The sequence below is a fragment of the Perna viridis genome, chromosome 14 (genome assembly GCF_037379345.1).
Source record: "Perna viridis isolate PV_CMFRI_1.1 ecotype Kerala chromosome 14, ASM3737934v1, whole genome shotgun sequence".
Taxonomy (NCBI): domain Eukaryota; kingdom Metazoa; phylum Mollusca; class Bivalvia; order Mytilida; family Mytilidae; genus Perna; species Perna viridis.
The window spans coordinates 14,577,482-14,715,129 of NC_142458.1; the positions used below are offsets into that span (position 1 = coordinate 14,577,482).

Below are 137,648 nucleotides of genomic sequence, written 5' to 3' on the forward strand. Positions count from 1 at the left end.
CGGGCTATAATAAGAAAACCTGACCGCAAAGCACAGTGGTGCACCGTGTTGGGAAAGATGCCACAATCCTCGAACATTAAAGAACCCTGCTGTGGTATTCGATAAAAGTTTGAACCTTTGCGCTCCGCCACAGGAGGCTAAATTGCCCGACCCTATCCACCTCTCCTTATTTCTAGTGGCAACCAAAATTTGTCAACCCTTTTATCCTTGTGCCCATCCCAATTTTAATTTCATTATCATCTTCATTTCATGTTCATTTTATCATCTATATAATGTCCATCGCCTGAATATAGCTGTTATATTGCTGTTCGGGCGTTAAACCCCAACAACAATCAATCAATCAAATTAAAGTACATGCAATGTTAAATCACTATAAAAAGCACATTGATAAACTAATCAAAGCAAGCTGAAAGCTTAAATGAGCACTGACTTCATGAATAAATAACTGAGTAAAATTACTGAGTAAAATAAAGGCAAGACCATGCTAAGCTATATGAGTAAAGATGATTAGCAAGAACTGCGAGAACCACATTTGCATAAGATGCCATTCCAGTTATTAATGAAACTCTTGCATTGTACAAGGTTTCTTTTCGAATTTTATCAGGCAGCTCATTCCATATATTGATTCTCCATATCTGAATCAGTGTAACTCAAATACATGTATTGTTGTTTTACCTGTGGTTTTTCTACTGTATTTGCCTTTCCAAAAGTATAAGAAGTATTTATGCATTTAATTATAAGTAATTGTAAGTATAAAAGAGACTGTTTGGATAGCATTTTAAAAACTTATGTAGCCATTGTTCATAATCTCCTTATTTTTAATGTTGGAAGACCAGATTTCCGAAGTAAAATTTCATAGGGCTGTTATAGACTTCGTAAATAAATCTCAAGACGCGTTCTTAATTTTTTCCCATTTTTCAGTTTTACAAAAATGTGCCTCCCCACAGAAATGCCAAATAATTGAAAAATGATTAAAGTTTGACATGATGAAATAATAGTAGATAATTTGCCTCCCCAAATTTGTTAAATGTTTTCGAAAATGTTTCAGTACGTTCAGCTGCCTTGCAGCTTTTTTTTACAATTTCAGATACATGTTTATCAAATTTAAGTTGATAGTCTATTGTCACACCCAGGAGTTTAACATTTAATTTCATTACTGTCTAAACTGAATTTTTTATTTCAATTTTTAATCTTGTACTTTTGTAGTTTTAATAATAAAAGACCATGTGGTAGGCAACCGAAAGCTTTCGAAAGGCCAATAAGCACAGCAGCAGCGTAGATGTTTTTATCGACTGCTTGTTTTCATTCCTCAATAACTTCGAAGAGTGCTGTATTACCCAGGCCTAATAGCAGACTATGACGCATGAACAATGCTTTAAACAAGTCCATAAGCTGCCGGTATATGGCCCTCCAGAAAAACTTCAAAACCACTGGTAGTACATTGTATACTGACGGGTCTGTTATTTCCCACCTCCAAGTGACTGTTCTTTTTAAGGAGAGGCACAGGTACATCGTTTTTGAGGAAACAGCTGACGAAGTCTCAAAATGACGTCATAATATTATAACTGCCGCTAATTATACTGTCGACTATATTGATTATATGGATGATTAATTCTAATCTGACGATACCTAGAACAGTGTAAATAACATGTTTACACACTAAAAAAATTTGCCAAGAAACTTTTTTTTGGCATTATTTCAATGGTTCTGTCAATATGTAATAATTTCATTCATTTTGTTTCCTAAACGGAGTGGGGAAACATAGGAACATATTTTTGGTCAGTGTCCCCTTATTCTCCTTCTTCTTATATATTCCTAAAAACAGTCCAACGGATTGGAACCAAAATTGTCACAAAACTAGATCACCATAATCATGCTGATTTGCACTCACTATCCGAATTTTCAATTATGACCGCCCTGTAAAGATGGTATTATGGGCAAATTAGCCCTTGACAATATGTACACTGATCTTGTTGGGAGGATTGGTTCCAATTTTTCGTGGTATCCGACAAAGAAGGGTTCTGTCTGCTAAACTTTATATAAGTGACCGCTAAAAACACTATTAAGTTATATAAGTCTGAATAGGGCATATTGTGTTCTAACTTGTGCTAACTCTGTCTTAACTTTTCTAAATATGTCTGAAAAATACTTGGATTATCTTGACCGAGTCTCACCTTGTCCAAACTAGTCTCAACTAGTCTCGACCATGTCTCGACTTGTCTTGACACAGTCTTGACCTGTCTCAAACAGTCTTACCAGTCTCGAATAGTCTCGACTTAGTCTCAACCAGTCTCAACTAAGTCTTAAACTGTCTCAACAATTTAATTCAAAGCTCTCAACAACCTTATTAGTCTCGACATGAGTTATTCATCCATTATACATTATAATGTTTTTAAATTGTCTTATTTTATTTAAAAGCGGGGATGTTTATTGTATTTGAAGTATATTTTTCTGAATAAAGATACTTTTTATTCTAATATCTAAATATTAGATATACCTTTACTTTAACATTTCACGACATATTGTCATTTTGTCAATTTTGTACCTTTAATTTATATTTTTTATGTAGTTCTTTTTTACCTTTTAAAAGTCGCTATTGTTCACTTATTCCTTATAATTTGAAATAAACGTTTTATTCGAGGCACTTCAAACGTATAATATTCTCAATTTTCCTACCCAGGATATATCTAAATAGTTGTGGGCCTTGAAATATTGCGTTTACTTGGGCCTGTAACTTATGAAATAATGAAAATAAAAATGTACTTCATTTTCAAAAGTTACTTAAAATTACACAAATATTCCCACTTTTAAACAAATTGCATGCATGTATTTAGATAACTTTAAAGTTTTATAATTGACTTAAAAACTGCCATATGAGGGGTAGTACCCCAAACATGAGGTGGGGGGGGGTCCCAAACTTGAGGTCTTGTAACCTCTGACAGTCGGTATAGGGCAGATTTCCCTGATTTCAACTCTTTTAAGTGAGAGCTTTTGAATGACAATTTTTTTCCTCCCCAAAACATATTAAAAAAATCTTGTAAAATGTTTATTGTTCTTGTTATGCAACATTTGCATTAAACCACTGTGGTAGATCAAAACTGATTGTTTTCCTGATTAAAAAAACTGAAACTTGTTTCATAATTAGATAATCATGTTGCACCATATGAAGTCCTATGTGTATACATGTCTGTTAATTGCAAGCCCACACCTGTGTCAACAGATCCTAGAACCGCGAAAAGATACAAGAAGCTGCCCACGCTATCTTTAATTGAGGGAAAATCGTCCCTTGAATTAACTAAAAATGAAGTCCGATACATAATATATTTACAAATCAGTCCAAACGGAAAATTAAGTTATAAGTATATATATCATCGTGGATTTTTCCCAAAGAATTCGATTATCTAAAATAAATAGCCGACAACAGGGTTGTGGCACAATCAACATAAACCGTCATTTTTTTTAAAGAATTAATATTTAATACAGAAATACTAGTATCAAGCTCCTAGTCTAACATTACATGTAAACATATTTTTAATTAATGATTTCAATTTTGGTTGCACCGTTGAGGTGAGTTTACCACTGACATACATGAAGTTCTATTTTTATATTTATTCCAATGAGGCATCTCTAAAAACATGTATACAGAGCCCATGTAACTTATCGAAAACAGATATTACTTTGATTATAAATGGTATTACTCAGTGTGTAATCTATCTGCTGCATATTTCAAACCCCAACGCGCAAATTAATTGTGCGTGTGAATTATACATGCACGATACATGTGATGTAAAGGAAATGAGCCTCCGTACTAAACATCACACAATGAAAATAATTAATCGTTGTTACAAGTGTAACTAAATGTGTATAAGGTTTAAATTTTATTCATATTTCTCGTCTTCAGTACACTTGGTCAGTACTAGATTTTATAACATTACTTTGATACCAAAAATGAACTATATATACATGTACAAGTATACCACTAGTATATTACATATTAAATAATTCCACTCAGTAACTGTGTAATGTCACTAAAGACGCAATATACTCGCGTGTCACTTATCAACTGTCAGCTAATTACCATGTGCCTGAATACATGTAATTTATGTTAAATTCTGAAAACTTAATTAATTAGGGAATAATACAGCCCCTGATTAAGGTTTTTATAATATTGGGACTAACCCAAGAAAGGTTCGCCCTAAATTTAGCGATAAAACATACGTGTATATTATAAAGATTACTATATAGAAAAACAGTAATACAAATGTACACATTGACAATTCATCATACAGGTACATGTACATACACGAAGTCCCTTTTAATTTGATACAGGTCAATAACTATACAAATATAAGAAAAGACATCTTTCACCTCTATACCCCCGCGTTACTGGCTCCTCTCTGATACCAATATGTTCCTTTAAAATACATACTATCTAAGTATTACACCGAAACTGCTGTCTAAAAAAAAGAATAGCTTATAAACCATAGAAACAACCAACTTACATCTCAGATGATTAAGATGATTGTGTTTGTTGTCAACAAATTCAAACATTCCATTTTATAATGCATAGCCAAACTAAAAAGAGTCAATAATTACATGTTTTTATAACATGTATATTGTTAAACATGAAACTGATACAAATATGCTGCATGCCACTTGTCTGCTTTTTACTAGATAAAAAGTGAGATAGTTCATAAACCTTTTATATGTATATTATGTCAAACATGTACATGTAACCACAGAGGCTTATTAGCGTCAACTGAACTGTTTATTATTATATTTTTGGGGTTATCATGCGAAATTATGTATCTACAACATTAACGGGGAACATCCGCTACAGATTTTGAATACATATCTCGCAATAATTATACAAGTTACATCTTAACAAAAACAATAGCCAGACACATTGTTTTCGGTGCAAGCGAGAGTGTGAACTTCTTTTATTTGGCTGTACGGCTAGTTTAAAGGAGGGTCTGTATGATTAAAATATTATACCGTGCATCTTCTCGTTCGTCGGAAACCCTTGATCGACTACGCTTCGTACCAGGGAAGTACGAAGCGTGCAAAGCTTAGTCAGTCGTTGGTTTTCGACGTTGCATTTTCTCCAAACGTAACTTATCACCGCTATGCAGAAAAAATAAACATATTCAGAGAATATATGTTGAATAACCATTACCCCCTGACAAGAGCGGATCGTTGTATCGGTTGTATACAGTTGCGTTCCAAAGTCGCGACAAACCCATCGGTTGCTTATCAAATTGGACCTTGATATGGAGCTAGATGAATCTGAATAGAAATAACCTAAAACACTAGCTCGTACAATTTTTTCCACTTTAAGGTAGGATTACAATTCATTATCGTTTTTAGTTATTTCAAATTATTGATTGATGTTGGTATTTTCATGAGGTTTAGCCCAGAATGATTATTTTCTTCTTATTCCAGGCCATGCCAAAAAAAAAAATTATTTCCAGAGTGTTCCAGTACCTACCAAAAGCAGTGACCGTGAAGAAAACACGATATGGTCTGAACGCATATATTCTAAACGTAGTGGCAGTAGGTGAGATGCACACATGTATCTTTAAAACAATAACAAAGAAAATGTTCTGATGAAAATAATAATCTTCTCCGGTCAGCAGGTCTAGCATCGACATGCATTGTATTGGCTTACTTTCTCGCTCAACGACTTTCAATTTAAGCTTATTTAATTTCTCGCTCAACTTCTAGTATAGTGGTAGGCTAATCATGTAAATATCAAACCATGTTTTATTCGTTATCTGGGTTAGTGTAATTGATTCAGCATGATTTCATTGAAGTATTGGAATGAAAAAGAAATTCTTAATAGTACAAATGTAGGTTAGTGTCTTACAGGGAGGATAATAAAGAATTAGATCAGTAAAATGTAATATTTCTGCAGTATGTAGATTTTGAGAAACAAAATATCTGCAATATAGCACTGTTTATCTATCAGGCGATAAATAGTTCATTTAATAAAACTGAAAATAAACCCAAAATACAGAACAACACCAGAATAGTAAGGCAATGCCATATACATGCAATTATAAATAAATTTTCAGTTATTTTTCTCAAGAATTTACGAGAAATAAACTTATGGATTGATGTCTTTTTTTTACTATATTGTTACATCTATAAAAAAAAAAAACTGACAGAAAAGAAAGTATGGAGAAGCAGACAAGTATGCACAAAACTGATGTTGTATGATGAGCTTTCTATGCACAACAAAGCATTTGGGAATTCACTGAGTTTTCTACGGTATAATAGAATAATACTGGAATATTATCGAAATATTCATTTGGCATCGAATAACACAAACTTTAGGTGGAAGATACGGCCACAGTGAGAAGTGATTCCGTGAAAAGGATATGGCAAGATGACAAAAGTTAGACCGCCTATTTACTAACGGAGCAAGCCTAGCCCCCCCCCCCCTGCTACCAGTAAAAGCTACAATCCTCCTGGTCCCATTATAACACACGACAAGAGATACGGTACGATAGCAAATATTTACCCGAACTCTCCGGTGTTTTCAAAGAAGTTCAAAGATTCGGAAATGGTAAAAATTCAGGAACCGGTCTCTCTGGTAACAAAGAAAACCACTATTTTACATATCAGCAAATACCGATCTTTGCGATAACACCGAAAATCAACCCAAAAAATATAAGCTTCCGTACAATTTTGGGATCCCGACATATCCGATTTATCATAAATTATTGCCATATCCCGCCAGATGAGCAGCTCGCCTGCTCACCTCCACATAATTCCCCCTTTTTAATTCCAACCCGGCTTCCTTTCACGACTTTTTATTTAAGCTTATTTTTATTGTCCATAAGTTGGAAAACGAGCGACCCCTGCTCCACATATATGAACTTTTCAAGAGTACCTTGAATATTATTAAGGTAAATATCATTACAAGAGTCTGCAGGGGTGGATCCAAGATTTTAGATTAGGGGAGGCGCACATTGAAATTTTGAAAAAAAAATTGAGGTTAGCTTTTTGAAATATTCTTCTAAATTTGGCGCAATGTAGATATCCTTTGTGGTAAAATCAGCGAGAAATTAAAGTTTCAACCTAAAACCGCCAAAAAATACCCCTGAAAACCTATACTTTGCAAATTTTAGGTGGGGGGGGGGAGGGCGCATACCTGCCACGCCTCGGCCTAAATCCGCCGCTGGTCTGTTACGCGAGTGCCATCTGTTCTATACAAATTATCATGTCTGGCACGTACATTATAGTGTCGTATGACACAACCCCCATTTCCATCATTAGAAGCAGGTTCACTCTTTTCGTAGCCGTTTCAATAGCGTTTTCCATTTGTAGCAACGGACCAATATCTCCGCATGAAAATATCAGACCAAATTAGTCGAGCAAATTAGCTTATTGTGTGGAGACGTGTCAAATCACATTATATTTTTGTATATAACTCGCAACTTTTCACATTACCAAGATTATTTGGTCCCACCTGTATTATTATGAAAGACGGGCAAGGAAGCCTTTCCAAGTTACCCTCCATGACTTTGTTTAATTATTCCCACCTCATCCCCCGAATACCCATCCATGAAGTATACATGTAACAACAGGATTTTTCTAAGTTACGCTGTTGTCCCCCGGGAACTATTCATCTCTGACCAATGAACGCAGAAAAAATATGTATCCCCCTTGAGCTGATTATGAAAAATGATCCTTCCTTTAGTCTTTAACAAAGACATACCATATTTTTGTAGATATTCTTTACATGAAATATACTGCCCCCATTACCATTTTTTTAAATTGTATTTCCTTTGATGAGAAGTCACAGAATGTGAGCGTAAATGAACAAAAAGCAAACGATACTATCGACAGGAAAGGGCTTATTAAAAGAAATAATATAAATAAAAAACAAAAAACAAAAAACAAAAAAAACGATGGTACCACACTTAACGTACATTTGTAGTAGACTTTTAACTTGTAATATTTTTTTCTCGAAAAAAAAAACATTAAAAGTGCAGTGAGTACTATCAGAATTGATTTCATGGACAATGCTATTCACCCCATACACTTTTATCGATAGACCTCCCTTTTGCCAGCACACGTATTTCGTATCGTACATACACTCACATGTAATACAGTATAAGAGGACTAGCGCAAACAAAACATTGAAAGACAAACATGATACATGCATGGCAATTCCTTTCCATCACATCATTTTCATTTTTATATATATATATATTTTTTTTTTGGGGGGGGGGGGTATACATTACATTTGTACATGAGCTTTGACAGATTTAAAATTATCCTACAATAGATATTAAACTTCCAATCCATTTAATATACGTACAAAAACAACACCGATTGTGCCTTCTTTCGGGCGAACACTTCATTTTTTTTTCGCAAAAGTGTGATTATTGGGATAGAGGAAGTAAAGTTTGACAAAAATGAATTTACAATGGTTAAAGAACTTCTCATTTCTATTGCTATCAAATTATTTGTGTTATGTTTTTATAATATTCATGTATAATTTACCTTATGGGAACTGTGTATAGAAGCCTTCATTGGGCACTCTCTTTATAATTATATAAAAAAAAAAATCAAGATAATAAGTTGAAAAGTCAAGATATAAAAGAGTGGCTGATATAAGCTTCTGCATCCGTGTATTCATTAGTGTTGATTTTTATTTTATTTTATCACTTTAAATCCCCACTAAACGAGATTAAATACCCCTTGTCTGTCCGTCGTTCCGACCGATTATCTTGGTATCCCAGTTGATGAGTTTGTTTCAAAATATGGTGTGGCATTACAAAGATGGGCTTACGCTGTAAATGTTTCTGGTTGATCTCCGATATCTTCTTCCTGTACGAATTAAGAACGCCTAATGCAAAACAACGCCTGCAGCCTTTTTTTTTTTTTTTTTTTTTTTTTTTTTTTTTGGGGGGGGGGGGGGGAAGGAAATAGGACCAGACGCATGGCATTCAGTTCCGTAGAAAAAGTGAAACACTTAATTAACAGTTAGAATTTGTCCAAATTCAGTAAGGAGCAGAGGGCTCAGTTTAGACAAGATTTTAGTTTAAGCAGTGGGTTCCAGGTTTTCCAGTTTAGTTCACACAGGTATACAAAACACCGGTTTTAATATACATGCAAGGTCCACGTGGGAAGAATAGTTTTAGAATTCGACAAATTATATCATGGAGTATGAAGTTCATATTCCGTTTAAACAGGATGCATGTCAAGATATATTCACTTTACTTTGGCGTAGTTTTTTTTCACATTTTCACATGCCCTTACCATACCGGAAAGTCCCTTTTCTCGAAATCCAACGTAGATTGGTATTGGAATTCGCATTGAAACTTGAGTAAGTAGGTAAGCACTCTTTTCTAATAAAAAATAGGGCAAAAAAGTCAGGAATTTAAAAGGGGAATACGACTGGTCCAAGAATTTAAAGATTCTTGCAAAAGTTATTTTTTTTCTCATAAACAATAGTATATCGTTTTGTGTTTTACTAATACAAAAATGTTTACAAGAGTATGCGCTTTTGTATAAAGAGGATCAACAGACGCCTTCTTGTTATCGTCCTACTGCAGTTAGTTCTTTACATACAATGTCCAAGACTTTTGAGAGACATGTTGGTTCGAAACTCTATGCATACATAAGTATTCTACTACAGGTAAATCGATCCGATATTTTAGAAAAGACAGTTCGTGTAGAACAGCACTAGTAATTGATGTATGATTCAAATGTATAGATGATATTTCAGCAAAGCTTTTAATCTCTTACATCATTCTATAATTGTTGGCTAAGCTGAAGTTCTACAGTACTGAGAGTAACCCTTGGTCCATGTGAGTTACAGCGGGGATTACATGTAAACCCACGAAACCTCATCAGTATTTGGAGATTTTCCAATTGTGCGAGTATAACACAGTTTTAATGGAAACGATGTGATACCTGTTTCCACTAAATCAAACTAGCTTTGCCAAGCTTTGACGTTGGAACTTTCAATTGGTGTCAACCCAGACGTCATGAATTTCTGTCAATAAGACTTTAACAATATAATAGAGAATTTGCAAACAAAAATTCTGTTCTTTTTTCTCATTCAGTGGTCATTTTGTTATGTAAAAGAAGGGGGGCTGGGAACAGTAGCCGGAGTTCACCTCTTTTTTTATTTTGACAACTTACAGTGTTGACTACTTACCATGGGGTAAATACTGAATGTTTTTTTTTCTGTCCATGGCTAAGTAAAAGAAAAATCCCACATTTAATTTTTAAAAAAAATAGTCTCAGGCATCCATGTTACCCCCAACTTCCTCAATATGAAGATGTTGGGTACCTTAGTATTCTACATCAGAGCTATACGGTTTCAATCATATTTATTACCATCATTAACGAAGATTTGAGTTTGGAAAGAAAGAGTAATTAAGGGAACAAAGATTCAACACAAACATACACGATTTAAAATGAGAAAGTTAATAAATCCCGTGGTTAGTTAAAACAAATATCAGCCTGACATTTCGACCAGACTGTAGTCATGACTCAAAGTGAGGACACTGGGTCAGATGTTCAAATGGATGAGGGAGACGTCCCAAACTGACAACATAACTGAGAGTGAAGCTGTTCAGTCTGGAAACTTTCAGTTACAAATAGTAATCAAAGCACTGAAAATCCAACAGAAACTGTAGCTCTCTGAATTATCAGTTTCTAAGCAAAATATTCTGTCGGTCATTGGGCGTTCTGTGGGGCGATTAGCCATTACACGTATTTTCAAGTTCCCAACTCCCAACAGGTAGATTACATGTATTTTCATCATGAAATAAAATTTGAACTATTTCAAGAGTGACGAATCCAAAACGGATTTCTAGAGGAGTATAAGAAGACAGGGAGTTCAAGTCTGATACTAGTATTTGCTAACTTTTGTACTGAATAAAACCCCCAAAACTATCCCTCTAGTTCCGCCACTGATCACGACATGAACAATACCGTGACTGCTGTTAATCACGGTGGCATGTCCATCAACACGTTTGCAACCTGACTTGATTTTATTTCACTTTTTTAATGTATTACATGATTTCTCTTTTTATAATTTGTATCACATGCTAGAATGCTTGACATGCTTGAAGATCCGACTTAATGTTTGCTACATCAATCATGTCTATAAAGTAGATACATGTATTTCAATTTTTAACAGGTAAAAACCATTTTCCTTTGCGGGGCTTCGACCCCCCTCCTGGGGCTCTGTCCTGGACCTGGTACCTCAGACCTCTCGCCTATATGGTGCCTACACTTTAATATATTCATAAAAATGTTTATTCTACTCGGATTTTGTATGCAGATGCTATCCCACAGAACACTTGTCCGGTACGTTTTTTTTACATATTCCTTTACGTCAGCATTGCTATAGGTTGTCTGGCAAGCTATTTTCTGACTTGGTATGGAGGAACGGAATTCCAACCGCTTACATTGTAGAAGTAATATTCCTGATAATTCCACTTCACTTTATATTATGGGGGCTACAGCAACTTTAAGTTGTATGAATAGTTGTCACTCCAACAGGTGGTTATCATCATTATTGAATTGATTGATTTGTTATGGCTTAACGTCCTATAGCAGATATTTCATTCATGGTGCAGGGAGAAAACGGTCATTGTCCAATCGAACAAAGCCTCCTTTGTATTAGTCCGACAGGCTGAGCTGGATTTTAAGCTTTATCTTGTTAGATCAGGGCCGTAGCCAGGCTTTCTGAAAGGGGGTGCGAACTGATCACTGATAAGCAATTTTACTTGGTCATCTGATATGATTTATCTTTAACTAGGGGCTAAGATGTAAATCAATCTTTTTTTTTCAAACGGGGGTACAATCGCACCCCTTGGCTACGGCCTTGCAGCTCACTTATGTAAGTCAGTAGGTAGGTATGCTACTCAGACACATTACTCTGAATCTGAGCCAACCAGTCGTCACTATATTTCCTTAAACACTGCGTGCTTGTTACATTGTATAACAGTGAATAGCAATTTTTAAGTCTATGGTTTAACTCTTTCTTGGAATTTTGTTTTGCAAAGGTTATGTTTTGCATATTATTGGTTTTGGTTTGAAATAACAGTAGGCAATACAATTTCAAAAGTTCCATGTTTTAGATTACTGACGAAATTTTATTACATTCATTCTGAAGAAGTTTCAGCTCAGTACAGTTCTTTTTAAACAGAATTACCACATCTTTACCGACTGAAATAACTTTTGGTTCATGAAATTCCTTCGAGTTATCATAAGGTATAGGGATCACTTTTTTCTGCGACAACAGTCTTAAGAGATAACAACCGGGTTATTAGGCCATTTTCATTACTAGGACATGTATAAGCATATTCTTGAAGCTTTTTTAATGACTGTGATTTCATTCAACATTTGTTTTCCGGCTCATAATTATTTTGATATACATTTCAGTCTCCACCACTTCCCTCCCTGTTGCTTTCTATCCTGTTCACCTCCCCTGCTCGTACTTATTTTCTCTCCTTTCCTTATTCAGGTACATGTAAGTTTTGACACTTTTATTCTACTAGTGACTACTTGTACTTTTTTACTGAAAGTATAGACGTGTCTCAACCATCGCTCTAAGCAAGTCACATTTTTAAGTAAGGAAGACTTTCTCTCCATCAGTTCCATGTACTAGGAACAACCATGCTATTACCTAATCATGAGCGTTTCATTTTTATTACATTTGTATATGGTATGCAATTACTATCTTGAATGTTGTTCTTTTTTGTTCTCCAGGAGCTTGAGTCGAGATATTTTTAAAAAACTACAAACCCTAGGAAATTAAGGCTGTTGTGTCCGGAAGATAAGTCAATAACGTTGTTGTTTGTGTATATTGAATGTTATACTTGTTTTCTGCTTTTTCAAAACTACCCCATCCTCTAAATGGATAGCCATTAGGGAATTCATAGTAATAACCCAACTTAATCTCGTATTTGAAGGTTTTTGGAGATTAGTACTTTTACGTACATTGTCAAGTATTTGTTAGAATCAGACAGAACTCGAAGAAACTAAGACATGGATGTCAAAAAAAAAAAATGACAATTTATTCATGTACCTTCATGTATCTTCTGCAGTCGAAATGCCCATTATCACTTGATATGTTTGTCTTTAGAATGACAGATGACAGTAACTGAGACTTTCAAGGAGTTACCTGCCTCAGAAATGTTCATTCAACTGAATTTATCGAACTAACATGGATAATCTCGTCTTTGTTCCTTAATCCCGTTGGTACAAATTCATGCAGTCAAATCACACTATCAAAGTAGAGGCTTATTTCATACCATTGATTTTTCATCCACTGGTTGATTCTTACAGAGAAAAAAAAATAGATGGTCTTGTGTGGGATAATTGGATATTAATTTTTTGACTAAATTGTAAACAGCTTTTTGGGAAGTAAACAGTGTTTCTTTGTGTAAGAATGTATTTCAATTTTTTGCCCTATCCATAGCAACAAAATGTTTTTGAATTATTTCATTGGTTTAAATTAGTCATTTTGTCCTTAACATTTTTTGAAATAAGATATTCCCAACAATCTCTCTTTAAATTTTAAATTAACTACCAAAGCAGCACATGTACAAGGTATCATAACACAATAGTTTGTATCCACATAATGCAACAATAGAATTTTAATTTTACATACATGTGTAAATATACAACTCAACATGTACAATCCAAGTGTGCATATGTATTTATTATTCCCTACCAGACATCAAAACATGTAGTATAAAGAGTAGGTTTCCTGTATAAAATTCTTCGTCACAATAAAACAGTCATGCATGAAACACACTTCTGCTAATTTGAAACAATATCAAATCAATTCAGCCTCATGCTCTCTTCTGTCTATACTTGCACAATATAAACCACAATTATCCAAGAAGTCTTTGTATGAAATATGATGTAGTCTGAAAAGAAAAGATTCTGTTATTAAACAGAAATAAAATAATAGATATTATTTCAAACATGTAAGTGGTGCATTTTAGTCTATGTAAATGTATACTTGTACATATATCTGTCATTGAATTATCATGATGAGAAAAAATTAACCAAACAACTGATTTGTATTTTCTTCATAAAGATAAAATGATTTGATTATTATGATTGTTTCAATACCTCTGGAAATGATTTTTTGCACTTTAATGTACACACTTAAAGTGTTGGATGAATAAATATAAGGCACATTTCATTTTGAAACATAAGTAGTTGAAGGAATGTCATGTATACTTATACCACAATAAGATGTTTGAAGGAATTTTTAAGTCATGTTTTAAAAATATTTCTGATTTTCAAAATTGCAACATAATTGATGACAGAACATAACTGGATATTGCCCCTAATGGAACTAATTTTGTTTTGTTTATAAACATGTACAGACACATTTAGCTTATAATTATGTGTAAACTAACTACAATGTAGGATTTCTAAATATAACTTCTCACAGTTACACACTGCAAATTAGTGAACTATATTTAGAATATTTAGATCAACACAACATACACATAATAAGAAACTGTGTACAAAATAAGAAAAATAACCTAGAACTAAACAAATTAGAAAGTTAGTTTGTTGAACCCCTGTTAAAATTAAATCCTAGTTGTTTTCGGTGTTGCTTTTTCAGTTCAAAGAACTTAAATCATTGAAATCTCTGTAGTGGGTATACAAATACATGTATAATGAAGACATATCAGATATCAGAAAGATAATTTTAAAGGAGGATTAGCAATAGATTACATGATATTCATCAGCTCATTATGTGCTTCTGCAATGTATATAAATTGTACCACAAAAAGCAAGCTTTAAAGGAACAAGTTGCTGCTCCAATTAAAATAATATCTTTTTTTTCAATAACAGCTTTCAAAAAGAACAATACAATTCATGAAGGAGTATTGGCAAATCAGAATAAATGTTTGATTCAGTCAAGTTTGTGTCAAAGCATGCCATATAGTTAAAACGAATGATGATTTTATCCTTTATCACATGTTTTTTTCTTCATGTTATTTGTGTCAAGGCATACAATGCATATGTGCAAGTAAATGAGGTCTACTCTGAAATTTTTGTTTTGCATTGCAAATACAACTGGTGGTTTTCTTATACATCCACACTTTATGTATCATTTCTTGTTACATATCAGATATTAACTTTTTTCTGTTGGCTGTACATTTCATATTGTCATTAAAAGATATAGTAAACAAGTCCAATGATTGATAATCTTAAGCATCAGGAGAGTTTGTCTCATACTACAAAACTGTTTATGTAAAACCACTGTTTTACTCTCAGTTAATAGTGATCATAGATGTATAAAGATGCATGCATGGCAGTTATTTTATAAGTATTCATATTCTTTAAACTGAAGTGAATAACATGTATACATGTAAACATGTATGTGGCTACTAATCGTGGTGCTATTTGTTGAAGCCATACTAATATCAGAATTCATACACTTTGAATAGATGGATCCCGAAAGAGGTTTCAGGGATATTCTTGATATTAGTAGTTATTTGTTACCACAATTGGCCAAAAAATCACAAAATTGAAAACATTTGTTCGCATTCTCTACAATCCCCTCCTCCCTGCATATATTGTTCATCGATTCTTATAAATTCATACGTGTACCAACCTGTTAACTGTTATTAGTGTAAATCTAAGCTCGGAAGAATTGCTTTCCTTCATGTTTGGATGTAAATCCATTTGTAAATCCTACAAAACAATGTTAGAATCTAGGTCACCGCTTCGTTTTCTGTTCCGCCATTTTTCTGTGACGTAGATGACACCGGATGTTCACATATATTTTAAAAATGGATGTTTAGATTGCAAAACAAATATATATCTCTTACAACATTAAAATTGAGACATATATCTAGTATATGATGCTTAAAATATATAGATTAAAGAATCATACGTTGATTCGTGCAATAAAATATAACATATAAAGCAAATATCTAGATGAAAACTTGATTTTAAGATAGGATCCAGCTTATACCCAATCTGACCGCAAACCGGATATGAGAGATATATGTTTTCTCGGGGGGAGGTGTCTTTAAATTGCGATAAATTTCTTATTTATGAATGTATTTTTGAAAATAAAATCATTCTGTAATCTATAAACACGGCGCTTTTCATTCATATACATTACATTAGTCAAACATGATTCATTATCCTCACAACAACATTCGAAGATAAGCTGGCCTCCATCGGAGGCCAGCTTACTGCAGTTTGCGGAAAACCGTAGATAAGCTGGCCTCGGAAGCCAGTATACGGTACAGTTGTTCTTGTATATATATATATATATATATATATATATATATATATATATATATATATATATATATCGTCTTAAAATGTGGGTATGAAAATACGTGCCAAGACGTCTTTTGATTGAAAGCATGTGCTGCTTGATATTTCCTGTGACTATGCAACACTGATACGATTTTGTCACCTTTCAGCATTCCTTGCCTTTACATAATCAAATTATAAATCTTTCTAACCTTAAATAACTTTAATTACCTTAAAAATGTTTTCCTTACCGGATACGATAATCCGTATTTGAAGGACTTCATAACCTGACATCTCAGAATTTTCTAAAGCATAAACTAATTCATAAAAAAACGTCTTTGAATACTTTCTAGAAAACAAAATTAACTTATTAAAACCTAACGATGTTATACTAATGAATTCTATAAGTTTTCTGTTCTACGCACACTCATTCTGTTTTTTATCAAATACAATATTCACCAATTTCTTAACTACTTCTTCGTCTCACTCACTTCCCTTTACGTCAGTCAAGCGTCAAAATATTTTAGCCAAATCTGTGTATAAATATCAATCGATAACCAATCAAATACCGAATATAATCTGGAAAAATCCACTAGTCTTTTAGAATTTCCTTCAACCTTTACCTTTAACTTTATATAGCATGTTACCCAAACAGATTCTCTAACTGCGATGAACAGCAATGGAGTTGGACGTCATGCAATGTGACGAAGGGGTTTATAACAACTTGTGCACAACATATATATCTCCGTGACAATTCATGACTTAAAATTTTCCTGCGATTCTAGAAAGTCCCTGTTCATGTGTAGCAAAACTACTTTCATTGCTCTTTAAAAGTTTAGATCCAATTGTGGCAGAGACTGTTTCTTGCTCTTGGTTGACATTATAAGTTCGTTGTTTCGTGTTTATTTGAGGGGTATTGGATATTTGTTGCATTCCTCCATTGACCTGGGCATCTCCTACAACTGTCGTTGTGTTCACTAACCCACATCTGCATCTCAACTCCTTTCTGAACACTTTCATCCTCTGGAGGTACACAACAGGATCAATAAGTGGATTTAACAAAGTACTAATAGACAGTATTTCTACTACACGTAACGATTGAGCAGTATGTGCATTTCTGGTATCGAAAATCCAGAACAAATAAATTTGTCGTGGGATGTAAGCTATAAATGCGGCTGAAATTATAATGTATGTTGTTATGATGTTCCGCTTAAGCGCTGCAATTTTGCAAGATGAAAATATGTTTTGATTTGATATAAGAAGATCGTTCACTCTCAGAATATGTTGCTTTAAACGAAACCTGATGATCAAACATCATGAAGCAATAGCGGTACCGAGGACAATAAATGGCACATAATACATTAAGTAATATTTTAAAATTACAGTTTCCGAAAGTCCCCATCTAATTGGGTAAAGAGAAATTGAATAGTTAATAGAAAACCCAAGAAGCGCGTAAATGTGAGCTATGACAAATCCAGCAATAGTTGATTTGTGTGACGTCATAACCGAAAGTATTTTTTTGGTATACACAAACGTTGCTTTGATCTGAACTTAGCTAATCTGAAGTGTTTGGAACAAGGAAAAAATAAGAGTCCCACCAATCGGGTTTATGAATGTAGTACATTGAGTAGAATAAATAAGACTTTCGTTGGCTCCAAATATGAACTAGCAAAGTACAACAGCTGGCAACAATCACTACCAATAGGTTTCCCTTCATTTTTTATTCTTATATTCCAACTTTGTAATTAAGATTTACTCCTTCAAAATGAACAGAAATAAGGAAATATATACAAATAGTTCATTATAAATATTAACGCCATTGATCGTTAATACATTAAGGATACTATACCTATATAAGAATCAAAGTTAACTTCAGGATCTGATTGGCTACAACAATACCACCTTCTTAAAACAGGTGACTTCGTCGACATATGTTTTAGTGTTCTGATAAAAAGGAAAGGGTTCCATAGAATAGAACAATGTTTACTCAAGTACATTATGTTTGCCTTTCACAAAATTGATTCACCATCACAAAGAACGTTAGTTATTTAAAGACTGTTGACTACATATAATTACACCATAAAGCACCAACAATTATATGTATCATATTGGCTACACAACTTATAAATATCATGTTTGTTCAAAACTGCCCCTCTGTGAAAAAAAAATATTGTTCACAAAGTAATAAAATCATTACAAAAATACAACAAGAATGAAATATAAAGAAATAATGCAAAATGTATCTGCGAATTTTTATTTTATGTTACCATATTTACAGTCAGTAGTCAACTTTGAAGACCTCCGTCCGTTTACATAAATAGACAATATTGCACGCAACTACACTATTACGAAAATTCACAAACACACTATGTTCAATTCTTAGGTGAATCTGTACTTTTGTAAACTTTACTTTTCTAAGAATCGAATATTTTAGTTCTCCGAATCGACCGCCTGCAAAAATTGTCGTACTTTAATCATTTTGGAATGGATGGAGTTCATTACAAGATAAAACTTTTTATTACTAAAAATCAAATTGAAGGAAATAAATTATAAATATCTTTCAAGTAAAATAAAATAACTATATCATTTTGTACTTCCTTACTTTATATATCAGTATTGTGAGATAGGGGTAATTAGTTCGATCTAAGTTGAAAATTTAAAATAATAAGAAAAAAAAAACATTTAAAATAATGATTATACGCAGGCAATAAACTTTTTTGGTATATATGCAGATCTTAAATTCGTCAAATGTTTTGAATCAATAATCTTTTTTTTTACAAAGAACACCTTTGTTACTCATTACTTAAGATTCCATTGACGTCAAAAGGGTATTCGACCATTCAATATTTTTTAGCATCAACAACATATTACTTGGTGGAACAATTATTTTTCAATCTGTAGATGATGTAAAAATAAGAAACGAACTGGTTATAATGTTTGTTATTTTGAACGGTTTATATATTTCTTATTCATAACCTTTAAATTACAGTACCTGAACCAGTCCGTGCAACAATTTTGCGATCGGTCATCGCTCACCGATCTGTTTCTGATCAGTCATTAAACCGGTGATTGCATCACGTGACGAGATAATCGTCAAATATTTTACAGATTTTGTTGTTTTATTTGTTAATTTTACACATATAAACTTAATGCAGTAGTTAAAAACATCGATTTATACATTTATTTTACATTTGTTTTATTTTTAACAGATCATTTGTAATTTTACGTAACAAAACTGCGATCAGATCGGTCACCGATCATCGGTTATCGATCCTTTATCGATCAATCAGTCAGCGATCATCGATCCGTCAAATTGTAGCCCTGATCGGATCAGGGACTGTAGTTAATCCTTTTCTGTCAAATAATAATAGGATAATTAATTGGAAGAATTGAACAACCATAATATGACCACAAGTGCCGAAGAACGCACAGAAACGGGCGGAACTTGTTCCTCACATGAGTTCAATCGCAATGCGTTCTTGCAACGTTTGATCATATTTTGGTTATTGACGACAGCCAATTGATTATCCTATTTATTATATAGATTTTCCCATTATTCATAGCTGTTTTCAATATAAATTTTAAATTTTGTGATTCGGTTATTCACTGCTGTCTGTACAATAACACATTTGAAGAAAAAAAAACTTAAGAATTTACTTTTTTTTAAAAAAAATACGCTGGCAATAATATTTTTTAAAGAATCATTCTTCATAGCTGTAATAAATGTGCAAAATAGAACCAGTACCAATATGTCTAATTTTCCTTGATTTATGAGACGTTAAACTTACAGGATTTGCAGAATGTAGTTAAAAGAAAAATATTAAAAGTAAAAACAACTGCTCTGCAAACGTAACGAAATGAAAAAATACTGTTACAGAGATTTTAGTAATTCGATGAGGAAAAAAAACGGATGTAGAATTTGTAAAATGTCTAGAAAAAATATTCAGTGTTCTAGGCTGAACATTAAATATTGGACTTTACATAGGAAACCAGAATTAGAACAAAGGCAAGATCAGATAAAATTATGAAAAAATTACAAATGATCTGAAATATCCACACAGAAACTAAACATGAATATAAGAATAGTATATTATTGTTTCTATCACTTCCTCGTACATGAGAAGGGATAGATTGGCCCATTTTTTTTCTGAAATACTTCGTACACTGTAGTAAAAAAGTCATCAATGAAGAAAAGTTATAAAGCAATGATTTTCACATCTATGCAATATATATTTTGTCGCTGGATTTAGAGTAGATTGTCATTAATTGAAAATTCGTCCTTGTCTACATAACATGCAAGCTTAGGGTACTGATACCATTTAAATCTTTTATGTCCCGCTTTGCAGGAGAAACAAAGTGTGCGTCCACCCAGGACTTAGTTATTTCGTCGTTAGAAGTGCTCACGCCGTGTGACAGGTTTAGTCCCTTTATAGCAGAGCCTATCCGAGTCATAAGTAGCAGTTGCAGTTATAGGTCTGGAGAGGTGATTAAATCTACCCTGATTAATGTTTCTCCTGGTAAGGTATGTATTGATGTAATTTCTTTAATTAGTACAATGGGCAAATATTACCGTGAAATTTGCTTCACATAAACACAAAAAGTTTTTCTTAGGTCATCTAGTACACAACTAAGATCATGATCTTCGTCCTTCAGAAAAGGCAGAATAATGAGACACATGCATGTGTGATTGTCTAGGAAGTGCTGTAGCTGTTTATGTTAGATCGTCGTGTGCACTGCCAAGTTCAAACCTTAATGTGCCCGGTTTGTTTCTAGGAAGTACAAAGTGGTCTCTGTCTCCGTCCGCTCATAACTTTTCGTTATATTTTTCTTTGCAACAAATTATCACAGTCATTTTGAAAGAAGATTTATAGGGCATTCTGTATCGTTGGATTCGATATTGTACTGAAGCGACATTAACTTCTTTTTTTTTTGACGATTTTGTAAATATTTTGGAGTAGAAAAGGGGGTATACGTTTGGAAGCTTAGTTTCTTCAGTTTTTTGTCCTAGTTTCTGTCTGACTTGATATACTATTTATACCTTTTAGGGATACAAATGCTTTTTAGGACCTATAACATATAGGTCGGTCTGAAAAATTATATACTTTACATATCTTCCCTGTATCAATTTGATCCGACGGAGCAGTGTAGCGAATAGAGTCGTCACATAAAAATTATATACTTTACATATCTTCCCTGTATCAATTTGATCCGACGGAGCAGTGTAGCGAATAGAGTCGTCACATTCTAAGATATATATATATATATGGCCGAGTGGTCTAGGGCGCTGGACTTAGTGCAGGCGGTGTTGCCACAGATGTCACAGCGGTACGAGTTCGAGTCCCGCGGAGGGAACGACCAAACATTTGACTACATTGAGACCCATTAATGCATTATATGGACCGATGTGAGCTCTACCGTTATTACGTGTACTTTCTAAATTTCCCTAAGGTTCCCCAATATACTAACGAAAATGAAGTCATGTTCGGGAAGTGACAAAAAAGGGACTGTCCTTACGGAGAATATTCATCATTTCCTTCAATCAAACAAATAAACAATATAGGTTAAGATTACGTTTCAGTAAAAATTAATTCATTTTTTTCTGATAGTTTTCAAGGCTTTTTCTAATTTGTGTTACTTATTTAAAGAAGTAAATGTTATGTTTATAAAAACTTCAGGAAACACGTGGATGCATATACGTGTATCTCCGCTGTAACACTGTTTGCTGTTATCAAGAACTTACCCTTTGGAAAAAAAACTCCGATTATATTATCAAAATTGAAGGATAGATTTTCTAAGATAAGAAAGGCAATCAGATTTTGTCTGGAATTTGCAGCTTTCGTCTGAATTTTGTTTACGTCACATATGTGTAAAATATTCCCACCATCAGTGGAGAACTGTTATATTTCCGGTATCTGTACAGATTGATCTGACAGGCCAAAACTGAAATGGATGTTGCTAGAGATGCCCTTAAGGGATAAAAAAAATGTAAAGTATTGCAAAGTGCTATAAACTTTTTGACCATTTAGGAGCGAGGGGAAACGGGGGTATGGGGTTGGAATTTTTGGAAAAAATGTTCAAGTTATTCATTTATTGAAAACATCTTCCCCGTTGATTAACAGGGCTGATTTACAAATAGAAATTTTAATTTTGCTTGCTGCTTAAATATAAAAAAATATATTGCACTTGCAAAGCAAAATTTTCATACGAGTCTCGCACAGACGGTACATATATGGTAAAGCTCACGATGCCAGTTGATTTAGGCAATGCCTACCCATATTAAACTTTAGCTGAATGTATGTAATTTATCTCAGGCACCAAGAGTATGCGATTGAGTATGTTGTATTAGTTTGTTTATACTAATTTCTTAGATTGAACACATATACACGGCTGGCTAAAATAATGACTGTAGTGACTATACCCAGTCAAAATAAAACTGAGAAAAATAAATTATGTCTACTTAAACGCCAATTTTGTTTTACTTAGTAATATTTGGACCAAATTAGCACTTAAAATGTTCATTAAAAGCACAATTTGTCTAACTCAACACGAAAATACGTTGTCTTAAAACATTAACGTAAATAGTATAGTATTGAGTAGGATTCAAAATGTCTAATACAACGTTTGTGCGTTGGGTGCACACATTTTATCTGCCTCAACGCAAAAAAGTGTTTACGTAGACATTTGTTGTCCAACTTAACCCAAAAAGCGTTAACGTCGATATTTTTTACTATATCAAATGTCTATACAAACGTTTTAATTGACAAAAATGACTGATGTAACATTTTTTACAGTGGTGATAGACAATATGTATTTCTCAAAGATAATGGGTTGATTGAGACATTTTGTGTTTGTATTGCCAAAATAAGAATGTGGATTGCCATGTTAGCCATTATTCTGTCTAGAATGGTTGACGAATAATATTTTGTTATCATGGTACTGATAACTGATTACTCCTTCAAACACGTGTACAGCATTACAAAATTAACATAAATAGTCAACCCGTTGTAAAACATTAATATACTTGAGTTTCCGTGATTTATTTTGATTCTAATAGAAAAATTAGGGTATTTTTTAACATTTTTGTGACCTATGACGGTGTACATATTTGTTCATATTTGGTTGTACACTTTAAGCTATGTCAGTTGAAATGTTCCCTAGTGAAACTTAGTGCTTTGTATTATTTATAATGAAGGAAAGAGCGAATGAATTAAGAAGAACAATGTTAGATATGGCAATTGTTGCTCTTGCATTATAAGATCACAGTTGTCACACATGAATGTGACGAGTGCTACCGTGTACGTGTGTAAAGTGATTTTCATGGAATATGATATAACTTTTCTAAAACATAACGTTTAATATTTTTATAAAATATGAATTTAATAGTCACACTACTGAAATCAATGAAAACATCTGATACACATCGGAATGTTACGTGTGTTTCTTTACATGATTTAAGGTGGGAAGTAATTAACACACACTCAAGCTACGCCTAATAGTCTCTTGCTGCTCATATAGCAATCGAAAATCAACCAAAGTTGTCGTCCCAAAACCCTTTAAGGACTTCATATTAGAATTTGCTGTATACTACACATACATAAGAGCACAACGAAAAGAAAACCCTAAAATATTTCTTCTTGTATACCACAACAATGTCAGTTCATATCTAATGCCAAGTAGACTGATTTTAAAAGACACAAACAAACTCAACTGGACACAATCGAGAATAATAAAATTCTTTAAAGCAAGGATTATCTTTTCCGTACATTGTATATGTATATTTGTAGCTAGATTTAAAGTTGATTTTTCACAAACTTGAAGATGTTTCCTTGCTTATACAACATGCAAACTTATGGTACCGATACCAGTGATACTCATTTTGGCCTCTAGATGTAAATAATGTAAGTTTGTGTAATGCACTGTCAAATTACACCCTTTCATATGAAGGAATACATCTACATTTAATATTTTCTGTAAGTCGTGATTTTTCAAACACGTATGACAATGTCATACCCAAAGGTATGTTCCCATATTTTCAAATACTATAATTTCCCATCTTACTTCAAAAGCAGCTTTGATATAATTTTTCGACGCTAGATGCGTATATGAAATGTTACTACTTGGAGTTGACCAATCACTTTTCCCCATACATATGAAAAAGTATATCTGAATTTTATATTTTATGTAACTTCAGATTTTTCAAATGTACAACAATGCCTAAAAAACTTGTCTCTTTGTATCATCGTATGGAAAAAAAATCTTAATTTATTTCTATCAAAAATCGTGTAGTGGCAATTTGCAAGGATGCACTAGTACTTCAACGATAGTACGTTTTAATCCTGATTCATCTGAATTCAATTTGACAGCAATTTTTAGCATGACTATATACAAATTTGAGTTAGTCAATAAGATTATTGTTCTTAAAAGCTTAATACATATATGGCAGTAAAGGTTACAATTGAATCAGTAGGGATTTCAGATTCGCCTTTTTAATTAAGAATCTGATTTCACCCGCCCTTTTCTTTAAAGATATCAATTAAAAAGCCAGGAAACAAAGTTAAATATCAGATAATTGGTCTATACGTGAGACCTGATATTATATTAAACCTTGGAAAAAAAGAACGAATGATAAGCTTTGTTTTGCCCTATCAACTGATATTTAGGTATTGTTCACACTGGTCGTTGAGGGACCCATTAATGCGCCTTTAAGCATTTTAACGTAAGCTGAATAGCTGTAATTTTATCTGAAATCCTACGAGTAGAGCGTTATTAAATGTAAATATAATATCTGAGCACAAATAGCGTAGCATGAATACATAATTACAATTATACTGATGAATTATTATACAAAACAAGGGTCAATGAAAGTACATTGTAGAATCAAAGAATTCTTTTTTATAAGGGAGTGTGTTAAAATTCGGAGTTACCAGTAAACAATTAAGTATGTCAAATCTGGGCCAATGTCTCAACCATAGTCAGGTTACTGACAAATCCGGATCTTCCACTACAGGTCCTAGAATATTCTCGACAAGACCAGTGACGGTCTATTTTCACCACGGGTAGATACCAGACAGGTTTTTTCTCTATTATAAGGAAGCTGGAAGAGGAAGAAGAAGATAATGATATTCCAAGACATTAATCAGGCGTTGTTCACCCACGAATGATAATTGACATACATTGTTTACCCTAGGCAGGTAACTGGCGAAACTATTTTAACCTTGACTGATAAATAAAGACCTTAATAGTCCTAGACATGCTACTTACAAATGTTGTTATTTCCATGTAGACAATTTACGAATCCCAGAAATGTGACACAGTTCTTGCTATCCCACACATTAGTTTGATAACCAGCTGTCGTCATTCTATCTCCTGTATGAAGCGTACATTGCTTTCGCTGCCTTTTGATTTTTTCAAACCCAAATCTATTAAAATGGACAAAATCGACAATAGTAAAATGCAATAATTTGACAACCGATCAAAAGAATAACAGTTACTATGGATTTTGAAATTTACAATATTATGTGGAATATCATTGTAACAACTCAAAGGTAATTTTTATTCTATATATTTGTGCATTGTGTACTTATGGCGCGAACGCTTTGTAACAAAACAAGCATTAATTGGTAAGGTATGTTACATGGTAATTGTTAATTACTGTGAAAGTACTTTAACTCGTGGATACCATTTTTGTTGATTAGAAAAGAAACACAATTTCGAGAATTCTTGAATTCGTGGTTTTTAGGTTTTCAGTATACATATCAATGAAAATCTCTTTTCGTTGGGAACCAAATTTCGTGGTTTGGCCTACCCACGAAAACCACGAAAATTGGTACCCCACGAACACTTTCGTAGTAATAGTTGAATTCATTGGATACTTGCATTAGTTTTTCTCGATTGGTTTGATATTATTTCATTGTTAAAAAGAGTATATTGTAATGCATGAAAAGCTAGACCAATCGATGAACATGCGTCGCACTGCGGCTGTGATTTACAGTTGCTGAGGAAAATGTGACGAATAAGTGCTACGGAAGAAAATAAGGAACTACGAAACATAATTTCCATAAAAATAAAAGGAGTCAAAATTTCTGATAATGTGTTCAACTACATATGATGTGACTGCTACACAGGAACTTCTGCTGAGTAGTTTCAAAGAAATCGCGATGACAAGCTGATATCTTATTGTATTATGGACGAACGGACGCACTCCTTCACCTGCAGCAGCTTTTGGCGACGCACGTTAAAAAGTCACTGTTTTTTTCTGAAAATGGTTAACAAAGTTACATTTTAAGTAAATTATTTTTTGAAAAATAATAAAATACTTTTTAGTATACAATCCATATATTCATTTTTTTTCAATTTTAAAAACGTTTTGAATACCTTAAAAACTATCATATGTAAGTCCATAATAAACTATGATATATGTATGTACTTTAATTTTTCTTTAGTTTATTGTGGGTTAATGTTTCTAACACCATCTGCTATCATTGTTTATTAAACATATGTAAAAAATATTTGTTGGTATTTCAGGATGACACAAATTAATTCATGGTCAAGTTAAATGTAGCTCGTTGTATCCAGACATCAGGACTAGTTTATGCAAATGAACAAGTTTATACATGATTTTTTTTTTTCTGAACAAAAAAAGATTTCTCTTTGAACTTTACTACGCGAGAGTTTCGTAATATGACGCGACAAATATTTTTAGCGTTCCTGATAATCTATATGAACCAACTAAATCAGAAAGCTCATGCAACGAATACAAACGCATTTTAGTTCCACGCTAGGGCAAATCTGTCTGTTGCAGTCTCACTTTCTTTATGTTATTCGCATAGAAATGTATATAGCTTTAGAAGATGATTTGGGCGAGTTTAATATAAGAAAATAAGAAAAACATATTCGAGTAGTCAGACATATGGAAATTATTAAACAAAAATATGGTCTGTACTACCATCTCCTATTTCCTCGTATTTCCTAAATTTTAGCACTGACCTCTCCCTGGGTTTGAACCCTAGATTTATCCTACGAGGAAGAATGACCCGGCAAGAGAAAACTATAGATGTATATAGCTTAGCTGGTCGAGGGGTTAAGGGCGCTGGACTTTGTGCAGGCGGTGTTATCATAGATGTCACAGCGGTACGATTTCGCGTCCCGTGGATGGAACGACCAAAAATTCGATTCGCAAATTTGACAGTTCTTATATCTGTGGGAATTTTTCAGACATTAGTTATATTCATATATATACGTCTCAGAATGTGAAGACTCTATTCGGTACACTGCTCCATCGGATCAAATTGATACATGGAAGATAATGTAAGCTGAGTGGTTCAGGGCCCTGGACTTTGTGCAGGCTGTGTTCCAAAAGGTGTCAAAGCGGTACGAGTTCGAGTCCCGCGAAGGGAACGACAAAAATTGACAAAATTGACAATTCTGACATCGTTGGGAATTTTTTCGACCCTTATATATGAATATATATATGAACACCTTTAACTCATACAACATCAACAATTCGACATCATCTTTCAGACAAAGAAAATAACTTCACAACAGACTACAGAAAATGCAATTTTCTTGTTGACAAACTACATTCATTTCCAGTACCTTCAAATCACGAATCAAACAGGTTTGAAAGCTGATAATGCATTTTACCCTCTATTTGCCATCGACATTTTATAGTCTATCCTCTGAAAAGACTCTTTTTTGAAAGGCAATTACTTGTTAAACACTTCCTGTGAGTTATCGTTGCAACTCCAGCCTCTGTCTGCATATTAAACCAAATGTATGCAGCCTATGCGCATTTTTAAACTGCAAACATTATACGTCATTTTATCAAAATTATACCTGCTTACATTATCAAATACGCAGTCGAATATTTTAACATTATTTTTCAGCAACATGGAAGGCCATAACATGCAATGTTACAAAGATACTTGTACTGCCAGTTTGTATTCTATATACAGTTTTGATTATGCATTTTCTTTGTAAGTTTGCAGTAATTTAAAATAAACGATATATTTTTTGCGATTTAATTCCAAGTCAATGATTGAATTTTTGGCATGCAAGAGACATTGCTTGTCATCTCAAAGAATTATTGCTACAAATTTGTGAACAGTCCAGATATAAACTTACATATGAATCTTACTTTAGGTATTGCAAATGAATACACGTGCATTTTCATTAACAATAAGTGTGAAAAGCTTTTCTATATGATTAACACTTTCAATGAAATATACATTTTTTAGGAGTGAATGTTATATTATTTCCGAGCTATAAAGAAATAACCTCAATCGTGTGGATAACTTGTGTGCACTACGGGCATGGTGATTATTTCAAATAAACCGAAAAAATATGCCTTATCGTTTAATTATAGTATCAACATATAGCCAGTAAATCAACAAAAAGTTTGCTGACGTCATAGTCAAATAACAAAATGATGGATACAATTTTTTATCAAATGATAAAGCGTGTTACATCTGAAATAAAATTATACATAAATAATTAGAAATCGTTTATTTCAGGTCACCTGAAACCATTATCGGAATCTTCAATGGCTGCTTGGTGTCCCTAGTGATATTGATGTTTGTTTTCGTGTACTATTGTTGCATTAAGTAGGTGATATTAACAGTTAAAGGGGAACTGTGCAATCTTACCAGTTAATTTAAAATGCCCCAATTACATTGAAACACATGTGTGCAAAAATGTATTGGTGTATCTAGTCGCATACCGAGAAAACGGCGATTTGAATTAAACCTAGGTTTAGTAGGTCATTTCGCCGTCTTAGTATGTTTACTTCGTCAAGGACCGGAAATTGATATCGACCAATGATATTTGCGTATTTGATGTGGTCGTGTGTGTCTTGTAACCAGTTAAACGTTTGTTTGTTTGTTTCTTTCTTTCTTTCTTTCTTTGGGTTTTTTTTTGACAAAAAGGAACAAACTGTGTCATAAAAATGATGGGACATCTACAGAGGACGCAATAACATCCGAAAAAAAGGGAAAATATTGAATTGAAACTTTGTTGATACTATAACGTGCCATTTACTAAATGCATACATGATATTCACTGAAGAAATGACGTGTTTTACTATCCTACGAACAGTCCCGTTCCAAGTAAAAACTATCGTAGGGAAAGAGAGGAGTCCTGGATACGCAGACTAGGTACTGCAATACCTTACGGATGCAATGACAACATCAAAAGTATAGGAAACCTTTCAAGCCAATATAACAATAACATAAATGTGATGAATTTATTTGACAAACATCCAAGACGGGAAAGGAGTCATGGCCATCGCCACTATACGTCACTATATGTCTCCATAGATGGTCTTCTTCCTTTCATACAAAAACCTCTTGGACTTCATCACATTAGAACCAAACTTTATTCTATACCTCTCACTCTACTACACTCCCTTTACAAAACAAGTCTTGACACTCCTGTTTCTGACCCCACCTCATCATTATACAGACTTGTTGCCATCATTTTGGATATTGGTTTCCACAGACTCTTTAAACCACTTTGTGTGAAAAGTCAAGATGAAGAAAAACGATCATTTCTTCCACTACCGTTTGTCAACAAAGGTATAGATGCAATTAATTTGGCTAACATACTCCATCACAAAAACGCTACCAACGAAATTCCCCCATATTTCAAAGACAAATACATACCAATTATTTCATATTCCTATACTTCACCCATCGCATCCAAAATTTTCAATTATAAAAGGTTATTGCAGAACCTCGAGATTGAGGACTTCAAGGTAAACCACCTGACTGTTCTTGCAAAACCTCTCCATTCAAATATGGTCCTTCTGGTCACGTCGTTACGGGAGATTTAACCATTATCGAAAACGAATCTCTGCGTAATATCCTTTCTAAAGGTACCAAGTACCGTGAACCACGCTCCATTAATTGGAATTATAACTTTAAAATTCTTATGGATGCCGTCGAGGACTATGCAAGAAAATGGATAAAACGAGAACAAGAAGACATTGATTTTCTGTCAGAGTGGTTAAAGGTCGAGAGGTCTTTAATTTTGAAACGAATGAAAGTTTTAAGTAGGTCAATGAGTGCCAAGGCTACATCAGTTTTCAAAGACCCCGATGTAGCAAAAACATTGTCTACTATACATGACAAATATGTTGTCGTACCAGCAGACAAAGCCCAAAACAACATTGTTTTTGTCTGCAAAACGTTTTATATCCAATGTTTATTATCAGAGGTAGACGTAGAAAATAATAGCAGTGATAAGACCTACACTGCTACCACTCTCTCCAAAGAAGAGATTGTAGAAAACCATAAATCTGTGCTATCCTCGTTTGGTCTTTCTACCAAGGACGATGATTGTGATTTACCGTCCATGTACTGGATTCCTAAACTTCACAAGAATCCATACAAACAACGTTTCATAGCTGGATCTGCAAAATGTACCACTAAACCACTTTCAAATTTTTAAACTTCTATACTCACAACTGTCAAAGAGGGTCTACAGTCCTACCACAACACTTGTTACTCCCGTAGTGGTATTAATTCAATGTGGATCCTGAAAAATTCGAAAGATCTTTTGGAGACATCAGTTCAAGACTATTATCTGAATATAATAGCATTAAAACCTATGATTTTGCAACACTGTATACTTCTATTCCCCATACTCAGTTAAAATCCCGACTTAAAAACATTATACATCGTTGTTTTTCCAAGAAAGATGGTACACCTAGATACAAATATATAGTTCTTGGTAGAGATCCCTCATACTTTGTAAGAAATAATTCCAAATCATCTTCCAATATGAAGATGTTTACAAAATGCTGGAATTTTTAATTGGCAACATATTTGTCCAGTGTCGTGGACGTGTTTTTCAACAAACGGTCGGCATTCCAATGGGAACAAATTGTGCTCCTTTACTTGCTGACCTATTCCTTCACTCTTATGATGCTGATTTTATAGCTGATCTGATCAGGAAGAAAAAAATATCGTTTGACTAGATCTTTCAATCTCAGTTTCCGCTTTATAGATGACGTATTATCTTTAAACAATCCTAATTTCGGGGATTTGATACATCGCATCTACCCAAAAGAACTTGAGATAAAGGATACTACAGACACTGTGAAGTCAGCCTCATATCTTGACCTACACTTAGAAATCGATGGTAAAGGAAAACTATTGACCAAACTTTACGACAAACGTGATGACTTTTCATTCAGAATTGTCAACTTCCCTTTCATCTGTGGCAACATCCCTTCGGCTCCTGCGTATGGAGTGTTCATATCACAACTCATACATTATGCCAGAGCTTGCCGAAACTACGCAGACTTTTTGTATCGCGCTAGAACTCTAACAAATAAGCTTCTGGAACAGAGTTATGTTGCTACAAGATTGAAGTCATCACTACAGGAGTTTTATGGCCGATATCATGAACTAGTGGATCGTTGTGGTGTATCCATCAGCACCATGAAAACTGTTTTATTCAACATGTCATAGTATTCCTTTCATCTTTCATCTACCCCGGACTTCACTTTTTATGAGCAACTCGGCGGGTGTTTCTAGAAAAGCAGAGGATACTTACCCTACCGGTGCACCTGGTCCATGCTCCCAGTTTTTAGTAGAGTCCGAGTTGCTCGTTTACTTTTGTTACTTTGTATGTATGATTTTAGTTACTTTATGTTCTTTGTTGTGTATGTCTGTTTTCCATGTTTGGTCTTTGTCCCTGGATTACACTCTTTTGATTACCGCTATAACCTTGGTTCCCTTGATTACTCTTTGCTCCTTTCAAAAACATCAACGTGCTGATAAATTTTCAATAAAGACAGGTATAGCCACAGGTGTCACTGGACAAGATTACGTAATCTTATAATCATATATCTTTACCTGTTCACCTGGGCCAGTACCTGGAAGTTCTCTTTAGCCATAAGATCATCTTAAATTCAACTTAAATGTAGTAACTAGAAACCCTCTTTGAAGAACTGACTTCTCTTAAATCATTGTCCAGACAGTAAACTCTTAGAAATTTACGTACTGAGTTAGTAGGTCATTCTTACTTAAATTCGGTAACTAGATAAAAACAGTGAACGCAAGTTACTCTTTATGTATATTTAGATAATTTGTTCAGTAACCAGAAGACGCCTTTATCCCAAGTTTAGTCAAATAATTAAGAGATATCTATAGCACCCTTAACTTTTAACTTACATTTTAAATTTAAAATGGCTTTTGTATTGGAACTTCTCAAAAATCGAAGAAGCTTAATGTCTAAGGCACTGTCCATTATATCAAGGAGGGTTGTTTCTTTTTCTGAAAAAAAAATGTTTCACAAAATTTGGAGAAAAAAAATTGTTTCTCATCCATTAAAAATAACGATTCTATGTTTTCCTATTGTTGCTGCTGAAATATAAGTGTACACAAAATCCCTATCCAACATCAAAACCGCCCCTCCCTACCAGGATAAAAATGGTGGGTACCTAAGTGGATATTTGAAATGGTAAATGTCTTACAACAATTAAGAACATAAAACTGACGAGCAAGGGACAATTTCTTCATTTCTGATATAAATTCATGCCATCCATGTTATACGACCGACAAAAAAATATACAAAATCAAATTGTAGTCGAATGATGATATAGCATGGTCGTCGTCGTTTCTCCGTAAACGCATGGTTGTTGTTTTGTTAAAAGCACTAATGGGTGGATTTCAAAAGTGCCCAATTAAGAAAATGATATTTTCACTGTGTGGTTGTATTTTCAACAATAACAAAAATGTATTAAAATGTTGATGTTGAAATAGGCAGAAAAATAGGGTAGGTAGGGCAACCTTTAACAGACAATTTTGTTTCTTTGGTCTTAAGTAAAAGTGTTCTTCAAAATTAAAAAAAAAAAAGTTCCAAACCAAAAAGGTTTATTGGTATTAATTATGGGCCCTACTGCTTAGGAAGCGGTTAAAGAAGAATTCATAAATTTCAAATTTATTTACTCAAGTAAAAGATGTATATAATAATATATCGCAACATTTCATACCAAAAAGGTTTTTTTGGATTTTAAAGCATTCCTGAATGAGGGACCAAAAGGGACAGAAAAAATTCTGAAGTCCGGATAATAAGTTTGTTGTCAGAATGACTGTACGTGAAGTCATAGGCTTTTTTGATGGAGTGATTGAGTTCATGGAAATGCGTTTATCCATTTTAACGAATTGCGGAAATAATGGGATGGAAACCTGATTTAAATACACTGTCACTGCAAAAGTAATGTTGACTTGTTTTAATGTTATGATATGGTTTTTAAATCTCCTCAAGGGGGGAGAAATCCGCAAAAAAAGTATTTTGGTTGGAAAAATGCTTCAAAATTTTGGAGTAATATATAACTTGTCGTCAGCAAAGTTGTGTGTTTTACTATCAGCTGTTAACGCTTTTGTCATATATTCCACGAAAATGAGTTAATTTCATTAGGACCAGACATGGAAAACAGACACACACAACAAAGAACACAAAGTAACTAAAATCATACATACAAAGTAACAAAAGAAAATGAGCAACTCGGACTCCATTAATAATTGGGAGCATGGACCAGATGCACCGGTAGTGTAAGCGTCTTCTGCTTTTATAGAAACATCCACCGAGTTGCTCATAAAAGTCAAGTACGGGGTAGACAAACGAGGAATGGATAACTATGAACCGTTGAATAAATCAGTTTTCATGGTGCAGATGGATATACCATAACGATCCAAAAAGTCATTTCCGGTGGCCAGTGTCGTTTGCGTTTTGTTCATTAGTATTTTGTAACTGATTTTTAATGTTTTAATGTTTAGCTTAGCTGCCCTATATTTTCAGACTTCTCATCAAGGGAAAATCAATTTTAAAAAAGTGGTTATTGGAAATATGTGCGTGGTATTCATTCCACTCCCTTGACGCCTCTTATCGGAGGCAGCATTGTAACGTCATACAATCGTTGCACGGCGAAAGGTCATAGAACAACTGCTCAGAAAACATTTTTGAAAAAAACGTCTGGCACCCTCTTAGACTCTTTAACTCTGCGTTAAAAATAAGACGTCTTTTGAATGTATTGATATGTATAATCGTGGACTGTTAGTTATATTTAATCCCAGGCAATTGCCATAACCGTTATAATTGAAGGGAAATTTGCTTCACCACACTCTATCACGGCTTAAAGTAATGTAAATTTATAAATTCTATGAACAATTAACTCAAAATGTGTTATGTAAAATAGGTATTTAGATATTTAAAAAAAATTATACTCAATGGGCATTCAAATTGTCTTTTTTATAAATAGCTTCATGCAACTAACTTTCTTCTTTTACACACACTCACACACATATATATTTGACAGTTCTAACATCGTTGAGAATTTTTCAGACCCTTCTATAATTTTACGTTATCTTCCCTGTATCAATTTGATCCGTTAAAGAACTCTGCTGTGGTATTCGATAGGAGTAGGAACCTTTGCGCTCCGCCACAGGAGGCTAAATTGCCCGACCTTACCCATCCCCCCTTTTTCCAGTGGCAATCAAAATTTGTCGACCATATTATCCTTGTGACCCATTTCTTTTTTTCATTTCATGTTCATTTTATCATCCATTTCATGTTCGTCGTCTGAATATAGCTGAAATATTGCTGCTCGGACGTTAAACCCCAACAAACAAACAAACAATCAGCATAAAACTCATAAAACTATAAAAGCATAAAACTAACAAAAATCAAGAGCCTAAAACTCACAAAGTTCAAGATCAAAACAGATTCAGAAGCAGAATCGCGTATGCTGTGGGTGATTGTACCTTTATCAAAGGCTCACATAAGCAACTGATAAGGAGCCTGAATGAAAATAACAAAGAGGGTCTTTTTATCAAAGTTACAATTAACTGTGGAATACAATAAAAAAAATAAAAAGTCCAAATATAGTAGTAAGGCGTATTGATGTATAGTAAGTAGTGTTGTCCTAGCCTTAGACCAAGACCTAAAAATGAATTATTTTTTCTCGTTAATTCCATCTGGAGAAGTCCAAAAGCTTTCCCGAGATACTCTTTTACATTTTGACCAGTTTTTATTATGTTCTATGATCGTAACAACAATGTTGTGGAGATCCTCCTGGGTGTGTCCGGCGGATCTATGATGGCAACTTAGAGGGAGGTCTGGTTTGCATGTGTAGTCACTGCGATGACCATTCAGACGCCTGTTGAAAGGCTGTTCTGTTTCGCCAACGTACTGCATACCACAACGGCACTGGAGAAGGTATATGGTATTTTTGGTTTTGCGGTTATATATATATATACCAGTTGATTCAATTATTTTCAAGTTACTAATCAACGTCTCGTGCACGTTGTAAGAGTAATCAAGGGAACCAAGGTTATAGCGGTAATCAAAAGAATGTAATCCAGGGACAAAGACCAGACATGGAAAACAGACATACACAACAAAGAACATAAAGTAACTAAAATCATACATACAAAGTAACAAAAGCAAATGAACTCCACTAAAAACTGGATTACATTCTTTTGATGCCCCGTGCAGGTCCGGGTGTTAAAAGAATAGGCCTGCAGCAGCGCTAAGTTTGTCGTAAAAGGCGACTAAATAGTGCTCAGAACCTTAGCCGGGGGCTAGGGCGCTCTGCCCACAGAGCAACTGGGATGTGTGCCCCAGGTGGTGGAATGGGGTACCCCTGGCGTGTTACATGCTGGGATTGTCAGGCTATAATACGGAAAACCTGACCGCAAACCATAGTGGTGCACCGTGTTAGGAAAGATGCCACGTTCCTCGTACGTTAAAGAACCCTGCTGTGGTATTCTCCCGGAGTAGGAACCATAAGGCTCCGCCACAGCAGGCTAAATTGCCCGACCCTACCCACCTCTCCCTATTTCCAGTGGCAATCAAAATTTGTCGATCCCGTTGTCCTTGTGTCCCATCCCTTTTTCATTTCATCAACATTTCATGTTCATTTTATCATCGATTTCATGTTCACCGTCTGAATATAGCTGAAATATTGCTGCTCGGACGTTAAACCCCAAAAATCAACCAACCAACCATTCTTTTGATTACTTTTCCAGTACTAAAATTGTACTCGCGCACCTCCTCATTCTTAACGAGTTCTTGAGTACCCTATCTTATGATGTGTATCTCATTGAGTTTTTTTAATACAAAAGGTCATGGGTATTAATTATCGTAAAGTTGGAAGTTGATCTACGATATTTATGGTTGGTGATATAAAATTGAATAACCATGAATATCTGCAACATAAAAAAACAATGCACTATTCTTAGGATCCTGTTCGAGTATATCGTCTCTGGAATCTCTGGTGTTATCTGCTGAAAATCCGTTGAATCTTAACACTGCCCCTGTTTGCAATCCGCGATGGATGGATAATGAGAAGATGAAAGTGTAGAAAACTTAACATCACTTCTATTTTATGTCTACATTGGCCTGTGCATGACAGCTGTCAGTCTATTATTTCCTAACCCACTTCGCTGTGTTAAATTGAGAAATTTCAACATGGAAAGGGCCCGTGTAGAGGAAAACTTTTTTGTTGCCGTTGCTCTGAAGAAGAACACGCGGGCGTCGACTGCAAGAAAGATCTTAAATGCAAAAACTGCGAGGAAGTTCAACTGTCCTCATTTCAAGATTGCCCTCTTGTCAAAAAGTAAGAAAGATATTTTAAAGATAAAAACAGAAAAACAACTGTGACCAAGTGGGGCGTGATGGTAAATGCTGGCCCAAATATAACACGAATGTGGAACTACTTTTATTAACACATAGAAGGCATTGAAAGATCTACAAAATAGAGAACAAAAGGAATAATGAATAAATATACAAAATAGACCAATTATTGTCAAATACATGCAAAGCATAGAAAATCATTGCAAATATTCAAACAACTTGCATAAATCAAATTCATTTGCATGTTCAAAACAATTCAACTTAACGAACACACGAAAAGAACACAAATCATCAATTGAATATTTAAATGTAATACCCACAGTTAACTATAACTGTACACAACTGACCATTTAAAGTCCTTTATAAGTACTCACTATAACAAGGTATAACATTAAATCAATTAAACTGATTCAATGATCTGCAAAATCAATAAAACAAATTGAAATAAAACATTGAAATACAAAAATGCTTTAAATGCAAAGTGCCAGTACGAAAAATGAAAAGTAAGAACATGAAAAAGTAACATCATAAATACCTTATCTGCTGGCTATACTTCTAACAATTAAAAGCGGACATTCATCTTGGCCTCCCAGTTCCACATTGAAATACTATAAAAAGTTCTGAGTATTTATACCAAAATATAGTACTACTCACAAGTGGAAAAACTAGAACATCCAACCTCTAAATATATTAAATCCAATAACAACCAGTGAGCAGATTTTCAGCACAATGCGAAGAAAATGCAAAATGCAACGAAGCGTAGAGTAACTCAGACCACTGTAGAGAACAGATCAAAATTTCGAAAGAAATATAAGTCAATAAATGGAAAACAATAATTATTTTGATAAGTAAAAATCAGCTTGTCCACATACTCCCCAGCTGAAATGTTATCGTCTCGATAAACAATACCAAAAATTAACTCCACATACTCCCAAATAATAGGAACAATAGTAAAATGACAACATACATTTACCATAATCAAAATGATAAATTGAAGAGTCAACAGCACTACAAATCACATTGTATTAAAATTACTAACTTTTGTAAGCAGTTTACTTTGCTAATAAATACTAACTACAATAAACAGCACATGGTAGTCTATTCGGATTAGAATGTTTACCAGCATTTATCCTCGTACTTCGTCTCGGTACCATCAGAGTATCATCATCATCACCGTCGCTCGAATCGTACGGAGTAAGTTCATCACAATCCGGCCGACACTTCAACACATGTTGACGATTCAGCGTCCTGGATATACCAGCTCCATCACTAGGTTCAACGACAACGGTATTTTCGGATGATCTTACCACTCGGTAAACGGCGGAGTCCCAAGTGTCTTGAATCTTGTTACGCCCATGTACGCCACGATTCCTGATGTAAACCGAATCTCCCTCACGGATTTCAGGATTAAAATGTCTCTTGTCGTGCTGTTCCTTCCTGTACGATGCACGGTCTTTCATCTGCTCCCCAGCTTTTTCGTGAGCATATCGTAGACGATTCTGATGTTCAACAATCCATTCATCTAAAAGAACTTCAGAGTCATTAGATTCATTATTGCACAACAAAAAATCAACAGCTAATTTTGGATGCCGTCCGAACAATAGATAATACGGACTGTAACCAGTTGATGAATTCATTGATACATTGTACGAAAATACAAGTTCTGGTAAATATTTCGGCCAATTTTTCTTTTTGTCAACAGGTAACGATTTTAAAAGATTGTGTAGAGTTCTGTTAAATCGTTCACATTGAGCATTTCCTTCCGGGTGATACGGTGTTGTACGAGTGCGATTAATGTTGTACAGTTTACAAAGCTGGCGAATAACGTCAGATTCGAAATTCCGACCTTGATCGGAGTGTAAGCGCTCAGGTACCCCATAAATGCAAAACCACTCGGTCAATAAAACGTTTGCAACGGTGTCTGCTTTTTGATCCTTCGTGGGAATTGCCCTAGTAAATTTTGTAAAAATATCAGTCATTACCAAAACATTCTCTTTGCCATGTGCTGGTTCAAGTATGGTAAAGTCAATTGCTAAAATTTGTAACGGTTTGTTGGCAATGAGGTGCCCCATAGCTGGTCGAATACTAGGTTGCGGCATTTTTGAAATCACACAACGTCTACAATTCTTACAATAATCTTTAATTGTGTTAAACATACCTGGCCAATAGCATCTGGTCCGTATGGTGGTAAACGTACGTTCAATCCCTTGATGTCCTAAATCGTCATGGCACTTTCTCAATACTTTGTCCCTCAGAACAACTGGCAAAATCAACTGGTTTATCTCACCATTTATCGGATCACGTATCCTTCTATAAAATATACCATTTACAACAATCATTCTGTCCCATTGACGTAAAAGAGTAACTAAATTTCTATCTAACTTGTGTATTTCTGACCGTGAAGGTTTAACCTTAGTGTTCCAAATTGCAATAAATTTACTTATTACTGAATCAGAATTTTGTAAATTTCGAATTTCACCTTTGTCAAAAGTTGGTAAAGTTGTATGAGCTTCTTCAACAAAAACAGTTTGACAGTCTTCAGACCTAACATTCTGAACTACATCACCTGGAACTGCTGTACCGGTAGCAAACTTCTGTAGCAATGTTTTTATATCTTCGGACTTTGCAAGTTCTACCTTATTATGTGTTCTAGACAAAGCGTCAGCATTTAAATTATGCTTTTGTGGTCTATACCTGACATCAAAATCAAACACTGCTAATCGGGACAGCCACCTCTGTTCCTGTGCTGAAAGTTTTGACGTCTGCAAATAACATAATGGATTATTATCGGTATAAACAGTAAACTTAGAACATAATAAATAGTCTCTAAATTTCTCAGTTATCGCCCAAGCTACTGCCAATAGTTCTAACTTTCTAGAACTATAATTGTTCATATTTCGCTCGTTCGGTCTTAATGCTCTACTCGCATAAGCAACAACTCGTAATTTTCCTTCCACATATTGAGATAACACAGCACCTAAGCCTTGCATACTTGCATCGGTTTCCAAAACGAATGGTTTATTAAAGTTTGCATATGTCAATATCGGTGCAGAAACTAAGTGTTCTTTCAACGTATCGAACGCTTTTTGACAATCGGTGTTCCAATCTTTTCCAAAAAGTTTACGTGGATGTGGTGTATACTGCTGAGCCAATTGATTCAAAGGAGAAGCAATTTTGCTAAAGTCTCTAATATAACGTCGATAGTAACCAGCTAATCCCAAAAATGATTTCAATTTCTTTACATTTGACGGAACTTCAAAATTTTCTATAGCACTAACCTTGTCAGGATCTGTGTGTATACCATCAGCAGACACCACGTGACCAAGATATCTTACTTCACGCTTGAAAAAATGGCATTTTGAAGGCTTCAGTTTCAGTCCATGCTGTCTTAAACGCTGAAAAACTACTTCAAGACGTTTTAAATGATCATCAAATGTACTAGAAAATGTGATAATGTCATCAAGAAATACAAGCAAAATTTGAAACAGTTCATTTCGAAAACAATGCTGCATTAACCGTTGAAATGTAGCCGGCGCATTGCAGAGTCCGAAAGGCATGCGTAAATACTCGTACAAACCCATAGGAGTAGTAAATGCAGTTTTCTCAATATCATCATCATTCATTGCAATTTGGTTGTAACCAGAAGTCAAGTCCATCGTAGAAAATAGTTTAGCGCCACTGAGAGCATCAAAAGATTCTTCAACTCGCGGAAGCGGAAATGCGTCTTTGTTGGTTTTCGAGTTAAGTAAACGGAAGTCAACACAGAGCCTCAGAGAGTTATCTTTCTTTCTGACCAAAACGATCGGCGAAGCATAAGGGCTGGTGCTTTCACGAATGATCTTATTTTCTAGCAACTTTTTGATATGATTCTTAACTTCCTCATATTGTGTTGGCGGTATACGCCTGTATGGTTGTACGATCGGTTTATCATCTTGCAGCCGAATGGTATGCTTAACGGTAGAAGTGAAACCAACATCATTATCATCTTTTGAGAAAACATCTTTGTATCTATAAAACAACTTTTGAACAGCGTTTAACTCAATTTTGTTAACAGATAGATGGCTTATATCAACCGGCATTTCAAATTGTTTATAATCATCATCAACTTTAGAATTCGGAACATCAGAAAATGGTAAATTACTGTGGAAAATTATTTCTTCAACAGAATCAGTTCGAATGAACTCAATACGTGACCGATTGTTTTGCTCGACTTCTCCTTTCATAAGAATGCCAACTCTTGTTTTTGGTGCAATATAAATGTCATCACTGCCTAGGTTTGCGACTCGAAATGAAAAATGACCACGTTTGACGGTTACAAAAGTGTGTACTACGACTAGTGAACTTGGCAAATGTCCGCTTGATTTTAATGGTTCTATTACGGCATCATATATTCTAGGAAGATTTGGTCCTGTGCCATTTAAAGTAACAACAGACGAAGCAGGTATGCGTACAGGAGAACTAGCGCAAACTTTAGCATAACCAATAGTGTTCAAATGTTCATCTTTAATGCAAGCTTTAAATTGCTCTTTAAGTTTTGAATTTTCCGCAATAGTGGATACTTCTTCGCAAAAGTTCCTGCCAAAATCAAATTCTAAAATGTTTTTACAGCTCCTAATGATATTCATACCTAATAGCCCTGGAACCAATGCCTTCCTTCTTCTTGTGACTGGATCAGTGGAATCTTTCACAATCAATACACCACAGCTTTTCAACGTTTGTCCCATCACTACCATATCAACTTCCACATAACCAATATATGGAATAGAAAGTCCATTTGCAGCCCGAAGCTGCAAAGCTACGTCAGTACGTAATAGAGTACAATCCCGCAGAAATTTATCATAGAACGACTCTGTAACCGAAGAAATAGTAGATCCCGTATCCACTAAACATTTAGCCTCTGTGCCTGCTATGGCAACGGTAATCACCGGACACTTTCCTATCAAATAATCACAATCAACAGAGTCCATATATCCTCCATCTAACATGGGACTCGACACGAAAGATGGCGCTAGTTTCCCTGCTTATTCGGACAATCAGCAACTTTATGACCCGGCCTTTTACACCCAAAGCATAAATTAGAAGAACGTTGTTCATTGTAGGATCTATTCTGACCAGATGGCTTGGAATTGACTGTTTTTGTTAAAGCATCGATCTGTTCACTTTGTTTCCTTACTATCGCGAAAAGCTGATTCATTTTATCATCATTAGAATGCTGATCTTTCAGTACATTTGAATCTACCTGAACTTTCACTTTAGGTACGGGATCATTTATCTCCTCCTCTTCTGACCACATAATCGCTTCTTCGCGGAGACCGAGAAACGTAATGTCTGGATCAGATCTAACTAAACGCTTCAGGTGCTTCCTAAGCATGACATCCTGTACATTTTGGGAAAACTGATCACATAGTGATTTGTCCTTGTTCGGAATCAATGAATCATCTTTTCTAATTACTTTCCGGATTAAATCCATTAGAGCATAAGAATACTCACGTAAGGATTCGCCCTGTCGTTGCACTCTGTCGAGAAAATTTTTCTGCAGCTTTGTGATGTTGTCCTTCCCACCAAATGCATCCTGCAGAACTTTCACAATTCGACTAGGATTCTGTCTAATACCGTTCGATCTATATTTAATTTCTTCCTTGGCTGCACCTTCCAAAAACGAATAAATGAAATCAGCACGCTCCTGACGAGACATTTCACGTGTGCAAGACTCAACATCTTCAAGCCAATCCTCTACGGTCATGTTATATCCGGAAAACTTTGGTACCCTTCTGTCACGCTGAACATATATAACAGAACGTTTCTGGTCGTATAGTTGTTCATCATTCTCCACGTCTTCATTATCATCAGTTGTTTTCATCTGGTTAAGTTGATGCTGTAGTTCAAGAACTTGTCTTTGAAGCGACTTACATGTAGGGCGAGACATCCTTACAGGTATGTTACTCGGCAAACTCCGTGTAGTTCACTTGGTAATGTTCGACATCTTCCGGAATCCTATCAAAATATCGTCTGCTTAATGCCTTTAACCTTGCTTTCCCGCCTTGCCAGCAGTCAATGCCTTCTACATAATTGAATTGTCGACGACGCCATTCTGTGACCAAGTGGGGCGTGATGGTAAATGCTGGCCCAAATATAACACGAATGTGGAACTACTTTTATTAACACATAGAAGGCATTGAAAGATCTACAAAATAGAGAACAAAAGGAATAATGAATAAATATACAAAATAGACCAATTATTGTCAAATACATGCAAAGCATAGAAAATCATTGCAAATATTCAAACAACTTGCATAAATCAAATTCATTTGCATGTTCAAAACAATTCAACTTAACGAACACACGAAAAGAACACAAATCATCAATTGAATATTTAAATGTAATACCCACAGTTAACTATAACTGTACACAACTGACCATTTAAAGTCCTTTATAAGTACTCACTATAACAAGGTATAACATTAAATCAATTAAACTGATTCAATGATCTGCAAAATCAATAAAACAAATTGAAATAAAACATTGAAATACAAAAATGCTTTAAATGCAAAGTGCCAGTACGAAAAATGAAAAGTAAGAACATGAAAAAGTAACATCATAAATACCTTATCTGCTGGCTATACTTCTAACAATTAAAAGCGGACATTCATCTTGGCCTCCCAGTTCCACATTGAAATACTATAAAAAGTTCTGAGTATTTATACCAAAATATAGTACTACTCACAAGTGGAAAAACTAGAACATCCAACCTCTAAATATATTAAATCCAATAACAACCAGTGAGCAGATTTTCAGCACAATGCGAAGAAAATGCAAAATGCAACGAAGCGTAGAGTAACTCAGACCACTGTAGAGAACAGATCAAAATTTCGAAAGAAATATAAGTCAATAAATGGAAAACAATAATTATTTTGATAAGTAAAAATCAGCTTGTCCACACAACATTTCATATTATGAAGCTCGCCAAAAGTGATCCCTTTCCAACAGCTTCTTTGCATCTGGCAAAACATCATATGATAGTGTTGCAAAGCGTGCTTGTCTGTCCACTTCTGTTGAGGTGAGACGATCATGAGTTGGAAATAAGACATCAATGGTCTTGCCAAACTGCCTAATGAGGTATCTACGAAAATAACGAAACCATCCAAAAATGTCTATAATTAAAAATGCCAGAGCTAATACAAATCTCATCGTCACAAACTCAATCCAATCGTCTGCAAAGTTTAAAAAATATCACCAAATATTTCTTCATCTTCTCCAAAATCTTCGAAACAGAACATATTAAAACATTTCATGTTGAGGTCTTAGAAATGTCTAAGTAAAGGTGACGTGGTACCTCGTCTCCAGAATCGGACTTTCTGATTTGGAAACATCAGAACACGGGTTTTATCAGGATGAAAACTGGCTTTGCCCCTATTTTGATCAGATTGATCAAACAAATCCTGCTGCAATGAAAATAACCAACATCAGCGTACTCAGTCTTTCCGGTTGGATTGATTTGGAGAACTCATAAAAGCAGGTCAATGAGTGCGGTCGCTTATCAAATGGAGAAAAAATATCACGTTTTCTTCCAGTTCAATCTTTCTTTCTAGTTGAATTCAGTCTCCAGCATACTCATTAAAAGAAACTGTTTCTTAAAGGAATACACTATAGTTCTGTTTCCCTCAATACCGATCTGCAGACAGTGACTATTCTTGTATTTCCAGATTCAAATTCAATTTATGCAGAAATAATTTAATTCAATTATTAAATCAGTTACCTAAACCATTTATCATCTTGGGTGATTTTAATGCTCATAATCCCTTATGGTGAAGTCACTTTACTCATGATAAAATAAAAAAAGCTGAGGAGCTACTTCTGCAAGAAGACTTGTGAACGAGTTGCTCTTGGATCTACCATCTTTATTAAGGACAGAGTTATACATAGTGATGTTTCCCTTAATACTGATCAGCAGGCAATGGCTATTGATTTAACATTTGTCATCCTCATGTACTGTCAGACATTTCATAGCGAGATAATGATGATTTGTGTAGGGGTGATCATTTACTAATGATTTCGGAGCATTTATCTTAATCTTACGTTAAAGGGAAAGACCATGTTGTTGTGAACGTTATAAATATCGAAAGTAATCTGTTAAATATTCATAAAAATCAAATTGAAACAAATTAATTTCCTTTTCTTAATTAATAAATCGAGATTTATAATTAGGAAATTTGAACTTCCCGCGCTTATGGGCGCCACCATGACCAGTTAAACTGTGACGTCATGAAGTCGGTTTGTAAAGTGAAAGTAAATAGGTATTTGATTACGATGTCCGAAGAAATCGCAAATTTGGTACTTTTCCCCTATATTTTCAATCCAAAAAAAATAGAAGAGATTGAGGCACAACATGTAAAAGCAAATGTCAGACATCATCGATGAACAACGGGATTTGCAGCCAGATGACAAGTATTTGTAAGGGAAAATCGTATGGCTACTTCCGAAGAATGTTCGTGTTGCTGGTAAAAAAACGTTTAGAACATTTCTCTTTTATCATTCATGCTATCGTAAGCTTGACAAGACCTTGTTATTTGGTGATTAGATAAACATGATCGTAGAAATATTTACGGAATATTCTTTGTTTACATATTATTTGCAGTAGATGTATCAGTACCAAACCGACTTAGTGACGTCACGAGCCAATCGGAAGCTATCGGTAAAAATCAATAAAATCTGGCTATGATCTTCCTTCAGATAGGAGAGTTCTGAAAGATGGCTATCCCCTTATATTTCAAGGATTTCGAACTTTGTATAGCCTTGAGCATTTTATAAAAGCGCATTTTGAATTAAAGGTTATTTATTTTTGTTTACGTGTGTATGATTTATCATAAGAGCCCAACTTAATGCAAAGGTGGTCTTTCCCGTTAACCACGTTTCAAACATGATAACGACAATTTACTTTCATTTGAAGCTCAACGTCTCTAAGAGCTGCGTTTAGAAGCGATGAAGAATAATGAAGTCCGCATTTTATTATTCAACGAAAAAATTATATCTATTGCTAATAAAACAATACCAAATACCTCGACAAATCCCATACGACCTAGTAAACTGTGTTTCACTGATGGGTGCGACAAAGCGTTTGGAGAACGCAACAAGGCCTATCACCGGTTTTATAAAAATCTCACACCAGCGAGTTTGTAAAATTTCAAAATATTTCGAGCAAAAGCTCACCGTACATGTAAACAAGCAAGACAAACCTCTTGGAAAAATGTGTTTCTAGTGTTAAGAGGCTGTCTTTGAGGAAACCATGAAAAACCTCATTTTTGTACAAAAGTCATTTTTGCATTGACTGAAAATTTATGTTGGGGTTGGAAGGTAGTAAGTTAAGATTCCCAAAAATGCTAATATTCTTGTCAAACATTGTTCTATTTATGGTAACAGACATTTTTAAGTATTTACATATATTTTTGATATTACGCCATTTTTCATCATTAAATTTGGACTTTTTTCTTTGATGAAAAATTAGTGTTAGAATGTTAAATTTTGAAAAAGTGTAAGAACAACACTCCTTTAAGTTTAAAAAAGTCAGTTATTTATTTTGAAAATTTGCACGCTGCCAAGTAAATGAGTACTATAGGTTTTTTTTCTTCTGATTTGATATGGGTAACTTGGAAGCAAGTGAACAAATATATACAACATTATTTTTTTTTTATTTCTGAACAAAATAAATTCGACAATAACTTAAATATAGATTTTTCTTTGAACTTTGGCAATTATCACAATACAAAGTCACTAACAACAACTAGAAATAACTAACTAAAGTTTATATGACTACAGCATGTGCAAGTTGTACCGTACTATTTGGGTGGTCTAAACATCCTTTTAATGGAATATATCACACCTCGGATGGACTTATTATTTCAATCAACCACGAGGAATTAGTTAAAATAAGTGTATTCAAGGAAATATATTCTGAATTTATATTTGAATGTAAACCTGAGAACTTGCAACCAATAAAAACAACTACTACCTGAACTTCAGCACATGATATGCCAGTTCCCCCATTTGGTGTTAAATGTCCAAAGAAAAATAAAAGGTGATGTTAATCCAGAAGACATTTCTTTCATGACAATATTCACATATTTTATGACTTGGGTATATAAAAAAATCCAAAAAATTCAATAATTGGTCTCTGGGTATAAGAATGATAGAGAGAAAGCCATTGGTTGTACCTTTTAAATGGATGGAAATTGACATATAAAATAACTGTACATGAATCGTCCTGATACTGTACAAGTGAATAAAACAAAATAAAATATCTCAGATCTTTGAGCTACAGATTGCAATAATATATCACAAACATAACAAACAAAACATCAATAAATTCTAAAAACAAAATAAAACAAGAAATAAATAAAAAGTAGAGGGTTATACACGGTTTACCAGGAATTCAAATCAGATAATAGCTTATATATGAATGAAATAAAATCATCAATGTTGCTTCCTGTAACCGTCTGTTATCGGTCAGGGGCTTATCTAAATACTTGTTCCTTTCAGATTCTCTCTGACCTAAGTTGGAAAGTCCTTATCAGTGTGATGAAAATGAAAATGTGATTGGTCAGTTTACAATGTATTCACATTAACATGATTAACCCCTGGCATGACCTGAAATGAAATATTGTAGATGACATGATTGGTCAATTTATAATGTACTCATATTAACCACTAACAAGACCTCTAATGGAACATTGTAGAAGATGATATGATAAGTCAATTTATAATGCACTTACATTGACCTTTGACATGACCTCCAATAGAATATTGTTGGAAATTGTATTATTGGTATTGTATTATTATTATTATTATATTGTATTATTATTGTATTATTGTATTATTTAATGTGCTGACATTAACCCCTGGCATTATTTCCAATGGAATGTTGTTCATACAGATATGATTGCTCTGTTCATATTGTATTGATCTCTAATGGAAAGTTGTTGAATCTTCAACAAGCGGACATTAAAGATGGAGCAGCTTTGAAGATGTAATTTCAGTTTAACAGTTGTTTAAAATAATATTCAGTGTAGTGAAACTGTAAAACAGTTAAAAACATATATTGTAATCTTTGCCAATATTATATGTCAATGAAAAAGTCAAGCCCTTCCAAAATTTTAACATTCATGCTTCAGGTGTCAATTTCACAAAAAAGTCTCAAGTGTGAAATTGATCATAATTTATGACATCATAATGTTATTTTTGGTTGTGATGTCATTACTTATGATCAACTTTACACCTACAACTTTTGTGAAATGGACGCCTGTTGATTGGGAAGGGGTATTAACAATAAATTCTTTAAATCAAAAGCATAATTTCAAATTAAAAAATACATGTTTGTTACACAATCTTTGAGATTTAAATTTATTTTCAAAAGGAAGATCATCATGCCTAGCCTATTTTCAATGCTAAATACTCAAGTTACAAATATTTGTTAATTTCAAATTCCTGTTAAATGCATGTAATCCAAAAGCATAAAACAATATTCCCTCCTATCAATACATAAAAAAATGTTAAAAAGTCCCATGTCAGTCCAAATGTATTTTGAACCTGGATGAACTGAACATCTGTCTAAACCAACCAAATTTCTATAGATCAACATTGATCCCTGTTAAGGCTGATTTCACTGTACATACATGAAAAAATCTATTGCACTTTTATATGCTGGAATGTAAATATTCATGAACACATTTAAACACATAAAATAAGTAAATGCTATAAATTTAAACACTGCAAAGCTAAATAATTACAAACAAAAGAGATTCATTGTATTACAATATCAAAATTAGGAATTCTTTACAACTTTAATAGTGGAAGAAGTCCTCACTACAGTAATCAATACAATTTTAACCTTTGACCTTAAAAACACGGAGAGTTGGATTTCAGTCTGACAGGAAGATTGCCTGTAATACCAAGTTAGGATCTTTACTAATTTCAAATCATTAATAAAAAAAAATGTTTATCTGTTAAAATCTAACATCTTAGAGTTTTGCTAAATTATGAAGCGATATAAATCATTTTTGATGTAAAACTGTAAAAGGCATGATCATTAACAATATAGATAAATTCAACTTTTTCCTCTTACAGGCCATTATCAATGTGAAAATTTCCACTAGTGAAATGATTTTAACCTTTTCACTCTTTCCATTCACACCCACTAGTGGCACATTGGATTTCTGACACTTCCTTGGGACTAGTGCAAAAATAACTATAACAATCAAGAATTAAAGCAAAAAAAAAATTAAGTAAATAACACATCAACACAAATGTATAACTGTTTTTACTTCTCTGTCTAAGAATCAGGCAAAATGTATAGAAGATATGGAATACATAGATTTTATTGCATTATCAAAGTATCCATACCTCAAAATCTCCAGAAATAACCACCAAAGTGTTTTTTTTAAGTTTGTTTATTTAATGATCTTGATAGATCAAATCTTGTTGAAATGCACCATTGAAAAGATGTCCAAAAATTGTCCAGCACTTTAACCCTTTATAAGCATAAAGAATAATATCTTCATTACAGATACTTCAGGGTAAACTTAACTAGCATTTTCTTTTTTTCTAGATGTATTGAAAATATCTGAGGCAAAAAGACCAAATTTTAGAAAAAGATGTGTCACCTATTGTCCGATTCTTAATACAAATTGTTCTTCAAATGTAAACTTTAAGATCCTAGCATGTGATTATGGTTTTAAATATAAAACCTAGCGATGAATGCTTCTAATAATTACTTCTTTGTCCACTAGACTTAAATTTCCAAAAATACAGTGAAACCTGTCTAAACCAAATCCTTTTGAATATCCCTTCATATCAGCTGAAGGAGGTAGACCTAGGGTAAGGGACACAACTCTTACAAACCAATGGAATGTTTGTATTTAGTATTTTGCATCAATCTCATGTAAGCATCCAAGTTATATGGACTGGCTTCATTCTGTTTCAAATGAAAGCTTGATAGGCTTTGGTGAAATTGAATATGATACAACCATATCACTGATTTCAAGAGTTATTTCCTTTACCCTAAGTCTATCTCCTTAAATGTACTTTGAATCCAAATAGGGCTTAGTTTAAACAAGTTTCATTGTTTCTCTAATTGAGCTGCATAATTATCCATTTACTGTTAATATATTTGTTTTTTGCTATTGCTTATTTTCATGGTAACTAATTTTCACTTTTTGAGAAATGACATTATGCAAATATATATACATATACATTGTACAAGTTTTAATTTTCACAGATTCATAATATCAAAATTAATTTTGACAGGTACTAACTTAAGCCCCGATTTGTCTACAATGAAAACAGCAAAAGTTATAGCATCATAAAAAATACCACACTAACATTTAGCAATGAGAGCATATATATTGCATATCAAATTCATAAAAAAAACTCCTAAAGAGAATGAAAATAAGCATTATGGTAGTCAATCAAGAACTGAACTTTTCTTTCCATATTAAACCTGTTCTAAACAGCTTATTACAACATTTTTTCAGTACAGCTACTAGAGAATAAATAAATCAAGCAAAAATGATAGCATGACACAGTAAAACCTGTCTAAAATGAACCCTGAATAATTTGAAAATAAACCAAACACTATCTAAAGTGTTTTTTAAATAGATTAAAGTGGATTTTGATCCTTAGTAAAGCAATCCCTAATATAAACTGATCCACTTTTCTGTCCAGAAGGTTCAGTTTAGACAGATTTCACTGTATTTCACTTGTAAAGTTAAGTTAAGGCCAAAGTCATCTAATTATAGAATGGTAGGGTTGGTAAACAAATATTTTATTTCACTAATATCAGGAGATTAAATATTCTTTCAAGAATGAAAAGTTCTCGACCTTTCCAAGCAAACAATAAAGTGTAAATGTAAATTAAAAGGATTGAAGGTACATGTAAAGAAATTTTAAAAAGTCCATTTACAGAAATTGAAGGTCGCAAACCTACAACCAAATCTAATTTCAACAACTAAAAGCATTCTGTCTTAGTGCTTTGTAGATATTGATTGCAAAGGAAAATTCTTTTCAGAAAAAAAAAAATGAAAAAACTGGTTTTAAAAAATTATGAGAATTTCTTCTGCTAACCCAAACACACACATATGTTTGGCCTAACGAGGAAATAAAATACTGGAGACTTATTTGATACTAAATGTACATGAAACAAATCTAACTATTTTTTTCTATAGCACTAATACATTAGCTGCTATCATATTCATCAAAATTTTCTCCCCTGACAATTTCTGACTGATGATAGCGCCCTCTGTTGGCAAAATCTTCATTATCTTCAGTAAGTTGAGAGGCCAGCGTGTGAACAGCAGGAGTAGATGGCGCCACTATGATTTCTTCGGGATGCTTCCCTCCCCTGAAACAAGTGAAAGAATTGTTACTTTTAAATAAAATATTAGTGAAAGCGATGATTTAGTCATAACTGAAACAAAGAGTTGCAGAGAAAACTGCTATGACAAAATGTGTAATGGACAGACTAATAATCAAGAGTGAAAGCTAGAATATACATTTGTGTATCTCTCTTTTTGAGCAGAGTGTAGTAAGTATCTCTACTGCAGCACACACAAACATCGACTTTCCTTTCTATTTTTTCAGTCTTGGCATGGTTGTTGGCAGTTTTAGTGTTACTTTTACTAATTAGATATGTGTAATAAACCTTTCAAGTAACCTGAGATCATTTTTTATTACAGTACTTGAACTGATCCGTGAAACTAATGATCACTGATCAGTCTCCAATCAGTCATTGATTCCACAATTAAATATCAACTAATGACTATTATTTTACGTTTGTATTATTTTTCAACAAAACAATATGTGGATTTAAATTTAATATGGTAGAATACTGGATTCATTCCAATGGAAATTTTTAAATTTACATAAACCGATCATCTGTCATTTTACATAACAAATCTGTGATGAGATTGGTCAAATAAATACGCTGATGGGTTCAAGGACCGTAACAGGAGGAATGAGTATTGTTTGTAAAGATATTCATAAAACTAAAGTTTTTTTAAGACAAACAACAAACAGAAATTAGACTTGCCGAAAGATGGATAGTGGAGAGAAGGTACATTTCACAATGCTGTAGCCATGAACAGACTATATACATAATGCAGGGGGTGAAAACACGAAAACTTGTCCGACTAGTCTTGCCCTTACAACATTTTGAATAGTAAGAACTGTCAAATTTAGGTTGCGCAGTGGGCAAACTTTTATACAGTTATACAGAGTGTGAAATTTACATGGTTCTGCCTACTAATGACAACCATTGTTAAAATTTTACCTGAAACACCTTTGGAAGCCCTCCTTTATCCAATCATACATATTAAATTCTGCTATACCTGTTAATAACAACAATGTTAAGTATAAGTCCATGTAAGAATAGGAAAATCATGATAGATAATAAAGTAGCACTCCGCCTAAGAATTACGCAAAATGTGGTTCATGTTTGGAAAGCCTACATTTATTATTGATATTTTTTGTTTGAATTACCATAGTGAACAGAAATTAACATTCAGTTTTTTATATAACCTGTGTTCTTAGGAGATAAAAATTATAGTGTGTACTATAGATTTCAAAATTAAGAGAGATAACAGTATAAATGACACTCCAATACAATTGGAGTTACTGGATTTTCAATGTTGATTATCTTCTAAGAGCAGGCAGATTTTAACGAATAATTACACATTTCATAGTATTGACCCATAAAACAGCTTAATTACAAAAATAAAAATATATAACCTTTTATGGGGTGTATCACATTTTTCAAATTTTGCATGATTTTTACAAAGACAAGTAAATGGAAATAAAAACAAATGTCTTGGAATAATCTTCTGTCAGCATAAAGTTTAATTTCTACACTCTACATGGTAGAGGAAAATGGAGGCTCAAATGAGCCTCCACTGTATTTAACTCAAAAATAGATAGCTAAAGACTTTTTTTAATGCTGACACTACTGTGCTGTAAGGGGACACTGTAATCCCACTCAACTCCAGCTCCACAGTGAAGAGTGGAGAAACTAGATATCATTGAGATGGAACCCATCTCTTTGGGCCCTGCCCTTTGGGCCCTGCTGTGGTAAAAATCCTGAACATCAGCCATACACAACACGTTCAATATATTACACAAAACTCTTTACAGCCAAAGACACAAAGCAGTTCTGCAAAAATCATTAATTTGATTTTGATGTCAAAGTTCAAAGACAAGAATACACAATACTTTGAAAATTGTATTCTTCATGAATAAATCAATACGGGCAGTTGATAAATTCATCAGATTTTGTTTTGAAAAAATGTTCTTTATATACTACATTTCCGTAAAAAATTGGGTGAGCAACACCATTTTTAATTAAGAACCTGCAAGTGCTATTATATTTTTGTATCACAGTTTTGTAAGATTGAAAAAACTTGGTAAATGGTTTTTTTTTTAGAAGTTGGTGATATAAAGTAGCACTCCACATAAGAATTATGCAAAATGTGATTCATGTTTGGAAAGTCTACATATTTTTTTTTTTATATTTTGTTTAAAATTCATAGTAAACAGAAAGTAACATGGGGCTTTCACTATAACCCTTGTTCTTATATTTAGGAGATAAAAATTATATAAAATGTACTGTTTAATTCAAAATTAAGGGTGATAACTATGTAAATGACACTAAAATACAATAGAGACTATTGGATTTTCAATGTGAATTATCTCCTAAGAGCAGACAGATTGGAATGAATAATTAAAAATTTCATCATAGAGACCTAAAAAGCAACTTAATAACAAAAATAAAAAAATATGTGGACTTTTTTGAGGTGTATCACATTTTACAGAATTTGCAAGATTCTTACAAAGACTACTACTTAATACTCATGATGCAAAAGCTCTTCTGTGAGGAATCTGTTTATTTTCATTAAAATCAAGACACTTTGTTACAAATACAAACAAAACGAAAAGTATGAAAATGCAAATAATGTAAGAGGGTGTCTCAGGAATATCCCCATCTAGGAATTGAAAATTGACAACAGGAAAAGCAAAATAATTTCTATAGTCATGAATTTTAGTACAAAGGCTGCTATTTTCTAGTATACTATCTAAATCAAGAAAAGGTGTGCATGTACTATAATTATCAGACTTGGTAAAGTTAAATTCTTTTGAGTAGATATCTTGACTAGTTTTCCAAGTTAGGATAACTTACAGCCAAAATATCATCAAAGATTTATGAAATTTTTGACCAAGTAACTTACAGACAATTTATGCTCGTTCATAAACCACTTTGCAGTGCACAAAGTGTAAACTGTCCGAAAGTTGGTTATATTAAAGAACATATGTCAAAAATTATAATGAATCCTTAAATTTACCAAATTTCACTCCATATGATACAAGGACAGTACATACCAGCTGTCCTTTTCACAAAAAAAAATCTTAAAGTATAAAACTAGTTGTAAGTGAAGATGTAATAGTAGCATAAATAGATCAAAATATTGTGACTTCATAGCTTAAGTCCAATCATACACTTACAATTTTTTGTGAAATCAACCACAGGGTTATAACCAGGACTGGGAATTAGAATTTGACCCTGAACAATAATTGTTTTTGTACCTACCTGGATTATAACCAGGACTAGCTTGTCCTATATAGATGTATATAATTACAGCTACAGAAATCTCTACAAAGGCATAGATCCAGTTGATAGAGAACATGACAATGACACAAACTATGGCCTGAAAAAAAATAAAAATAAAAAGAACTGATTTGGTGGTGAACAAACATCAGGGAAGTATAGATGGCTTAATCCTAAAACATGTCATCTTGACAAAGTTATGGAATCTGTACAATATAATGATGCTATACATACTGAGCCAAATGTGCCACATACTCTCCTAGAGACGTTCATGTTTCCCATTTTAGCGTTCATGCATCGTTTATCATGCGTTTACACATCGTTTTGCATTTGTTTAAATGCACGATAAATGCACGATAGAAGCGTTTGTTTAAACGCATTCTTGGAACTTTTGTTTAAATGCACAATAGGAGCATTCATTTAAATGCACAATATGAGCGTTTGTTAAAACGCATAATAGAAGCACTCATTAAAACGCATGACAGAAGCACTCGTTAAAATGCATGATAGAAGCGTTTGTTTATTTCTGTTTCTTTGATTGTTTCCTTGATTTAACTGTTATTTTTATATTTTTGCTATTATTAATTTAAATAATTTCATTAATTTTATTTTCTATTTTTTTCTGTCTTCATTATACATCAATATTATTATTTTTCGTCGTTCGTCTATCGTGCGTTTAAACAAACACTAGGAGCATTTGTTTATCGTGCGTTTAAACGCACGTTGGGAGAATTTGTATATCATGTGTTTAAATGCATGATAGGAGCATTTGTTTAAACGCATGATAGAAGCATTTCGTTTATCGTGCATTTGGTGAGAGTTTAGTATGTGTTTGGGTATCATATCTGCGGGAAACCTAAACGTCTCAAGGAGTGTATGTTAATCATATGGTGCTTAATTCATATGATAATCATATGTTGCAAACCATAAGATTCTCATGTGTGGCACTAAAGCTGTGTAACCATCAACATTTTATCCGCTTGCAATTTTAAAACAATTTCTAATGATAATATAAAAATAGTCCATAAAACATGGAATCAAGAAGAATACTAATTAGCATGGCCCACAAAATATTGAATTGACCACAGCTTTTTCCAATCCATAAATAGTTTTAGGTACGCCAACTGTAGCAAATAGTTATCTTTGATCCATAGCTTTATGAACTTTTGCTACGTAAACCATAATTGGCACTGTAAAAGGTAAGCTCTTTCTGTGACTACCTCAATCAGACAAAAAAGAAAATGCAATCATGAATAGAATGGAGGTATGTGATTAATCCGTAATCAGGTCGTTCAAAATTAATTCTTTGATTCTTAAATCAGTTCTCATGAAAAATAATATGGGGAGGGAGGCATTTCTTTTTTTGCTGCCTTTGATTTGACGGCTTTCTTTGCTGGCTTCTTATCATTTTTGTTGCCCCACCACAGTTACCACAGAAAGTTATTGTTGCCCCACCACAGTTACCACAGAAAGTTAATGTTGCATCAGTCTGAAATTCTATCTAATGATATAGTATACCTATATAAAGCTGCTGTCAAATGAGGCTGAAGAGAGGAGTGTGGATGTGAACAAACAGACGGACACCATGATCACTATATAAAGCAGGGGTTATATACTTGTAAATCTACTCACACCAAATAAAGACAACCATCTATTGCACAACAAGGAATACCATGAACTTGGCAGCTTGGTGATCTCTGAACTCAAAGATTTCTTAGGCTCACCTACAAAGGAAAAGTAAGAGAAATATAGTTTAACAAAGGGTTAACACAAGCAAAGTTGAAGAGAATACTCTCTCCCCCATAATGGATTTAAATCATGTCAGACCTTTAAATTATATAACCTCCCCTTAGAGTTACCTGATAATACCCATCTTGCTTCAAGCACATCTAATATGATGCCTGTAAAATGTTATCAAAATATGTTTGTTGTTTAAGGGTTGTGCAAAATGAACTTACAGACAGACAGACTGTGTGATTCCTATATTACCCCAAAATTGTTTGCAGTGAATATAAAAAAGTAATATAGAATGAAGTTTACTTGAGTAAATCCATATGCACCAATATATTAAAATTTGGTAACTTATGCACACAACAAATTCTTGGATTCATTTTCCTTCAGTTCAAGGTTTGTATTTTACTATGAAATAAACACTATACACACATTTCCCTATGACACATATCAAAGACAGAACCATACAATTCATCATGCTAAAACTACACACACAAAACCTTATTGTTCTGGTTCATAATGGATTTAACTGACAATTATTTATGGTGCAGACAATTAATTGCATGCATAATGGAGTGTACATACAGGCCTACAGCCACAAATGCTTTAAGTGGGATTGAAGGGGGTAAATTGAAGAAATTGTTTTGACTATAGAAGTGCTGAGCTTATGTAAAGCTGGTTTTAAAATATTACTTACTTCCAAGGGAGGTTTATCTAACACCCTCAACTACTTGGCCTATTGCTTGAAAGTTTACTCTCACACAAATTCATTCTTTAATAAGTTTAAATTATGTCCCATCTCTGAACACAAAGGATAAAAATAATTCTGTGCTTAAATAAGACTAACCTCCTCCACCACCTTCCTTATCTACCAGTAGCATTGACGTATCACTATGCTCTGAAAAAGTGTCCATTGATTCACATCTCTTGGTGGCATCAAAGTCAGCCTCAGGGGTTGTGGCCCCATTTCGACCCTGGTAACTACTCTCTCGAATGTGATGGTGCTGCCCTCTTTGTGTAATTCTTTCAGGAAACAGCTTATCTAAGTCTGTTTTCACTTTTTCAAAAGAATCTTTGGGTCTGACATCACTTAACCCTGTTGCACCATAACCTACAGTGCCAGGAGTTATCTCCCCTTTCGAGCTTCTTTTTTTAGGGCCATATTTCAGGTAATTTTCCTGACGGCTGTCATATGTCATGGCAAGTGCAAAGTAACAATAGTCCACTGCAGCATATGTCATCATGAATGCTGTTGTGACAATTGGAGCTAAGGTATTGACTTCACCAACAAACACAAATAACATAACGACTAGGATTATAACAATTAATGCGTAGATTGGAACTTTGTTTGGACCTCTCTGAAAAAAATTAAAATGAAAAATGATAATTTGAATATTTAAGGGTCAGTCTCTGTAAGAATTAGGCAGTGGGTGAACCATGGTATGACAAAACCCACCATTTTGAAAGTTTAATTAAACTATTTGCACCATAAAAATCAAAGAAAAAAGGCAAGATGTTCCATATCATTTCGGTAAATTAAGTTAAAATTACAATGAAATGCACTTAAAATGAACATTTCAAGGGCAGATAATTCTGTCAAAATCATCATTTTCCTAACATTCTATTGAAAACATTCTGAGCAAATCCAGGTATGCAGAGATCAAATAATAGTCGTTTCAAATTGAGAAAGCATCCTAAAGTGAAATTATATTGTAAGATTGGCAGGGTTTTGACATGCATGTTTCTGATTTTTCCCATTTTCCATGATTCTTACAAATACTTACACTTATGTAAATAAGCTTGTGTAAATCAATCTACACCTACAATTTGACAAAGTCCTCTCTACTAAAGAAGATGTTGTCACTTATTAAAAATGACAGACCTTGTCTTATGTAGCACTTAATTTTTACAGCCAGTAGTTTAGTTAACTTCAGGGAGTTTGGTCTTCACTTGATTGAATGACCATCACCTGATGAAATGTCTTTGATACTTAACTGAAAAAAAACCAAGGAGATTTAAACTTTATGTTATTTTAATCAATATTAATCTAAGTGTAAATCTCTTTGTCATTTGTCCAGGTAACTACAGTACCTGAACCGATCCATACAACTATCATTACAATCATTCATCAATCAGCAATCCGTTTCCAATCAGTCCATCAAACCTGTTTGACAGGTGATCACTTGGTTTTTACATTACATGACTAATGATCAGTTTACATATTGTACAGATCGGTTTGTTTTGGTTTTTCATTTTAACACACCTTTACTAAATGATATAAATTCAGACATTAGTTAATTTACTTGTCTATTGAATTAACTATTTTTATTGAAATACAAAATGATGATTTATCATTTAAAGCTCAAAGGATATTTCATATGGCACTTTTGTTTGATTTGTTCCGATCAATATCCTGAAATTTACACAAACCAATCATCCGTCATTTTACATAACAGAACCACAATCAGATTGATTACAAGTTTCCGATCATTCAATCATCAGTCATTGATCTGTCAAATAGTTGCGCGGATCAGTTGAAGGACTGTACCTATGAGGTTGATCAGGTACTGGTCATTTAATCAAGAGAAGATGAACCCAACTCTCTGAAGTTAACTATTTTACTTGCTGTAATGTCCTTTGACTTTTAGTGTCTTCTCACTGGAATTGCTTGATTGTCTAGATGCATAATATAGAATTACATCCTCAATTGAATAATATTTTAAAGTTTAGTTTAGTTTGTTAAATTTTTCATTGCTTTAGTTGTTAAAACATTCATCAGACACAGTAAAACCTGTCTAAATCAAACCCTGGGTAACCGAAAAACCTGTCTAACCAGACACTTTTAACAGTCCCCATATATCAATCTAAACTAATTTAGAACATTGATGAACCAAACACCTGGGGAGTTTCTAAACCAAATCACTTTTAAAAAACAAAAAGGGATCAGTTTAGGCAGGTTTCTCTGTGTATATACAATTGTGAGGGTAAGAAAGCCAGAATATTTACTTCCTGTCCAAGAATACTAAAAATTGGTAAGACATTTATATTGGCTATAGACTAAAGGATTTTGGATGGTCCATATAAACTTCTTATACAAAGCAATCAGATATAGAGAGGAGATATGTAAACTACTACTCCCTCTCCATGAATCCTAACGATTGGTATGACATTTTCATTGGCTATAGACTAAAGAATTTTAGGTGGTCCACATAAACTGCTAAAACAATCAGATAATAAAGAGAGGAAATATGTTTATTACTTACACCCTGTCCAAGAATCCTGAAAATTGGTATGACATTTTCATTCGCTATTGACTGTAGAATTCTGGGTGGACCATATAAACTGCCCATACAGTTAGATATAGAGGAAATATAGAGGCCAGCTAACCATAAAACTCCTACTACAGACACCTGTAACAGACAAATTATAAGTATATTGTATACCTATTACATTTCTACTGGTAAACCTACTATATATATATACAGTGAACAAGCTTTCAAAAAAGAACCCAGTCATGTGCTTTCAAAAACTGTTAACTGTAGATACACACTATATTTCAGTTTCACAATATCCTTTCAGTCAACAGTGAATTGATTACCTATTTTACAAACATGAGTATGCACGAATAATCATTAAAAAATTAAAATTAATTTTTTCCTTTTTTTTTTTTTTGATTTTCACTTGTCCACAGATAATTCAAATGCAGATTTAGAGGAAATGATATGAAATATCTTATACTAGAACTGGACTAATAAGTATTAATAACGTGAAAGAGTTGTCGAACAAATAGTTATCAGTGCTACAAATTATCTCCCAATGACAGGATCATATAAAAAATATTTTGGGCATCTTCACTGTTATTCTATAAAGTATTGGTATCAGTGATCTACATTTGATTAGTATTACCAATCAGGTGTAGATCCAGAGATTTTTAAAAGGGAATTTCAAACAAGGGGGGAGCAAGGTATTAAAAGTCATTTTTAGCCCAAATAATATACCAAAGAAGTTTTCTACTAAAGAGCACATTCCATCCCCCAGAACACCCCTATATAAGCTAATGTCAATGATGTTGAATTATTTCAATATTATTATCTCAGTAATTGTTCCAAACGATCCCCCCTTATTGTGGCCTCAGACTACTGCATAACATCTTATTTTCAAACCTCAGGGTACAAGTTCAATTTTGTGGCTATTTACTATGGCAATTTGCACTCTAACATTTAATCCATTATAAAATATTTTTCTTTCTTGCAAGATTAGCAAACATTAGTTGGTTTCCATGGAAAATAACAGTGCACTGACTTGACTTAAAACTGATGAGGCTTAGAACTGCAGGAATATGTGAGGCTGTGCTGAGCATTTTTACTGGTTCAAGCAAAATTTGTTTATCAAAGTTTTTGTCAAATCAGTGCTCTGTTGCTGTCTTTGTACTGCAACAAAATCTTTAAATTAAAAAAATGATGCTTCAATCAAGAAAATCAACATTTTTCATTCGAAGCGGACAACATCCTACCAACTCCAAGACAAAGTAAATTTTGTGATGTGACAACAGAAAGTTATAATTAGTCAGCGACCATATATCACTTGTTACATCAAATTTTCACGTTCTTGAAGATTCTGACTCCTTTTTTCCGTAGACCTTGCAGTTGAAAATCAGATTTACCAGTCCCAGGAATCATTTCCATCGGTGTCAACAGAACAGGGTAAGTAGATAAATAAATTGTAAATTTTGGTTTATTGTAGCGATTACGTAATTATTCGTACATTAACAAAATGATATTGTGGAATATGCAGAATATGGTAAAAATTATATATGTATATCATTAATCCTACGAGGAGGAATTTTTATATAGCCCAGCTGGCCAAGTGGTCTAGGGCGCTGGATTTTGTGCATGCAATTTTGCCATAGATGTCACAGTGGTACTAGTTCGAGTCCCGCAGAGGGAACGATAAAAAATTTGCATCGCAAATTTGACAGTTCTAACATCGTTGAGAATTTTTCAGACCCTTCTATAAGTTTCTATAACCTTCCCTGTATCAATTTGATCTGATGGAGCAGTGTAGCGAATAGAGTCGTCCCAATCTGAGACGTTTGTATAATATTGATTTGTTGTGACATGCATCATTAATTTGATCCTCTATCCTACATAATAACACCTAGATGAACTGTCCCGTACTACCATACATCGTGTACTAATTTACAGCTCTAGATTAATCCTACGAGAAGGAATGACCCGCCCAGCGAAAACTGTAAATAAAACAGTTGCAGTATAAAATAACTTAAAAAATCATATTACTACCTTCTGTGCTATCATATAGTCTTTTTGGAGGTAGGGACGTAAGCATGAAGCTCCTAATACTACAGTAAAACATATATACAGGAACGTTCTGAAATAGAAAAAGGGGAGACAATCAAATAAACCTGTCTATACAGGAAATTATCCTAGACTAGAAACTTCTAACATTATATTAAATTTATAAACAGGATTGTTCTTTAATGTAGGGTAAAGCTTGTTATCAGTAAAACAATTTTTTTTTCTTCATGATGTTGTGCACAAAGTCATCATTTTTAAAAAGATATTCAAGAAAGAAAGTTTAAGTACCAGTCCATATAAAATTCTGACACTGTCCCTATTAAAGTGATTCATGATGGAGAAAAACCCACCAATCTAAGAATGCTTTTTCAATCTACATATGCTATACTTTTAAGAAACAGTTGTACTTTCCATATTCAGATCTGCACTTGTAAGAAAATCATATATTTATCTCCCACTAAATTCAACGAAATCGAACAAAATCAAGAACGATAACTCTTGCAAAGTGCTTATTTTATGTACAATCTATATAAATTTTATCTCAAAAGTGCAACACCCAAATGAAAAACAAAGATTGGTTATGTGGTCTATGAAGGTTTCTGAACAAGAAATAAAAGTTGATTTGGTGGGTTTTTGACATGCATGAATCATCTCCTGTCTGATTTTTGCAAAGACTGATACTTAATCAAAACTTGTGGATTATCAGATCAACAAATCAATACCGTAATTTAATTTAGCCACACTATATTGTTTATAGCAGTGGTTATAAGTACAAATTTGCCTGTTTTTGCATAGGCAGAGTAAAAGGTAATTTCATTGGCCCCCTCAAGAAAAAAGAACCCCTACCTGTATTGCAGACTGATCCAATAATTTCTTGCATCAAGTCAGTTTGCCAGGCATTATCATTAAGTACACATCAAAAGAATTGTGCACAAATTACTGATAAAGATGGATAGACAGTGGTTTAATGCCCTAGAGCAGATATTCCATGCATTTTAAATAAGAATTTGACCATTCAAGCAGACCCTGCTTTCAAGTAGTCACATAGGATGAACCAGATCTTAATTGTGCTAGCTTACAGAAGCGATAATTCTGACTCATTATTCTGGATCCAAGCCAACTTGTTACCACTCTATTTTCTTAGTCGCTGAGAAGCCTGACAACCATTTTTAAAGTTCTGGTGTGTTTCCAGCAGGAGAGAATCCACGACCTCCTGTCTTGAGGTTAGCACGTTACCCAGAGACGACCAAGGTAGTTAATCAGAATACTAATAACACTGGGGAAAACGGAATTTACTTCAACAATCTTTACTTACGAAGAACCAATAGCTGCCAGTGTACCATTAGGTATGTTGGTAAAAGGATCATGGAGATCTCCACTCATGTTAATGCCAGCTAGGATACCCGTTACGGTGGAGAAAAACAGACCAAATATTGTGAAGAAATTTTGGTTCTCCAGATAATCAGGTGCTGTGTTGTTCTGCAGGTTATAACTATCGTATCCCGTAAAACCAGATTCTGAAAAAAAAAAAATTGAGATGACTTTTAACAAGTTTGTCTTTTCTGAAAAATGATTTATTTTCCTTACTTTTGTAGTGATGAGCAAATTGCAACAAGAGGCTCTCAAAGAGCCTGAATCGCTCACCTAGCAAAACATGCACTATTAACTAAGGACCCCTCATTACCCAAAAACTGTACATGATATACGAAATCTGATTGCAAACACGCAGGCAGGGATTTTCATAAGGAATTCAATAAAAAAAATTTGATATCAGACCAAAAATTAAAAAATTGATTTTTTTGGGGTGCGGACCCTTTCATCCCCTATAACTGGAACACCGTAAGACATATCTGAAATCTGATTGAAAAACACAAGCAGGAATTACCATAAGGATTCCAACAAAAAAAAATTCAAAATCAGACCAAAAATAAAATAGTTGATTTTTTTTAGGCATGTCCCAATTTATTAACCCTTAACTCCAAAGCCTATCCTATAAAAAGAATTAAATAAACAGAGTTCCAAAAGGAACAGACTGACACCTGTTTCATAGAAATCAGATCAACAATAAGCATTTTCTATTCATTTTAATGATAATACCCATTGTCTACTTTTGAGCTCTTTTTTTCCAAAAGGGGTAAGGCAAAAACTTCCAAAATCTGTAGGGCCCTCTATCATGTTCCTAAGAACAATGTGTTAAAATTTCAAAAAGATTAGATAAGTTTTACTTAAGTTTTAGTAAATAAACTAAAGTTAACAGACCCAACAATGATAACACCTTGTTAACATCAACAACAGGGTGATACCATTATACAACTAAATTTTTTTTTTGCTGTCAAATAAAAATGTAATTTTCCTAGTTTTTCAAAAGGGAGATAATAGGTATATCTTTCAAAAGCCAGGTAAACATACTTTTTACAACTAAAATTTATTAAAAGTGTCTAAAGGTACATTTTAAAAAAAACCCGGAAAGTCTATCAATTAATTTCAGTTTAAAGAACATTTTTTTTTATTTCCATATTGAATCCAATGAAAAACACCCTTTTCCCAAGATATAAATAAATTATGATGACTAGTGACTCTAAATGTTTGCATTATGGGAAAAAGCATTCATAAACGATAAATTCTACAAAGCATTGTAAAAAGCAATTTTAGCTAACGTCAAATTTTTTAGACTTATTAAGTTACATTTACAGTAGACTACAAGTAGTTTTTGAAATTCCAACTTGTCAACGATGTAGATTTAGAAATATTTTACACTTTTGATGTTCCATAAAGCTCCAAAAACTGTCTCGATGTTTAAGTCTTAAATCTAATACACCTTACTCACTTTTTTCCAATGTTTTTAAAATCCAATAACATTGAAATAAAAATTTTGAGAAAAAAAAATTGTTTTATGATGTTTTTTTCATATATCATTTCACATAGTGTTTAAATGCAAAACAAAACTGCCTCCTCTCCCACTTGAAAATTTCTGCATCAACCCATGTGGATGCTTTCTAACAAGCATTTTCTTTACCTGGTTCAGTATGAACAAAAGATCCAACCAAGAAATCCATCACAGCTAGGAACATCATAATAAGTAGAATTAATTGGAATCTAACTACCCATTTCACACCAGCTACATTGATTCCTAAAAAAAGGTCAAAGTTCAGGTCAATAATAAGAACACTCACAGCCAGGAATATCATGATACATAAAATCATCTACCCACTTCACACCTGCCACATTGATTCCTGAAAAAAAGGTCAAATTTCAGGTCAATAATTTGAAGATTCACAGCCAGGTATATAGTAATATATAGAATTAACTGGAATCAAACTGTCCACTTCACATCAGCTACATGCACACTGATACCTGGAATATAAGGACAAAGGTCAATAATAAGTAATCTGTCAACCCACTTCACATAAAACCAGGGTTCGGGACTGGTTTCATAAAAATTCTAAAATTGAGTATTTCCTCAAATCCTTCCTCAACTCTGATTGCTTGAAATGGCTGAACAAAGGGAAACTGGAATAGAGGGAAATTGAACAAGATTTTTAACCAACAGCTGTGATTAAACTTCTGTGGGAGTTTTCCCACCATTATATTTTCTAACTTTTCTATAAATATCATTGATTCTCCAGCACTCTATTCTTGATTTTTACTATTACTCAACTCTCTATAAAAAAATTAAAGCTTGCACGTTTACCATCTCTTGTGGAGAAATAATTCAAACCAATCATTTTGAAGAAGAATCTACAATGATTCTATATATTTTGAAAAATTAGGATAATAACTCAGACAGCTTTTTAAAAAAAAATGTTTAGATTTGTTCATAAAATAATCTGGTGCGCTGCAATTTACATGTACAAATGTGCACACTAGCAACAACCAGGTGATTCAGTAAAATCTGTTAAAAAAAAATTGACACATTCCTTGTAATTAAATTTCTAACAGATGACAGACCAAATATCAATATCATTATATTGATTTGTAATTAAAACATTATTTTCTTTGGGATTGTTTCAGACCACAGACTACAGACCAACCGACGTTAATGACGATAGTACCAATATCATAATACCAAGCCAGGTTATACAAAACTAGAAATACTGTAAGCAAGCTCACAAAGAAAATACCCCCTGCTTCAAATGAACTTGAATGTTAAGGCCTTAATTAGAATATCTCCCTTCAGAGTTCTTTGCACATCTACATATGGTTCCCTATAAAATTCCTATAAAATTTCATCAAAATTCCTTGAGTGGTTAAGGGGGGATGCACTTAAAAGGTTTCAACATTTCAAAGGTCTCACTAACCACTTCTAACATTTCCATTACTTTACATGTTAAAAAAGTAATTTTCAAAGTCTCACTGTGAATTCCCAGGACAAATGACATCTTAAAGCTGCATACCGTTGCGAAGCTTGGAAAATAAGGCTTCCAAAATCATTATGCTAATGGTACGATCATAGTAGAAATTCTTCACAAAATTTACTTGAATAAATAATACTGAAAATCCACATTTTTACCTGTTCTGCTAACTGACAGCATGGAGGCAAATTACTCACACATGTAAACAATATTCATACACTTTTGTAGTTAATTACATATATGATTTTAAAGTACACATTCTCAGCTTTATTTTGACTACTTTTAATCATAATACACACAAATAATGCACTTACAATGCATATGTCTAGGTTCAGTGTGTTTTTGGTACTACATAGGGGGGTGGCCATTTGACCCGGAAGTGGTTAGTGAGACCTTAAAAACATTTTATGAGTTTTTATGTTTTTCTTTTTTTACATTTTATGAAAGCTTGTGGTATTGTGAGTCTAATAAGACCAAAACTATCAAAATCAGACATAGGACTACAAAGAAATGGTCATTTTTATATCATGCCCCTCAGTGATATTTTCCCTAAATTACTAAAAAATTACAATTTTAACTAACTTGTCACACCAAATTGATACCTATGATAATTCAAGAAGTTGTAATAGTAAACATCATTTATCATTATGAAAAAAGAACAGATTTCAACAATTTATATCATACCTATTTCATTACTGTGTGATTCTTAGTCCGTGCTGTGTGACTATTTGAGTACTTTGAATATCCCAAGCAGTGACATTGTGTATTTCATGGATGACGTCAAGTTATGAGTCACTGTTACTGATAAAAATCTTGTTGCTATGTTGTTTTTTAAAATACCTTGCACAATGCACCTCTTAAAATATAGCCAGATTACCAATATCACTATACTGATTTTATGGGAAAATGGAAATAATGACCAGGAAAGGCAATTTTCCTCAAATTATGCATTTCTCTGAAATATGCCATAATTTAATTTATGGTCTCACTAACCACTTCTAACGTTTCCATTACTTTACATGTTAAAAAAGTAATTTTCAAAGTCTCACTGTGAATTCCCAGGACAAATGACATCTTAAAGCTGCATACCGTTGCGAAGCTTGGAAAATAAGGCTTCCAAAATCATTATGCTAATGGTACGATCATAGTAGAAATTCTTCACAAAATTTACTTGAATAAATAATACTGAAAATCCACATTTTTACCTGTTCTGCTAACTGACAGCATGGAGGCAAATTACTCACACATGTAAACAATATTCATACACTTTTGTAGTTAATTACATATATGATTTTAAAGTACACATTCTCAGCTTTATTTTGACTACTTTTAATCATAATACACACAAATAATGCACTTACAATGCATATGTCTAGGTTCAGTGTGTTTTTGGTACTACATAGGGGGGTGGCCATTTGACCCGGAAGTGGTTAGTGAGACCAAACCCTTAAATTGGATTATTTCCCTTTGGAGTCCTCCAGCAGTAATTATATTTCTTCATCATGTGTTCATGAACATCTTCATATGATACCCAACCTTCCTGTAAAATTTCAACAAAATCCCTTGACAGGAATAGGAGGAGTTGGGCCTACAAGGTTTTAACATGTTAAACCATTAATTTGGACTTTTTTCCCCTTGGAGTCCTCTGACAGTCACTATATTCTTTCATGCACATTGTCATGGGGTGTATCACATATTACATGTGCAGAATTTGCCTGATTCTTAGCTGGAGTACTTCTTAACTATAGCTCATATTGCTGTACAAATTGTTTAAAGCAACAGTGATGCCAGTATAAGCCTAATCACTTTTGGGTGATGTCATACAATATTTTGACCCCCATGAAATATTGACCCCATGGTTTAAATATCATAGAAAAATTTTGCCCCCCCCCACAAGATAATTTGACCTCAGTTGTATTTTAACCCCAAAAATATTTTGATCCCCTACTGCAAGTTAAATAATATAAGAGGGTCTTCAAAAATTCTCTGTTTAGACAGGTTCTTCATTTATTAAGGGTTCAGTTTAGACAGATTATTTGTTTATTCAGGGTTCAGTTTAGACAGGTTATATTTTTATTTAAGGTTCAGTTTAGACAGGTTATTTGTTTATTCAGGGTTACATTTAAGCAGGTTCTTGATTTATTTAGGGTTCAGTTTAGACAAGTCCTAGATTTATATATGTTTCAGTTTAAGCAGTTCCTTGATTTATTTAGTGTTCAGTTTACACAGGTTCTTTATTTATTTATGGTTCATTTCAGACAGGTTATTTGTTTATTCAGGGTTCAGTTTAGACAGGTTCTTGATTTATTTAGGGTTCAGTTTAGACAGGTTATATTTTTATTTAAGGTTCAGTTAAGACAGGTCTTTGATTTATTTAGGTTTCAGTTTAAGCAGGTTCTTGATTTATTTAGGGTTCAGTTTAGAAATTTGTTTATTTAGGGTTTAGTTTAAGCAGGTTCTTTATTTATTTAAGGTTCAGTTTAGAGAGGTTATTTGTTTATTTAGGTTTCAGTTTAGACAGGTTCTTGATTTATTTAGGTTTCAGTTTAAGCAAGTTCTTGATTTATTTAAAGTTCATTTTAGACAAGTTATTTATTTATTCAGGGTTCAGTTTAGACAGGTTTCACTGTATTACATTCAGAAAATTTTTTTTGACCTTACATACCTGGTTCTATTGGGGCATTGACATTAAAATTGAATTATAGATTAAAACAATTACTAACTGTTGTTTTGGTAAATGTGCAATGTCATTGACATTCTGAAATTGGACATTCATCTTGCCTAAAGGTCTTGATGAATATCCTCTTTTTGCCAAGATCAGTGACACTGTACATCACTTAAATAAAATACAGTAAATAATTAACATTTTCAATTATGACATCAAAGAAGATATAAGAAACTGGGCCAAATAAAAAATATGATAAATGGAAACCAATGAAAATTGGCCCTACCCAAATTATGTTATTGATATTCTCTGAAAAGATTTTATTTTAATTTTCAAAGCAACATGTTTCACATCTCTGATCATGGTATTTACAGAATCATATGAACTTTGGGAAAAAATATTTTTCATACCTACCCACCCAAAGCTATGAGCTAGGGTTAAGTAAGGAGAAATGAATATTATATAAGTGTGGCCTCAGGCTATTAATACTCCTACTCAATCATTTCTATCAAATTTCAAGGTAATCATGTATACAAGAAGTACTTAAAACAAAATTATAGAAATAGGAAACAAAATCCAGCACCGAGAAAATCTACCATGTGCAATACAAGAAATGGAGCCTCATTATTTTGTAATACTGCAATTTTTTTGTAATTCAATGTCAGTCTCTGTAAGAATCAGGCAGTGGATGAAACATGATATGAAAGAGTAATCAAGGGAACCAAGGTTATAGCGGTAATCAAAAGAATGTAATCCAGGGACAAAGACCAGACATGGAAAACAGACATACACAACAAAGAACATAAAGTAATTAAAATCATACATACAAAGTAACAAAAGTAAATGAGCAACTCGGACTCCACTAAAAACTGGGAGCATGAACCAGGTGCACTGGTAGGGTAAACGTCTTCTGCTTTTCTAGAAACACCCGCCGAGTTGCTCATAAAAAGTCAAGTCCGGGGTAGACAAACGAGGGAAGGAAATCTATGACCCATTGAATAAATCAGTTCTCATGGTGCTGATGGATACACCATAACATCCACGAGTTCATGATAACGACCATAAAACTTCTGTAGTGATGACTTCAATCTTGTAGCAACATAACCCTGCTCCATAAGCCTATTTGTTAGAGTTCTAACGCGATACAAAAAGTCTGCGTAGTTTCGGCAAGCTCTGGCATAACGTATGAGTTGTGATATGAACACTCCATACGCAGGCGCCGAAGGGATGTGAAAAAAACATCATTTTGATCATTTAATTTGACTATTTGCACCATCAGAATCAAGGAAAAAAGGAAAGATGTTCTGTATTATTTTAGTAAACTGCTTTAAAATTTCATTGATATGCACTGAAAATGAATGTGTCAAGGGCAAATATCTCTAAATTTTCTTTAAAAAAAAATAATTTAAAAATCTCATTTTTCTAACATTCTGAAAAAAAATTTGAGCAAATCCAGTGATACACAGATTAAATAAATGGTCTTAATAGACAAAGCATCCTTGAATAAAATTATACTGTCCGATTGGTTGGTTTTCCCATTTTGCCAGATTCTTTCAATTATTTACACAAAAAGGTTAGACTTAGGGTAAGGGACACAACTCTTACATTAATCATTGGAACATTTGTATCCAGCATTTTACAACAATCTCATGTAAGCATCAAAGTAACTATAAACTGAATTCATTCTGTTTCAAATGAGAGCTTGATAGGCTTGGGTGAAGTTGAATATGATACATACATAAAACTGATTTCAAGAGTTATGTCCCTTACCATTGATCTATCTCCTTAATCTATGATATAATTCATACCTAATAACAGGATAACAAGACCTGTAGCAACACCTTTAGCTATCCACTGATTTTCTAGCCCTGTTAATCGCATTATAGACTCACCAAATCCCATCACAGACAAGGAGCATCCAACAGCCTGGAAATAAGACAAATATTGTACTGCAGGTTATTTTTACAGGTTCCTAATTTCACATATCGTTTCATGAAGAAAGAAAAAAAAAAATTTTTAATAGCATTCTTCAATTTTTGCAGTTTGTGTTTTTGTGAAATGTATGCACTTACGTACTAAAATTTAGTGAGATTTTATTTCTGTGCTCCCACTACTTTCTCAAATATAGTGAAAATTGAAACTTTGCAAAAATGACCAGGTATAAGGTGAGTAATAACTGATTTAATTTATAATAATAACTTTGCAATCAATATTTTCCATTGAGATTTGGTTTATTTACAGACACAAGGGAAAATGTTCATTGATTTTCTAAGATAATAACAGACTTTCCTAAAACAAAGTTTAAGAAATTTAAATACTGTGAAAGTACTATAATTTGTGGATACCAATTTTCATGGATTAGGGAATTAAACACAAGATCGTGGATTCTTGAATTCGTGGTGTTTAGGTTTTCAATAGACGAATCAAAGGAATTCTCCTTTTCGTTAGGAACCTAATTTTGTGGTTTGGCCTACCCAAGAAAACCATGAAAATTGGTACCCGACGAACAATAGTACTTTCACAATAGTATCTATGTAACCTCAATAAATCTGAAGTAGAAACAAAGGTTTTTGAAATGCTATCCAAAACACTGGTAAGTAATTAAGTAGCACTGTAGCTTAGAATCATGCAAAATGTCATTCATGGTTGAAAAGCCTACATATTTTTATTTCTGATATTTTGTTTAAAATGTCATAGTATACAGAAAGTAACATGTGGCTTTTCATATAACCCATGTTCAAAGGAAATAATAATTATTTATGTATTGAAGAATTCAAAGGGATGTAACTCTACAAATGACAATAAATTACAATAGAAACTATTGGATTTTCAATGTGAATTATCTCCTAAGACCAGACAGATTGGAATGAATAATTATAAATTTCATCATAGAGACCTATAAAGCAACTTAATAGCAAAAATAAAAATATGTAGCCTTGTTTGAGGTGTATCACATTTTACAGAATTTGCATGATTCTTTCAAAGACTGCTACTTAATCACCTGGAAATGTAAAGAAGATTAAGAGAAGAAAAAAAGGGTGTAAATATCAAGAAACAAGACAAAGTCTTATAGAGTTTTGATCCTGTTTCTCAAATTACAAATAATGTCAGAAATAAAAGTTAAATTAACTGATGAAATTTTAACCAAATTGGAAAACATGGCTTTTAAGAATGAAGTGCTTTTTTTATATTACAGCTACAAATATGTGAGTTATAACTTAAAAAAGAAATTGCTTGAACCACTTGAATCCCATGAAACAGGAAGACAATATTAGATAGCAATCAAAATTGCTTAAAATGTATGGCCAGTCTATATAAACGTGATATAGCCACAAACTAAATTTGAAATCGATCTGTCCAGCTGAATGGCAGATGGGAAGAATAATATACAGACAGACAGAGCGATTCAAATATAACACTCATTGAGTTGGGTATAAAATATTGCACCTGAGCAAAACAGTAAATGACTCCAAGACTTCCTCCAATCCGACCTCCCATTACGTGGGACAGGAGGAAATAAACTCCGCCTTTCCCCATCTTACACCTCTCGCAGACACCAATACCACTGAGGGCGACTACTGTTACAATGAATACAGCAGATAGAATGATAATTATGGTCATCCATATCCCTGCATTACCCTGAAATATATAATATTACATTTACAAATTGAGTACAAGCACATGTACAACAATAAGTGTGTAATTGTAGGTATTATAAATCTACTGAAAACCATATCTTCAACATCATTACTCCATTTAGGTGATCACTGAAAATGATATAGCAAACTCTCAGGGAAAGTCATGTTAGCCATTAACGATGATAATAGGATATTACTAATAATTGGAAAGATTGAATAACTATACTTTTTGATCATGAGTGCAAAAGAACACCGATATTTAAGTACCAGGCCATATACAATTCAGACACTGTCTATGGTAAGGTGATTCTTGGTGTAAGAACCCATGGATCAGACAATGCTTCTTTGGTCTATATATTTTAATAAGACAATAGCATATTCTATATTTAAATCTGGACTTTTAAGAAAACTATACTTCAACCTCCACTAAAATCAACCAAATCAAACCAAATCAAGAAAGATAACTCTTACAAAGTGTTAATTTAATGTAAATTTTATCTCAAAAGTGCAACAACCAAATGTTAAACTTAGACTGGTTAAGTGATCTATAACTGTTTCTGAACAAGAAATAAAACTGAAATCAATGGATTTTTGAAATGCATGAATTACCTCCTGTCTGATTTTTAGAAAGACTGCTACTTAATGAGTTCAAGGAACTTGTTTCATGCAGGAGTTAATTCTTCAAATGTTCTTTGCACTAGTAGTTATATTTTAGTTAATCACAATAACAAATATATTATTCTTTTAATCATATGTTTTTTCTCTATATTTATTGTTATTTTTTTAAAGAAATAAATCATTGAAGTGTAACATTTAATCAATGTTTAACTATGGGCTGGCAACTTACATGATGTATGTGGCATTACTTTAAATATTGATATACATGATCAGCCTGTGGTAAAACAATGATAAAATGGAGTTTCCATGATTTATTTCAATTTTAATAGGACTAGATTCATGATGTTTTTTTAAAAGACACAGCCTATTGTGAAACAAAAAAATGGTGCAAAAAATCTATGAAATCTGGTAAAACTTCTCTATGATTTTGGTCATATGTATACAAATGTATCAAGTTTTACAATGGTTGTGGTCTAAAGAGCTTTGAAGGAAGTCATATTAGAAATTCATATAAATTTTTAATCAAGTGATGGATAGATAAGTATACCATAATATGTTGAGACAGTCAGAGTGTGAAATTACAGAATTTATTTAACATATGATTTATGCAATATATCAAGTGTAAGTATTTGTAAGAATTAGGCAAAATGGAAATCACGCAGGTCAAAAACTAACCGATCTGACAATGTAATATTGCTGAAGGATACCATCTCTATTTGAAAAGACCATTATTTGACCTCTGTAAAACTGGCTTTGTGCAGAAATTTTTCAACAGAATTTTAGAAAAAAATAGGTTTTTGACAGAGTTATCTGCCCTTGAAATGTTCATTTTCAGTGCATTTCAATGATATTGTAACTCAATGGTCCAGCACGATATGGAAAATCTTGTCTGTTTGCCTTGATTCTGATGATGCAAATAGTCAAATTACACTATCAAAATGATGGTTTTTTTCATACCATGCTTCACCTATTGCCTGATTCTTACAGGGACTGACACTTACACAGGGAACAATTGATAATTCATAAATATACAAATATGCCAATATACAAAGTGCACACTGTGAAACCTGCCTAAACTAGACCTCTTTTTGACTTGAAAATTGGTTTGGTTTCAGACAAGTGTTTGGTTTACCAAAATTCAAAGTACATTTAATCTTTTTAAGTAGCACTCCAGATAAGAATCATGCAAATTGTGATTCATGTTTGGAAAGCCTACATATTTTTATTTTTTTCTATTTTGTTTGAAATATTTAAGTAAACAGAAAGTAACATGCGACTTTTCATATAACCCTTGATCATAGGAAATAAATATTATATAGAATGCACTGTAGTATTCAAAATTAAGGGAGAAAGCTCTGTAAATGACACAAAAATACAATATAAACTATTGTATTTTCAATGTGAATTATCTGCTAAAACCAGACAGATTGGAATGAATAAATATACATTTCATCATATAAACCTATAAAGCAACTTAATAACAAAAATAAAAATATATAGCCCTTTTTTAGGTGTATCACATTTTACAGAATTTGCATGATTCTTACAAAGACTGCTACTTAAGTGTCTGGTTAAGACATGTTTTTCTTTTATTTTTCAGGGTTCTGTTTAGACACGTTTTACTGTATGATACTGTCAACATACCACAATCCATCCCATACGTAAGAAGATGATGACTCCAATGAGGTTGATGAGACAGGACGTAAATACTCCGTCCCATGTCCCAAATAGGACAGGTTCCATGATGAAGAAGTTGGCCTTCCACCATGGTCGGTGTTCAGATAAATTCTGTAAAAAAGATCAATAACTCATAAGAATAAAAGAATAGAGACTCTTTTAACAACTATGTCCAAAGTCTTCTGTAAATAGGGGCTTTCAAGATAAGGCAACCTAAGAAAAATGAAATCATACCCATTTGTCTATACTGAATTTTCAACTGGTTCATTAAAGACATTGTAGTTCACATAAACCTCAGTTCCCTGACAATTAATGGAACTTCAAAGATGATGTTTTCTTCGGTTTTGACAATGTCATAGGAGATTTGTGATAGATGCCAAATGAAACCAATGCAGGAAATAATTACCACTTTCTCTTTGATAATAAGTAGATGACCTTTACATTTTAATGATTTTCAGAAGAAATAGAAACCTAATTTATGAATGAAGAGCAGGGAATTTTTTTTGTTTTCGAAACTCTGTGCCTTTCTCCAATCCACTTGGATAAGATGTACATTTCAAAAACTTGTAGAAGATTTCCCAGTCTTTATTGAACTGATGTAAGAACCTTCTTAACTAAAGACACAAGCACATACCTATTTTTAGCATGTGCAATATTAATAAAATATAAACTTTTATGACACCCTGTACAGTGCAGAGGAATTTTGGCAAGCAGAGCTTTCTAAATAGGAATACTAATCACACAATATACATGTATTTCAAAAGTGAGAAAAAAATAAACAAAGAATTGGTGAGCAATGGCTCACGAAGTTTTCCAAAAATTACACCCATCAAATGGCATGCCTACAGAGAGAATGTGTTAAAGTTACAAGCCACTGTGATGAATGGTTACTAAGAAACTGTGGGGGGAAAAATTGCTACAGACAGAAATAGTGACACAGGGACAAGGATAAGGCAGTATACCCCTTCTTCTTCAGAGTGGGGGTATTAAAACTACAGGAGAATGCAAGACTAGGAAATCTCGGATAACCTCCGATACAATTTTAATAAAAAAAAATAGGACAATCAGTCTAATAAGGGTTATTTTCAAGATATTACACTGTATTAAAATTCAGCATTGCTTTGGTGGCAACCATGTTTAAAGCGAAATTGAAGCTAATCAATTTATAATTCCTAAGCTAAAGAAGAAAATAAAGCTACAAAGCTAGAAAAACCTTACATACAGAAGACAGATGAAACAGTACAAAAAACTTAAAAAAAACAAGACTCAATGCAAAATAAAATAAATAATGGCTTTGATTTGGTGCACAGGTAGGGTAAGGTTCTAAAGGTACCCCCTGAGTTAAAAATGACATGTTATGAATCATAAGGAAGAGGAAAATTTTTAAAAAAAATGAAATAAATCAGATATTGGATTGTTAAATGTACTGACACTTACAAATCATTGGAATGTTTGTATGAACCATTTTACATCAATCTCAGGTAAACGTCAAAGTAACTTGGATTAATTTCATTCTGTTTCAAAGAAAAGCTTGAAAAACTTAGGTGAAATTGAATATTATATAAACATATCATTGATTTCAAGAGTAATGTCCCTTGCCCTAGGTTTATCTCCTTAAATGCAGGCAATTACATGTATTTAAAACAACTAAACCTGCCTACCTTAACACTTCATTCTGAATTAAAAACAAGTACAGACAGTCGTTTCTCAAAACAAGGAAATGATTTTAACCAACTGAACACTTTATTCTGACTCAAAAATAAAATCCAGATTTTGTTTTCAATCGGCAATAAAATGTTAAGAGTTGGCATTAGAAACAGATGTAGGGCCAGGAAAGTGGAAACAGTTAATTAATTCATTTTGGTCTAACATTAGTGCATAAGTGGGGTAAAATTAGCAAATGAATTTTTGGATCCACCCCTATATGAATATATGGAGTATTGTCTGTATATTCCTGATGTTTAAAGATTAAAAACAATACCTGTTCTTCTCTGAACAGTTCATTTTGTTGCTCATCACCCTGCTGATAACTTCCAAATCTCTGTGATTTCTGCTGAGGGGACCAGTTCTGTTCGTCATTGCTAAGTCCAAACCTACTCCAATCAGGAGTCTTTTTCTGTTTCTGACCGTCAGCTGACATTAATGTGGCCCTTTCTGAATCATCTGAGGACATCTTATTAACCTCTTACTTGGCATCTTTCATCACATTTTTCTGAAAATAGATAATGAACTTTGTAAAAAAAAACTGTTATCAGAAAGAACTGAAATTCAAATAATCAGTGACTAAAATTTAAAAAATATCAAGAACAATTTGACTATCTGTTTTTTAACAAAAATTTACACTTCAGACCTGACTTGATTATGGATTGAATTAGTGTTGGTAATTCTGTTGTTCCCTTATTCAATTATGAACTGATATTTAAATAGAATGACCATCCTACCGAGTGAAACCATGACATTTGAATAGAAAAAAATATTTCATATACGAGTCAAAATTGTTCTATCTTTGTTGTTCTTATATTTTTTTAACTCTGAATGCTCACTTAATCATCTTCAGGGATCTAGGCATACTAAAAATCATGAAGTACATGTATAACGAATAAAAAAATATAGTTCTATGTGTTGTCATGCTAGGTATCACACTGGTACAGGAATTTAATATGGGGCAGTATCCAAAATTGCTTATAATGTATGTCTCATCTATATAAAGCCACATGACACAACTAAGCCATCCACTCGGATCTGAGATTTTTATGCTGAAAATTTTCTACCTACATATCATTCCATATACATGTAGTGAAAAATGGCCAAGTCCAAAAAAACAGGGAGCTGATATCAGATAGTACTAAAAATTGCTTACAAGATATGCTTTATCTTAGATTCTATATAAAACCACACACCAAATTTGAAATCAATCCATCCATTTGGAGCCTACATATTTGCAACAAAATCCAGACGGATAGAATGATTGAAAAGGTGATTCCAAATTTACCACCCACTTGTTGAGTAGCAGTATAATTACTGAAAATTGTTTACAATACTTCCACTTGAAAAATTACCAGTCCTACAGTAATGCTAAATCTCCCTCATGGAGGCACTAGAGAGAAAATTCTCCCTCTTGCAGGCTGTGAGGAGCAAAATATCCCCCCTTGCAGGGACTGGAGAGAAAAATCTTCTTGCAGGCTATGAAGAGCAAAATTTCCCCTTGCATTGACTGGAGAGAGTCAAAGTGCTGATAGCACTGGTAGTTTTTGATTCCTGTGAAAATAGTAGACTGAACAAAATTTCAAAGATTATATGATGTTAAATAAAACTGTGACCATAAATTGCATTTAAAATACTATTTAAGTCAATCTATACTACTGATCAAACTTAAACACAAGATTTTCAAAAACTAGACTTTTTTATCAATTTGAATTTTCCTGCCAAATTTACTTGGATAAAATCAATGCTCTTCACTTTATGTTTATAAACTGCAAAATATTAATGATAGAATGGCTAATTTGACTTATAAATGTGTTAAAATGAAAATATTTAACACATTTTATCCCTCCAGACATATTACAACGTGAAATAAATTCCCTGAATGTAAATTTATTACTAAATATCTTTCAAGGCCAAAAATGAGTCCCTCAAATTTTGAGTTGATATGAAGACTAGATCTTAATTTTATTTGCATAGATAATAGAATATAATTAAGCTGATAATTGCAAGAAACACATTTACTTGTTATAAAAGAGGTATTGAATGAATTAAAAGGAAATACATTTGGACTATATTTTTGTGTAGTGCTTAGAAATAGTAGGGAAGTTCTAGTGATGGACCAGCGATATAAGGTATTTTGATCCTGAAGGATCAAAAGCCCATAAATCTCTTTCTTGCAGGCTATGAAGAGCAAAATCTCCCCTTTGCAGGGACTGGAGAAGAACATCTCCCTCTTGCAGTCACTGAAAAGGAAAATCCCCTTCTTGCAGAACATCACCAGAGAGGAAAATCTCTCTCTTGCAGTACGTCACTGAAGAGGAAAATCTCCCTCTTGCAGTATGTCACTGAAGAGGAAAATCTCCCTCTTGCAGTATGTCACTGAAGAGCGAAATCTCTCTCTTGCAGTACATCACCGAAGCGGAAAATCTCTCTCTTGCAGCATGTCACTGAAGAGGAAAATCTCCCTCTTGTATAATGTAACCGAAGACGAAAATCTCTCTCTCTCTTCAGGCGTCTTAAAGATTGACATGTAAGTGCATAATATAGCTAAGTAATACTAACTTTAGTGCTTTGATTTCAATTTAATATACCATTCCCATCACAATGAAGTATCCATAAATTTATCAAAAGCTATATATAATGAGTAATGCCTTTTTTACGCATGATAAAAATGACTAAATTTCTAAAAGCATACAGCTAGATCCTTGTTATTTCATTGTTCGATGACATATGTTACCAAGTGGTATTTTGTCAATGTTTATTGAACTAGCAAATATTTTGTACATAAATTGATTTAGCCAAAAAAAAATTAATTTTTATCAGGTTGGAAATCATTTATTATATTTTTGCTGAATGCAATGGTGTGAATTGATTTTGCACTTTTGCAAATACCTCACTGATGGATGATAGCTGATCAAAATAATATTAAAAAATATAAACAACCTAAAAATATTGAATTTATAATAATGTTTAAAAATGTATATTGAAGCTCCATAAGATGTGGTAATGGTTCCCGGACCTGTTTTTTTTTGCGATTTCATATCAATCTGTATAGCTTTGGCCAAATATTCCATATGAAAAGGCCTAATGACAGTAGAGGCTTAGAGCACAAGTCACAGTAAAAATTCAAATAATCTACAGAGAATTTGTTTGATACATTTATATTTAATCACAATCCAGAGATCATTCAGAAGACTTAAATGTTAATATTACAAAATAATTCAAGTAGCTGTCTTTGTAAGAATCATGCAAAATCTGAAAAATGTGATACACCCCAAAAAAAGGCTACACATTTTTATTTTTGTAATTAAGTTGTTTTATGGGTGTATATTATGAAATGTGTAATTATTCATTTTGATCTGTCTGCTCTTAGGAGATAATCAACACTGAAAATCCAGTAGATTCTATTATTGTACTTGAGTGTCATTTACAGATTTATCTCCCTTAATTTTGAAATCTACAGTGCATTCTATATAATTTTTATTTCTATGAGCACAGGTTATATGAAAAACCAAATGTTAACATCTGTTTACTAAAGCATTTTAAACAAAATATCAAAAATAAAAATATGTAGGCTTTCCTACCATGTATCACATTTTGCATGATTCTTAGCTGGAGTGCTACTTAATTATTTATTAATAACAGAATGCAAATCAATGGCATGCCTATTGACAAAAGTTAAGTGCAAACCTTCATAGACTGAGGCAAAACTAATGCAGAAATCTCAAATGCTCTGCAGAGTGCAGTTTGATACAACTGCAGAAGTTGAACCATTAACATTTAGAGCAGGTATGATCACTCTTTGCTACAGCTCTGAATTTTGATTACAGTTAAATTAAGTTGACACTGGAAAGGAATATGGCCAGAATCAACATGGCCCCTTTTTTGGCCCCTTATCTATCCCTGGTTTCAGTCACAACATCAAAAATAAATCCAAGCCTTCCTTTTGATAAAAGAGCATTTAGTGGCAATCTAAATTTATCTAAAGTGTGCAAATTTGGAGACTTGAAATGATGTCCACACTCAAGAAACAACTTCATATTTAGTCAATACATTCATTATTACATAGTTTATAATACCTAAAAATAAAAATTTGTTTCTTGGGTGTGGACATACTTTTCTGGATGCAGATATGTCTGAAAAACCAAAAAAATTTACAATTCTCAGCAGTTTTTGTAAAATTTTGTATAATAGTTACAACATTAAATAGTCATCATTTCAATGAACTAATGCTAAAAAAACACTTTTCCCTAATATTTATATATTTTACTGGGTTGTGAACAATGTTTATGTTAATACAAAAAAAATTGAGATATTTGGGCCATATTCATAACCTGATGCCCCTACTCCTTTATGGTTATAGCAAATCTATTTTAAATTCAATACCAAATTTCAAATCACTTCGGTGGCTTTCACTTGAACTTGAAAAATCCTAGTCCCACAGTAATGCTAAATCTCCTTCATGGAGGCACTAGAGAGGAAATTCTCTCCCTTGAGGCGTCTTAAAGATTGACATGCAAGTGCATAATATAGCTAAGTAGTACTAACTTTAATGCTTGATTTCAATTTAATATACCATTCCCATCACAATGAAATATCCATAAATTTATCAAAAGCTATACATAATGAGTAATGCCTTTTTTACACACGATAAAAATGACTAAATTTCTAAAAGCTTTAGCTTGTACAAGGTAAGGTGTAGCACAAACACTAGAAGTGACCTACAGGAAGAATTGGGGGGAAAAATCTCAAACATTTCAAGCTGTAATTTATAAAGTTGAAAAGATATATCTGAATTCATATCTTTCTTACCTGCCTAAATAACCATATCCAAACCTTTTGGTGTTTAAAATAGGAAATAAATTCACGATATCCACTCCTTCAATACAAAGTAAGTATTGAAAATAACATCACGAAAAGTTATTACTGACTTCTCTTGAACCATTTGTTAACAAAACTCCAATCTATTTTTAAATTCTATAATAACTTTTACATTTAAATACTGCTCTCAAGAAAGATCACATTTAATATGATTGTGTGAGTATAGTTCAACAATATTGAAAGTTTTTCCCAAACTCAATTTCAGAGATTAGATATGAAAGTATTTAAATCACCTTTGAAATAAAACAACACACAGTGACTTCCATTTCATTAGGATTTTAATTAAAAGCTAACACCTGAGGATATGGAAATATACTTTAAATATTTTAAACTAGAAATATTAATAAAATATATATAGTGAATGTGCTTGTTAAAACAGTCTGAAGTTTCAATCAATCATGACTGCCTAAATGTCTAGTTTAGTATCATTTATAGGGAAAATATTCAACAATGTTGTAGTGGAATATGCAGATGTTATTCCAAATACAAGGTGATAATGACAGAAAAGTTGGTGTGACTGTCATTTTTGCTTGATTCTAACAAAAACGGAAAGACATTTTAAAATACTGGGAGTATGGAAACTTACAGGCTGTGAGGAATAATTAACAAACAAAAATACACATTTTAAGAGATTTCCGACAAATATTAGTATCTATTAACAAAACTTATGATATTTAATCCAGCGGTACTATAAAACACGCTCACTGCCTGTACAGAATGCTATCTGAATTCCAATTAAAAGTTTAACTGTAAAAAAAATTTTCTTTTCATCAAAATTTTACTGCTAAATTGTATGTTTTGCCTGGAGTTCCTGGAAGTTCTAATATGAGGCAGGTGTAACATTTAAGAGGACGAAATTGAATATATAGATATATTTAAAAAGCTTCTTGTTGCTATTTCCCTCAACCTCTTCACTTTTTCTAGACATCTTCATCATCTTAATGGTTTGTGCCACTTCTTGACACATCTTGTCGCTAGATAGTGAGATCTGTATAACAGTCTTCATACTTGAGAAAAAGGCCTACTCTTGTGGCATGTCAGAAAACCAAAAAAAAGTATCTGAATTTAAATATTTGTTGAAGACCATATAATAAACAATTTTTAGTGAAGAAGATATGAAAATACGAAACTTTTGTATCATGGAAGTTCCAAAAGACATTAATTCCTGTCAGACTGAACATCAGGCTCTCAGTGCTTCAAAGGTATGACTTTATGTAGCATTAATATCATTATGAGGACTTCATCGTCCATTATAATTGGAATGCTCAATGAACATGGATGCCGACATGTTATATATCAAAGGTGATGCAATCAAAACATTGGTCATGATTGTTTATTGTAAAACCCTAATTGGCTTGGGAAGGTAATAAAGTTGTCAATTATGGGGTCATGGGAACATCAGAGGCTTTTTTACTGATATTTTTTGGGGGGGGGGGGGAGCGAAATATCAAGTTACAAATCGTGCACAAGAAAAATTCGCCACTTTCGAAAATCATTCGTCAATGGCGAAAATGGGGAGTGCTAGCTAAATCACTGAATATGTCCCCAAAAAATATTTAGAATAAAAAAAATATATAAACAATTAATAAAATTAATGAACAACACAATCATTAAAGCAATGGACCAATGTTACTTCATGAGTTTAAAGTCCTGGACTTTTCAACTTTCAAACAACGGCCTATTTCAGAAAAATCAAAAGTCCTCAAAAAGTGTCAAAGAATATCATTAATATATTAGTAACAGTCCTAAGCCATGGTACATGAAATATTGAGGGTCAAAGATCAAGTACCAATGCTAATTTGAACCCGTAAAAAGATTAAGGAAAAAAAGACGAATTTAACCCATCATACTAAGGAATTCCATATATTTACAGGCATTTTGTTAAATAACTAAAAATTTTAGGGATACTGAAAATGCCTGTTGATTGTAGGCATTCTATAATATGACCTAAATTTCCAGTCATTTAATAAAATGCCCCCCCAAAAAAACTCAAGACATTTTATACAAATTTTACAAAATCATTACATTAGAATACAAGCTATGACACATTTAATACTGACAATAAATACAATTACTTAGGCAAAACATCAATAAACCTTTGTACATGGCTTAGACAAGCAAAGGAAAATATCAATTGTAGCAATCCACATTTGGGTGATACTGACTGTTACAGATCAACTCTGATTTCTTACACATACAACATTTTGTATTACATCTCTTTTTCTAACTGACAGAACAGCCAGACTTTACAGTTCATTGATTATCAAATACAGACACATTACATTATTGCATCAAGATGGTTTACAAATTGAGATTGAGGGCTTTTATAATTGCACTGGGAACTCTTGTAACTAATTATATACTTGAACCAGTGGGATTTAATTAACTTTAGCTATATACAGATACTGTAGCATGCTTCTTGAAATACACTGCAAGAATAATCAACGGAACAAAGATTCTATCGAAAATCAAAAGAAGTAATCAAGGGACGAAAACCAGACATGGAGAACAGAAACACACAACTAAGAATATAAAATAAACAAGATAGTAAATACAAAGTAACAGAAGTAAATGAGCAGCTCAGACTTAGCTAAAAAATCAGAGCATGGACCAGATGCACTGGTAGGGTAAAAACTTCATAGCTATGCCACTGCTATGAAGTTCTACCAAACCAAAAAATATTCTGTAGGTTACTTAAAGGACTCTGAATCTGAAACATTCTTAAAAATAACTTGTATCAGACATCTTAACAGACAAACCCTATTTTTGATGATGTCCGTCTAGTCAGCGAGAGTATACTAGAGTAAACTCCCTGGTGTAGTTGAAACCTTATTAATCGTGACCAGGGACTGATAATTTTCAGAAAGCCTTCAGTTTGTACTGAACATCCAGCACATAAAGAATATAATCAATAAATAAATTTATTCTATATTTTATAAACTTAAATCTGTCACTTGTAACTTTTAAATCTCCTAGTTTAATATATTCCTTTCCTATACATGCTATAAGGAGAAATACCTGCACAAAAATTTGACTAAAACGATTAATTCACAAATAGATGGCTTCTACCATGACAAAAATTACATAATCTTAAATTAAAATAGAATAACATTCCTCTTTCAGCAACTTATCAATTACAAGAACATTTACATTTAAACTCCATTAAGATAAGATTTGAAAAATCTTGCAATTTATTTCTGAATACAATGAAAGTCATTTCCTGCTGAGTCTGAAGAAACCAATAAAAGAAAATCGATAACTGTAATTAACAAACATAGCTACAAAGAAATTTACTCTAACAAAAAAAGGCAATTTAGAAGAGTTATGGGAAGGCAATATGAATTTTTTTTTATCCTCAATCTCCACAAGAATTCATATTGACAACTCTCAACATTTTCTTAAATGTTAAAAGTCAAAGAATGGAAAATTGGGCAGCGTAAAGATTGGTTTTGACATTAACAATTCTAATTGCCATTTCTGTATCAATATTGACCAGTTTTAACATGTATGATGGATTCAGATGTTCATAAAAATAGAGTTCTTAATACCAAGAAGATAAAAAAGATATATTGTACATCTATCATGTCTATAAACTAAATTTGGACAGTGTTTAAGATTTTTAAAAAGTTGAAAATTTGCCATTTCTAATGATTTTATTATACGGTAAGTTCAGAAAATTTACTTTGATTGATTGATTGATAATGGTTTATCATCCTATGGCAGATGTCAATTGAACAGACCCTGCTTTGTAATAGCCCAACACTCCGAGCGGAATTTTTTTATACTGGCTCACAGATGCAACAGCTACAGTCCTTGAACCATTCCGCGCAACAATTTCAATGATTGATGACCGTAATTTTTGTTGCACGGATCAGTTCAGGTACTGTAGCAGATAGGCATATCAACCCCTTGGACACATTATTTTGACTCTGAGCTAACCAGTGGTCACTCTATCCCTTAAATACTGAGTGCTTTGCTGAGAAGCAGTTCCTGCCAATTTCAAAATGTTTGGTGTGACTTGGACAAGGATCTCACCAAAGACCTCCTGAACTCATGGCAAGCATGGTACCCTGAGAGTACTTAACCAGTTTGGGAAATTTACAAAATTTAGTAAATAACTGTACATAACTTCCACTTTAATACTTGAATCATAGTTATCGTAATTGACAAGTGGGGGAAAAAAAACAATGTCAGAAATAGTTCTAAGCATATTTGACAATGAACATGAACCAATTTGGAAATATTTTACATGCAAGGGCAAACAACTGGTTGATACATATTGTACATGTTATAAAAACAAAAGAAAACAGTATTTTCAAGCTTAGGAATAAAGAGGCTGCAATCAATATTATGATAAAATGACTGTCCCACTCTATCATTATCAGTTAAATAAATCACAGGGAATGACCCAGTGATTTGTCAATTTCCTTAGGAATCAATGCAACACTCAACAATTCTATAGATAAATGTGTAAGTCACAAATCAGAAGACATGACACTCTATTTGGTATCAAGATAAGTAATATAGCAATATTACACAGCTTTGAATAAAGGAAATTAGGATTGACACTATGAAACAATCTAAGAGATAAGAATGTGCAAAAGAATAAAAAATAATAACAGTGAAACCTGTGTAAACCCAATCCCCTCTGGGACAGTAGAATGTGTTTGGTTTTGACAGGTGTTTGGCTAATTGGCTTGGACCATACATGTACATGTAGGTGTTAACCTTCGAAAATTTTAAAGTGGGAGATCTCCAGGGCTCTAAAATTTTCTCATGGCAGGAGATTTGTTGATTTTTTGTTTTCATGACAAGTTTTTACAAAATTTAAGAATTTCTTTACAATTTTAAGTCGAAAATTAAAAAAAGTCATCAAAAATTGTGACTAAATCTCCTGCTTTGACACTGGCATGCAAGTGGGAGGTTGTGAATTTTTCATGAAATATCAGGAGGCTCCCACCGAAAGTGGACAGTATTTTGTTGGTTTACCAAATTCAAATTTTTTTTTAAACTGATATGAATTAATTGAAAAAAGTGTCTGGTTTAATCCGTTTTCAGATTTATTTACGTATGGCTTAGTAAGGTTTCAACACACTTCCTATCATCACGACACAACATATGGCCAATATCATCGAGATCACTATTTATGTATATTTTAACGAAATCATGTTTCCATACAGTAATACTGGTAAATCGTTCCCACATATAAAAGTCTGTTTATGTAAGTCAATAATTATACTGAAATCTATATACTTGATGTATAAATTAATGGCCTGAGCATCACTGAATGAAATATACATGTATGAGTGACCTTTACCAAGTATCGCAATAAGGTTTAAAATCAGTGCCTAATATTTTTAGGTTCTTTTTATACATGAACCCCAGGGACTGATACAGCCATTTGCAAACATGATAAAAGGGAAATGAATGACCTCTTGTTTAAGATCAGACCTGAGCAAGTTTTATTTTAAATTCATGAAACCTTAAAACTAATGCGGAAATTAATAAAAGGGGTTTTCAGACTAACAATTTGCCCAACCCCCCTGGATCACCCAACAAAACCACTGATCGATAAATATTGGTTGTATCAACTCATATAAGGAGACAGAGATACTTGTATCATATTTCTTAAGATAGTATAAAAAATTTAATCAATAACAAAGTTATGGAAAAGGGAGAAACTTATTCATACCATATCTTTTTAATTACTAGTGAAATTAAGTAAAATATAAATATTTTGCCTAAAATGTGTCCGATTCTTGATGACCTTGTGACTGCATAAACAAAACCTTTTCAGAAATGAAATAATACGATGTGATATACATGTAGGATTGCTTCAGATAACGGAAAAAAAACCTCATGGGTTTGGACTTAAGTCTTTTAATCATATAACTTAATATATTTACATAAAATAGTGTATTTTCCTATGGAGAACTACAATATGTATTTTCTTCTTTTGGGTAACCTTACATTTGTGTTACATTTTAATGCAGCTTATACTACAAAAATAACACAAAGTTGCATGCGTTGTCCTGCTAAGCATATACCTGTACCACTACCAATACAGGAAGTTGATATTGGGCAGCAACCAAAATCGCTTACAACATATGCCTATCTACATAAAGTAACAAACCAAATTTGAAATAAGTCCATCTATTTATAGCAGAGAAACAAATGTAGCAGATACAGTTGCGACGGAAAAATTCCAATGGATGGACAAAGTGATTCATATATTACACTGACTCTAGAAGCGGCCTGTGGGGTAAAATTGCATTTGTATGTCTATTTTCACAACACAACCTGCATAAAACCAAAAGTTAAAGCAAGTTAGCAGACCATTAAGAAGCAATTGGATGACAAATTTAAAGCCAATTTCAGCATACCATTAAGCAAGAAACAAGAAATTAATTTGTTTTAGCCTGAAGTACAGTACTACACTATTTATACTCATGAATTCCTTAATCAGACAATTCATGCTTTTTTCTGAGATTTAAATCAAATTTAATCTTAAATGAAGCTGAATGAGTGTAGTCAGCATTTCTACTACTGTAAGTTATAAGCCAATCAATACCTTAATTAATCTATGTTGACATCAATGGCGTCTCTCGTTACAATATCTATAGAAATCAATACGGTATCGTTGTGAAGCAATAAAATAAAAACACAATATGATTTGGTTGTTTAAGATACGTTATCTTACTGAACTGATGTGAAATGCTGCCATACTAACTGAAAGTTGAACTTTAGGCCCATAACTACAAATACAATTTTTTTTTCTTTTTTTTTGGGGGGGAGAGGGGGGAGTCAGAGAGGGGTTATTTAGACAAGGTTTTCCTGCACGACTTTAGTAGAGCCTTAGTGCTTCAGCAATTTTTATCATGTTTTTAACAGTTTTTAACATAATTATTTTGTTTCCAGATGGGAGGAGGTTTACTATTCAAACCCCATCCCCACCCATCCCCCACCTCATGCCAACAGATTTCTTCTGCATGTATGCTGGGAAGTGTCTGTACAGTATGGTTACATTTATGAGCAATGTTTATTCAAATTTACTTAAACAGAAAGTCAGAAATAGATTCAGTTTTGCAAGTTTAGATACTTGTAGGTATATCTGTTCTCACATCATTGTTACTTTAAATATCTACATGTACATGTATACCTCTATAAACTTATAATACTAAGTTAAATTCATGAACTACGAAAAAATTATAGATCAAGGTGTACAAATTTCTCTAAGCCATCCAGAATAAAGTCAAAGTAAAGTAAAAATATGGTTTGGCCATATAATAAATTGGTAGTTTACATAACTGGTTAATTGTCTAAGGTGTACAAAATATACCTGTACATAGTAGTACCTTAAATACAATTTTGTTTGGTCTTGCTCTGTCATTTTCCAGAACTCTGAGCCGTACAAGAGTGTTGAAAGTATGCAACTCTGGTATAAGTTTAAGTTTTGTTACTAATATAGCAATACAGCAAAACTTGAACTGACTCGAGTGCTGGAAAATGACAGAGCAAGACCAAACAAAATTGTCAACATTTCATACCAAGTGTTTAAAACGTATCTTGCAAATATTCTGGTCCAATGACTCTGAGTGCTGGAAAATGACAGAGCAAGACCAAACAAAATTGTCAACAATTCATACTAAGTGTTTAAAACGTATCTTGCAAATATTCTGGTCCAATACCATCAGTAATGAAGAACTATTGAGAAAATGCAACCAACTTGACATGGCAACAATACTGCTGAAAAGAAGATGGAAGTGGATATACTTCTCACACCAAAGTAGCCTTAAACTGGGCACCAGATGGCAAAAGAAAGTGACGGAGACCTAATACAACATGAAGGAGAACCATAGAAGCTGATATGAAGGACAGAGACCAAACCTGGGGAACTGTTGAAAGGATGGCCAAAGACTGTCACCAATGGAGATCCTTTGTTGCTGCCCTACTTTTCTACATGCCAGCAGGCTTAACTGGCAGTAAGTAAGTAAGTAAGTACATGTATATAATACTTGTATTTGAATTTGACATCCAGGCATTATCTCAGTCATGGAATCCATGGGTTGGTTTATAAGCACAAATTTGAATGTTGTTTACAATTTCAAAGATCCACAAAATAAAGTATAACAGAATACATGTAGCATGTGTAGCTTCAAACCATGAAAATTGCTCATTCAATTCTTCATAATCATGAAAACAAGGTATTACTTGAATTTGGATTTTTTTTGGGATTCTACATGTAACTATAAATAATACTTTGTTGGAAGTACAAGTACCTTGAAAATGCATGGCCATGGTAATGTGAATTTTCATACTCAAGAGCCATAAGAACTTTCGTATTAAACATGTATAATGTGCAATGAAACCTATCTCAAATGAACCCAGAATAATATGAAAACCTGTCAAAATCAAACTTTGTGAAAACTTGTCTAAATGTGAAAACCTGTCAAAACCAAACTTTGTGAAAACTTGTCTAAATGAGAAAACCTGTCAAAACCAAACTTTGTGAAAACTTGTCTAAATGAGACCTCTTCTGAAGTCCTTTCATGTCTGTTTTTAATGACATGGTTGAGAAGCACACATTTTGAACCTGTGTAAACTGAACACCTGACAAAACTGGACAAAACATTAATACAGGAGGGGGTCAGTTGAAACAGGTTTTGCTGTATACATGAAAATACAAATAACAAAAGGGGTACGTTTGCTAATACTGGTTTCAGGCCTACAATTTTGTCAATATTTTAACTTACTATCTGAAATTACCCATTTACATAATTTAAAGCTAAAATATTATCTGAATCCTATTATACATAAAATACAAGCTGTTGTGTCATAATTGAGTCAATATGAAGTTGCATAATACTACTTCTATACAGGTTTCAAAGAATTTTCACAAAAATTAGAGGTTTAATCCAAAAATATAAGAGTACTAACTTCAAACAATAACATATTTTGTCAGGAGTTGTAATGCTACAGAAAGCTATTTTTGTACAAATATCAAAGATTACGAAAAATGCACTATATATTTTCTTCATAAAAATGTCTGATGAAATAATCTATTTCACCATAAATCAGCTAACTTTTTTATTTTGCTTTATTTTCATTTCAATTTTAGTGCAAGACACGCACAAACTGCAATAAAACTATTTTTAATGAAGGCACATATTCAACTACAGTAAGTTATGTAATCTTCAAGTTTATTCTGGACACTTAAGTTTTAGGGGCTGATTTTGATATTCGCTGAACATACTCCTTTACAAACCAAGAACACTCACATGCAGGGGTAAAAATTAGCAAATACAAGCAGGTAACCCTGACAATATTTTTGTTTAATATTTCTAATTGTTCAACTAAATTTTACCCAAATGTTTGGTAGCCCAGCTCAAAATCAAGTAGCCATGAGCTATTGCATGACTGCTAATTTTTATCCCTGCCATGACAGGAACAGTAACAATGACATTGAATCCATTGTGTTCATGTCGTTTTGACCATGAAAAGTTATTAACCTTGAACAGATTGTGACTAAGTTGTAGAAACAATGGGATAAAGGAGTGAGAATATACAATGTATTATATAAATTTATTCAACTTTTCTACCAGAACACCTATATAATGTGACTGATTTGCATTGTTGATGGAATGTCACACATGAGAAAAACACACATTATTTTTCTCTATAATAATATAAACCCATTCAATAACCGATACTATAAATCAAACTGAAATAAATTCAATGGCTTGTAAATGCTACAGGTGTAAAATACACGTCAAACATGGCTGTTATCGTAGGGATAAAAAATGAGAGTACAATGAAACCTGTCTGAATTGAACCCCGTTTGGACTACATGTTTGGTTTTGTTTAGGCAGGTGTCTGGTTTACACAGGTTCAATGGCTTTGATACTGGCAATGTGAAGGGACAAATTCATAAGATGTCTTTTTTTACGCAGGTTCAAAGGCTTTGATATAGGCATGAAGGGTCTAATTCATATGACGTCTGGTTCCCACAGGTTCATTGGCTTCGATACTGGCATGAAGGGACTAATTCAAAAGACGTCCAGTTAACACAGGCTCAAGGGCTTTGATAATGGCAAGAAGGGTCTAATTCATAAGACGTCTGGTTTACACAGGTTCAAGCACTTTGAAACTGACAAGAATGACTAATTCATAAGATGTCTGGTTTACACTGGTTCAAGGACTTTGATACTGGCAAGAATGACTAATTCATAAGATGTCTGGATTACACAGGTTCAAGGACTTTGATACTGGCAAGAAGGACTAATTCATCAGAAGTCTGGTTTACATAGGTTCAAGGACTTTGATACTGGCATGAAGGACTAATTCATAAGACATCTGGTTTACACAGGTTCAAGGACTTTGATACTGGCAAGAAAGATTAATTCATAAGACGTCCAGTTAACACAGGTTCAAGGACTTTGATAATGACAAGGGTCTAATTCATAAGACGTCTGGTTTACACAGTTTCAAGCACTTTGAAACTGGCAAGAATGACTGGGTCTAATTCATAAGACGTCTGGTTTACACAGTTTCAAGCACTTTGAAACTGGCAAGAATGACTAATTCATAAGATGTCTGGATTACACAAGTTCAAGGACTTTGATACTGGCAAGAAGGACTAATTCATCAAAAGTCTGGTTTACACAGGTTCAAGGACTTTGATACTGGCGTAAAGGACTAATTCATAAGACATCTCGTTAACACAGGTTCAAGGGCTTTGATAATGGCATGAAGGGACTAATTCATAAGAATTCTGCTTTACACAGGTTCAAAGACTTTGATAATGGCATGAAGGGACTAATTCATAAGAATTCTGCTTTACACAGGTTCAAGGACTTTGATACTGGCAAGAAGGACTAATTCATAAGACGTCTGGTTTACACAGGTTCAAAGACTTTGATAATGGCATGAAAGGACTAATTCATAAGACGTCCAGTTAACACAGGATCAAGGGCTTTGATACTGACATGAAGGGACTAATTCATTAGACGTCTGGTTAACACAGGATCAAGGGCTTTGATACTGGCATGAAGGGACTAATTCATTAGACGTCTGGTTTACACAGGTTTAAGGGCTTTGATACTGGCATGAAAGGACTAATTGATACCAGAAAATCAACACAAAAACATACATATAATTAACAGTACATAAAATATGTATATCATTTAAGCCCAGTTGAGGCTTGTAAAGAAGCTTCATTGCAGATCTGAATATGAAGCGAGAGTCAGAAAAGGACTACATTACAGATCAATAAACATTTCCAAGAAGCCATCAAGACTCCATAATTCAACTTAGAATATCATAAAGTTCTTCTATAGTGACTGGCATACTTAAGCTGGATTCAAATAACTAGAGGTGCAGACAGACCAATGAATGGACAGACAAATTGATCACTATATACATATACATGTACCTCCTACTTTGAAAAGCATGGGGTAAAATGTCAAATTTCATGTAGCCAATGTGTACCCACTTGTATTTAAAAAAAAAAACTACTTTTAGATTCTTAGGTCATCTTAAATAGCAATAGTTCTACATCAGATTCAATAAGCTGCACATGTTATAGAAATTTGAAACCTCTGACAATGACATACAGTCATGATAGTACTGATCAGACTAGCATGTCAATTAGGTTACTGAACAAATCAATACAGAAAAATTCTGTAGTAAGAAAAAAAAACACAGGGATTAATGCTAAGCTAGGATTCTCCAAGATGATTGATGGCCAGAGTGCCAATGATGAAAGTTAACACTATCAGTATGGTAAATTGCCTTGTTTTGCACATACATTTGTAAATTAGGCAAAAAAAGGTCTTGTTTCCTGCTACCAGCAAGAAAAAATAGGGCATTAAGGTAGGGAAACTATTTCATTTCTTCAAAAACATTCTATATTTAGTTAATAAGGAAACAGTCTGGACTCAATGCTCGAGTCAAAATGACCATAGAATGTATAGGGTAGGCACCAAAAAAATGGGGGAAATAGGGAAACAGGAAACAGACATATTATTTGTTTGTCTTAAGAGTTCATGTCATAAAGAGATGTTTTTACAAAATTGGTTTTTAGCTAGGAGGGGTGCATTTATAGACTACTCAGCTGAAATACATTTTTTCTTTAATCCTCAATAGGAAACTTAAGATCTTTAAAAAGGTTCATATTGTAAAATTCCTAAGTGCATGGGCCTGTAATGTGAAATTAACAAAATTTTTTATCTTAGGTAAAATAAAATCCAATTCCTTATAGTCAATATTTTATTCAATTTAATTATAAACATGAAGAAGATGCCATTTTGTTATAAACGCTTACCTGGCGGAAACATTTTATATCAAGGATTATTACCGTCCATATCTTGACCCCATGTTCCAAGCTCATAGCAAAAATAGCTTTAATGCTAAACTTGAAAATATTACATATATAATACATATTAGGCAAATATCACTTATATTTGCAATTTTGATTCTAATAAATACTATTGTAAACCAATAGTATAATGTACAATTTATACATGTACATGTATGTACTGTAAATGCTCATTAACATGTAATCACATTTATATACATGTATGTAATTGAGCATTCCCATAATAATAGCAATACCAGTAATTAATATCAGAATAAAACACAAAAAAATGACAAAATTACCTTATAGAACCGAGATGCTAAATCACTACAAATTATTCCATTTAGAATGAGATAAAAAAATCTTTTCAACAACTACAATATCACTGTTACTGCTAAGATGTGACCTTCTGAGAGTTTCTTTCAGTGTCAACATCCATTTATTGATTGGAAGCAAATACATTTCATTTCTACATGATTGGCAGAAATTCACACAATGTATTGATTTCTATGTTACATTAACAGCTGTGGTTGTTGTCAATAACAGGGGAGGTAACTTAAACTTAATATATCTAATCAGGGAATTGTGAAAAAGGGAGGTAATTTTAGGAAAATGTTTCTTTTTTACATGTTTGGCAGAAATTTACACAATTTATTGATTTCTTTGTCCAAGTTCTACATGCACATGTATGCAGGGATCTCCATGGATTAAAATGAACACATTGCTCACTCTCCAGTTGGACAAATTTTCATCGTATCACATGTTCTTTCAAGCAGAAAATTAATTGCTTAAGAAAGTATGATAAGTTTAAATGAGACATATTTAATAGCACAAGATTCAACATAGAAATTTATAATTTAACCACAAGAACTAAAGTCAAATGTTGTTTTCGTCCAAATCTGTATCATTAAACAATATTTTAAAGCTTTTGGGAGTCGATCCATCACCCTTTCAAAAAGTAACGCAAATTGGAATGCTTTTCTGTGTCAGATAAATGCCAAGATCTTTAAGACATTGTTGTTTAAATTCATGATCGTCTTCCCTCCTCTCCGATCTTTCTCAAATTTAATCAACTCTTGATACTTTCTTTATTTTATCAAATAAAAAGTTTTGCAAATTCTATTCATTAAAAAACAGTAGATATCATTCAGTTTATTTGAATCTTGTTGATTTTGCCAACATTGATAAACGCGAATTTGACCAATCCAAGATTTGTTTACACATGCATTTCACTCCATGACACATTACACCCAATTGCCAAACAAAACATTGTATTACCATTATAATAAACACACGCGCCAATCATATTGATTTATGACAGGTATAGGTGATTAATATGCACAGGTAATTGCGAAATACATTGTAGATTTGTAACCTGTGATGCATATTTGAATACATGGCACACTTCAAATGAACACATGGCACTCGTTTTTAATTCATGGTGCAAGGAAAGTAACACATGGCGCAGCGCCATGCAAAAAGTGGTCATGGAGAACCCTGTGTATGTGCATGTACCTAAATGTAGGCCCTAAGTCAGAAATGTACTGTAGGGTCCTGGACCTAAATACAATTGAAAAACACACCAGTCAAGGAAACATTAGTTAGCTTTGATGATTAAATACAAATTGAATCTTAGCTTTTTCAAAGATAGGGATGGTCAAAATGTTTACTAAAATGACGTAATCAGCTTATCAAAACTGGACAATTTGACACAAATACATTTGCAACCATGACAACCCATAGTTCCTCACGAATGCCGGACATTTTCGTTCATACACATTTCGGACCATGACAGAACTTTATATCAAAACAAATTTTACCATTTTGGAAGATAATGATTAAAGCGCTGACAAAAATGTGAAAGGACTTACATGTACATGTAGGTATTTGAATTCATATGTTTCTTCAGGAACGTTTAAGGTTTTACCTTCCTCACATTATTCTATTTTCAAATGTACATGTAGTAACTTGCAATTCTACCCATATACATGTACATTTGTATTTTGACAAAAATAAGATCATACCAGCTTACATTCCTTTACAGCTTTCCAGTTTTCACTTAAGGAGGTAGATCTAGGGTAAGGGACATTACAACTAATATTCGTGTTAGTAAACTTTCACGAATTTTAGTCAATGGACTGATTCGTGGATACTAATTTTCGCAATATTGACATCACTGAAAATTAATATTCACGGATCTACGACTATCTTGTGAAATAAAATGTAAATAAAAATGAGTTATCTTTCTTTGTTTTGTCATGTCTTCCTATTGATATCCCTCCTATATGATGGGGAACCGCCATCTAATGCATAGTTATTGACTTTGTCTTGTAAACTGCCTATCAATATTTATGGGTGAATGAATTTAATGCTACAAAACATTATTTTATTGTGAATTAAAAATAAATATTTTATATACCTATCTTACGTTTTTTTTTTTCAGGTATTAAGACGAAAATTAAAATCAAAGAAAGATAACTATATTTGATCAACCGGAAAATTCGATGGAAAAATTGTACATAAAACACCCAACCCGATCAATCCAATTTGCCCGACTTGTTCACGGATATAAACTTTCGTGATTTTCACAAGCTCGTGAAAACCGTGAAAAAATTTATATCACACCAAAATTTCTTGGTTTGCAGTACTCTCGAAATCAATTATATGTTTGTATCATATTCAATTTCCCCAAAGCCTTTCAAGGTTTCCTTTGAATCAGCATGAAATCAGTCCATGTTACTTTGATGCTTACATGAGATTGATGTAAAAAGGTAAATACAAACATTCCAATGATTTGTAAGAGTTGTGTCCCTAACCCTAGGTCTACCTCCTTAAGTGTGGCAAAATGCCTTTATTTTGGCTAACTGAGTTACAAAATGTAGATACATGTACATGTATGTACATTTGTATGCATTTCAGTTAACACATGTAAAAAGGCACACATCTTTGTTACAAGTGACATACTTCTCTGTCAACATTTATTTATTTCTCATCTCCCTATAATGGAAATGATTTGAAAGGAATCACAGTGTCTCCACCCAACACAGCGGATAACAGGAATTTGTATCACATGAGCAAATTTCAACAGAACACATTGCGGAAACAAAAGGTGACTGACACTTTTCTTGAGGAATGAATATTCTTGAAGAACTTTATTTTATTCACTTATGTCCTTGTATTATCATACATATATTTATATTAAGGGGAATTTCATAGGAGTAGAAATTAACCTAAAATTTCAACTAGCCAGCAGGGCCAGTAAACTAAAAAAAAATACTAGACCGGCAGAAATTTTACTGGCCTCAGACCAGCGTTATTTTCGACCCCTGACATATCAACAGAGACCAGCTGGTTTGCGCTTGATTTTATGTAGACTCGAGTCGTAGCTGTAGGTCTAATTTCTTCCATTGTTTCAGTTGCAAAAGCTCTGTTGGGCTTATATTAATTGTTATTTCCATTTACCGACTCTACATAAAATCTACTTGACTTGAATTTTTTTTTTACAGTTTAGATTTAGACCAAAAAAACTCACATTTTTGAGTCTTTGCCTTTCTTTTACAGGAGGAACATCATGACTAGGGAATGGAACGTAGAAAAATTCTTCTTCATATTTGGACAAGTCGGCCCATTCCAGAACGACCCTACTCTACGCAAAGTGTGTGAATTTTGCTCGGTTTATATAAAATATAGAAATCGAAGCCCTTATCTACAATAGTTGAATATCAAAAAGCCCTTTTAGATATTCAAATATTGTAGATATACCAAGAGTACGAACAACTACTTATGGAAAGTACTCTTTTAAATATGCTGTAGCTGTTTCACAGAATGACCTACCTAATGAATTTAGAAAAAACTTCAAATTGTAATCAATTTAAAAACATTATAAAATCTTTGGATTGTAAATACACAGCATGTGCTGACACCACCAAGGTCATTTCAAGTATTTATATATATACTTTTTTTATTTTGCTGTATTGGATGTTTCACCTCAGTTTTTGTTGCTTTTGGTACTAGTGTTATTTACTCGTATGCATTTATTTTTGCTTTGTTTGCCAGCTCTTATCATATATGTATCTCTTGTATTGACTATTATTTATATGCATACTTTGTTGTTACCTGTATATTATGTCGGTCAAAAGCTCAATAGAGCTTATGTTTTTTATAATATATTTCATGCCGACTCTAAATAAAACTTGTTTATTTATTTATCTATTTATATCATGAGGTACTTAAAGTTTTCCTGTAAATTTCGGGATTTATAATCAAATGGGAAAAATAACGGTTCGTATATATACTAGCCGAGCTGAACAAATCCCGAGTAGGCACAGGAAGTGTAATATATAGTACCTGGTAAGCATGAATGGTACCATAGTTAAATTGAAAAAAAAAAGGAATGGCTATTGCCTTAAATAGATAAACTAGAACATTGACCAGTATAACACCCAATTTTAAGATATTAAAAGAGAAAACGTATTTAAAATTGCGTGGTTGATAAATAGACGAGTTGCCATTATATGTCTTTAAGAAACGCATGCGGTAGAAAGCGGTATAAACTAGTGGTCTTCGGATCAATGGAGAAATACAAGACTATATACAGGCGCTTGCTCCCACTATCAAATATGCAGTCCGACCAGTATATACTAGTGTGTCTGCATACTAGTATTTGATATACTATGTAGCAGGAGAAAGCCAATGTGGGCTTTGCAAGTTATTGTAATTGTGGAACCAATGACTCCCGATGCGTTGTCAATTTTGTTGGATAAAAGTATATCAAATGACTTATTTTTAATCTATTAGGGTGAGCAAGGGCGTGCTCTTTGCACTGCAATTAATAGCCATATAGAATTAGAGCTGGGTTCGGATGCAGATTCGCTTTCGCCGAAAGTGCATACCAACAGACTTAGAAGTAAAACACTTAAACCCATTCGGCAAAGCCCATTTCTCAATTCAATTAAGGCAAAGTTGTAACTGCCTTTCAATATTATTCACACTTTGTCCAATGTAGCAGACAAGAAAGTCGTCAACATACAGGGAACAGCCAACATTGTCTTCCAAAACTAGGGCTAAACTATTGATTTTTATGTTAAAAAGAGTAACAGAGGGAATATATCCAGGAGGGACTCACATCTAACTGTCCCTTCTCTTCAGAAAAAAAGTTGAATTTACCCTAGCTTTAAAATGGCGATCGGATAAAACATAGATAAGAAAACATGCAGTCTTCTTTTTAATCCAGTATCAAATATATCTTTTAAAATGCCATATTTCCACGTTGTGTCATATGCTTTAAGTCGAAAAAGGCAGACACAACGTTTTCATTTTTAGGAAAAGCATTTCTGATGAGCGTTTAAATCGGACAAAATGATCAAGAGTACTTCTGCCTTGCCTATAACTACAATGAATGTTAGTGAGCATGTTGTGCTTCTCAAGGAACCCCACAAGGCGCGATCATTGACCATTCGTTTCATTGTTTTAAAGACGTAGCTAGACAGTGCGATCGGGCTATAATTTGAAGGATCTAAAATATTAGCTTTTACCTCGGCAGTTCCATTGAATATGATTGATTGTTGGGGTTTAACGTCCGAGCAGCAATATTTCAGCTATATTCAGACGATGAACATGAAATGATGATGAAATAAAAACGGGTTGGGACACAAAGGCAACTAGGATTTCTTACGTATTACAAAATTTCCTTATTCATTCTTTTTCATAGATGTTCATTATAAAACATAAATGCTAAAAACGGCATCATGATATATCCTTATAAAAATTGATAGCATATTCTCCTGACTGTCCGTCTCCTAGGTATACAATATATATGGAAAACCTATTTAAAAAAAATGCCTGTTGGTCATACGATTTTCCATCACTTCCAATAACGTATTGTGTAAGTTTATGAAACTGAATAAGCACTACATCCAACCTCTTGTGCAATTTACAAAAGTTTTTACAAAAAATAAAAACAAAAAAACAAAAACAAAAAAAGAAAAGAAAAGAAAAACAAAACGAACACTTCATGTTCATGACTTGTCATCTATGTCCTAATATCTTCCAAAGATGGGCTACCAGTTATTATGATACACACCTTATCTTCATGCCGCTTAAGTTTCTTTGATGGTGACCTAGCTTTACACTAAAAAAAACTTCATTGCATTTCCAATAGGATTTGTCGCTGCTGCATATAATTTAATAACAACAAAATATTGCATACTTTATGAATATCCATGCCCGCATTTCTCAATCAGATTTCATATTTCTCTTATGATTTTCGAGGTAAAAAGGTCGATGCAATCAAGCAGATCTTCTATCAATTTATGCCCCAACATGTATGATGTGGTGTGTCAATAACAAATATTGTGTCCACATTTGCCACAAGTTGTCAGTTCAACATTCTGAAGTCATATCAATTGCCGCTTAGCGAAGCTCTAGCGTGAGATGTTAAACATTTCCGTAATTTAAATGTATATGGTGTCAATTAATCGCTCTTAAACGGACCTTAACTACATAATATATGATTATATTTTTTCAATAGTACATGTGTATCTACACAATGGACACTTCTTATGTATTCGTGGTATATTTTGCCATCCACGAATATCGATTGAAAGTTAACGGTTCATTGTCTTGAAGCTCGAAAGTGTTATTATATCTTTGTTATTCAGTACGTTTAACAGTATGAGCTGACCTAATAATTCTGCATTTGATTATATTAGTTCTCCGTCTATTGTAAGTTTGGGCATCTACATAATAAACAACAAGAAGTAAATGACTTTTAAAACAATCTATTGTTTATAACTGATTTATAGTATTTTTGAAAATATCTTAAAAAACTAGTCATTGTGTACACACTGCTTTGACAAAATGTAATGTCCTGTGCAGTCCGGGTGTCAAAAGAATAGGCCCGCAGCAGTGCAAAGCTTGTCGTAAAAGGCGACTAAATAGTGCTTGCTCAGAACCCTAGCCGGGGGCAAGGCCGCTGTGCCCACAACGCAACCGGGTTGTGTGCCCCAGATGGTGGAATGGGGTACCCTGGCGTGTTACATACAGGGGTTGTTAAGCTAAAATACGGAAAACTTGATTGATTGATTGATTATTGGGGTTTAACGCTCGAGCTGCAATATTTCAGCTTTATTCAGGCGATGAGCATTAACTGGATCATAAAATAAACATGAAATGAAAAAAGGGATGGGGCACAATGATAATAGGGTCGACAAATTTTTATTGCCACTAGGAAAAGGGAGGGATGGGTAGGGTCGGGCAATTTAGCCTCCTGTGGCGGAGCGCAAAGGTTTCTACTCCTATCGAATACCACAGCAGTGTTTTTTAACGTGCGAGAAATATGGCATCTTTCCAAATAAACCCCAATAATCAATCAATCAATCGGAATTGTAATCAAGAAATGTATACAAAAAATTAAGAAAGATGTATTTGTGGTAGTAATGCTACCGGCAACCTGGAATGCTGAGCAGTGAACATAATAGAAGAGAACAATGAAGTTATATGGGAACCAAATTTTAGTTTCCGTGTCTATTATTCTGACTGAACAGTTGTATTGTGATCTTATTGTCTTTCAAGGCGTCAATAACTGCTTGTGTTCCATGTTTTTTTTAGTCTGGCATGCTCTTTTTTGTAAGATGTCGATCTGAAATTTAACATAACTGTTCCGTCTTCACAACTTGAGGTTCTCCTGGGCCACCATGAAAGATCTCATCTATCAATGTGCAACGATATTCCTTCCCCTGAGAGCATGAGGTCGCATAATTATTTCTGTGGTAGTTTGATTATGCTGGATTGTTGCTTGGTTACACTGTCTTTCTTGCTAGATTGTAATTCGTAACGTAGTGCTATGGTGTCATTTGCTTGATCTATATGTTTATTAGTGTTGGTTGCCGATATATTTCCTCATGTTGGAGTAGTGGATTAACATTAAAAAGTTATGTGCTTCAAGTAGATGTACAGTTCCACCATGGTAGTGACCGCCGTAGAATTTTCTGTTTGTTAGCAGTTTGGCTATTTACGGCAAATAACAGTGTTTGATTGTATATTTGGAGAACCTGTTTTTGGAACTCTGAATTGGTATTTACAGTATGCAATGTTTAGCAAAGAATTTATCATTTGTTTAAAACACCTTCAACATTGCCAGCATGCTATAGAATGTTGATAAAGTGAGGAGGTAATGTCTTGCGTCAGATTACTTAAATTGTGTTTTGTCAACAATGTCTGTTAGAGAAGTCTTAGAGATGTTTTTGATGGTTTTTGTGCTAATAAATTCTTCGATAATGTTCTGAATTATATTTAAGGTGATGAAGCGGCTCCATTCAAACAAAGCTCAAATCTGTCCAAGTGTTCTTCTTTTGTCAGTCCTTGGTTTGTCATTGGAGCTTCTATGCAGTTCAATCTTTTAATCTCTGGTCTTTGGTTCTTCTATTAGTTTATACTCCTTAAAGTTGTTGTAATGGTTTATGGTGCCTATTTTAAGTTCTCTTGTACATCTGTCTACTTTGATCATGATTGCTCTTTTATATAGGGTCACCGGTTCAATTGATTGTATAACATCTTGGTAAGTATCCATGTTCGCTTACGGCATTTCCACAAATGCAATGAAAATTACCTCCTCAATTTTGACATTTTTCGAAATTTGTCGACCCTACTATCTTTGTGTCCCATTCGATTTTTTCCATTTCATGTTTTCTATCATCCATTTCATGTTCATCGCCTGAATGTAGCTGAAATATTGCTGCTCGGGCGTTCAACCCCAACAATCAATCAATCATTAATACTGTCTGGTTGGTCCATCACCATTCAATACTCTTCAGACATCACTGGTTCCAGTAATATGTTTATGTCCTTAAATCTGTATGAAGAAAAACGTCGCTGCTTCCAATAAAATAATGTAAGTGCATTGAGAATAAATATGGAAATGACGTTTAGTTTGTGATGGTATAAGCGCTTTTTGATGTATTAGATGTACACTTATACACTCATAAAGAAATTACTTTAATTGTAATGCCCATTCATTCTCGCTTAATTGTTATTGAAATAAAATCATGAAAAATAGATGTATTGTCAAACAAGACAAATGTGAAATGCATTATGAGTGGTGACTGATTTGCAATAATGTTCTATTACATTAACTTGAAACTATATTATATTTTACAGTAGGAAAATCATTCTTCAAGCTGCAGTGAAAAACAACGAATTTCACAAATGAAGATAAATGAAAGACTCAGGAAAACACCGATAATTTCGTTTTGGTAACAGGAAATCAGAGAACAGAATTAAGAAATAATGTTGATTATTTAAAGAGACTGGCCATGTCGAGATTTGATAGTTTCCATGAAAAAGGCAATTCAGAATAAATTGTATGCGATTAAAATTCACATTTGATTTTTAAAGTTCTTTTTTTTAACAAAATGATCAATTATGGACAGATTAAAGACAGTGGACAGTGGACTGTGTACCATGCAAAATGTGATTCATGTTTGCAAAGTTTTATTTTTGATATTTTGTTTTAAACTTCTTTAGAATTATAAATTTATATCTAGGTCGATATTTTGTCTTGCAAGACAATAAATGTATTGACACCTATTCCATGTATTTAATACATTTTATTTGTGGATATCAAATGAAATTACAAAGGAAAATTATAGTTTAGTAGAAATAATTCAAAGTTAAAGCATATTTAAACAGAAAAAAAGTCACGATAATGACAGCTAATGCAGCATTAAGTAGATTATAATATTTGTACAAACATAAACTCTCATTTCAAAATATGAGCTCTACAAATTCCTGTCCTTGTTTTATTTCGGGAAAATTAAGGTCTATCTTTTAATTTCGAATTTCATCCCCTCCCCTCTAAAATCAAATGGTATTTCCCTTACACATTTGTTTTTAAACTGATAATAGTAGTGGTCCCTATCACATGACGAGAATAGTTATGGTTAATATGTCAGAGACAACATCTGCATCGGAATGAAAACGTCAGCCCTCACACCACAGGACAGGCTGTAGATGGCTCCAGAACACCATTATACACAGGTATAGCGAAGGAGTTGCCACTATATATTGAAGATCACTAAAGGTGAAAACGAAAAAAGACATACAAGGGCCAGACATTCCTGACTTTGAATAGGCGCAAAACATGCGGCGGGGTTTAAGTACTTTGGCGTGATCACATCCCCTTTAAAATCTACTGTGGAAACATATTACAAAACCATCTGATTACCTTGTTACAATGGAAATAAAAAAAAAACGAAATAAATAACACAAATGAAAAAACTAAGGACTACTATCACAAGTTCAATTTTGCCTTTTTTCCTTCTTCTGCTTGTTAAATGCAAAAGTCATAGAAGTAAGAATAAATCATTTTACAATAAATTAACCTGACGTTGTGTTATGTTGTATTTTGGTGGAAAACGACGATAACGATATTAAACCTATATAATGCGATATGTAGGGCGTTTTTGTTCTGTTTGGTAAAAAATGAGGGACAAAAGTCATACAATGGCAGTGGATGATTATATCAGTCAATACTTTGTCTAATAGTTTAAACACATATATTTAGTCTCTTACAATATTGTGTGAATTATAGTTCAACAGTTCTAAACAGTCGCAATTTGTTTTTTTGAGACCAAGGTAGTAACAATGATTGTTATCTCCTAAACTTAAGTAGATCCTGAGATATTAACTTCAGCTTCATTTCAAAATAAGAGCTCTACAAATTTCTTTTATCATATTTCTGAAGATGCTACCATTTGGTTGATAAAGAGGTTAAGATGAAATTTTGTGAAAATAATAGTCTTGCTTTTTAAAACAAATAATAAAATATAATGACGATAAGAGATTGTGCCATTTCACCCCTTACTGCAGCCACATGCCCTGCCTTTTATTTCATGAAAGTTGATGTCCTACCTTTTCATTTCAATTTTTACTCCCCCATAACATCAAATGGTACTTCCCTTACATACTGGGTTTAATTGATAATAGTAACGTTTCCTACTACTTTGATTAGATTGCGGATGGGAAAACCGGTAAGTTTATCCTTTCCTTATTGTATGTATAAGTTATGAAAGTAGGAATAAATCCTTTTTTTCAAACATTTAACCTGGCGTAGTTTTATGTTGCACTTTGATTAAACAAGCCTTAAAAGCTTTAAAGAAGGGGCGGATCCAGAGATTTTAATTTCGGTTGTATTTGATCAATTTACTCTAAATTGCCCGATAAAAAGGGGTTCCGACCACTGGAAATCTTTCCACCCTTCGAACCGCCATTGAGACGTTCGATCATGATGCACACACACACACACACACACACACATATATATAGGGGATGTTTATGATATTTTGGAAAGGGGGCCCATGTAATAAAAAGGGTCCCATGGTATTGTTCGTTCATTATGCCCAAATTGTGCACGAAATTAAGAGAAGTTTCCAATACAAGTCCCCAGGTACCCCAAACCCCTCATTTGAATCCGCGACTGTTAGTCAAGTGCTGGCAGAAAGAGTTTCACACATTCTATTATCTTATAATTCTTGTAAATTTATATAAATATTTTACATTTAAAATATCAAAAACAATTTAAATGTAGGAAATGCTAGAATCTTCCATTAAATATTATATAATGTAATGGAATTCTCTTTAATGTTTCTTTGAAAAGTAAACCTAATGATCAGTGTTAGAGATATAGAAACAGTTATGCATTGGAATGGCATGTCGGAATCGTGCGAAACGTGAAGATATGAATCTTGAAGGTAGCTGTACACAAACTCATGTATATTTGCAACAAGTGTTCAAACTATTCTTGAATCTGTCGTCAGGAAGTTGCATTAGGTACAGTTCCACATTAGAAATGCACATACGTATGTATTATTAGGTTAAATAAATAAATGCAGGCATATTTGACAGAACGTCATGTGTATAACTGGTTAAATATTCATTCTGATCTTGCCTTAATCAAAAGCTTCATGTAAAACAACGCACTGAAAGACCATTCGAAATTGCGAAGCAATATTTTTAGATCATTTTATATTCATATCACAAATGTGTATTCAAGGGTAATGTAAAATCCACAATTGTTTGTTTGTTTGTTTGTTGGGGTTTAACGTCCGAGCAGCAATATTTCAGCTATATTCAGACAATGAACATGAAATGGATGATAAAATGAACATGAAATGAAAAAAAAGGATGAGTCACAAGGATAATAGGGTCGACAAATTTTGACTGCCACTGGAAAAAGGGGGATGGGTAAGGTAGGGTAATTTAGCCTCCTGTGGCGGAGCCCTATGGTTCCTACTCCTATCGAATACCACAGCAGGGTTCTTTAACGTGCGAGGAACGTGGCATCTTTCCCAACACGATGCACCACTATGGTTTGCGGTCAGGTTTTCCGTATTATAGCCTGACAACCCCAGCATGTAACACGCCAGGGGTACCCCATTCCACCACCTGGGGCACACATCCCAGTTGCTCTGTGGGCAGAGCGCCTAGCTCCCGGCTAGGTTTCTGAGCACTATTTAGTCGCCTTATACGACAAGCTTAGCGCTGCTGCAGGCCTATTCTTTTAACACCCGGACCTGCACGGACCAAAATCCACAATTAAGTATTCCATTACTGATGTATCTGAGATAACAAAACACGTACATGTAATGAGACATATTAAGTAGCAGTCCTCATACAAAATGTGATTTATGGTTAGAAAACCTACGTATTCTTTTTTTTGAAATTTGTTAAAAATGTTATAGTTAACAGAAATTATAATTTGGTTTTTTTTATATCCTTGTCCTTGATAGATAAAATTTATAAAGAATTCTCTGTAGAATTCGAAATATTAAAAGAGAGATAACTTTGTACAAAAATACAATAGAAACTTTTGGATTTTCACTTTGGATTATCTCCTTAGAGCAGACAGATTGGAAAGAATAATTACACATTTCATCATATAGACATAAAAAGTTAATTAATAATGAAAATGAAAATGTGTAGCCTTTTATTGGGTGTATAACACATATTAAAGAATTTGCATGATTCTTACAAAGATTGGGACGTAACAACTACCCATAGGGAAACTATAAATGATTACTTAATATCAGATAAACATTCACTTGTATTTTCAATTGGAAATATCACTGCAGTAAATGATACAAAAAATTAAAATTTCAAGGTCATCATTCTGACCTGATTAACAAATAAAGTGTCTGTTTCCAATTAAACGGCGACGTCCGTCAGTAAGATATTCTTCTTTCACCAGATTTGACCTTTTTACAGGTTTCTGCAAGAAGTAGGTAGGAAATGCTGATCATTTCTGTTTCTACGTTAATATCCTTCTTGGAACTCTCGACAAATTTTTTGCCACATTTTTCCTCTCGTTCATACCGTTTTAATTAAGCAGGGTACACATGCGCGTAAATATTGTTCCTGTTAAATTCATGTGAAGCTTTCTTCACATGAACTTAACAAGATTTTCATGCAAATCCACTCCACATAGATTTCATGTGCAAATATTATGTCAATTTCACATGAAGGCTCGATTTGCCTTAATTGCTGAATATCAGCAAAAAATACCGAAACGTGAATAATGGTTCAACTTAAATTCGTCAAAATAAAAATACATGACAAGAACATGAAATAAAGACGGTGAACATACATAATGTAGCGGCGAACTGAAAAAAATAAAGGAAGAATGGGAAAACAAGCTGTAACACAAAAATTAATGCACTAGAAATAGGACTGTAACAGAAATGTGAGTGACATCCGGTACTCCAGCGACACCCGTCGTTTTGCAAGTGATTAACCGGAAGTAGTCTTGCAACAGTAAAGAGACTCCGCGACAGAAGTCACAATGAGGTCCCAGCATTTCATATTTTCAGAAAATCCGCACATTATTTTGTAAAAGTAAATAATGCGGAACTGATGGGATATTTTCCGGAACAGACAAATTAAACTAAGATAATCAATGATCACCAGGAAACATTGGAAAATACCAACTATACATGTTAAAAACCCGAACTATTTTGACAGAGTTATATATCACAACAGGAAGTTATGGAGAAAATGACACTAAATCAAGAATTTTCTTAACGATTTCAAAAGAAATGAAAAAAAATATTATGGTGTAATTTAAAGTTATCACATTATAGTAGTGTAATTAAACAGCTGTAAGAAAACACCATAGTGAATCATACGACCTACTTCTCTTGACTTCCTACATACTTATGTAAAAGGAGCTACACCTCTGCATCTAGTACTTAGTAAGTGTTGAATTCGGTAGGTTGTAACACCACATCCATTAAGCTTTCACAGCTGTCACAAATTGTATTTGCCAAATTCAAGAAAAAATAATGTAAATTTTACTTGGAAGTCATGTAAAATAATTGCCTGTATTCTATTTTCCAATTGTCATACGCCGATTCTTTAGAGGAAAAAAAGCTAATGGTCGATATTGTCTAAAGTTATTTTAGTTCAATCATGTTTACAACTGACACGGAATCAAGGCATCATTTTTAAAATCAAAGATTTTAATATTATTTTTTCCATTTCAGACTAACAGAGAAATCTGCAATACTGGAATGTAGATCTAGGTTATCGATATTCAGAACAGATCTAGTTTACACTAAAGTGCTGTAATTAAACAACCAAAATGTCACTAACAGAGGAAGAGAGAGATTTTCTTAAATTGGTGAATTTGATAATGAAAGTGACACCAAGTGCTGTAAGATACTTGTTTGATCAAATTTTCCCGACGCAACACCTAGCATCTGTCATTCAGAATAATTTAGTAAAGCTGAATAAATTGAAAAATGCAAGGATCATCAATGCAGCTCAATGGGACTTGCTGTTTCCTCCATCAGGTAATACATATTATATTCAACTCGTTGAGTAGGATGGAATATTGGAATAACCTTATCCGTATGATATCAGTAGATGGATACATTTCCATTTTGGTGTTTTGCTTTATATAGATGGGGTAAACGTCGAATCCATTTTAATTGCTGTGAATATTAATTTCCTCTCTATGCCTGGCACGAAGATGCGCACAACTTCACTAAATCTTTAAGTGACACTATGATCAACGTGTATTTATCGGGCAAACTTAAAATTCATAACGAAATGTGCGTTTTATACTCCCACTCAACCAGTGGGTGGTATATTTAGAATCAACTGTTCTTCCGTTTGTAAATTTGTTTTTCGCAGTTATCTCGGCTCCCAATAAAAGGATTGATTTTTGTGTGTGTGGTTTTACATCTATGGGGCAAATGTTGTAAGCAGTTTAGGTTGCTTTCCGATATCAGTGTCCTATTTTGTGTGACGTTGCCATTTTTAATTTAATTTGTGGCTTCGTATAGATAAGAAATGTTGTAATTAACCTTGGTTGTTCTCTGTTGTGGGGGTATACCTAGCACGACAACGCATACAACTTTATGTATATCTTGCAAAGCATATTTGATATCATATATTTAATTTTCTACTTTGATTAGCAGTATTCAAAATTGGCAAAATAGCATAAATGTCAAGATTCTAAAAACGCCTTTTCATAGGCTAATTTGTGTTATTTTTGTAAATATGAAGCCCCGTGCAGGTCCGGGTGTTAAAAGAATAGGCCTGCAGCAGCGCTAAGCTTGTCGTGAAAGGCGACTAAATAGTGCTCAGAAACCTAGCCAGGGGCTAGGGCGCTCTGCCCACAGAGCAACTGGGATGTGTGCCCCTGGTGGTGGAATTGGATACCCCTGTCGTGTTACATGCTGGGGTTGTCAGGCTATAATACGGAAAACCTGACCGCAAACCATAGTGGTGTATCGTGTTGGGAAAGATGCCAAGTTCCTCGCACGTTAAAGAACCCTACTGTGGTATTCTTCCGGAGTAGGAACCATAGGGCTCCGCCACAGGAGGCTAAATTGCCCGACCCTACCCACTTCTCCCTATTTCCAGTGGCAATCAAAATTTGTCGACCCCATTGTCCTTGTGTCCCATCCCTTTTCCATTTCATCATCATTTCGTGTTCATTTTATCATCAATTTCATGTTCATCGTCTGAATATAGCTGAAATATTGATGCTCGGACGTTAAACCCCAACAAACAAACAAAAACTGTAAATATGAAAACAAAACAGTACGTTGACGATTTATGGCAATATTTTACATCACACTTTTGCAGTAACCAAAAAGTCTAAGTTTCATTAGAAAATGTTAACAGTGTTATCCATAATTAGGGAGCAAGTGAGAGATCTCATTTTAATATGATTGAGTGCTTTGAAACAATAATCATGTATGGTTTTGTCTTGCAGGAAACACTACTTCATCGGCACAATTTGATGTCACCCTTCTTATATGCCTATTACGGAATATTGCACCACTTGGATCACGAACACCGTACGTTCAAAAACCAACTACTGGCTTCGATCAGTTACCTACAAATACTGATTCGTCGACAGGGGCTGACCTTGCAAGGGTCAAATACTATAGAAACTTTATTGCTCACCACACAGAGGCGACGATACCAAAACCTGACTTCAATGTGGCTTGGGCAGACTTATGTGGGGTAATTAAATTTAATACTTCTTCCACATGCAAAACATAAGTTGCATCATATATGTATTGTAAAGCTCTGTTTTGTTGTTCAATTTGTCCATTTATTGATTTTGGATTTGTTTTGTCCATTGATTAGCCCTCGTAAGAAATTTTAATATTTTTATTGGTTCATTATAAATACGTTTTAACGGAACATTCAAATTGCCCGACCTTACCCATCCCCCCTTTTTCTAGTGGCAATCAAAATTTGTCGGCCCTATTATCCTTGTGACCCATCCTTTTTTTTTTATCATTTCATGTTCCTTTTATCATCCATTTCATGTTCATTGTCTGAATATAGCTGAAATATTGCTGCTCGGACGTTAAACACCAACAAACAAACAAACAAACAAACATCAAAATCAATAAGAAATCTTTATGTGTAAGACAACATATTGCAAAATGAGACAGGTAAAACATAAATTCGTACCACCTTTCATGTTGTAAGCACTGTTATATTATTCAAATTACTTTATATTTTATATCTTCCTGATATATGGTTTGAATTGCCCTAATTATACACGTTCCGAAATGTAATGGTCCAAAATGTCTCTGGGCTGAATTATCCACCATTTGTTTAGCTGCTTACGTCATTTTCGTAAATATTTTGATGCCATACAGTTGACTGTTTTTGGCAATCACATATCTTGGAAAACGGTATGATTCGATTAGTTTTTAATCATCGAAGCTAGCAATACGATAAATGTTTGGTATTCAATAGCATTTACAATAATCCCTCATAGCAGACCGGATATTGATACATTTTTTATGCGCGTTTACCATTTACCAGTGGCATTAGGCAAATAATGGTTCTTTCATAACATTTTTTGTTTGTTTATTTGTTTTATGATTTTCCCCCTTTTAGTTCACATCCCATTTTAGCCAAAGTATTATTTGTTCTTTGTTGTGTATGTCTGTTTTCCATGTCTGGTCTTTGTTCCTGGATTACATTCTTTTGATTACCGCTATTACCTTGGTTCCCTTGATTACTCTTTGATTAATTGATTATGGTTAACGTCCTAACACAGGTATATTATGCATTGCATACGTTTGACCAATCGAACTGCCCCTGTTTTGTCATATTCTGAATCGCTGAGCCGCATCTCACAGAAGCAACAGTCTACTAGTAGACAAGTTTTTCCAACTTTGTGAGATTATTATGATTTGAGCCAATATGTCGTCAATCTATCTTCTACATAGTGTAAACATGTGTTTGACGAAGAAGCGATGACTCCAATTTTAAAATTTGTGGTGGGAGTCGGTCGGGGATTGAACTCTAGACCTTATCCTCTACGAAAGTTTGATACCCTAAGCCTAACGAGTTCTTTGCTTCTATGTTCAAGTAAATGAAAGTTATGAGTTTACTTAATCATCCTGCACAATAAGATGTAAATACAAGTACTTGTTACTTTTCTCATGTATAAAATTGTACCTGTCCTTCTTAATTTCTCGAAAATTTTACTTTTCGTAAAAAAAGCTCGCATAGTTTTCTTATTCGACAAAAGTATAAAAACTGAACCAGTAAGGGGTATGATTTTTATAGGAGGAAAGTTTGACAGTTAATTAATTGATAAAGTCATTATATCCCCTAATTCTTCCTTCTAACTGCATGATTTGACATGAAAAATTTTAATTACTTTATTAGATTTTATTTCACAACTTTCACATTTATTTGTAGGCAATATCAAGACTAGGTGCAGGCAGATACCACCAAGACTGTTGTGATCTAAGAGTAGCTTCCCTTGACGCATTTGATAAGGAGACGTTTAGAGAGGTACTGAAAACACTTCTAGGTGAGAATACTTCTTTAATTTTGCCAGTTGTTTTTATGCTAATGAGGCTGACGTAAATAACAAATTATTCAAGAAAGGTGAAAACATGTTGACATAATCCTTTACGTTCAGCTTCCGCCATTAAGATGAGGTTGCATCTCGAAATCGGCAAATGAGGAAAGCTGGAAAGCTTCGGTCCCGAATTCAACTACTTTAAAATAATAATGTTGAACTACCTTTTATTCTGTGGTAAAACTATATCTGTGGTGAAATCTGCTACACCATGTCAGAGGTTTTGTCCCTTTTCAACGTCTTATTGTTATTTTCAGTGCTATTACTTTCAAAATTCTTCTCCTCTATTAGTAAACTAATTAGAACCAAACCTGGTTTCTTGAAAATCTTCACATTAGTTCTAGACAGAATACCACAAGAAACATTCAAACCAAGTGTAATTTTAATTGATCCGGTAGTGTCAGAGGAGAATATTCTGAAACATTGTTAATGGCGACGACGACGGACGCAATAGCTGAAAAATGCGAAATATAGTGTGTTTTATTTACATAAATAACTCTTTTTATTAAAGTTTCAAGATAATTCAAAACTTCAAGTTATGATACCTTGTCATGACTTCAAGGTTTTGGTCGAAAATAACGCTGATAAATTCTATTTATCTTCCAGATGAAGAAGGAAATAGTTTTCCAGGACATATGAAAGGTAAAAATTTTCAAACTAGTCTTACACATTGACAAACGTATATGCATCTGTTTTTCTGCATTTTCCAGCTTATTTTGGAAAATGATTATTTCATTGACGCATGAATAAATTTGTTCTTGGATATTGAATTTCCAACATCAATTGTGAAACCAAAACAATGTAGGGTTTCCATTTAAGATTTTTAGGTTCTGTAAAATAAGTATAAACAGTACGAAAATTCTCCCTATAGAAAAGTTTTATTTTCATGCAAATATTGAACTCCTACAGTACTCAAAGGCAAACAAAAATATCGCTAGAGTCGCACGATTAAGCAGTTTGAACTGTTGAAAATGTTCTTTACGGAGAAAGACTTAGGGTAAGGGACAAAACTCATGAAATCAGTGATATGTTTGTATCATATTCAATTTCACCATTTGAAACAGAATGAAAATAGTCCAAGTTACTTTGATGCTTACATGAGATTGATATTTGGTTTTGGTTTGTTGGTTTGTTGGGGTTTAACGTCCGAGCATCAATATTTCAGCTATATTCAGACGATGAACATGAAATTGATGATAAAAAGAACATGAAATGATGATGAAATGGAAAAGGGATGGGACACAAGGACAATGGGGTCGACAAATTTTGATTGCCACTGGAAATAGGGAGAGGTGGGTAGGGTCGGGCAATTTAGCCTCCTGTGGCAGAGCCCTATTGAGATTGATGTTAAATGCAGAATACCAGCCTTCAAATGATTTGGGAGAGTTGTGTCCCTTAATCTAGATCTACCCCTTAAAGAACATGTTTTACAATTCAAACTGTTTAACTTGAAAAATCGTGCGATTCTAGCGAGATTTTGTTAGCGTTTGAAGACTGTAGAGGTTCAATATTTGATAGGAAATAAAACTTTTTTTTTTTCGTACTTTTTTAGCCCCGTGCAGGTCCGGGTGTTAAAAGAATAGGCCTGCAGCAACGCTAAGCTTGTCGTAAAAGGCGACTAAATAGTGCTCAGAACCCTAGCCGGGGCCTAGGGCGCTCCGCCCACAGAGCAACTGGGATGTGTGCCCCTGGTGGTGGAATGGGGTACCCCTGGCGTGTTACATGCTGGGGTTGTCAGGCTATAATACGGAAAACCTGACCGCAAACCATAGTGGTGCACCGTGTTGGGAAACATGCCACGTTCCTCGCACTTTAAAGAACCCTACTGTGGTATTCTCCCGGAGTAGGAACCATAGGGCTCCGCCACAGGAGGCTAAATGGCCCGACCTTACCCATCCCTTTCTATTTCTAGTGAGAATCAAAATTTGTGGACCCTACTGTCCTTGTGTCCCATCCCTTTTGTCATTTTATCACCATTTCATATTCATTTTATCATCCATTTCATGCTCATCGTCTGAATATAGCTGAAATATTGCTGCTCGGACGTTAAATCCCAACAATCAATCAATCAATCAATCATTTTTGTCAGTGAGGCAGTCGTTAGGAAAACGAAATATCTGGCTCTGCCAATTACCTCAACGTATTATTTTTTACAATAAAGTACAAATGTTTCAACTGTTACAACCGTTATATTTTGTATACATGTATATAATTATAATAAAAAGTAACATTTGAAATTAGATGTTTGTTTGTTTGTTGGGGTTTAACGTCCGAGGAGCAATATTTCAGCTATAGAAAACGAAAATTGAACCGCATTTCCAAAGAGAGAAACCAACGAAATAGTTTTTCTTATGTAGTACGCAAAGATCGTAAAAGAATAAAGGCGTTCTTTAAAAGTTCTATTGACTTTGTTGCTTGTATATTTAGTAAACGATTACAATCGATGAATACAATGGAAAGTGACCCATTCACTCGCTATTTAGAGACGACGTACTTTGTTTAGGAAACGAACGTGTCACGCCATGTTATACAACTCTTTGAATAATGTATTTTCTTTTCTTAAGCACTGATATAAACAATCAAAACATTATATTAGATACATAATATTTGAGGATACTGCCAAACTACGATACAACAGTATTTATCAGAGAAGGAAGTCGGTTTATTTGTGACCTCGTGCGGGTCCGGGGGTCAAAAGAATAGGCCTGCAGCAGCACTAAGCTTGTCGTAAGAGGCGATCAAATAATCTCCAGAACACTGGCCGGGGGGGGGTTGCTAAGGTTTGTTTGTTTGTTTGTTTGTTGGGGTTGAACGTCCGAGCAGCAATATTTCAGCTATATTCAGAAAATGAACATGAAATGGATGATAAAATGAACATGAAATGAAAAAAAGGATGGGTCACAAGGATAATAGGGTCGACAAATTTTGATTGCCACTGGAAAAAGGGGGGATGGGTAAGGTCGGGCAATTTAGCCTCCTGTGGCGGAGCGCAAAGGTTCCTACTCCTATCGAATACCACAGCAGGGTTCTTTAACGTGCGAGGAACGTGGCATCTTTCCCAACACGGTGCACCACTATGGTTAGCGGTCAGGTTTTCCGTATTATAGCCTGACAACCCCAGCATGCAACACGCCAGGGGTACCTATTCCGCCATCTGGGGCACACATCTCAGTTGCTCTGTGGGCAGAGCGCCTAGCCCCCGGCTAGGTTTCTGAACACTATTTAGTCGCCTTATACGACAAGCTTAGCGTTGCTGCAGGCCTATTCTTTTAACACCCGGACCTGCACGGGGTTGCTAAGGCGCTCTGCCCACAGGGCAACTGGGTTGTGTGCCCCAGGTGGTAGAATGGGATACCCCTTGCATGTTACATGCTGGAGTTGTCAGGCCATAATAGAAAAAAACCTGATCGCAAACCAGTTGTGCAACGTGTTAGGAAATATGCACTTTAAAGAACCATTATGTGGTATTCTACCGGAGCAAGAACCATAGGGCTCCGCCACAGAAGGCTAAATTGCCCGACCCTACCAACTTTTCCCTATTTCCAGTGGCAATCAAAATTTGTCGACCCCATTACTCTTGTGTCCCATCCCTTTTTGAGCTCACCTGGTCGAAAGCCATGTGAGATTTTGCCATCACATGGCGTCCGTCGTTGTCGTGAACATTTTTTCAAAACTTTTCTCCTCTGTCAATAGTACATCAATTAGAACCAAACTTGGTAAGAATGTTGCTTTGGATATCCTGCATAGAACACTTGTGTGGATATTGGATCCGTTGAAAAACATTGCCACAGTTACTAAAAATTGAACATAGGGGTCAGACACTAGTTTTTTGTAAATATCTCCAAAACCATTAGGTTTGGGCAAATTCTTTCAATTACTCAAATGAGCCTTATTATAAGGCCGTCAAAAGTCGTCAGAGATCAAATGTATCAGACGACTCCTTGTTAGAGTTATTGCCCTTGAAAGATGGAAAATGACTTTTATTACAGTTTTCAGCCAATATCTTGAAAACTATGATAGATAGAAAGAAACTCTCAATGCTGAAATGATCCTTATGATAAGTCCTATTCACAATTGGGTCAAAATTGTTGGACCACTCCTTGTTAAATTTATTGCCCTTGAAAGACAAACTTTAACCAGGTCAGCGATTCAGGCTCCTGGAAGCCTCTTGTTCATTCCATCATCATTTCATGTTCATTTTATCGTTAATCACCTGGATATAACTGCTCGGGCGTTAAACCCAACAATCAGTTTATTTGTGATTTTATTTTAATCGTAGGAAAATACTCAATGTATATCCACGAATGGGAAAAAGATGAAGAATCATTTACTATCACCAGAGCAACAAAGCGTGTTACAAGTTTAATCGAGAAAAACAATGTGGTAGTTGTCACTGGAAGTTCAGGTTCTGGAAAATCATCCATCATTCATCATGTTGCACTGCAGCTACACAAGAAAAAGGGATATGATGTCATTCCATTCATAACCTGTCCTGCAGACATTATCCAATATAGAAATATGAAGAAAAATCAGGTTTTTGTTGTGGATGATATTTGTGGGAAAAGCTTCATCAACGAACAAGGCTTACAGTATTGGAGAGAGCAAGCTGGTGATATTGATAGATTATTTTCGTCGTCTAAGTTTGTAAATAACGACTTGAACAACCCATTTAATGATGGGAAACATGGGCAAATGAAAGTTCTTGTAACTTGCCGTTTACACATTTTCAAGGACGAAAAGTTCAAGTCCTTGAAAATGTTCACAAATCATTCAATTGACTTACAATCCAATGAGTATAGTTTACTAATGAATGAAAGAAAAACAATGATAAAAAAATATATAAGAATATCTGATTTTGAATTCGAGAAATTGAAGGAAATTGTAGATAAATATCCTTATTTTCCTCTTTTATGCAAAATGTCACAAGGAAAAACAGTGAATGAATTAACTGAACTTTTTTCGTCGCCAGTTGAAAGTATAAAAAATGACATTAAAGTTATGATAGAATCTAAAAATTTTGAGTACTGTGCTTTAGTATTATGCGTATGTTTTACAACTGGATTCAATGAAGAAAATTTCAATCCTAGAACGACCCTACAAAATGTTAAAAATAAAATAACAGAAATAGTCTCTAATTTCAAAATCAATCTTGAAATAGAAATGGAAAGGCAACAACTGTCCGATACTTTCAAACGTATGACAGGAACATTTGTCAAGAAAACTGGCTCTGTTTATAGTATAGCACATGATAAACTTTACGATATGATCGCCGTTACCTGTGGTATTCAACTTCAAGAACTGTTCATTGAATATGCCCCGACTTCTTTCATTGCAGAACGGTTTAGATTTAAAAGTATTTTTCCCAATGAAGAAGGTTTATACATATATTTATCAAAGGATATGGAGACTCTGTACTTTAAAAGAATATTTCGAGACCTTCAAGATCACAACGGGAAGTCTTTTTTTCATAACAGACAGTTAAACAATGAGATTTATAAGGACAAACTTATGCAATATCTTAAGAGGAACAGAGAGTTTTGTAAACATATCTTCAATAAGCTAGACAGAAAAGGTATGAAAACATCACAAGAAAAAGACCAGATAAGCACTGGGCCCTTGACAGAGGCCTCAAAGATAGGCTTTTACGATTTGGTTAGTTATCTTATTTCCATTAAATGCAATATCAACAAGAGAGAAAGCTGTAAAAGATTTTGTTTGCCTATTGTGAGTAGGCAAATAAAAATTCAAGATAATGAACCGCCATTATATGCTGCATGTGAACATGGTCATATAAATGTAACAAAATTATTAATTGAAAAAAATGCTGATTTATCTCAGTGTGGTAGAATTGGACCCCCACTATTTGTCGCATGTGAAAACAATCACACGGATATAGTTAAAATTTTATTAGATTGCAATGCTGATGTTTCACAGTGTGGAAAGCATGGAGATCCTCCATTGTATACTGCTTGCGAGCGTGGTTACATTGAAATAGCAAAATTGTTACTGGCGAATAATGCTGATATGTCTCAATGTGGACGATTTGGGCCTCCACTATATGTTGCATGTGAAAATTGTCATACTAATGTAGTAGCCTTGTTACTTGATAGTAATGCTGATGTATCACAGCGTGGTAGGTCGGGCGATCCTCCTCTATATGTTGCTTGTGGTCATGGCTCTATTGAAAGCGTCAAACTGTTACTCAATAGTAATGCTAATGTGGCACAGTGTGGGAGGTACGGAGATCCGCCGTTATATGTAGCATGTAGTAAAGGCTTTTTTGAAATAGTTGAATTGTTGTTACAGAGAAATGCAAATGTACAACAGTGCGGTGAATCAGGACCGCCACTGTATGTAGCTTGTAAACATGGTCATACTGATATAGTTAAATTGTTACTTCATAGAAATGCCGATGTATCTCAGAGTGGCGTGCAAGGGACACCACTGTATGTTGCATGTGAAGGCAATCATATCAATATAGTTGAACTACTTCTGGAACGAAATGCTGATGTGTCAGATAGTGGAAGGTATGGTCCTCCATTATATGTTGCTTGTATGCGTGGTTGTATTGGTATAGTGAAATTGTTACTAAATAGGGATGCTGATGTATCACAGTGTGGAATTTGGGGACCTCCTTTGCATGTTGCTTGTGAACGAGGACTTACGGATATCGTAGATTTGTTGTTAGAGAACAATGCTGATGTATCTCAGAGTGTTGGGTTCGGACGATCTCCATTATATATTGCTTGTTTACTTGGTCATACTGAAATAGTTAAACTGCTACTTCAAAGGAATGCGAATTTATCACAATGTGGTATATGGGGACCTCCTTTAAATATAGCTTGTGAGGGTGGTCGTTTTGATATAGTGAAACTGTTATTAGAGAAAAAAGCCGACTTGTCACAAAGTGGTGTATCAGGGCCGCCCCTTTATGTTGCATGTAAACTAGGTTATAGTGATATTGTGAAGTTATTACTGAAAAATAATGCTAATGTATTACAGTGTGGTAAATTAGGACCTCCTCTTTATATTGCATGTTTAAATGGTTTCACTGGTATTGTTAAACTGCTATTACAGAGAAATGCCGATATATCACAATGTGGTTTAAACGGGTCGTCACTGTATAATGCATGCAGGGGTGGTCATGTTTATATCGTGAAAATGCTTCTAGAAAGAAACGCTGATGTGAATCAATGTGGCAGGTCAGGAGATACACCTCTCTTTGTTGCATGTGTATATAGTCATATTGAAATAGTGAAACTGTTACTAGATCGAAATGCCGATTTGTCACGGTGTGATAGAAATGGCGACACTCCATTGCATGTTGCAAGCTTCTGTGGTCATACTGACATAGTAAAATTATTATTGGAGCGAAAAGCTAATGTGTTTCTAAGAAACAAGTGGGGAGAAACACCTATAGATGTAGGCAATGAATGTATCAAAAATATGATAAACAGTTTCACGCATGAATAAAGAACAATATGCCACTTGTATCGAGTGTCATCTACTTTCTCAAACTTTCATGCCTTAATGATAATCAACACCACACGAATGCAACAGGTATCTACGAAAAGCCTGTAGTTTCATGACGTCTTTCTTTCAAAACTTGAACTTGGATTTGAGAAATGTCAAGTTGAACTGAGAAATGTTTTGTATCAATCAGGAAATGCGAAAGAAGTTGTGGCACTACTGGCCGTTCGTAGATATCGCAAATTCGGAATTCAATTTGGTTGTTGTCTATATCTTTTTGTTCATTTGATTGGAGGTTGTTGTTAGAAATATGATTGTGTGTAAAAATTACTTTATTTTGTATGTCGAAGACATGTAACAATAAAAGTATCAATCAGAACATTTTGTTTTGCTTTACAGAGTGTTAAAACATTTTTTATTCATATGTAATGAACCTTATTTATGTAAAGTATTGGGTGATTGACTTTGTATCACGTTGTTTCTAAAATATAATTAACTGTACATATATACTGTTGCAATATTCATTTTGAATTTTGAGTTGTGAATGAATGGTTTGTTTAATATGAGTAGGATAATTAAATTGAAAACACACATGGTTTTGTATTTCATTCATTCTAAAACAGGTCTGTTTGTGACATTCGAGAAGGACCTTACCTAGGACCTCACTTAACAATCAATCAATTCGGCCTCTCTTGCTAATAACTTCGATCGTTCTCTTAAAAGTTAAACTGGCTGTATAGGTTACAGACCACCATTTCAACCAATGAGCATTTGGAACGTACGCAAAAATAGTCCTACGCAGAAATTACCCCTGTTCCTCATAGTGCTGTGAAAAAAGTTCTCATCTTATTTAAAAAATTTAAACAGTTTCTGAAAGGAAAAACATTTCTGTACATTTTATAGGTGCATTTTGCTTCTTGTGATGTGAAGCCTAATCTCCATAATGATTTTTAAATATACCCCTATCTTGTGAAAACACTGGGATTTCCCATGCTATTTATAGACCCTTCACTTCCGGTGACCAGTACTGCACTGCAAGTCTGCTAACCCCACATGCCATTCTGAGGATTGTGAGCTGACATATGTAGAATCATGCTGATATATAGTCCTCTGCAGGTTAAAGTTAAGGTAAAGTCCAGAGAAGCCATTGTGAAATTAGCATAGAAGCCTATGGAAAGTGGAATTAGTGGTTTTTAGCCTGTATAGCAGATCACTGAAATAAAGAAACAACTTCAAAGGATGAGTTCTTTCAACTATTTATAACAAAGATTAACTTAAATCTGATAGATGCATAAGTTTAACTGTAAACCTATGTAATAAATACCGATCTTGACTCATTTTAACATATATCTGGTAGTTCCATTCAAATTACACCCCTAAGAATGCTCTCTATTTGTATACGATTCTACTCGATGAGTGTCAATAATTAGTAAATAAACATATTTATTATTACTATTGTCATCAGCCCCGTGCAGATCCGGGTGTTAAAAGAATAGGCCTGCAGCAGCGCTAAGCCTGTCGTAAAAGGGGGCTAGGGCGCTTTGCCCATAGAGCAATTGGGATGTGTGCCCCAGGTGGTTGAATGGGGTACCCCTGGCGTGTTACATGATGGGGTTGTCAGGCTATAATACGGAAAATCTGACCGCAAACCATAGTGGTGCACCGTGTTGGGAAAGATGCCACGTTTCTTGCACGTTAAAGAAACCCTACTGTGGTATTCTCCCGGAGTAGGAACCATAGGGCTCCGCCACAGGAGGCTAAATTGCCCGACCTTACCCACCTCTCCCTATTTCCAGTGGCAATCAGAATTTGTCGACCCCATTGTCCTTGTGTCCCATCCCATTTTATCATCATTTCATGTTCATTTTATCATCAATTTCATGTTCATCGTCTGAATATAGCTGAAATATTGCTGCTCGGACGTTAAACCCCAACAAACAAACAACAAACTATTGTTATCATATTAAAGCCATACTATAAACACAACTTGCATATGGTTAATTCAGATCAAATTTACTATATACATGCCTAATGCCGTGTATTGGCTTTCTAGTTTTTATTTATTCATTTTGTTATTTTTTAATTTTTTTTAGGGGTAGAATATAGCGTTCTATATCTCAGCAAACTTGAATTTTGTCAACAATCATTAAATGAGCTCAGGTGATCTATTATTCCCGTCTGATTATTCATTTAATTATGATTATTCTCAATATTTTATGTTGTAAAAATGTACAAAGATTGATTGATTGTTGAGTTTTAAGTCCGAGCAGGAATATTTCAGCTATATGCAATCAATTGACCTGAAATTGATGATAAAATGATAATGAAAGGAAAACTGATATGGGACACAAGGATAATGGGGTCAACAAATTTGGATTGGGTAGGGTCGGCAATTTAGTCTTCTATGGTGGAGCCAAATGGTTCCTACCCCAGGAGAATACAACAGCATCTTTCCTAACATTTTGCACCACTATGGTTTACGGTCAGGTCTTCCGTATTATACCTTGGCGATCATAGCATGTAGCATGCCACAGGTACCCCATTCCACCATCTGGGGCACACAAGCCAGTTGCTCTGTGGCCAGAGCACCCTAGCCACCGGCCAGGGTCCTGAGCACTATTAATCGCCTTTTAATGCAAGTTTAGCGTTGCTGCAGGCATATTACATTAACAACAGGACCCACACGGGGATAGATATTACTACAAAACATGTACTAAAGTAGCTGGGTTAACATTGCAATCATTGAGTAAAAAAAATCAGTGAATTATTTTTGGAATACATTCTATAGTCGAGAATTTACAAGAAACTTACTAAAATCATTTGTTGGTGGTGACGGAGGCCATGGGAAATTCTCGGCCAAGAAGTTTCGTGTCAGCGACTAGGCTTCATTCCACCTTGGTCCGAATCTAAACGCATGTGCTCGAAATTGAGGCCTATTCTATTTATAAAATATACATCCTTATGGGAAAATACGAAAAAAGTCCTTATCGGGTATACATGAAGCTCTTTCACAAATGATGCAAAGTTCATTAACGCAATATCCCAAAAGACAATACATCATCTTCAACATCATCAGGACGTTATTACACTTTTAAAATATTTTTATTTAACCAGTCTTAAGCTTATACACATAGATTAATTACTTGACTGAATCTGATATTCTGGTCAAGGGAGATAATTTTAACTACTAGGAAAAAACCTCGTTTTGACTCGTATACCTCGAATTACCTCCTTAAAAATAAATATCGTGTATTTATAAATAAAACTGAGGATCAAAGTAATTTCAGTCTCTTTCTCAGTGTATATGTTCGGTATAGAGACAAAGGAGGTCCGATGCTCCGAGGAATTTAAAAAAAGTGGGGTATCTGATCCAGAAACTTACCTATAATATATAATTTGCATAATTTTTTTTAAAAATCAGAAAAACACTGGGTCATGACTTAATTTTCCTCCTTTTTTCTCTGATTTTAACTTCAAAAACAATATATACATATCTTCCCGGGACCCGAAATCCTACTTCATTGGGAATGAGGGCGCTTTTGAAATCTTACACTTACCACCATATCTATTTACGGTAATTTGTATTTGTCATTCCAGTTAAGAGGTTTCTAAGTTTTGCGTATCGATTGTTTATGTATTGTTACCCTACTCAAGTACAACAAACCCAATATAGTGGTTGCTTGATACATTTCCGATGAAATGTTGCAAAAGTCATTACTAGTATACACGATGTAAATGAAAATGTTGTGGAGGCAAAATAGATGTTAAGTGCATCGGCGTTGCAATGTTGAGAGTGCAGATGCAGATGGAATTGAAGCTGGACTAAAATGGGTAGCTGATCAAATTTTAGAACTCGAAAGAAATGACTTTACCAAAAAGGTAGTTGCTGTTTTCTGTGACGGAACTTGTGTCATGGTGGGGAAAAAATCACGTGTTGCCCAAATACTCAGAGAGAAGCAATTGTAACATTACATTACATGGCTCATAGACTAGAATTATCTCTAAAGGGCGGAGCTAAGAAGTTACAATTGTTCGAAAAGGCTACATTTGTTCTAGCTATGTGGCTCTTCTACTTTTACTGGAATAGGTACTTGAATATATCAATGTAAGTGTATTTTAAAATCAACTTTGATTGTCAGAGTAATTTGTTTGTTTGTTTGTTGGGGTTTAACGTCCGAGCAGCAATATTTCAGCTATATTCAGACGATGAACATGAAATTTATGACAAAATGAACATGAAATGATGAAATGAAAAAGGGATGGGACACAAGGACAAAGGGGTCGATAAATTTCGATTGCCACTGGAAATAGGGAGAGGTGGGTAGGGTTGGGCAAGTTAGCCTATATGAGGCTCTTAAACAAGTAGTTAGTGGCACCTTGCCTATTCCTTGCAAACCAGGAGGAACGAGATAGATTGCACAATAACCTTCTTCAGTCTTAAAAATTTATTTGTGGCCATTTATTTTTATATAAATAGTTGCAAATTGTGTGTCTGTTGAGGTTTGTCTATTTATGTCAGACAGGAAAACTTTTATTGCAGCATAGATTAGCTTACGACACATTGAAATATACGAGCAATCGAATTCCAAATACCTAAAAATCAAATTAGTGGTCCTTGACAATGACAATTATGTTTTTTGAATGTACTTTTTATGTCTTTTGTTAATAGCATTTGGTAATGAGGAGTTGAAGGTATTGGTGGACCATTTCCAGTCAGTACAGCTTGCCTTATGCTTCAGTGTCTCAGATGTAGACTTTGTATGGTGTACAGGATCATGAGAAAATAATCTTTAATATTCATTTAAAAAATGCTTTCAACATTGAAAATGATAAAAAAGAACATTTAAATCTTTCTCAGATTATTTTAATTAACAAAATAATCAATTTGCTTACCTGGATTTGCTGTGGTTTATTAAGTATTTTTTGTATCTCTGTTTTTGTAGTGGACTCCTCAAAAAGCAAGATGGTCAGCTGAATGGCATGATTAAAACAATCAATGTAGAAAACAATGTAAAAATGTTTTAAGCACATTTGGTCTAATTTTGTCATTATCACCAATTAGTGCAGAAGCTGAGAGGGGATTTGTACAATTGAAACTAGTTAAAAAACATTAGAAGTAAACGGACATTAAGTAACAAAGTAACAAATCATTTGACCTAATACCTGCTATTGGTCATTGGAACAATAAATCACTAAGAAAGCCAGGGTGTAAATCGGATAAACAACCTGCAATTGTAATGTCAGTTTAGAAAATAAGACACGGGAATCCGAATGTGGCAAGGGAAAGTGCAGCAAATGGAAAGAGTGAGGGAGCAAGGGAAGAGACGAGGGAAGCAGAGAGTGTGGGAGCAAGTGCAGAGACAGAGAGTGCGGGTGCAAGGGCAGAGAAAGAGAGTGATGGAGCAAGTGCAGAGATTGATAGAGGCAACATTAGAGAAACAGAGAGTGAAGGGAATGATATATTGATGAAAAATATGCCCAATACATCTTTGATTTTGATTGAGTTTCATTATTCAATCTTGCCCGTTCCTGACATGTACATTTCATTGCTGCCCCCTACGGGTCCGGGTGTCAAAAAAATAGGCCCACAGCAGAGCTAAGCTTGTCGTAAAAGGCGATTAATAGTGCTTATAACCCTGGCCGGGAGCTATGGCGCTCTGCAGACAGAGCAACTTGTTTGGGTAGCCCAGGTGGTGTATCGGGGAAACCCTGGCACATTTCATGTTGGGGTCGTCAGGCCATAATACGGAAAACCTGACCCTAAACCAAAGTGGTGCATTGTGTTGGAAAAGATAATGCGTTCCTCGTAGATTAAAGAACCCTTCTGTGGTATTCTCCCGGAGTAGGAACTATAGGTCTTCGCCACAGGAGCTAAATTGCTAAACCTTACCCACCTTTCCCTATTTCCAGTGGCAATCAAAATTTGTCGACCCCATTATCCTTGTGTCCCATTTTTCATTTTATCATCATTGCATTTTCATTTTATCGCCTGTATATAGTTGACATATTGATGCTCGGGCGTTAAACGCTAAAATTAATAATCAATCATGCAATTGCTGAATTATCATCAATCCTTCATGCCCACTTTTCCAATAAAGATTCATAATGGCAACTAATACCCAGTGTAAACATGTTCAAATAGAATTAATGATATTTATTCAACCGGAACGATGTAAACCTATATATTTAATGGGGAGAACTATCATTAAACAGTTTGCGTCAATTTACATTTTATTGTAATGCAACGTGCATCACATACTTGTGACCAATTTTAAAAAAAAAATAAAAAGTAGTTTTTTTCCAACTGGGAATTAATACCTTATAGTATAAATGTCTAGTTTTCTTTTTTTTATTATTATTATTTCAACATTTTATTTCCACATGATTTCCCTTGGTTTTTACCTCACCTAGCCATAGGCCATTTGAGTTATTGCCATCACTTGGCGACAGTACTCGTAAACAATTCTTCAAACATCTTCTCTGAAACTACTGAATGGATTTTTATGAAACTTAATATAATTGTTCCTGAGAGTATCCGCACAAAATGACCGTTTGGTTTTTTTTTATATATTAGAAACATGGCCGTCATTACTAAAAATAAAACAAAGGGTCAGACAGCAGTTTTTTGCATATATCTCCAAAACCGTTAGGTTAAACCAAAGTCTGACATGGGGTAAAAGTGTTCATCAGGATGAAATCTATCTGCAATGTAATTTTGGTGAAGATCTGTTGACCCATGTTGGAGTCATTGCCCTTTCTGGGCGTTTTCGCTGTTTCTGTTGTTTTTACTTTCAAAAATCTTTTCCTTAGAAACTACTATACAGAATTAAATGAAAGTTGGTGTAACTGTTTTCACGGTATTCTACACAAAATGACCGTTTGGATTTTTGATTGATAAAAACATGGCCGCCGTTCCTAAAATGAAACATACGTTTCAGACCAGTTTTTTTGCATATATCTCCAAACCGTTAGGTTAAGCCAAATTCTGAGATGGTGTAAAAGTTCAAAATGACGATTAATTGATTGATTGTTGGGGTTTAACGCCCGAGGAGCAATATTTCAGCTATATTCAGGCGATGATTTTGAAATGGATGATAAAATGAACATGAAATTATGATGATGAAATGAAAAAAGGGATGGGACACAGGGATAATGGGGTTGACAAATTTTGATTGCCACTAGAAAAAGGGGGATGGGTAGGGTAGGGCAATTTAGCCGCCTGTGGCGGAGCCCTATGGTTCCTACTCCTATCAAATTACACAGCAGAGTTGTTTAACGTGCGAGGAACGTGCTATCTTTCCCAACACGGTGCACCACTATGGTTTGCGGTCAGGTTTTCCGTATTATAGCCTGACAACCCCAGCATGTAACACCACCTGGGGCACACATCCCAGTTGCTCTGTGGGCAGAGCGCCTAGCCCCGGCTAGGTTTCTGAGCACTATTTAGTCGCCTTTTACGACAAGGCTAGCGCTGCTGCAGGCATATTCTTTTAATAGCCGGACCTGCTATTAGCCCTATTTGAGCGTAGACTGATCTGATGAATTCTTTTTGCAGAAACTAATAGTGAAAAAAATTAGCGATCGTGCGTAAAATACGAACTTTTTTATAAAAAGTTTTGAAATATGTGTGTATATACAGTTTAGATATTTATAAAAATTACATTTTTTAAATAAGTATTTAAACTATTCTTTATAGTGTGTGTGCAAACACTATTATTCAAAGTCGGTTTTAAATTGTTTTCACAACATTATCGGGTATCGTTTTTGTTACAATTTCATCTGAATATGCTAAAACCTAGAACATGGAAAAAATAATTTTGATTCGTAAATAAAGAAATTCCAAAGAGCAAATGGCAGTTGTGATAACTTTATATCAATTTTTAGTAAATTACACTAAATGGTAGTCGTTGTATCCACCAGCCTTTCCATGACTTCCCGTATGAGAACTACGTGTTGGTTCGATGATAATTGCCATGAACAAAAGTAGAAATATTTTAGAAAACTAAAAATAGTACTCATACTCATACTACATGCACTTTTATTCAATTTTAAAGCGTAAGTCAACACCTTATATGACCTGCATTCACATACGACAGTATATTATAGTTACATGCGTATCTATTGGTTCCGTAATTGTGTTTGTTTAATCATGAAAATATTGGTATTGGTTTGTTGGTTGAGTTTCTCTGGGGTTATGCATTGAAGGTATCAATCAAACGTGTTGTAAGCATTTGTTCATGTCCTTGGCATTATTCAGCAATAAAACAAAGACAATATCAAAACAGAATTTTATTCATTAAGAAGCTTTCTGTTTGATTTTTCTCCTCGTTCAAGTTCTGAGAAGAGAAATAAGAAAAAAGTAGCACTCCAGCTAAGGATCATGCAAAATGTGATTCATGGGTAAAAAGCCTACGTATTTTTATTTTTGATATTTTGTTTGAAATGTCATAGTAAACAGAAATAAACAGGTGGTTTTTCATATAACCCGTGCTGTGAGGAGATGAAAATTATATAGAATGCACTGTAGATTTCAAAATTAAGGGAGATAACTCTGTAAATGGCGCTCAAATACAATAGAATCTACTGTATTTTCATTGTCGATTATCTCCTAAGAGCAGGCAGATTTGAATGAATAATTAAACATTTCATAGTATAGACCCATAAAACAACTTAATTACAAAAATAAAAAGATGTAGCCTTTTTTGGGGTGTATCACATTTTTCAGATTTTGTATGATTCTTACAAAGACAGCTACTTAAAGATAACAAAAACATATTCGGTATAGCAAAAAAATTGTTATATTCCTTTGTGTTGTATTTGATGTCTCCTTAGTGCTTTCTGAAATGTTTATTCAAAGGATATTCAGTCATTTCACCTGGTTGTACCATTTCATTCTGCATTTATGCAAAATACAATCAATGAAGATTCATTTTGGATAATTCAAGTTAATTTCGGTTATCATATGGGGCTTGATCAGCGTACTCAGGAAAATAATGTTTTTCAATCAAATGTACAAATGCATGCAGTATTTGTTAACTTTACACTTTACTTCCCTTTCTATGGTACATGACGGGATGTTAAAATTGGAAATGAAGATGGAGAATGAAGAATAGTGTGTAGGGAAATAGTGATTTCAATGAGAAGGAAAGAAATTTTTTTGGATCTTTTCATTTGGAAATGAATGAAATATAATTTAATATAACAATTTCAATGTTGAAGGATTCAAAAAATGTTAAATCCATTTTTAAAATTTTATTAATTGATGAAGGAAAATGTAATTTGGATGGTGTTTATTCTATGGGGAATAGGGAATTTAATTTCTATGAAGAATAGGGATGGGAACAATGGAGGATGCTGAATTTGGACGTTTATACCATTCAAGAGCTGTAAGATTCCAACATGAGACTTAAATTAGTTTGACTTTAATGTTTGTCAATGTTAGTATTTATTTCTGATTCTCAGATTTCATACCAACACAGCATTATATACTTGCCTCTACTTTTGCGTACGATGTACATCATTCAGTCCGCCAATACCCAACCCACTGAGCCCCGTATAGGTCCGGGTGTTGAAAGAATAGGCCTGCAGCAGCGCTAAGCTTGTTGTAAAAGGCGGCTAAATAGTGCTCAGAACCCTAGCTGGGGGCTAGGGCGCTCTGCCCACAGAGCAACTGGGATGTGTCCCCCTGGTGGTGGAATGGGGTACCCCTGGCGTGTTACATGCTGGGGTTGTCAGGCTATAACACGGAAAAAATGACCGCAAACCATCCCAGTTGCTCTGTGGGCAGAGCGCCTAGCCCCCGGCTAGTTTTCTGAGCACTATTTAGTCGCCTTATACGACAAGCTTAGCGCTGCTGCAGACCTATTCTTTTAACACCCGGACCTGCACGGGGCCTTTTCTTCCCCATATCAAATTACTTAAATCTAGGTGTCTTAAGGCACTAGATATTTTATTGTTTGTTTGTTTGTTGGGGTTTAACGTCCGAGCAGCAATATTTCAGCTATATTCAGACGATGAACATGAAATGGATGATAAAATGAACATGAAATGAAAAAAAGGATGGGACACAAGGACAATAGGGTCGACATATTTTGATTGCCACTGGAAAAGGGGGGATGGGTAAGGTCGGGCAATTTAGCCTCCTGTGGCGGAGCGCAAAGGTTCCTACTCCTATCGAATACCACAGCAGGGTTCTTTAACGTGCGAGGAACGTGGCATCTTTCCCAACACGGTGCACCACTATGGTTTGCGGTCAGGTTTTCCGTATTATAGCCTGACAACCCCAGCATGTAACACGCCAGGGGTACCCCATTCAACCACCTGGGGCACACATCCCAGTTGCTCCGTGGGCAGAGCGCCTAGCCCCCGGCTAGGTTTCTGAGCACTGTTTAGTCGTCTTATACGACAAGCTTAGCGCTGCTGTAGGCCTATTCTTTTAACACCCGGACCTGCACGGGGCCACTAGATATTTTAAAAATGGTGTCCAGTACCGATTGGGGTGCTGATACCTCAATTTTATTAAATTTATATAGATCTTTGGTTAGGTCTAAACTTGATTATGGATCTATTGTTTATAGTTCCGCCAAAATATCTTACCTTAAAATTTTAGACGCTGTTCACCACCAGGGGTTGCGACTTTGCCTTGGTGCCTTCAGATACTCTCCTATTGAGAGCCTTTATGCCGAGGCAAATGAATCATCCCTTGGAGACAGACGTTTGAAATTTGGTCTTCAATATGTCAGTAAACTTATGGCCTACCCAGATAGCCCTGCCTACGACTGTGTCATTAATCCTATTTATGTCGACATTTATCGAAAAAATTGTGCTCCTTTACTAGCTGACCTATTCCTTCACTCTTATGAGGCTGACTTTATAGCTGATCTGATCAGAAAGAAAGAATATTGTTTGGCTAGATCCTTCAATCTCAGTTTCCGCTAGCTCCTTGCAGGTCCGGGTGTTAAAAGAAGAGGCCTGCAGCAGCGCTAAGCTTGTCGTAAAAGGCGCCCAAATAGTGCTCAGAACCTTAGCCGGGGGCTAGGGCGCTCTGCCTACAGAGCAACTGGGATGTGTGCCCCAGGTGTCAGGTCAGGTTTTCCGTATTATAGGTTAAATTGCCCGTCCCTACCCACCTCTCCCTATTTCTAGTGTCAATCAAAATTTGTCAACCCCATTGTCCTGTCCCATTTTTCATTTCATCATCGCCCCGTGCAGGTCCGGGTGTTAAAAGAATAGGCCTGCAGCAGCGCTAAGCTTGTCGTATAAGGCGACTAAATAGTGCTCAGAAACCTAGCCAGGGGCTAGGCGCTCTGCCCACAGAGCAACTGGGATGTGTGCCCCAGGTGGTGGAATGGGGTACCCCTGGCGTGTTACATGCTGGGGTTGTCAGGCTATAATACGGAAAACCTGACCGCAAACCATAGTGGTGCACCGTGTTGGGAAAGTGTCACGTTCCTCGCACGTTAAAGAACCCTGCTGTGGTATTCGATAGGAGTAGGAACTTTTGCGCTTCGCCACAGGAGGCTAAATTGCCCTACCTTACCCATCCCTCCTTTTTCCAGTGGCAATCAAAATTTGTCAACCCTATTATCCTTGTGACCCATCCTTTTTTTTTTCATTTCATGTTCATTTTATCATCCATGTCATGTTCATTGTCTGAATATAGCTGAAATATTGCTGCTCGGACGTTAAACCCCAACAAACAAACAAACAAAAAATCATCCACTTCATGTTCACCGCCTGAATATATCTGAAATATTGCTGCTCTGGCGTTAAACCCAAACAAACAAACAAACCATCTGGGGCACACATCCCAGTTGCTCTGTGGGCAAAGCGCCCTAGCCCCCGGCTAGGGTTCTGAGCACTATTTAGTCTCCTTTTAAGACAAGCTTACCGCTGCTGCAGGCCAATTCTTTTGAAAACCGGACCTGCACGGGGAGTAAATTGTTTGATAGAAATCATTCAAAACATATAAGTATACTTACAGCTGCTCAAATAAATCGAATGATTAAATATGAAGTCTACCGTTGCTTCTGTAGAACAACTACTTATGTAAAAAGTCTGTCATATTAGAAAGTTACTTCCCTTTTCGTAAAATTAAAAGATTAAAAAACAAATTGAAGAACCCTGCTGTGGTATACGATACGAGTAGCAACCTTGTTGCTCCACCACAGGAGACTTAATTTCCCGACCCTATTCTCCTTGGGTCCCATCCATTGAATAAAAAAACATAAAAAGTTGGTCTCGAATCCTGTTACAAGTTTTTCCGACGTTTCGGGATTTAGATCACCAATCTCGGGTTGCCCTGAAAAGGAATAATTTCAATATTTTAATTTTATTCAACTAATTTTTACTGTTTGTCCTGTTGTGACTTCACGAGATGTAGAACAAAATCAAAATATTGTTTAAAAAATAAGACTTAAAAGTTCGAAATTCGAATATATTTTTTTCTTTAATATTGTATTTTTTTTTTTTTTTTTAGAAATTACACCCTTCGCGCTTTATTATCCCTAAAATTCATGTTCATCTCCTAAGTATATCTGAAATATTGTCGGGCGTTAAACTCACAACAATTAACTTCTGTTTATTTTTTCAATTTTGAAAGTAGTTTTAAATTTTTCGTCGATGTGTAAACTGTCTTTGGACGTACGTACTTTGAATATTTTAATTTGTTTTCTGACTAATAAACCCCTTCGTGTTAACTTATGTATAGTCGATTAACATGCGTGAGTTATGCTTCCCCTAGCATGCTCATCGACTTCATTTTTGTTTAACCAGATAATGACTATATTATTTGGATTTTTTGTTATCATGGTTGCCTGTTTTTGGAAGCCATCGCACCAAGAAAAATTCAAAGTCCTTGAAATATTTCCGGAATTCATAGTTTTAAAAGAAAAAATTGCAACAATATCAGAAGGCTACAGAATGAAGAAGAGCAATATAGATGAATTCATTAGAAGTCATGAAGCTGAGTAAATATTCTCAATACATATATTGTTCTGTATACATTAACGACAATGCATTTCAGTAATTAAAAAGATAAAAACTCTGTTTCACTTTGAGGGTATGTCACAATAAAGCAGTTAAATCTTCCTCGTTAATTTATGTCAAATGTATGATCAGTGATTTATTAGTTACAGTAGCTATGAAAAGTATAGAAAGCACAATTACTAATCTTTTATTTCTTTTTTTTTTTTTTTTTTTTTTTTTTAAGGAGTGGTCGTGCCAATTTTTTCAGTGACATTGAAGGAAAGCGTGGGAGTTGAAAGAATACTCAAGTTTGATCGTGTTATTTTAAACAGAGCATCTGGATATGATCAACGTACGGGGGTATTTACCGCACCCAGTTCCGGTTTGTTTCAGTTCTCGGTGACAGTGATGTCGGATTTGGGAGAAGCAACTCTTTATCTTTATCTATACAAAAACAATACGAAACTGATCAATCTGTCTGGGACCTTTGGAAAAGAATTGACATCTGATACTGCCAATATAGTGATTAAATTGAACAAGGGCGAGACGATTTCAATCAGAAACAGGTGGCCGTTTTACTCACCAATGGTATATGGTATGAACAAATCCCACATGTCAGGTTTCTACGTCGGGAAGTAAAATTAAACATTACTACAAAAGGGTTGAGTTTTTACTATGTCTACATATATAATCATGTTTTTATACACCCGTTTGAAAAAAAAACGAGTTGCTTGTTTGTTTGTTTGTTGGGGTTTAACGTCCGAGCAGCAATATTTCAGCTATATTCAGACAATGAACATGAAATGGATGATAAAATGAACATGAAATGAAAAAAAAGGATGGGTCACAAGGATAATAGGGTCGACAAATTTTGATTGGCACTGGAAAAAGGGGGATGGGTAAGGTCGGGCAATTTAGCCTCCTGTGGCGGAGCGCAAAGGTTCCTACTCCTATCGAATACCACAGCAGGGTTCTTTAACGTACCAGGAACGTGGCCTCTTTCCCAACACGGTGCACCACTATGGTTTGCGGTCAGGTTTTCCGTATTATAGCCTGACAACCCCAGCATGTAACACGCCAGGGGTACCCCATTCCACCACCTGGGGCACACATCCCAGTTGCTCTGTGAACAGAGCGCCTAGCCCCCGGCTAGGTTTCTGAGCACTATTTAGTCGCCTTATACGACAAGCTTAGCGCTGCTGCAGGCCTATTCTTTTAGCACCCGGACCTGCACGGGGCGAAAAAACGAGTTGCATATAATCATCATGAATTCTGTCTATCCCCAGTTCTAATCCGCAATTCCCCTTAAACCACTGAATGGAATTAGACGAAAATTTCATACAATTTTTATAATATGAGTGTTATCACGGTAAGATTGATTAATTGATAGTTTGTGTTTAACGTCCGAGAAGCAATATTTCTGCTATATTCATGGAAGGGGTGATGACATGAAAAAGGGATGGGACACAAGGATAATAGGTTCGACAAATTTTGATTGCCACAAGATGCAAGTGAGGGAAGGGTACGATCGGGCAATTTAGCCGCCAGTGGCGGAGCGCAAAGGTTCCTTCTATTGAATACCACAGCAGGCATCTTTTCCAGCATGTAACACGCCAAGGGTACCCCATTCGACTACCTGGGGCATACATCCCAGTTGCTCTGTGGGCAGAGCGCCCTAGCCCCCGGCTTAGGTTCTGAGCACTTTTTAGTCTTTGTATTTTGTGTTTTTGCATTTTGTGGATGATCATCTCATTGATATTATACCATTCCTATTTATGTACATACTAAAACCGGGTGTCAAAAGAATAGGCCTGCAGCAGAGCTAAGCTTGTCGTAATAGGCGACTAAATAGTGCTCATAACCGTAGCCGGGGGCTAGGGCGCTCTGTTCAGAGCAACTGGTTTGTGTGCCCCAGGTGGTGGAATGGGGTACCCCTGGTGTGTTGTATGCTGGGGTTGTCAGGCCATCTTTATGATAACTCGAATAGCACGTACAGTATTTAAGATGAAATACATTTAGGACATGCTATCGCGGCAGTCTTCAAGTCGACACTAATAAAAAGGAAGGTAAGTTGATATATTTGTCTTTCATTAACGCGATGCCTTTGATATGTTTATTGCACTACATGTACATAAGGGGCGAAATACAAATAAAATGTAGATTATTGCAACTTATTGCAGGGCAAATGATCACTTTCTTAATTAATATTTATTCGCTTGTTTTTTAATTTTACAGTAACTCGGATTAGTTGAACTCGAACTAATTACAAAGTCCCAGCAAAACTCCCCTTACTCCAATACAATTTTACCTCGGATGACTCGAACTCGGATGATTCGAAACCTCGGATAACTCGAGGTAATACATCAGTCCCCTCAATAGGACTTCGAGGTTAATTAACCCTGATGACTCGAAGTCAACTAATTAGTTGGAAAACTGATTGCATTATTACAAACCATGATCGAAGTATGTGTGTTTTAACAACAGTTAGCGTGGCTTTTAAAATTAATTTGTTGACACTCTGTATGGTTTGATTAGTTTATTTAATTAATTTAAAATTGTGCGTGTTGTTAAAAGAAACGAATTTTATTAATAACATTAACGTATTAATAACACGTGGGAATTTACACTAACAGTGATATCGGATATTTTGAAAAAAATTTATAAAAAATACTGATGAATTGTAATGGTATCTGACTACTTAATGAAACATCAAACAGACGATAGTTAGGGTATTTCAACGACTACATCAGTGAATTTGGAATTTTATCATAATATTGTAGAGAACATGGTTTGACGATACTCCTGATTGTGAATCAAACAAAGCAGCATGTTATGAACTATGACGTTTTTGATGTAGAAAAAATAAAAATGAAATTTCACTGAAACACTCGGTGCCGTTCAGTATTTCAAACATGGTAAACAACATACTAAAACAATATCTTCCGATATGAAACGCATGACAGTACTAAGTGCCGTGTAAAGTGAAGTACATGCACATGTACAAGAACAACAAATGACGTAACTACAGAAGAAACAATCGTGGACCAAACTACTGGTATGTAACAGGAGGGTCGGGGTTGGATTCTTCCGTACCCTGCTGTTATCTGAAAATGTCTAATTTAGAAAATGCAATGACCTCAAACCACCAACAACGACTATGCTTTCCCAATTTTTATTCAGACCATTGATTAATTGACGATGGCTGCAAAATGAGGCAGTTGCTCTGTTATAAGTAGACACTCTCAGTTTACAAGTTCGATCACAGGGAATCGAGTTATGGCAGTATAAAGAGAAAATACTATTGTTTTTATAAATTCAACATAATATATAGCCCCGTGCAGGTCCGGGTGTTAAAAGAATAGGCCTACAGCAGCGCTAAGCTTGTCGTAATAGGCGACTAAATAGTGCTCAGAAACCTAGCCGGGGGCTAGGCGCTCTGCTCACAGAGCAACTGGGATGTGTGCCCCAGGTGGTGGAATGGGGTACCCCTGGCGTGTTACATGTTGGGGTTGTCAGGCTATAATACGGAAAACCTGACCGCAAACCATAGTGGTGCACCGTGTTGGGAAAGATGCCACGTTCCTCGCACGTTGAAGAACCCTGCTGTGGTATTCGATAGGAGTAGGAACCTTTGCGCTCCGCCACAGGAGGCTAAATTGCCCGACCTTACCCATCCCCCTTTTTCCAGTGGCAATCAAAATTTGTCGACTCTATTATCCTTGTGACCCATCCTTTTTTTTTTCATTTCATGTTCATTTTATCATCCATTTCATGTTCATTGTCTGAATATAGCTGAAATATTGCTACTCGGACGTTAAACCCTAACAAACAAACAAACATAATATATATGCAAACATAACAATGTCATATCAACACATTTCAATTCAACAGTTGTAAATTAAATGAGTATCACAAATATATTAAATGTCTATTTAGAGAGCAAAATTAACTGTAGTTTAACTATTGCACATACCCGTGCAGGTCCGGGTGTTAAAAGAATAGGCCTGCATCAGCGCTAAGCTTGTCGTAAAAGGCGACTAAATAGTGCTCAGATCCCTTGTCCAGCTTTGCCCACAAAGCATCTGGGATGTATGCCCCAGGTGGTGGAATGGGGTACCCCTGGTGTGTTACATGCTGGGGTTGTCAGGCTATAATACGGAAAACTTGACCGCAAACCATAGTGGTGCACCGTGTTGGGAAAGATGCCACGTTCCTTGCACGTTAAAGAACCATATTGTGGTATTCTCCCGGAGTAGGAACCATAGGGCTCCACCACAGGAGGCTAAATTGCTCGATCCTACCCACCTCTCCCTATTTCCATGGGCAATCCAAATTTTTCGACCCCATTGTCCTTGTGTCCCATCCCTTTTTCATTTCATCATCGTTTCATGTTCATTTTATCATCAATTTCATGTTCATCCTCTGAATATAGCTGAAATATTGCTGCTCGGACGTTAAACCCCAACAATCAAACAAAACTATTTCCAGTGGCTATCAAAACTTGTCGACCCCATTGTCCTTTGGTCCCATCACTTTTTCATTTCATCATTTCATGTTCATTTTATCATCAATTACATGTTCATCGTCTGAATATAGCTGAAATTCTGCTGCTCGGACGTTCAACCCCAACAAACTATTGCACTTATTTATTCCCTAATAAGCACAAATAACACCCGTATTTTAAATCTATTACCTTCATTTCAAGACATGTATTTTGTAAGTCCGGCAACAAAGTTTTATATTTTAACCTTCACCTTGAATTTGGATATGAAGAACAAAAGAAAAGACAAGAAAAGAACACGCTGTGGTGTTATTTAAATAAGCAAGTTAACTATTTATAATTCATGTTTTAATAGTAAAGGAGCCTCTGAAAAATAAAAGATTTTGTCAGATCTTTCTATATTGGAATATTGTCACATTAGTGACTTTCCAAAAGTTCAAGTAACACTTATTTCGTTATGAAATCATGTGTTAAAAGTGAGCCATACTTTAGCTACTGGTCGTTTCAAGACAATTCGAAAAATTCTTGTAAAAATATATATATGTAGAAATCATTTCTTTTTCCATTTGGTATTGAACGATTAGTAAAACACCAAATATTTATTTATCATAAAACTTTCCTACTAGTAACGCTTTTAATAAGTAGTTTTTCACCTAAAGAAACTATAAACATATATTATTTTATATTAATATAACTTGCGACGACTTTTATTATCGATTTTTGCTTCTGAATGTGTTCAAGGGAGATAATTACATAATTACTATAGGCGAAATCGTGAGAGTATATCCGGTTTATCCTCGACGTCGGATTACT

General features: G+C 34.2%; 3 protein-coding genes and 1 long non-coding RNA gene across 12 annotated transcripts; 1 reads left to right on the forward strand and 3 right to left on the reverse strand.

Moving 5' to 3' along the window:
• Nucleotides 1-13,678: 13,678 nt before the first annotated feature.
• On the reverse strand, nt 13,679-15,797 carry LOC148598321 (uncharacterized). The gene is made up of 2 exons (XR_015918607.1): nt 15,623-15,797; nt 13,679-13,910 (listed from the first exon to the last, which is right to left on the reverse strand). It is a non-coding gene; the product is annotated as an uncharacterized LOC148598321 (long non-coding RNA).
• Nucleotides 15,798-41,926: 26,129 nt separating this feature from the next.
• Nucleotides 41,927-43,857, reverse strand: LOC148598322 (uncharacterized). The gene is made up of 2 exons (XM_088560585.1): nt 43,524-43,857; nt 41,927-43,102 (listed from the first exon to the last, which is right to left on the reverse strand). Exon 2 carries the CDS (start codon nt 42,842-42,844, stop codon nt 41,927-41,929), a length of 918 nt encoding a protein of 305 aa, XP_088416711.1. The 5' UTR covers nt 42,845-43,102; nt 43,524-43,857.
• Nucleotides 43,858-46,585: 2,728 nt separating this feature from the next.
• LOC148598323 (solute carrier family 12 member 8-like) lies at nt 46,586-107,293 on the reverse strand. 7 transcript variants are annotated; one of them, XM_088560392.1, is made up of 14 exons: nt 107,207-107,293; nt 76,537-76,767; nt 74,523-74,666; nt 72,070-72,261; nt 70,431-70,548; nt 64,622-64,735; nt 62,921-63,122; nt 61,591-61,678; nt 59,554-59,700; nt 57,138-57,648; nt 56,192-56,283; nt 54,542-54,659; nt 52,235-52,292; nt 46,586-51,307 (listed from the first exon to the last, which is right to left on the reverse strand). In XM_088560392.1, exons 2-14 carry the CDS (start codon nt 76,726-76,728, stop codon nt 51,142-51,144), a joined length of 2,142 nt encoding a protein of 713 aa, XP_088416518.1. In that variant the 5' UTR covers nt 76,729-76,767; nt 107,207-107,293; the 3' UTR covers nt 46,586-51,141. The 7 variants fall into 7 exon arrangements, with proteins under 7 accessions (XP_088416518.1, XP_088416517.1, XP_088416519.1 ...); XM_088560391.1 differs by having other exon boundaries at nt 107,135-107,245; XM_088560393.1 differs by lacking the exon at nt 107,207-107,293 and adding an exon at nt 106,746-107,110.
• On the forward strand, nt 104,470-119,957 carry LOC148598324 (uncharacterized). Of its 3 annotated transcripts, none has more exons than XM_088560384.1 (6): nt 104,470-104,522; nt 108,030-108,338; nt 109,772-110,025; nt 111,733-111,847; nt 112,505-112,540; nt 116,178-119,957. In XM_088560384.1, the coding sequence occupies exons 2-6, from the start codon at nt 108,128-108,130 to the stop codon at nt 119,369-119,371; spliced, it is 3,810 nt and encodes a 1,269-aa protein (XP_088416510.1). In that variant the 5' UTR covers nt 104,470-104,522; nt 108,030-108,127; the 3' UTR covers nt 119,372-119,957. The 3 variants fall into 3 exon arrangements, with proteins under 3 accessions (XP_088416510.1, XP_088416509.1, XP_088416511.1); XM_088560383.1 differs by lacking the exon at nt 104,470-104,522 and adding an exon at nt 107,306-107,738; XM_088560385.1 differs by lacking the exon at nt 104,470-104,522 and adding an exon at nt 107,781-107,830.
• Nucleotides 119,958-137,648: the final 17,691 nt, after the last annotated feature.

What these genes read in the sequence shown, in the direction of transcription:
- LOC148598322 (XM_088560585.1), bottom strand. Translation starts at nt 42,844, where the DNA reads ATGTCTCGCCCTACATGTAAGTCGCTTCAAAGACAAGTTCTTGAACTA.
- LOC148598323 (XM_088560392.1), bottom strand. Translation starts at nt 76,728, where the DNA reads ATGTCCTCAGATGATTCAGAAAGGGCCACATTAATGTCAGCTGACGGT. An exon ending in CTGGCAGCTATTGGTTCTTC is followed by an intron (nt 61,679 to 62,920) that starts GTAAGTAAAGAT and finishes TTTCTATTTCAG; the next exon opens with AACGTTCCTGTATATATGTT. An exon ending in TAAGGAAGGTGGTGGAGGAG is followed by an intron (nt 56,284 to 57,137) that starts GTTAGTCTTATT and finishes TTTCCTTTGTAG; the next exon opens with GTGAGCCTAAGAAATCTTTG.
- LOC148598324 (XM_088560384.1), top strand. Translation starts at nt 108,128, where the DNA reads ATGTCACTAACAGAGGAAGAGAGAGATTTTCTTAAATTGGTGAATTTG. An exon ending in GGTACTGAAAACACTTCTAG is followed by an intron (nt 111,848 to 112,504) that starts GTGAGAATACTT and finishes TTTATCTTCCAG; the next exon opens with ATGAAGAAGGAAATAGTTTT. An exon ending in TTTTCCAGGACATATGAAAG is followed by an intron (nt 112,541 to 116,177) that starts GTAAAAATTTTC and finishes TTTTAATCGTAG; the next exon opens with GAAAATACTCAATGTATATC.